The 144,179-nt window shown below is 40.1% G+C and overlaps 1 protein-coding gene across 8 annotated transcripts; it reads left to right on the forward strand.

The window, feature by feature from the left end:
• Window positions 1-22,320: 22,320 nt before the first annotated feature.
• On the forward strand, window positions 22,321-104,410 carry LOC148021032 (dehydrogenase/reductase SDR family member FEY-like). Of its 8 annotated transcripts, none has more exons than XM_087698878.1 (9): window positions 22,321-22,452; window positions 23,514-23,714; window positions 23,859-23,970; window positions 36,333-36,450; window positions 36,550-36,686; window positions 96,387-96,488; window positions 96,640-96,732; window positions 96,889-96,958; window positions 103,800-104,409. In XM_087698878.1, exons 2-9 carry the CDS (start codon window positions 23,533-23,535, stop codon window positions 104,033-104,035), a joined length of 1,050 nt encoding a protein of 349 aa, XP_087555004.1. In that variant the 5' UTR covers window positions 22,321-22,452; window positions 23,514-23,532; the 3' UTR covers window positions 104,036-104,409. The 8 variants fall into 8 exon arrangements, with proteins under 8 accessions (XP_087555004.1, XP_087555005.1, XP_087555003.1 ...); XM_087698877.1 differs by lacking the exon at window positions 22,321-22,452 and adding an exon at window positions 22,580-22,772 and having other exon boundaries at window positions 96,878-96,958; window positions 103,800-104,003; XM_087698872.1 differs by lacking the exon at window positions 22,321-22,452 and adding an exon at window positions 22,585-22,772 and having other exon boundaries at window positions 96,387-96,479; window positions 103,800-104,410.
• Window positions 104,411-144,179: the final 39,769 nt, after the last annotated feature.

Here is a 144,179-nt window from a genome sequence, read left to right on the forward strand (position 1 = left end):
GAGAGAGACTAAGAGTATGCAAAACAATTGCTAAGAGTGGAAGCACCAAATAAGAATGGACACACACTTTATTCATGAAAATGAGGTGGCTAAGCATTAGAACTGGTGGCTTTGGAAGGTGATTTTGGTAGGTCTAATCAGACCTAAGTGATTTTCCTTAGTTGAATGGATTTAGTAGGTGAAATGTGAGTTACTTTGTTGAAATGGGTGTAGGGAGACTCTCCCTTTATTGATGGATACAAAGCATAGGATAAAACATAATTGTTCATGATGAGTGTGCCTCTTGTACAGTCCCCTCAATACATATCATGTGTTTGTATTTTTAATACTCCCCCTTCAAACTCATGTTGTACACAACTTTATGCATAACCATCTTCTACAATAGCTTGGCCACTGCATGACTTACCAAGGGGATGCCCACCCTTGAGTACTTCAGAGGCTTATTGGCTTGACTACTTAAGATGATCAGAGGCACTTTTGCTTGATCACTTGTGGATTAGAGGTGTAGATGGTTTAGGAGACTTGGGCATTTAGCAAATATGGTTTTAGCCAAGGCTTAAACATATGGAGTTACAAGGGGTTTAAAATATGGTTGGAGGGAATTACAAAAGAGAGTACACACTTTCTAAAGAAGTCCATATGTTGAAACATTAGAATGAGCCTTCTTAGCTCCTTTTTTGAAAGTCATGGAAAGGGCTTCCTGATGCTTTCTTCTGGTTTTGTCTCCTTGTTTTCTTCTCCTTCTTCATCACTCTCTTGAACTATCTTCATGAGGAGTACCTTTTGAGCTCTCTTTCTATAAAAGCAGTCTTTCTCTTTGTGGTGAATTTTGTGACAAAATCACGCACAATCGGCTCATTGCAGTTAATCATGTTCTTTACCTTGAATTTGCATTAGGTATAGAAGGCTTCATGCTTAGGTGGTACATTGATTTCTTCCTTGAACTTTAGTATTTTCCCTTTCTTTGGAAAGAGAGGCTTCAACTTCAACTAGCCTAGGAGAGGGTATGTTGATAAGAGTAGTAACCATATGGTCATACTCTTCAGACATGGATTTGAGCAAGATACCAATAGGAATGTCTTCTTCCACTTTGCGTTTAATTCTTGCAAATTGAGCTAGCAAGCTCTTCATATGATTAGAATGAGATGCAAGAGATAGTTAGGTTTCATTTGTGATCTAAAGAATTCAATGAGCAACCCAAACTTTGAACTTTTAGATTGAGATCCAAAGAGTTTGTCGAGCTAGTTCCAAGTATCCTTTGTAGTGTCATATCCATCCACATGATGGATATAAATTTCATCCACTCTAGCTTGATAATGGCTTGAGCTCTATTGTTTCTAACTTCCCTCATAACTACTTGATTTTCCATGGCTTCTTCTTATTCCTATTTTGGCAATATTCCATAGTCCTTTTTTCATAAAGATCAACTTGATCCTTGTTTGCCAATTATGGAGTGCATACCCTTTCAACTTGGTAGTTCCTTCAGCATTATTTGAGGACATGTTTACAAGGTTTGAAGTGACTAAAAGGAATGGAACTGTGTTTAAAAACACAAGAGTAGAATGATAGAGCAATGGAGAATCATTTTTGAGTTACAATGTCATGAGTAGATAGGAAAGTGTAGGACTTTCAACAAGAAATACATAGATGGGCAGCAATGACACTTTGCATTTAGAAACATAGCAGTAGTATGAGCTAAAATATATAGTTGAAATCCTCTTTTTAATGCTAAGAATAATGGTGAAGTGTACTTCTTAGTATTCTTTCCTTTCAACAAAACAAGAACCCATAAATAGTAGAGAATTTTGAGATTTATGGCTATAAATTCAACCAATATTTACCAATAATAATATTGTAAATAACAATTTATTATGGAAGCTTAATGAGGTTAGTACCAGCTTCATATCTCAGCCTTTAATGGCAACAAAAAACTAGTAAGAAATAGCTGCCAACATCAGTGAATATGGCTTGAAAAAGTACTAGTGATCTAGACAATAGATTTAGCACAGTTTTGGAGTAGTAGTATAGTCCATGATTTTTAGCAATAATAGGCATTAGATTTTAGTATACTTTGGCAATAGGAACAATGTGTTTACAAGCATAGATCAACATGATTTATAGCAGATGAGGAGATGGTTATATCCCTACAATGATGTTGGTTACGATAGCTCAAGAAGCTCAGATTTGATCTATTTCACAAGAGAAATGAACTGGCAAGAAGTAGAGCAACTTAGTAGAAGTAATGACTAGTAATGATGGTGCATGTTTTCAGTGTGAAAAACATCAAGAATAGGTGCAAATTCAATGTGTTTTTAGCACCCCATGACAGTGTGAAATTCATCATTTTTGGGTAGGAGAATTGTAGTTGAGAAGAAGCTCATTCTAGCAATTGGGGCAGCATAGCTCTCTTTTAGTCTAACACATAGCAGTAGTAATTCCATCAACATGAATAATTATAGAGTAGTTCCTTTAAGACAACCATATATGTATGAGTATCTCCTAAACAAGGATAGCAAAAGGCCTCCATGGATCCATACCTTCATTTCTCTAAGATACCATGTTGAAATAGTAAAAGAGAGATGGAGAGGAGAGAGAGACTAGGAGTATGCACAACAATTGCAAAGAGTGGAAGTACAAAGGAACACACACTTTATTCATGAAGATGAGGTGCCTTTATAAAGGCATTATAAGTGGTGGTTTTGGTAGGTCTAATCACACCTACATGGTTTTTGGTAGGTCTAATCACACCTAAGTGGTTCCCCCCTAATTTAATGGATCTAGTTGGTGAAAGGTGAGTTCATATGGTGTAGTGGGTGTAGGGAAACTTTTCTTTTATTGATGGATACAAAGCCTATGATAAAACATAGTTATTCCTAGTGGGTGTGCCTCTTGTCCACTCCCCTCAATACATATCACATGTTTCTAATTTTATTAATTATGTAGCTATAAGCATAACTTCCTTATTGCTCTCTATCACACTTCTGTCATTTTTCTTCTTATACTAGTTCCTACTATGTAACCTTGTTTGCCATAGTAGAGACAATTGTTTTTATTATAATTTTACTTTTGATTCATGCCATGCATTTCCTCTTTCTCTTCCATTTCATTGAAAATTAGAATTTTGATTATCTTCTTGGTGTCCCCCAAATTGACCTTCTACATCATGACCTCCTCCACTACCATAAATGATATGAGGTCCTAAAAATTGGGGTGCATCTCCAATACCAAAATGGATGTAGAGAACTTGGATATCTGTGCCTTATTTTCATTGCCATTCCAAACGATTCAGACCTAGTCATCAATCATCCTACAATGCCATGTTAGATTAAGTATATATACCATATACCCTCCATATTCACTATATACTTGTTGATTACCAAAGTTATTTTCATATTTGACTCATGCTTTAGCTAAATATTTTATGTCTTTGTGTTTATACTATAATATTTTTTCCAAAATTTCACACATTTTTTTTCCAATCTTTCATCTCTTGAATATTGCTATAGGGGTAGTGTTGATTCCTTTTCTTCTCTTATTATATGCTTCTATAAATAAATTTCCATTAAAGAGTTCATTATCATGAGTTATAAGCTTGGAATTTGTTGTGATCAAGCTTCTCAATAACCACATATGATGAGTTCTTAGGCTCAATAACTATTCATGATGAGGTTTCAAAATTTTGTGGCAAGCACAACAAAAAAACAACAATGATGCAATCTCATGCAGAAATGGCCATAGGCATATTCATGAGAACAAAATTTCACTCGAATCACTATGATTCTAATCCTAAGCATAAATCCAACATAGGACTTGAAAATATTATTTCTACAATTATTAACATGTGTCGAAAAAACTAAGTTTTTGGATCACGAGCACATTACCAAAAAAAATAATTGAAGTGACCAAAATTACATTCATCTAGAAATTGATTCTTGAAACCTTACAAGATCGAAATGGGGCCAAAAGGACCTTACATGTAGACAAAATATTATTGGAAAGTAGCCTAAAGATGTAAAATTGAAGGCCTTATTGACCATTTCACTTAATGTGAATAGTGTCTCAATCCAAGACAATGTCTTCACCTACCCTACTTGCTTTCTTCAAATGTGCTTGTACAAGAATGGAGAAAACGGAGAGCAATTTGAAGTATTTCTTCCTCCTATGATTGCCTTCTTCCTTAAATGTTGCTTGCTATTCCTCTCAAGCTCCTCACATGCTCCTTACTTGTAACTCAAGCTCCAAAGTGAGAGTGTCAATTAAGGAAAGGAAAATAGATGAGCTCTAGAACCAAGAGATGAAGGCCGAACTCATTCTATTCTTTCTTTGATTATTCTTAAAATGAATCTAATGATGGTGATAAAAGATAGTAGATATTTGCTACTTCGTACTATGGATTTTTCTCTTGCTATGCATACATGCACACACAAGTTCTCTCTCTCTCTCTCTCTCTCTCTCTCTCTCTCTCTCTCTCACCCATGTAGAGATACATGTAAAGTAGTTTTCTTCTTATTTTCTCGTTCTTCTTATCTTTTGCTTCTTCTTGTAGATCAATCTCGGGGTGTACATATAATTGTAGGCATAATATATTGATGTAAATAATACAAATATGATTGTTTGACTACATAGCTATCTCTATTGTAGTAGTGTATCCACATGTTGCACCCATAATGAAGTTTGCCAACGCATCCCATCAATCACATTGACTTATGTTGGTGGAGTAGATAAATCATCTTGGTTGGTCATATGTTAGCTTGCCATTGCAACATTTCCCTTGAAGCTCAATCCAATGATGTGTATTCCTAAACATCTCTTACACCTATGTAACTTCTCTATGCTTGATGAATTTGTGGGGATGTCAATTACCTATTCATGGGTCCCAACATATACCAAATTCTTTCTCCCATATGTAATGATAGTGCACCTTAATATGCTATTCCTTGCATAAAACACATGATTATTTTTGCCAACTATAAGTTGCTCATGTTGTCATAACACAATATGACAGCCTTGGTTACATTGTGCCTCAAATCATGAAGTAGCTTATGAAGCCAAGGTACCTCACATGCAGTTATTGTTGCCCTCTTGTATTGTACTTCCATCCTAAACAAAGCAATTGTCGGTTGCTTCTTACTGCTCCAACTCACAACACCACTTCCAAGTTTGGAAACATAGCCACTAATAGATCTCATGTCATATTAACATCCTACACAATTTGGCCGTGTATATCCAAACACTTCAACTTTTGCTCCATATGCATAAGAGAGAACACACATGCATTTTGCATATTGTAGCACTATCCTTCTAGTGTCCTAGCTTTGATGGTACTTGTATACATTGGCTTAGTAGTCCAACATCACGACACATATATGGTATCATGAGAGTAGTACAAACCAAACTTTGAACAACTTTCATATACATTGTTGGGTCCTCTAACATCTATTCCACATCATGTCTTAGCTTTGCATTTTTTTTCAATCATTGTGGCTATTGGCTTACGTTCCCTCATCACATACTTTGCTAACATGAAGTTGTTGACTCTATCTCTCCATGCACAAGGTGCTTGCTTCAACCAATGTAACTCCTTTTTTAGTTTACACACATACTTTGGAAAATCTCCATATGGAAAACCCTTTGGTTATCCTATGTACACCTCCTCTTGTAGCTCACCATTCAATAATGTATTATTTACATCCATTTAATGTATTTCACAACCTTTTGATGCAACCATAGCAATCACTACTCTTACAGTTACTATTTTTGCAATAAGGTTGAAAGTCTTCTCATGGTTTATATTGTACATCTATGCATATCCCTTGATAACTAGTCTTGCCTTGTGCCTGGCAAGTGCTTATTAAACCATCTATACTATGCATTATCTTGTACACCCACTTATATCCAATAGGCTTCTTACCCTTTGGTAATAGCACTAAATCCCATATACCATTTACATCCAAATTATCCATTTCTTCATCATTAGTTGCATCCCATTTAGCTTTACTATTTCCTTAAACCATGTGGGCTCTTTGTCTTGTATCACCTAATAATGTATATGTAATAATGTGCAAAAAAGCTATAATATCTCAACCTATCTACTAGATACTTAACACAGCTTGCATTATTCTTAAGTATCACTTTTTTATGCATCCTTTGCAACCTCATGTTTCTACACACTTGGTGTTTTTAGGCCAGGTATTCGAAACTCTTTATCCAAACTTTCTTCACTAATCCAATATCCTACACTTACATGAAAATGTGGCATGAGATTATTGACCTTTTTCTTTCCTTTGATTGATTTTATGCAACTTTTAGCACTTCCAACTATGACATTTGGTGAACCATTTCTTGCCCTTAATCTATGGATCATGGGTTTACTTTTGTAGGACCAAGAGAACTTCCACCAATAGGCCAGGCCTACTTAGTGTACATGGCTCAGATTGCATTTTTTTTGCAACAATATCCTCTTTTTCTACATCAAAATCATACTTTTTTCACTATACCAACTATCAGCTCATAAAAAATAACATATTTGCTCACCTTGATCTCATATATAGAAGGGTTCAAAAAGTGATACCCTTTCTACTCAAGGCACTAGCTAATGAGAATATACTTTCTAGATCTAACTTGGTCCTTAGTCATCTACCATATCCACACACACACTTTTAATTGTGACAAATTAGATTTTCTAGATGTAAACTTTTCCTAAGGTGTCACGTGATGAATGGTTAGAGGTCCTATTCTTATATATACATTATTGCACGTATTACCTCAATGACCAATAATACTTGAGCATCTCCTTCTCACTCATCAATGCACAAATGATTTTAGAAAAAAGCATGTTTTTTGTTTTTGCAACTCCATTTTTGCTACAAAGTGTACCTACATCCTCCTTATACCATAATCATCTAGAAATTTGCAAAACTCATTAGAGAAATGCTCATCCCCACCATTGATCTCAAATTTTAATTGGTGTGCTTATTTCATTCTCCACAAGCCTCTCAAGATACGTAAAACTTTCAAATACTTCACTTTTTGATTTCATGAAATGCACCCATACTTTTCTACTATGGTCATCAATAGAAGTTGTCCTAGGGATTCCCCATATATTAAAATGCACCAAATCAAGTGGATTGTCAAACACATTTTGTCCCATGGAAATGAATGTAGTGATTGCCTCCCAAATTGGCATTCATTGAACACATTTTTTGAATTTAATGAACCTTGAAATTAAGTAAAAATGTAACAATATTTCGTGATTGTTTCTTTTTTAGCTTTTGTCATTTATATGACCAATATGTTTATGCCAAATACCATGTCTCCAATTACTTCATTTCTATTTGCATACATTTCAAAACTTTTTGTAGGCATATGCACACCCAATGTGAGCATTCTTCCAACTCTTTCACCTTCTACAATCAAACTATAATTATTTTGAAGGTCCTCAACAAAACAACCATGCTAGCTATATTTAACATGCAAACTTTGGTAAACCATTTGACCAAGAGAAATAAGTTTCTTTATAATTATTTTACAATGCAATGCATAGCCATATACTTTATCTTCCCTTCATCCATAGATAAAGGAATTATGCAAAATGACCAAACTTTCCATAATTCTAGAAACTTGCAACATTATTGGCATGTCTTTATTGTCATTCACCTCATCCTCCATATCTGTCTCTCCCTTCCTCTTGTATCTCCTCTACTTCTACCCGACCTATTAGTGCTAGCTACCTCTTGTTTTTGTGCCATGCCCTCTTTGAGATCTCTGCCTATCTCTACCTGAATTTGAGTAGAAGGCTCGTGCTTGTTCTCCTAGATATCTTCCTTTTCCTACAATATTTATTTACATTCTCATCTCCTTAGTAATCATCATAAAGATTACATCTTCAAAAATCTAGAAATGTCTCATGTACATTTATGGAAGTGGAAAAACTCTACCAATTCTCATAATTCAACCCATTCAACACCATAAACCAAATCACCATCCTCAACAGATGCACCAATAGATCCCAATGTATCTACAATCTCTGATTTTGAACATAGTCACTTATTGCCCTTTTGTGCCAACTTTATGTTACTCAACTTATCTTTGAGTTGTATCTTTTGTGCCTTCTTATTGGTATCATATGACTCCTCTAATGTGTCCACATTTTCTTTGCAGTATGGTTTAATCTTGTATGTGACTAATCGTACCATTAGACACATTTGCAAATACGAAGAATATGACCTGTTTGTCATTCTTATTCCATTCATTCCATGCCTTTTGATATTCTTTTGTTGGATGATTAGGGATCATCGCTCTTTCTCAACTTCACTCACATATCCTTGCAAGCCTTTACCTGTTTTTGTCCAATGTGTCTATCTTGATGTTATAGCTCTCTTCACCCATTTTATGCACAGAAGTTCCAAACACACAATCATCCTTTTTATGTAAATTCTACACATGCACAAAAATTCCAAACACACTTAAAATCTTGGATCTATGTGAATATACAATGCAGATCTCAATCTCACAATCTATAACACCTAATAATTGTGTGAATCCTACATAATTTGCAAAATTGATCGAAAAGCATAATTTTGCAAAAGATGCAGTTATGCCCTACAAAAAACTTGCAAGTGAAAAATGAAAGTTGAAACATCCTCAAATGATGGTAGCCTTTAATAGAAGCTCTTAAAGTAGTGGGTGCCAAGAAAGGTCATGATAGAGGAAGACAATGATGTGAAATGGTGTGGATATAGTAATGGGCCTCAAGATGTATTTGATCCTACTATCCACCAATACATCTATGTAAGAATAGGTAGAGAAGAAAAGGAGAGGGTTTTAATAATTACACCATGGTCCATCAAATGAAGGTAAGAACCCTGCTAAATCTAGCCTTAGCAAGCCCTAAAACCCATGACATTGTATAATTTGGAAATGCAAATTGATAGTATTTTTGTAGACACATAAATCTTACTTCCTATAGAGAATCATAATATATACTGCAAATGGTGATTTGCTATTGAGGCGTAGCTTAGCATGGATGTCCAAGACTATTTCCTTATTGTTGGTTTCTTCTTTGAGGTTGTGATAAGGTTTTGTGACATTTTGCAAATCACCACAAAATAAGAAAGAAAAAGAATACACACAAAATGAAAACGAATATCCAAAATCTCAAGATGAAACAAATATCACAAAAATTCAATGGCCATGGTTTATGTAAAACATAAATATAAGGTCATATTATGCCAAATCAAGAGATAACCAAAATTGGTAGATTGTACCTCGGCATCATGGGTACTTTTGTAGATTGTGCTTGGGCTTTGTTGGTACTTTCCTTGTCATTAAACTTTTATAGATTGTGCTTGGGCTTCGTTGGTGTTGGGGGTAAAGGCGCCCTGCCTAGCCGCCCGTGTATTACTACACTGACAGTCACCGCCACTGCACACTGCAGGTGGCGGGCACCCATCACCATCACTTTATTCTTTATTCTTTCAGTGACAGTTTGAATAAACGAAGACCGGTCACACATTGTGACTGTTGGAGTTCCCATTTCTTGTCTCTCTCTTTCTTGCTCTTGCTCTCTCGCCATAGCTCTCGAGTCCAAGCTTCGATCCTTCTCTCCCTTTTAGTTGGTACTTTCCTAGCACTTACCTTTACGATTTAACATCGTGTTGTGTACTTGTCACTAAAGTGCCTCCACAATATTTTGATGTTTAATTGCCCATATCTATTCACCAATGGGACAATATCATTTCACTTGTATGTGGAAAATGAACAAGACCAAGCTTAGACATAAAAAAGGAATATGATACTAGCATATTTTTGGCTTTACATCAGGGTCTCACTTGTTGGAGTCCCTAGCTATCAATCTCTACTAATGATAGCAATTCTTTCCCCTCTAGGAAAATGAGAGGAATCTAAATTATGTCTTCGTTGTCTCTTTAAATTGTCAACATAAACTAGAAAAATAACACAACATGATTAAGCATACTAAGAAACCATCATCGACACATGCAAAGGTTGAACTTGGTTACTTCTTCTTTGAGTTCAAACTAAGATTTCAACTTTTCTTCCCATTCCATACCAAATTTATTTTATCGTGGGAAGTGCCTCAAAATTAGCACTCTCATTTGCTTAAATAAATTGACCAAGCCTCACTCACATTTGCTTGAACTAATCATTGTTATACAAATGGGGCATCATGCTTAAAAACATCCTTTTCTATAAGCCCTAAGGGATCCTTTCAAGGTCTATTGAGATATCACAATGAAATCTCCTCTCCCAACCATCTATTATGATGTTCAAAGCTTTTGGAGCTCACACACCTTATTTTCCATTATTTGGATAGCCTCATTGACCATCCAAAGTTGCACACAAGGGATGAGAGGGTTCCATTTAAGTATAATGTTATTCTTGGCATACTAACCATTTCCTAGGAATCTACCCATTAGCTTATGTATTAGCACTCAGAATGGGCATGCCTAGGATGACTACATACAAGAGGTATTGTCAAATTCCATGTGTGAGAGCAAAGAGGATATGTACCACTTCATTGTTGGTACGCTTGTTTTGAAAGATTACAAGAACAAACAATAGTAACACTAGTCAAAACTAATAATAAGTATGTTTGAATGTTAACTTGATGTGGCTAAGAGATATCCTCACCACCTCCTAATTTAAGAGTTTGCATAAAGTGTAAGTTTGTCATGGTTGGGGTTTGGAGGGGCTTTTTGCCAACTAGTGACATAGCTCTTTGGTTTGGCTTTCTACCTTACTTAGCAAGCTTTACTATCCTACTTAGGGAACCTCGTTGCCTAGTGCATCGAATTACACATTTGCCTCACTATTTTCAATAGCTCTCTTTGGAAAATTGGTGTTGTGACTACTATTTTGGAAACTTTGCACTCTTGATCAATGATCATTTTCACCCCTTTTACATTGATGAGCAACCAAAACACTGCTAGAACAATATCCCAAAGTACTATCCAAAAGCCAAGCTCAACACTTATGGAGGATAGAGTCCACATTGGCATTATGGTTGATACATGCCAATGATTCTATATCATAGTCTCGTTATCTACTTTGGATTGAAGAAGATCCTATTTTTCTATTTTGCTTAAATTTATTTTTTGAATCATCCTAAAAACAATTGTAAGAGATTATTTGATATCTTTTAACTTATATATTAAACATTCAATCTGTGTACTTACCTTCTAGTGAATGAAAACATACAAGTCAAAGTAAAAAACCCAAGAGTTTTATCCATCTTGTAACTAGAGTTAGACACAACCTATAAAAATAAATTGGCAAGAGCTCTTAGTCATAAAATCAGTAGGTCAACCCTCAAGCTAAATGTAGTGGAAGAATTAAAAGGGGAGATTTATCAAACCAAATGACATTTCTTCTCATGCACAAATGCCCTTCAAATGAAGTTGATGAGCAATGACAAGCACTACCACATTTGATTGGGTGGAGGACCAATAATCTCTATCTTCCATAGGGTTTTATGTATAGGTTCTACACTTGAGTCTTTTGAGAGGATGCTTTGCTAATTCTTGTATCACTAACATTTCTCATAAGAAATTCCACAATGATAGATGTCAATTCTCTCTATTGTATATGCTTAGGTGTGTGTTTTTGTGAACTTGTCTATCTATCTATTTGCCTGCCCACTTTCTATTATTATTCCAAATTGGTTAGCATCCCCGTGACCACAAATCTTGTGTGTGTTTTTGTGTATTTGCATGTCTATTTGTTTACCTTTCCACTTTTGTATTCTTTTTCCTAATTCTCTCTCTCTCTCTCTCTCTCTCTCTCTCTCTCTCTCTCTCTCTCTCTCTCTCTCTCTCTCTCTCTCTCTCTCTCTCTCTCTCTCTCTCTCTCTCTCTCTATTTTGTGCATGCATGCATGTTTCAAGTATAATCACATATACACAACTAGAGGTGTTCCTGGTGGTGCTTCTAAAAGGGAATGCTCTCTCTCTCTCTCTCTCTCTCTCTCTCTCTCTCTCTCTCTCTCTCTCTCTCTCTCTCTCTCTCTCTCTCTCTCTCTCTCTCTCTCTCTCTCTCTCTCTCTCTCTCTCTCTCTCTCTCTCTCTCTCTCTATTTTGTGCATGCATGCATGTTTCAAGTATAATCACATATACACAACTAGAGGTGTTCCTAGTGGTGCTTCTAAAAGGGAATGCTCTCTCTCTCTCTCTCTCTCTCTCTCTCTCTCTCTCTCTCTCTCTCTCTCTCTCTCTCTCTCTCTCTCTCTCTCTCTCTCTCTCTCTCTCTCTCTCTCTCTCTCTTTCTCTCTCTCTCTCTCTCTATTTTGTGCATGCATGCATGTTTCAAGTATAATCACATATACACAACTAGAGGTGTTCCTAGTGGTGCTTCTTAAAGGGAATGCTTGATCGCACTCTTTCTAGATCTTTTTTGACATTATTGTACGATAAGGAAATCCCCTTCACAAGAATCTCAACATGGACTCCAACACATTGGAGTAATGACTCTATCCTCTAAAATAGGCAAACCTTAGTAGTGGTTATCCCATCTCAATTTCTTTGTTGAATAACTAATATTCTCATCCTTATGATTATGTCAATATGATTGACTTAAGTTTTTTTAATGCATATAATACACAATCATATACCTTACTTAACCTTAGTAGTGGTTAACCCATCTCAATTGTTTGTTAAACATACATTGACATATTCACATTGATGTTTCTCATACATTATCATTATGCCATCATACATTATCATTATGCCAACATGATTGGCCACAATTTTTTAATGCACATAGTATACGATCATATATCCAACTTAACGTTTGGACAAAGTTTTTATTGCACATAGTATACAATCATATATCCAAGTTATGTGAGTTGCTACCAAACTTAGTATATCAATCAAGTTTCTTCAACAAAAATCCAAATCCATGCTACTTTTAACATGGGAATTTTAGGAATAAAAAAGAAGTATTGCTCATAATGTGATATATACATACATATGTCAATGTTTATATGTAGGTACTTACGTAACTATGAAGTACATAACCTAAACTTATAGTGTATGCAATGACCCTTAAGAGGCTAGGGTCTTATGCACATTTAGCCTAAGGTTTGAAGGGTTGCATTTTTGGCATGCAACTTCCACTTTTGTGGGAAGTTATATAAAGTGCAAATCTTGTGAGAGGTGGGTGTGTGTGTGTGTGCGTGTGCATGTGCGTGCGTGCGTCATGAGAAATGCAAGATGGTTCTATCTCTTCTTTCTTTTCGTTGGTTATCTAGTTTCTGCTTGTTTTTGTGCTTGATTCTAGGTGGTCTTCAACTCATCATTATCAACATATATATAAATACATACATGTATATATATGTATATATGTATTAACATAGATCCAATATTATGTCCATGATCCTTTGTGACAAGAGCCAACTCTACAAGTGTGTTGTAAATTTCTACCTCCCCTATCCATGAGCCATGGTAATTACCTTCAAAGATGTAGACAAGAAGAATGTCCATGTGCTATGCATGATTGAAGTTTTAAGTGATTTCATAAATGAGGTCTATAAAATCCCATAAAGATGTTGAATAAATAATAGAATATCTTGATGAGATAATGTGTTATTAAAATTTTCTCTTAACATGTTCTTTATAGCCATACTTACTAAAGACATATCTTGTAAAGAAAAAACATTATATGCGTTTGTATGTATATATGTGTTTTGGGCCATGTGATAAACCTTGAGCCTTTGGTATTGGCATTGATCAAGAATTCTATATAAGAAGAAAATGAAATAGTTTTTCTCATACAAAGAAAGTAGATTGTTCTTCCCTAAAACATTGCTTGCCAATTGTAAGAAAGTACTTGCAGACTTCTTACTTAGTACTGCACTTAACATTTGCTAAAATAAGAATTCAGGCATAATATCGAATAAGGATCATATGTTGCCTTCATGATTCCTATCTATTTGGTATGATATATACTAACAAATGGGATATTTTGTTCTTTACTATAAGGTTGACATTTTGTTGAGAGGCCCTCCACTTATAAACTTAAGTTGATTCTTTTCCATTTGAGTATGTCAAGTATGAACGGAGCTACATTCCACATCAAGGAGAATGGGAAGTTAACTTTCTATTAGTTGACTTTAGATGTCTCAATTGTAAAAAGGGCATTAACAATGATACAATCAAGACAAAAAATGAGCATTTTTCCTTTTTTTGAAAAAGGTTTTCATTACATTAAAGCTAAGAAACTTTACCATCCAATTTGTGGCTTTCATTATATTAGATATAAGAAGTTTTATTGTTTTGTTGAAATGTCTTATCATTAAAATAAAAAATATATTCAAAGAGTGGACAAAAAATAATTTAAGACATGTTTCCAAAATAAAGGGTAACAATAAGAATGGTTTAATATTTTTAATCCAAAATGTCCAAAATGTGTGGTGGACATGTCACTCACTTGAGGCAATCACTAAACTATTTGTATCATGCATGTTCAAGCTCCAATTAAAAAATCCATTGTGTATGTATTTGAGGTTAATCTAGCACCCCCTAATTTAAAAAGTGTCATTTTAATTGGCATGTCTCTATATGTACATTATAAAAATTTAACCACTCTTTATATAAAATTTTCAATATTATATATAAATGCATCTCCCATGTATTTGTAGGACACAAAATTAAAAGTACATTGTTAGTTAACTTATGTGGTATGATACATTTGCAAAAAGTGAGCACTTAGGATCTTTAGATAATCATTTGGTCCTCAAAATTCATGTAGCTTATCATGAATTATCAATATCTTGAATAATGCATCACAAATTGATTCTAATTATCATGAATTTCATAGTTGATTCACACAATCCTGGAACACACTACAAAATTGTTTCTTATTATCACAATTTATATTGAGTAACACATGGTACAAGTTGACATGTACATTGTATGTAAGTAGGCGATGCTATGCATGAAATGTGTGTTGTAATATATTAGATATACATATATTTGTATATACATACATATCTGCATATGCATGCATGAATGTGCGTGTGTGTGTGTGTGTGTGTGTGTGTGTGTGTGTGTGTGTGTGTGTGTGTGTGTGTGTGTGTGTGTGTGTGTGTGTGTGTGTGTGTGTGTGTGTGTGTGTGTGTGTGTGTGTGTGTGTGTGTGTGTGTGTGTGTGTGTGTGTGTGTGTGTGTGTGTGTGTGTGTGTGTAATGCTTTTGGATGAATGTATACAAATAGGATTTGAATGTTCTTTTTACAAATACCTTCATTTTCAAAATCATTGTCAAAAGAGCAAAATAAAGACACATTAGTTGTTTGACACAAATTTTTTATGCAAATAAATCAAATATTTACACTATTAAAGTGGTGGGAGAGTGTTATCCGCACGCTACATGATTTGGGAAGTCGAAAACATTACTATTTCCTTTCTTTGGAAGGTGAAGCCATTAGTGAGAGAATGGAGCCATACCATTCCTTGTTTCAAGGTGAAGATTGCTGCCTAGAAAAATGATACAAAGCTCAAGGTTTGTGTAATGATGGGACCTAGGAAAAGGGTTGATCCAATATTGTTTAATCAATCACTTTTTGCATGCATGGGGAAATGAAAATTCTCAGCACAAGGATCACATACACTCTAGAGAGACAACAAAATGCTATGGTGAGGAGCATGATGCAAGACATGTTTATAATAAGATTGCAACATTTTTTATGAATGATAGAAAGAGGGTATAATATTTCTAACAAGGTAAGGAAAACTACTTTAGTTACCTTGAAATTTATGCAATTCAACTCCCATTTCGTTACCTAGAAGTTGATGCATTTAAATTACTTTAGTCACATCAATAAGGGCAATCATTTTCTTTATTGCATGGGCAAAAGGAAGGTTTGAACTTTGCATCACAAATGAGATATCATTGGAGTATGTATCTTTTTCTTGAAACTAGAATCCCTTAGATACATGTTGTTAATTTTTGAAAAGCATAGTGAGATTAGACATATTGATAGACTTTTTTTGAGTAATGTCAAATGCTAAAAGTAAATGAACTTAAGGATAGTTAACACGTATATTCAAAGTTGGTAAACATGTACAAAAATTTGTGATAAATATGCTCCTACAAAAGCTAGGGTAAATAGGCCAATGTTGTGGCAAGGTAACTTGGCCCTTTTGATTTCACAACTATGTTGATCACTTGACAAAATTTAAAGATGGGAAGTTTTGCTAAGAGGTAAAGAGAGTAGGAAAGATCTTCTAGCTTGATTGCTCCATTACATGCATGGATTGCAAGATTGAACACACTCACAATTAGTTGAAAATAAGCCAATGTGATATGACAACCAAGGAGGAATAACAACATTTGCATTTCTCAAATCCATGGCAACTTAGCCACTCACCTCCTAAATGTACTTTTAGTCTCACCATGCCACAAAGCTCACTTGTACATGGTTCAAAATAGGGGATAATGTAGCCATGCCATTGGCACATACCTCTTTACCAACCCTTTACCCTAAAAGCTATCCAACACTCCAACTTAAAGAGTTTACAATACATATTAAAAATAGTATTGGACCCTCTTCAACCATGTCAAAATGATTTTTGCATGTAGCTATTTACATGATGAAGATAACAAATAGTACGAGACAAGTGAAATGTGGTACTTCTTTAAGGAATGAGCATCCACATGCCTCTTTTCACTAGCTGGACATTGTTGTGGGATTGGTTCTTTAAGATGTTAACTAACCCTTCTCATGTATAACACAAAATGACCTAATTGAGAACCATAAACTTAAATAGGCTTTTATAACTATATTAGTGAGAAAATCTATTTGAACCTGAGATGACTATGATGGCTAATAATTGAAAACTTGCATGCTTAAGTTCAATACACAAATAGCTAAACATTGACAAATTGACTAATTACTGTAGTTGATGTTGTCTATGACATGAGCCACAGTTAAAGTTTGACATTTGAGTGGTTTTTTCATTTAAGGATCAAAGGTGCATTTTCCAAGTGATGATGGAATGTTATGTGCAATAAGAGAAATGGCATGAAACATGATTTTGATCGCAAAAATAAAAAATCAATGGTCAGACAAAAAAAATGGGGTGAATAAGGAATTCATTAATTGAAACCATGGGACTTATCACAAAGATTGACAATCAATGGTCACAAAAGAAAGTCATCTTCATCTTCTTGTGATCTCATGTTAGGCTAGTTGCATATAAAATGGTGGACACCCACTTTGCAAGTGTTAACCAATCAAAGTACTTCTTTAGGTGTTGGCTATCTACGATTCCTTACACACCGCACATGACATGACCTATAGTTTACTAGCTAAACATGTGCAATCCCTGCCCACTTTTGGATGAGGGAGTCTCCCCTACCTAGTTTGTAAAGTGACAGACAAGGGTGCATTTTTGCATTTGTAGCCAATTTTAAAAAATAAGAACCATATTATTTAAATTTTTGTAAAATGTTTCATTTTGGTGTGTAAAGAATTTGTGCCCATGTCCACCCCCAGTTTCCAAAATTGCATGCCCGCACTTTAAGTAGGGATTGGGCATCCATCATTTGGTGTGTAACAAACCTTATTCTCTTTTCCTACTTCATCTTCTTTTCCTTTTCCAGCTTCTTCTCTTCTTGTTCTTCTTCTCTAACCTCTTCTGCTTCTTCTTCTCTAGCCTCTTCTTCTTCCTCTCCATCTTCTTGTCTTCATCTTCTTCTTCTCCTCTTCTTCTTCCTCGCCATTTTCTTGTCTTCATCTTCTTCTCCTATTCTTCTCTTCTCTTCTTCTTCCTCGCCCATCTTCTTCTCTTCTTCTTTATGTCTTGTTCTTATCTTCTTCTTATTCTTTTTCTTCTCCTCATGTTTGCTTTCTTCTTCTTCATAAGGAAGTGTGGCAATCTATTTACACAAATTTGTTTATAATAAATTTACAAAATGGAAGGACAAAAAGGTAAGAACAATAAGAGAAAGAGAGACAAGTAGATATGTAATGGTGCTTATGCAAGAAAAAATCAAAGTGTACAACCTCTTAGTCGATTCAGTGTCTCATGACTAAAACATAATAGATTAATTAGGGATAATCACTCATTTAGAACCAAAGTATATTGAATTACCTTCATATCTTTTCCGTATCTCCAATTGACACATTCAAATGATAGGAGCTAAGATATGGCCTCCGTAGAAGCCAATTACCTCTCTAACAATGGCTCAGGTACTACTCTACAAGCCCATTTTTCATTTGCACACAAGATGCTTATTACATGTGCACTACCTCCAGAAAAAGGAGCATCCAATCCAATAGGTAATGGGAAAGCACACGTCTCTTAAAAGCATGGCCTACCTTGAATGCACATGCGCACACCTGCACGTGTGTGTGTGTGTGCGCGCGCGCACGCACGCACACACACACACACACACACACACACATGCATGCGTGCACATAGAGAGAGAGAGAGAGAGAGAGAGAGAGAGAGAGAGAGAGAGAGAGAGAGAGAGAGAGAGAGAGAGAGAGAGAGAGAGAGAGAGAGAGAGAGAGAGAGAGAGAGAGAGAGAGAGAGAGAGAGAGAGAGAGAGAGAGAGAGAGAGAGAGAGAGAGAGAGAGAGAGAGAGAGAGAGAGAGAGAGAGAGATCTGCCCCATTTAATGTAGATGGGGGCATGGGTTATTTTTGGGTAGAAGATGAATGTGCAATGCAAGTGGATAGAGAGATACCTAGAAGGCCCAAGGGGATTTTTGGTGATTTTTGTAATGTAGTTGGACATAAAAAATAAAAACTATAATTGATTTTAAAACATGTTTTACTATTAGCTTCCTAAGCACTAAAAGTTACACATCCTTTGACCGTTTTATTTTCAAATTCAACTTATTCAACAACTAAAATCTCTAATTGATGATAAGATGCAACCTTATTGGACAACCCAAATAAGTGTAGACTTTTCTTGGGCCAATTTCCTTTAGACCAAAAGCTTAAGAAAATTATTATCCTCATTTAAATGTAATTCCAAAGCTTTATCTTTTCAAAACTTATTTTGGAACCTAATACATGGTAGAAATCATCATACACTTGTAGCTAACAATGAAATCTCCCTCAATCTTTAGCAACAATATTTGCATTGTATCAACAAACAATTGACAAACAAGTTTAGAACCACCTAGATTGAACAAACATTTGATAATCTTTGAGACACTAGGAATTCAATATTCCTAATCAAAGGACTAGTGATAAGAGAAAGTAAGAGAGCTGCAAGAGGACAACCTTGCCTCACACACTTTTTAAACAAAAAGGGGGTATGGAAATAGCCATTAGTGCAAACACTAGCCGAATCATTACAAAACAAATCTCTTACCATGATGTACAAAAAACAACACTTAAAACCTAGTGTAGCCAATAAAATTAAAGTGAAGTCCAAAATCCATGATGGTTAGAATGATTTTTTGATCCAATTACATATCATAGTTACATTAAAAACCAAGTTGATGATTGCCTTGATCCAATTACATATCATAGTTACATAAAAAACCAAGTTGATGATTGCCTCATGGATTTTGCATCCATGCACAAAAAAGTATTGCATGCTATAGACAATTTTCCCAAAGAGATACACATGGCCAAAGTCTTAGACAACCAGTTCTTTAAGGGATTGCTCATTGATCAAAATATGCTCTTTCTCTTCCTTTTCCGTTTCCACCATTTTGAATCGCTAAGGGCCACATTTTCTTTGTTCTCATGCCTGTCATTAAGCAAAATTTTGCAATCCTTGGTTTGTAGAGGAGGCGTTTGGTTTACTAGATTTTGGATCGCTTTTCTCTAGAAGGCTCCCTACTTGACTTATGTTCTTCGACAACAACAACAAGTTTGTCCATATGACTCAATGGAGAAGCTATAGTTAATGAATGCCTCAATATCCAAGCCATACTGTATCTTGTACAAACACATGGCATTAGGCTTATGTTGCCTAAGGATTTGATTCTATAAATCCTTTTCATTGTTGGAATAAATCCCTATGACCAAGTTACATTAAAAACCAGGTTGATGATTGGTAAAATTCTAATCCTTCGTTGTCAAATTTTTAAGGGATTACTCATTGATCAAAAAGATGCTCTTTCTCTTGTTTTCCCATTTCCACCATTTTGAATTGCTAGATGGCACATTTTCTTTGTCCTCATGCTTGTCATTAGGTAAATTTTTGCAATCCTTGGGTTGTAGAGGAGGGTGCATTGGTTAACTTGATTTTGGATTGCTTTTCTCTAGAAGGCTTCCCACTTGATCTATTTCCTTTAGCAACAACCACAAGTTTGTCCATATGACTACATTTATGGTCTTTCAATACCTCATGTACAGACATTTGAAATATTCCCATGTTTCTCTTTCAACATGTGCTTCAGGCATTATTTGGCAAAATGGCAAAATTGCTTGCATACATAGCATGCATTTGGAAATAGGGAAAACCATACCTAATAAGGAAGCTTAAAGCCTCAAATGTCCTCAATGCAGAAGACATTAGGAAGCTCCACATGCCTTTCCCATAAAATCTAAGCTTTCTAGTTGCCTTTGGGATTTGTAGGCAATGGAGGCACATAAAGCACCTTACCTACTACACAAAAAATTGATAGGGACTTCATACTCAAAAATCAAATGCAAGCTATCTAGTGCAAGGAATGAACCAAATTCCCTTTGAATCCAAGAAAGCAAGTCAATATGAGTTGCATTCACCTTGGGATCCCACAACCACTTGGAAGAATCCTCTTTCAACAAAGTCTTTCAACAAAGAGTGCAACAATGAGCATTTGCTTTGAAAGGCAGTAGCAAACCACTCAGTGAATTTCTCCTTAGATGGGATTCTTCTCCTTGGATGGAAGCCTTGTGAAACCTCTTGTTTGTTGCAACCTACAAGAAGGATGCTGTGCTTAGCATCATTAAGGTCTTGCATATCTACATGCAATGTTGGAAAGAGAGAGCCCATCACATCAATAGGCCCTTTTGCACCCCTCTTGCCTCACATGTGTGGTTAACCAACACACATAGTGTACTTCAATAGCACTTCCAACAAGTTTTCCACCCTTCTACATTGAGTTTCCCAGCTTTGTCTCAGTTTGGACACACTCTCCCCTTGGTTCACACAACACAAACTTTTCATGTACTCAATGCCTTTTCATCCTCTTCTACTATATATATATATATATATATATATATATATATATATATATATATATATATATATATATATATATATATATATATATATATATATATATATATAGAGAGAGAGAGAGAGAGAGAGAGAGAGAGAGAGAGAGAGAGGTCCCTACATGTGACCTAAGTTTTTTGCTCGACATCTTTGCATTTTGATCCATTGCTCACCCATTGTAGCTTGCAAAAAGACTTTCTTCTCTACTTTGCCATATATATATAGAGAGAGAGAGAGAGAGAGAGAGAGAGAGAGAGAGAGAGAGAGAGAGAGAGAGAGAGAGAGAGAGAGGTCCCTACATGTGACCTAAGTTTTTTGCTCGACATCTTTGCATTTTGATCCATTGCTCACCCATTGTAGCTTGCAAAAAGACTTTCTTCTCTACTTTGCCATCTAGATTACTCACAGAATTCATCCATTCATGCCATAGCAAGGGAGATCAACAACATCATATTTTTTGACTCTATTTTGGCCTCATATTATAATAACCCCATTTTGAGTCACTACTCCTATCATTTATGCAAGTTCAACCAACTTGGAGGTGAACAATTGGGTGTGTATTAAAGAATCACTTTATATGTTATCTTTTTGCCATCAATAGGCTATTGGGGCCCACTGTAAGTCCAACTTGTGCATGACATAACAAGGTTCTAATCATGGTGCCATCAAAAGAGTGGGGTCCAGTGTAAGTCCGATTGACACAACAAGGTTCTAGTCATGGTTATATCCATCATCCAAGTCAATTGACTTACATGTGGCTGCTCTCTAACATTTCATTTTGGTCATCTTATGAGTATGAAGAGATTGGGGAGCTTTGCATTGACATCCATGGGGTATTCTTAGGTGAGACTTGTGATTATAATACAAGTCACATGCAATGAAAGAGTGCAAAAGAATTATTTTATTTTTAATGTAAGAGGGGGAATAGTGGGGAACATGATGAAACGAAGCAAAGTGGTTTAAATATATTACTCTAACAGCAAAATAACATTAAAAGAAACCCGATATTTAAAAAATTCAACAAAGCGGGTCAGTTACAGATCACGAGTAATGAGCAGCCCAATTCTTTGGGATGGAAAATGCACATTTTTAAATTAAAATGTTTTTTAAAATGGTTGCGTTTGCTGGAAATCATGGCAACGGGGTGGTATAGCGAGATATGCAGCTTGCAGGCTGTAGGTAGCGTCCGGTTGCGGGCAACGAATCCGAAGGACTGCGCCTCGACCTCTACTTCTCTTCGACATTTCTTTCTTCGCGACCATAGCCTTGCGGGTATGGTTTCCTTTCTCATAGTCGTGGTTCTCCTGCTCTCTCCAGCTTGGAGCAGTTCTTTTAAATGTTCTAACGAAAAGCTTCTTTCTGTTGGACGCCATAGCACGCCAGCTCACCTTCCCTTAATGCATTTTCCTTTGACTTGATAAGCTTTTTATGCATGTCACACACACACACACACACACACTCTCTCTCTCTCTCTCTCTCTCTCTCTCTCTCACGCACACACAGAAGGTTCTTCTAAACGTAGGCTTGCTGGGTGAAGCTGGCGGCCATCGCCTTTTCTGTTCTTTTATAGCACGGCAACTCACCTCCTTTATGTGTTTTCCTTTGACTCGACAAGCTTTCTGTGCATCTCTCTCTCTCTGTGCACGCATACTGTTTTCATGTCAATTTCTGTTCACCAACATATTCCCTGACGTTGTCGATGCATTGCACGCTCAAGTTAAACATGCCTGGTTATTCTGACAAGTTTAAATATGTTGTGTAAGAAGGCTTTTCCTGAGGCGCTTTTCATCTCAACTTACTTTATACCAAAACGATTGTATGTCAGGCGCGCTGTCTCACATCCTACTGCTGTTTGTAGCTGTCATAGCTGCGGTTCTACTACGCTTTTCTATTCATTTATTTGTCATAGAGTATGTCTTCTTAGACGGTATATCTGTGGATATCTGAAATGCCAAGGAAAACGATGTGGTGTTTACTTCTCTATGTTCTCTGCCCTCTAATTCTCGTCAATCAAACCTCTATGATTTTTTATACCAAAGACCGAGACAATATATAACCTTGTTCTAATCATCATCCTACGGCATATCACCTCTACCACTTGAAAGTTCTTTCGGCTCTTATTTTGAAAGTTCTTGAGTAGTTCGAATCCTCAATATGTAACTATCCTTCCACAGTCAGACAACTCCTTTGTCCTTTAGCATCATCACACAACAGACACAATCTCAAGAATATTTTTTAATGCCTTCCTCATTCAAGCACTTCCTCCTCTGACTCTTTGTAGGCCCTCGAATCTGGAACATTATGTCTGATATTAACATGGTTTTCTGTCACAGGAGAGGAACTGAAAGTGAAATGCAGGGAAATGGTTTGAGTTGGCCAGATTGGCTGTACGCTGTGTTTCACATGATTTGTGAAATTCTCTTTCAAAAACTTCATGCTCGTCATTTGGCCAAGCATCTATCCTTGCCAAAGTTAACTGGGCTTACATACATAGTCACAGGTGCAACAAGTGGCATTGGACTGGAAACTGCAAAGTATGCCATATGTTTTTCTGTTTTTCATTAAGGCTTTAAGCACATCAGTTTTCTGTTAGCTCTCTTTTATTGCAAGAAATCATAAGTGAGACGTTTACATGTAATTATCCAATGCCAGAGAGAGATTGTTTCATATATGTGCAGGCAACTAGCAAAAGCAGGTGCACAAGTCATTCTTGCTTGCAGGAATGTTTCAGCAGCTGAAGCTTTGATAAAAGATTGGCATAAGCAAGCTGATATGTTGCTAGACGTTGAGGTAGACATTTTGTACTATCACCACATATTGCAAGCTGAAGTTTAAGTAATCAATGGGGTCCTAGTTTTTCAGGTTGACAGATATCCTACGCTCCATGACTGAAATTGTAAGGGCGCACCTCTCTCTCTAGCAGAAAACTGGGCAGCAAACAAAGAGATATATGTACTTAACAGTGTCTAATCTGGGGATATGCTATCCAAATGTCACTAATGTATGGATTCACGGCATCTTAGTTTGCATCCTGTAACAGCAAAGGGGTCCTTACTGGGGGAGGATTGAAGCCTGAGTCCTAGTTGTTAACTGACCCAAGTATAAGAGACACCTTGGAATATGTAGGAGCCTCAGTGAAGGTTATGAGAGACAGCAGCCTGAAAGATTGCTTTGGACAGCTTGATGGCAATAGTTTAATAGGTTGACCATGGACTTTTTGTCCATCCTGTGAATAGAGATTTACTTTGTCCAAGAGTAGACTCAGACTTCTTAGTGATCCTGTTTCTCACAGAACTAAGTATCAAGAGTATTCTACCACTGGTTTAGTCACTCTGTTTGATGCTTTATTTTAGGTAACTCTTGAAGGCTAGCCAAAGAGAAGCAGCAGAGAAAACCCTTAATGATCCTGTAGATTGTGACATTATGGTGTGATAACCCTGCTGAGCACATATATTAAAATAGTACTTTAATTTTGGCTGTACAGAGATGGGGTTTCAGCAATGCATACTACCTTGGATATGATACACAATTCTCCCTGCCTATAAATGCCTGCAGAATTCATTTTAAGCTAGTGTGGCCCATCAAAAAGACACCAAGTCAAGAGTCATAATTCTGCGAAGGCTAAGGAGCAGTACAGCAATAAGATAAATCTTTTTGTTTAACACCTCCTTTTGACATAACCCTTTCGAGTACCCTTTCTAATTGTTAATTAGTTTGTTACCAAAATACCAAGTCCATCTTAGAGTTCTATTGGTACAGGCTGACAAAATTTTATATTAAGGTTATCATCTATCAGGTGTTTGATTTCATGAACACTTTGTTTAAGATTTGTTAATAACTCTTTTATTGCAAATGTACTGGGATTTTGAATCCTGAAAGTTTCCTCCTTTTTCCATATGCAACGCTTTAAACATATCAAGCGGCACAAAATCTGTTCAACATCACATGAATTTTTGGTCTCCATATACAGTCTTAGAACGTGTAGACATTTTAAGTGGCACAAACCATGTTCAATGGAAGGTAACTGATATCCAACACTTTTATGTAAAAAGTGATCAGCATGTGATGTTTTTGGTAAAGCAGTTTTAACAATCACCATCTTGCTTCTCTCGTCCCATACAATTCATTACAAGCGATGTGGACTGGTGGTGATGTTGTTAGGTTTAGAGTGCGAATGTACACCATGAGACGAGATGGTGGTGTCCACAGTAACCACTTTTGGTCTCTTCCTGTGATATGGCTCCTTCACAGAATATCCAGCATAGCTAGCATCTTTAGTAGGATCAGTCTTGGCTTATCCTATTACTGACCATCTGAGAGGCATACATTGAAAGCCTTGAGGGACCCAAGACAAAGCGCTTGGAAGCCAGAAGGATATCGGCATTTGTAAGTTGTCTCTAGCAGGACTGAACCGTGGACAGCTTGCCAGTTTGAGTTCCTTGAGAAATTTCAGGTGCCATCTCAGCTAGAATGTCCATGATATTGCTATTGTATGTCCGCTATAATTTAACGGTGTGGTGGCAATCACTAATCCTGCCTGCTATTAGCAAGGGCTCTAAATCACCCCTTCAGATTACACAACAAATTTTTTGTCTGTTACATTCAAGATTCAAGTTGTTTTAAATAAAGAAAGAAGGCTAAATCAAAAAGCTAACCCTGTCTACCCTACTACCAAGCACAGCTTCTGAAGGCAATCATCACAAGGTTAAATCTCACCAAAGGGACAGCATTTCCATACTTTGTAGGGGACCTTAAAGTGAAAGATATTGCATCTCTAAAGAGTTCAACTTTTCCATTTTCTCATGGGAACATGAAGTAGATACAATGACAATAAGTGATTCATATCCCTTTGTGGTGCTTCATAATTGACTGGAAAGTACATCAAAGTTCTGCTTTGATAGGAATTCCTTTGTTTTGCAATGCTTTACATTTGCACACTTCCCTATTCAACTATTGTAATCTGTAAAGCATTTCGGAAAACTTCTCGAGAAGAAGATTCAATCTAGTCTCTTAGCTTGCCTGCATTTTATTTCCACTGCCATGATGATCTGTTTTGCACAAAGATGAGCAATCCATCTTCATATGGGAACATGAAGTAGATACAATTGCAAGAAGTGACCCATATCTCTTGATGGTGCTTTGTAATCAATTGGAAAGTACATCAAATACTGCTTTGAGAGATATTCCTTTGATTGTAATCTGTAAAGTGTTTCAGCACATTTCTTGAGAAGAGTATTCAATCTAGTCTCATAGCTTGCCTGGATTTTACTTCCACTGCTGTGATGATCTGGTTTGCACAAAGATGAGTTGTGTGGAGGATAAACAACTCAAAACGATGGGCAAAGATGAGTTATCTGTGGAGGATAAAAAACTCAAATGATGGGCAATGACCTATGGAGGACAAATGACTCAAAAAGAATGGGCAAAAATCTACGGACAGATGACACCAAAGTTGAGTTGTCTGTGAAGGACAAATAACACAAATGATGAGAAACGATCTATGGAGGAAAAATAACTCTTAAGGATGGGCAAAGATCTATGGACAAAAGACACCAAAGATACAATGAATAGGCAAGGAAATGAAGACTTGATAACTGAAGAATTGAAGATGAAAGTTTATTAGGACAGTTTTGAAGACCTGTAAATCCCAAGGACCTAAAAGAGGTAGTCTTTTGAGTGAAAGATTACATGACTGGATATGCAGTATCTTGGTTTCCAAGTTGGTCTTAACACAATGGGTCCTTTTGTCCTGGTTTCCATGAGAAAAACGTAAAAAGGCTGTCAAATGCTTTCAGTTGTGGAGGCTGCTGAGCACTTTTTATTACGACACTCTCTCTTTTTGCTCCTGTTAGTGATTTCAACACCTTTGAGATAGCTATGCAGCTTTGCAAACATCTAACCTACGAATGCACATGCACAACAACACTGGACTACAACTGATGAACCATTTTCCACAACCCAATGACATTCTTGAAATTGCAGATGAGTCTTATGGATGCAATAAAAGCTGAAAGAAGACTCAAACAAATACCATGCCCTCTATGCAGACGGCTACCACAAGAGAGTGAAGAAGGATGTAATGGGTTGTACATTATGTATGCACTAGATTGCAATTAGCCAAAGTCATGAAGACACACAAGTATAGCAGCAACAAGTAGAGTAACTTGCAAGCACTGCATTGTTTCCTGTCCTCACTTAATGTGCCAGCACACCTGGAGAACTGTGGATTGCTGTGTGCTGGCCTTGGCATGCATTAACAGTGGGTCATTCTGAACTGTCTGCCAAATTTAGGCAACTGAGTCAAAATTGTGGCAGCTATAGGGTATGTTGACCGGCTGGAGTTTGCTCTCAAAAAGGATTTTACCTTCTCCTTCATTTGAATTAAGATGGCAAAACGTTCCTGGGATGAATTTTTCAAGCACGCTTGGAACACCCAAATGCTAAACTGCTTTACAAAGTCGGCTTGTTTTTACAGAATTGCAAAGCTTGAGAATGATTTTCATGGTTGAAATATCAAACCTGTAAATCAACTGCAACAGTTTCAAACTGAGCATAGAGTGCATATTTAGTATGGCATCAGTGCTATTAATTCTCTTCTTCCAATAATCTTAACTCTTCTTTATATAGTGCCACTATGATTGGGCAACTGGAAAAATGTTTAGGGTCTCCTATAATCTGTAGTGTGGTCTACTCAGCTCTTTGAGCTGCAAAACATTCACATTATGGCATCATTGCCACTAATTTCCTTTTTCTAAGTGCATATTTAGTATGGCATCAGTGCTATTAATTCTCTTCTTCCAATAATCTTAACTCTTTTTTATATAGTGCCACTATGATTGGGCAACTGGAAAAATGTGTAGGGTCTCCTATAATCTGTAGTGTGGTCTACTCAGCTCTTTGAGCTGTAAAATATTCACATTATGGCATCATTGTCACTAATTTCCTTTTTCTAATAAAGCTAAATCTTGGTCATATATTGCCATGATGATTGGCCGACTGGAAAAATGTATAGGTGCTGCTATAATCTGCAGCATAGTGCACTTTAGCTCTTTGAGTCAAAAAACATTGCTTTTTCAAGCAAAAAAAGAAGCTGAATCTGGTTTTGCAAGTAAATAAGTGCTCCAATTTTGCAATTCTTGGTCAAAGAAGACTCCAAGGTCTTTGTGGCCCATCTAATGGAAGTCTACACGGCACATATTTGCATCACTTTTGCAATATAGTATAAGAGCTATACAAATCAAGGAAGAGTGTAAGCATGTTTCTATACTTTGCGTTCTAAGCTTATTGACATGCTTCTGCATGGAAGCAAACTTGTTTGGGTTCAACATTCCCATTTGTACCTCTAGAGACACTTGCTTCATCACAATCATCCGATTGTACAATTGATCCAAAATTCAGCCATATCTCCTGAGGAACGATCAAATGCTCTATGTGGGCTATCATGGTTGGTGTGCATGAGAGAAAGAGGAATGATTGGATGCGGGCATTTAGCTTGTCCCAACGTGCTTGAACCTTCGCCAACTCAGCTTTCTCATCTACAAAAAGCTTGAATAAATCATGGGCTGAAGGACGATCTATGGCCTTGATCACGAGTTTTGCCAAGTCATAGGACTTCAAGATGGCAAGTATCATCACCCACCAAATGCGGTAGTTCTCCTCATTTAGTTTTTGATCTTGTGAAAGAGACAATAACATAGAGACCTTATGGTCTATTGGATTTGCTCAATTCTCCACCCGCATACGGTGCCACCTATGATCTATGGTGTTGTAAGTTGTAAGGCCCCCATTATGAGAAGCCATGTATGAGTTTGGTCTTGACTAACATGCAGATGAGGCCTATGTGACCGGATGGCAAAAAGGTGACCTTTGTGGGTTTGGCCTTTGGGTTAGATAGAGTAATTAAGTTGGTAGTAACCCGAGGCACACTTCATCGAGTTGTGGGATATGGGAGTTATCAAAGATCCCTATTTTGAGGTCCGAGGGCCACAGAAGCAACCCTTTGGCTGGGGAGTCTCAGGAGCACTAACCCTCTTAATAGGGGTTTGGCGAAGGCAAAGGGAATATTCCTTGGCTAAGTAGGGAAGGTTCATAATATGGTCAAACAGGATTATCGGACTACCTTCTTAAGCTATAAAGGAAAATCCCTCTAAAGCCATCATCAATCTATCTTTTATCCGATTAGAGTTCTTCCAGCTAGCCTTGAGCTCTTCACCTATCATCTTTCTCGATCACCATCTAAGCTTCATAGTGTAAGCGTATGGGTGGAGAGAGCCATCTTTGTATCAGTTTGTTTGGAATTAAAGAAGTTTCTCATCTTCTCATATTTGTTGTATATTCTCTACTCCTTGCTTAAATTTTGTTCGCTACACTGTGTAATTTTTATAGCTAGTACTGGGGAGAATATCACAACAGTTATATGAGATAGCTTAAATATAACTTATCATTGTTATTGTACCTAATGTAGCATGGCTCTTGCCTATTCTCTTGGCTAATATGTGGAGGGAAGGCGCCCCTCTCCCCCCTTGTGAAAGTATGAATAATACCTTATCTTTGGGGAAAAAAAAGAGCAAGAGGCTTTTTCTTGTAGTCAAATTGACTTGGGTGCAACTTGGTTACGGTGTGGCATGTTTAGAATCCACAATCGAAAAAGTCCTTTGTATCATATGTGTTGAAAAAGTATCTATAAAAACCCCACACTTGTGTGTATTTTTATGAATTAAATGCACATTTTCCCCTCACAACCATGGAGAACCAAGAGAGCTCCAAGGTTCTCTCTTTCTCCTTTGCATATTCACATCTAGTAGAGCCAATTGGGATTCTACCACATCCAAGCTATGAACCAATTGCTAGTCTTATGTGCCACAAGCCACAAGAAGAGTGAGACATCTTCCTACGTCAACAATATCATTGAACTCCTCCAAAAGAGGGATACAAAAGGTGTGGAGATGCCTTGTTAATGCCAATTTTTGGAAGATTGATGTTGCTTTTATCCTCCTCCCGATCCTAGTAGTATAGACATACAAACAATATTGGGAACATCACACGATCTCTCAAGAAAGGGGTCACTCCAAATCCACTCTCTCGGAATCCATAATAGTGTCTAAAGGGGTCACCTTTGATAAGTCTAGAGCCCTCCATCATACAAATAGTAGGGTTAGAATGTTTGAAACATTTGTAACATTGAGCCACCAATCTGGTCTTGTGATGGATCTCTCAGTGGTCTCTCATGCACCTACCATTGTTCTCCATTGTGAAGGTAAAGACTCTCTTTGCTAGTACCAATCACTTGAAGAGAATCTCTCCACAAAAGAGACAAATGCATGTCTAAGAAATGTCCACATCTGCTCACGACCCTTTTAGGGGGTTAGGGGGGTCATTTACAATAAGTAAGTGTATTCATAGGCCTTGAACACATGTGATAGTAATTGTTTACATATACTAAACCCCTCCAGGTGGCCCTCCACTTTGAAGGTAGTCCATTACGACTGTTTCTATAGTAGTCATGAGTCCTTTAAGACATTGAAGTTGACATCTAAGTGTTCTCTAGTAGTCCAAGAAAGCAAACCACTTGGCAACTATGTCAGTAACTTTTGTAGCTCTCCCAATATAGATGGATTCTCTGTCCCATAGTGTGTTTGGACTCTTATTCTAAGGGGTTGTTGGAGAGAAGGAGCTGCCTTTGCTTCTCATCAACATTCATCTTGATATTATGAGCACTGAAAGAAACTGATCTCCAAGATCCAAGAATACTCTCTACCCTAAGGTCTTTGGTGAGGTGGTCCTAGTAACACCCTCCTTGCCAAAGAAAGTATAGTAGAGAATTTTTTGAATGATGCTCAAAAGTTGTTAGCACAACAATTTTCATCATCTCCTAGTTGGACTAAAAAAGGTTATCCAATTGCTGCCACTTCTCTACAGCCTGGTGTGGTCACCTACGGCTGATGCCTGCTCATTAGAAGGTTGTTGCCTGCTATGTTTACTGCCTAGCTGCTTTCATCATCATACAGCCTGCTGTCGTGGACATCTCCAGCTACAGTCTGCATTTAGGACCCAGCTTGCTGAATTTATCGTACCCATCATCATGACCAGTTCTGCCCGGATTTCCTGCAGTCTTCAGCCATGCGACAGGTTGCTGGTCTCATTCTGCATCATCCGGACAGTCTCCTCAACACCTACAGCCCTGTTCTACCCTTTCCAGCTGTCACCCTGATCAGTTGGACAGCTGTGTTTTTGGTTCTACTCAGGTCTAACTGCTATTTTGCTGCTCCTGCAGGTTACCTACTGCTCTGACTGGTGGTCACTATACTCAGGATCCATCCTATTGGATGTCATAGTCTGACTCCTCCCTCAACCCGCTCCCACAAGAGCCACTTGCTGTTGACAACTCTGCAATTGAGCATTCTGTGCACTTTCAGTCATTATTCATTCCTTTGCATTCATTCAGTCATCTTTTTTCTTGTGTTTTGTGGTTTTCCATCAATGTTTGAGTTCTCTCTGTTTCAATTGTGGTCATACACTATGTTTTCTTTTGCAAACCCTAGTGTATCTCCACATGCTATCAAAGCCGGTGCTCTTTTGAAGAGTTACTTGAGGCTATCATGGAGTGCTTGGTTTGTTCTTGACTACATTGTATGTCACATGCTGAGTCACGATGGCTCAGACCACTCCATCTTGGGATCCTTTGATGCTTTCTTAGGTCACTTCTTCATTGGAGACCATGTTAAAGTATTATGGTCTTGATTTAGAGGACAATGCTTCATCGTTATCATCTCCTTTAGTCAAACTGGTAGGGTCATTGGTACAAGCCTTTGCATGATTGGAGGCACAATGATCCATGTGTAAAGAAAAGCTCTGAACGCAAAACACTCAAAAACCAATCGTGCAACAAAGCACAAATTGATAAACACAGAACACAAGGTTAGGGTTAGGGTAACTCAGAGACAGTGAACACAATGAATAATAAAGTGAATGAATAATGAATAAAGGGCATTAGGCTATGCCTTGCCGTGAGCAATCACTAAACCGGTTTGAGAGTCTAGGACCTCGACTATGGTCGCGATGAAGAAAATAGCTCGCCCCAACTGGCAAAGCTGTTGAACAGACAAAAAGTTTACCCCAAGCTGGGGGACATGATAGACATCGTCTAGTGAAGTGAGATTTGGACACCCGGGTCAATGGGAAAATTGATGCGACCTTGGGCGTGAATCTTGACTGAGGAGTTGTTTCCTATGCGAACACTCTCGGCTGCAGGGGCTCAGGAAATGAAAATGTCTACTCTAGGAGTCATGTGATGGGTAACTCCACTGTCCACAAGTCAAACAGGTGCTAACGTGCTCGACTTTGACGAGTGGGTCTCTGCAGGCACCTCATCAGGAGGCAACTTATAGATGTGAATGAGACTTGTATTTGATGTCTCTAAGGAGATGATGTGGACCTTTGCAGACCAGTTAGACAAACCCTTTGGAGTTGAGTAGTTCGCCAACTATGATGATTGACCGGTGGCAGTGTAGGTCTAGCCTCGCCATTGCCCCTGCAGAGGGTTGCCACCGCCTTGCTTTTCCTGTTGGGGGTTACCTGATTGGGATGTAGGGGTCACATTCTTGGATTTGGGTTGTGTGTCTCTTGCCTTATATCGACACTCATCGTCATAATGGTTAGCCTTTTGACAATGTTGACAGTACCTATTCTTCTTAGGTACATTCCGCCATCCAAGTTTAAGAGTAGATTGAGTGTTTCCTTGGGATTCACTAGCTCTGTTTTGATTTTGATTTGAGTTTTGTTTTCCCTTGCCCTGTTGCCCCCTTTGAGAAGATGCAACTAGAGACCCCTCTATCGAGGACGTGTTATGAAATTGATTGAACAACCGTGTATAATGAAACAGTTGACACTCAAACTCATAAAATGTGGGCATCTGAGGGTATGAAATCACTTGCTGCGCAAAATGGAAATATTTTCATAGCATCTTGTTAAGAAACAGGGTAACTTGATCGTCAGAGAACTTAGGAGTCCCAGTTGTTAGAACTCATCGAGGAGAAGTCAATACTCAGCCAACTTGACTTTCAAGTCATCCTTGTCGGTGATTTTAAAGTTTTGAAGCTCACGATCCAAATTGATGCAACGGTCACACGTTTTGAGAGTCTAAGACATGCCTCATCAAATTTGACCAAGTGGTGAAGTTTGACCCGTTGAAACGAGACTTGTCATTAAAAGCATGCTTGGTGGATGAGGAACTAGAACCATGAGGTGTCTATGAAGATAGATAGATGGGATAAGATGGTGGTGGTGGGGGTGGATAAGAAGGAGGGAGTTAAAGGTGGCTAGGCTAAAATAGGCTATTGATGTCTAATAAGTGCCGATTGCTACGGAGGTACCGAAACGGACATAGGTCCTCGGATGGTCCACTAGATAATACCATAGAGGCAAACTGCGATACCAAATGATTCACACTTTTGAGTATGTCTAGGATGCACTTCGAGAGAGATAACCCAAAAGTGTATGTGTGGGAGGTCAAGCCTGGGCCACAAGTACAACACTCATAAATGGGCATGTAGAGGTCCTAAAGATTGTGCCTAAATGTGCAAAATCCCTTGGTGTGGTGTGTAGTGGATAATGTGGTGCACTTAATGGAAGCGGAAAGGAAGGTGTATCGAAAGATAAGGGAGGGATGGGTGAGAGCTCAAATGGATTTGTGATGGATGTTGTTGTGTGAAACATGGTGGGTTCCTTTTGTCCATTAAATGCATTAGATGAAGATGCACCTACTCCATATTGACCATGAGAAATTAAATCATTTGAAGAAAAAGAAAGAGACAGAATACTTACAAGTTCTTCTTTTAGCTTTTTACCTAGTTTTGAGTTCATAAAGACATATTTGCCTACCTCATTACTCACAAACCAAAGTTTGTTTTGAAGAGTCTTTTCTTGATGACCAACATCCCTCAATCCAACAGAAAATACAGAATCGATTGTCATAGAATCTGAAATAATAGGGTTCATACACCTGGCATTGGAGAACCAGTCCGTAGTGAGGTTTTGAAGGTCCTACAAGATCATTAGTTTTGTGCACCAAATCTAAAGGAGAAAACTCAGGCTTACCTTCAACCTCTGCTTGACCTCTATGCATAAGGATTAGATCATACTTAGCGGCAGAAATGTGATATGGTCTGTGGATTCCATGGTAGCCCGATGGTTCTTCGGTCATGTTAGATCGGGCAGTAGCAAGTTGGGAGGCCCACTCCTGATCGTTTCTGTCCATATTTGGCTGTGGAGATTGGAGCGGTGTTGTGAATGTGTTTGAAGTCATTTGACCCTTCTGTTGTTCCTGCTTTCACAAATCAGGTTTCCGATCAAAGGCCAAGGTTTCTTAGAGAGAGTACCTAGCTTTGATACCATGTGAAGAAACTCTTTAAACGTAAAAAACACAAAACCAATTGTACGACAAAGCATAGATTGATAAACACAGAACACATTTAGGGTTAGGATTAGAGTAACTCAGAATCAATGATTAAGTGAATGAATAATGAATATATAGTGCTCATGCAACAAACACACTATGCAGTGAATATTGAACCTCGAACTTTCATATCTATGGGATCAAGGCAGAGGCTATGAGTTGTAAAGTGTGTCATACTTTGAACGGATCCCAAATCATAGCAAAGGCAACCTCCAAGTATTGAACACCAGCAAACGCAGCCAAGGAATGTTGGATCTGATGTAGATGGCAATGCAATAGAGAGAAAGGCTCAACATGCAAGTACTTGAGAGAGAAAAACTGGGTGAGGTGCAAATACAGCCTGTGGGGGAGAGAGAAGATCAGGGCAACAACCAAAAACTTTAAACGCAGCTTGTGAAGGAGAGAGATGATCAGGGTGACAGCTCTAGACTGTTGGCGATAGCACCAAATGTCGAACGTTAGCATCAAACACAATAGGCAAATTACAAGCGACAACTTCAAGGTACAAAAGGCGACAGTTGTAGACATGTGGTGAAGGTTGGAGTCCGGTGCTAGATGGTAGCAGATGGGTAAGGGAAGATTTGACTGCAATGTCCTCTGCGAAGGGGGTGTGGGCAAGAGAGATACAGCTCTTGAAACTTGCAAAAACTAGATTGAGGAAGAGTGGTGGGCTGCATGCCTATTATAGAAAGTTTGGGGTGCCTAAATTAGGGTTTTGCATGTGGGACACAGTAACTCTCTAGGATCGTGTTTCTTTTTAAAATAAGAGGTTTTCTTAATTAATTAGACATGTTTTGTAGCTATTTAAGTCAGGCTAATGCAATTTTAGCTCAACCCCATGCAGCCAAACCAATAGGGTCATTGGTAGCAGCCATTGCATGATTGCTCACTATCACACTTTCGCCTACAAGCACAACTTGTGTGGCAATAACAATTCAACAGATCAAGTATCAGAAATTGGGCTTCACTTTGACCATCTATCTATGGATGGATAAGAACAAGGAAGCCTCTGTTTTGACTCTATGTGTAAATGACCTAAATTAGACCAACCAGAATCCTACACACTGCCTAATGAGACATTGCCACATGGCATGTCCTGTATTGCTGCCATTTCTGAATATTTAGTCTCCAGATGCCTGCTGTTGTACTCCCATGTTTTTATGTCCATTAAAAACATGTGTGTGTGCAGAGAATTAACCCAAATCTAGGTTCATTTGGTCAAGGTAGGGGGGTTGCAAACTTTACCGTTTTTTAATCACAATTTGGAAATGCCCTCGACAAACTATCAGCTGGTTAAATGTGAGATCTGGCTGTCCTTTTTGCATATTCCAGAATTTATGTATGTCAAAAACTGCATCAATTGCAATGACCACACTTTGCAAACACATGGAGGATATGATGAGTGTGGCTAAAGATGCAGACAGTCAGATGCAAAGCTTCTCATTCAACAAGGTGGTGAATTCTAGTACAGTGTTGATCAAATAGCTATCTTTCAATCAGAAGTTGAGGGTCTTAAAATGGCACATGCCGGTTTGTCCCTTGCATTTTCATAATCTTAAGTTCTATATTATGGCTACTTCTCGTGCTCTTTCTTTGGTTTGGCATTTGAGAAATTGAAGTTAACATCTAGTTATGTATAGGTGCTTTTTGCAATCTAAATTTCCATTTTGACTTGGCTGTTTCATGATGTTTGGATCAGGTTATGGAATTAAATTTACTTTCCCTTTCTTCCGTACGGTCATTTGCTATGGCTTGGGAGGCCCGCAAAGCTTGTCTACATGCTCTTATAAATAATGCAGGAATATGTTCAATGTTAGGTACCAAAAGTGAACTCTTTGCTCTTGGTTAATTTAAGATCTATATCTTGCTTCATCCTACTTTTGAAGCTAGTTTTGAACTTGAATGTGATTTGTCAGCACCACAAAAGTTTTCAGAAGATGGCTTTGAAGAGCATATGCAAGTCAATCATCTTGCTCCTGCATTATTGAGTTTGCTACTACTTCCCTCATTACTACGGTCTACATCCTCTCGAATTGTAAATGTGAATTCAAGTGTATGTCCCTTTTTGCAGTTCTAAAATTTTATGTTTCATATATCTTATAACAGCAAAATTTATTTGTGTTGGTAACTTGTACTGTTTTGCTACATATTTTTTGAAAAGAAATGGGATAAAAGATGAAATAAGATGTATTGATTACGCACAAGGATTCAAGTTCTGAAGAAGGCTGCAATAAATCGGTCCTTGAAGCCTGCCTTAAGGCCTAGAGCTTTAATCTTTACCTTAGTCTATGCTGAGGGCTGCAGCAAATCTGCCCTTTAACTGTGTCTTAATGCCTTCAGCTTTCATCTTTGCCACTTAATGTTGATCTTTTGCTAGTGGGAAAGATGAAAGCTAAACACCTAGGGATGTGCTTCAAAGCACTTGCTCAGCCATGTTCCAGGCTCCCCCTGCCTGAGGAAAGATCTTGAAGCAGCCAGGAGGATCAAGGTAGCGAGAATAGATACAACTCTGTTGTGGGAGAGCGTTGCACTAGAGAAATTTTAAGGATTTTCTCCACAGGTTCTTGTTTGAACCTACAAATTGTTTTAGGCCCTACAGGTGTCCTTGGTTGTCTAACTTGCACAGCCATCATGGTATAGGCACTTGCCGAGCAAGGTTCATCTTCCTCCTGATTGTTAAACACACGGGAAATGCAAACGCAAAGGAATGCTGCATCTAGGACTGCTTTCTTAGCAGAGGACATTCATAGAGAGCTCTCATCATGCTTTTACCACATGTGGATGGAGAGATGTTCATGGGCACCATGGTCCTCTTCTTCAGACCAAGCCTTGAGCCATAAGGACTAGGTAGGCAGCATGGCTAATAGAGTCCAAGAGACAGCTGATGATTCTCATCAACACTATAGATTCCTTCCAAATAGAGTGGCAAACTAGACAATGTAAAAAGTAGCAATTTTGGAAGGCAAGATGCAGGACTCCTCTATAAAGATTGTTTCAGTGATCTAGCTTGGTCTATTTGGAAACTAGACAGAATTAAAGATACGAGCATTTTGGAAGGCAAGATGCACGATTCCTCTATAAAGATTATTTCAACCATCTAATTTGGCACTTGAGTATCATTGATCCACTACACAGTTTGCAAAGATCTACATGGATGCTTGCTGCAGAGTGGACTACTGCATGTAAGGATATTAAATTAGAGTTAAACCAAATAAATTCCAAATGGAAGCATAGAATACTTAAATTGGAATGTGGAACCAATCAGACTTTGTTATTATTCTAAAAAGGAAATGGATTACAACTCAAAACAAGAAATTTGAGAGAATGTGTGCAGAAGGCCTCAATTACATCCATAACAAGGATATGTGGATTAATAAAAAATGCTCTAAAAAGTTTCAGTGTCAGAATGCAGATATTTATACAGGAGATATTAAAGAGAAAAGGGTTGTCATTTCCATAACCTGCACTGAATCCATGAGCCAAACACTTCAAGGAGCGGCTGTAGGTTTAAAAATAAAGAAAATAGGACCCAAATCAAACTGATTTGGATGTAATCCAGCTCTGAATAGCAGCAGCACATATCATCTCCAATTTCTCTTAGATGAAAGAGAGTGATTGATAAGGGGGACTCAATGGCATATAAAGTGGAGCATCCAGTGAATTGACACCTGTCTGCCCTCTTATGAAGCAGTGATGTCACATCTCTCTGATTGAATCCCAAAATTTTCGAGAAGACTTATCAGTATCTTCTCCATTTTTTTTTTCCCATAATATTTTCTTCTCTTCTTCTGAATGTGAAAAAGCACGACAATGCATGAGCTCAACAGTGGAGGTGGAGGATAGAGTGAGAAAACTCACATCAACATTGGAGCTACATTAGAGAAAAACAAAGCCTCTAAGGTGACTTGTGTGGAATAGTAGAAACAAGTCGAGGAGGGGAAGTGCAAATTGTAAAGAAATGCTCGACCACACAATACAAATAGAGTTGTATGACAAACGCATAGACTGATAAAGAAACACGGTTAGGGTTAGGGTTAGGGTTAGGGTTAACACAGAGACAATGAACATAGGAGATGAAAGAAATTTGAATAATCAATGAATACAATGCTCAATGCAGTAAACACACTATACTAGGTGAAATACTAACCCGAACTCCTATATCTCTTAGGACTGGGGCAGAGAGTATGAGCAAAAGAGTGTATCAACGGATCTTGGAATGCAGCAGGCAACAACTCGTTCTGAGATATCCTCTGCGAAGAGCATGTTGATAGCAGAGAGAAGACACTTGCAAGCTGCAAAAACAAGATTAAGGCTGAGAGCGGCTTGTCTATTTATAGATGGCTAGGTTCTCCCAAACTAGGGTTTGGCTTATGGGACATAGGCACTCTCTAGGAATGCATTTCTTTTAATGAAAGTTTAGTAATTTAGTTTAATGTGGCTAATCAAGATAAAGTACATTCTTAGCTCAACAATGCGAAGAAAATTGTGGAGTAGCTGCAAGGGTTTGCACTAAGGAAACACTAAGTGTACAACCACGTTAGAAACACAACGATACAAACACACGTGTAAAACTCAAACCCTAAAAGCAAAACTCAGAATTCAAATACAAAAGTAGAGAGAAAGAACACAACTTTGAAGTGAATGAAAACTATAAATAAATGAAGAGTGTACAGAGTGCCCAAGGGCAAAGGAGTAGTGTCAGAGAGTGATGTCCACTAGAGACGGATCCAAAGTACTGTAACCACCAGTCAGAGATGAGAGATTGTTGAATAATGAAGGGAAGTAGACTGGTCACCAAAACATAGTAGTCGGAGGCTGAAATTTGGTAAATGCAGTAGTGTATCACTAGAGAAGGCTGAAAACTGATCACTCAGGGCAAAGAATTGTTAGGTGACAATAGGAGAGGTGTTCGTTGATGTAGGTGGGCTGTTGGACAACAAAAATGCACGTATTGTAGTAGTTGCTTGGTAAGAAGAGATGGCAGTAGCCTGTTGCCTAGCACTAGATGTTGAAAACATAGGCTGATCAGGTGCTAGGATGACAGAGTGAATGGAGACCTCCAAACAATAGGGTGATAGCTGAAAAACAAGCTACCTAGGTCTGGATAGTGATGGACTGTAGTCGATGATGGTTGGACAGCATATGGTAGGTGGTTGATGGCCGAAATCTATACGATAGAGTGAAAAAATTACACAAAAGGATGAAGATTGAATGGGAGCAGCTTGTCTATTTATAGATGTGGATGGATCCTTCCAAATTAGGGTTTCATAAAAACTCTCTCGAACTGCATATCTTTTTTGCGTTTTTCATTAAATAAGTATGTTTTGGAACTGTTTAAGAGGCTAATCAGCATGTAATGCATTTTTTAGCTCAACACCCCTACTTAAGCCCAAAACATGGTGAGAAAGGAAAACCAACCTAGGTTTTGCCCAAGGTGTTCCATCCCAAAGGAGCTAGGGCATTAGAAAAAGGGTACACGGTGGCTACCTAGTGGCCTACTAAGACTACAAAGGTGATGGTTATCTTACCAAGGGAGTTCAAATAATCACCCCAAAGAGGACAAGGCATCCGAAAAAGGGTGCATGTCCGTTGCCAAGTGGCCATCGAGTCCTACAAAGGTGGATGAAACCACAAATAACTTTTTTTTTCACTTGTAAAAAAAAAAAGGTGTGTTGAGGGATGGTTTGCGGTCGATTAAGCAACTGTACCATATGGGAGAATGAGAAGGGATGATTAGGTCTAACCCATCACAATAGAAAAGCTACCTATCCACTCGAGGGTGTCGATGACGAGGAAAGAGTGATGATGTAATGGTAGTATGGTGTATAAACTGTTGGTGGAAATAACTTAGGATCTATCTAGTGGTGCTTTGCACAAGGAGTATGCTACATGCTATGAAATGCTCATGTAGGAGGTGCTACTTGGATAGTGTCCCTTGTGGGAAAATTGTTCACTTTCCTAAGTGCCCTTTACAAAGATGATAAAATCATGCAATGCAATGCTGTCGAAGGCTTAAGAAAGAAAATCTAAGGATAAAATCCTATGGGCTTGGTAAAGACCTAAGAGTGTGAAGATGGAGATAATCTAAGAATGTGGCTACCAACACGTACGCCCACTAGTAGGGCTTTGCCAACGAAACGCGTGATGAGATGGTGAGGTAGTCCTAGATGGAGGCGCATGTGAAGTGGATATGTAAAGTGCAATGGGATCGAAACTCGCAGAACAATCAGCCAATCCCTCAAGGGTAGTGAAAGAGATTGTCTGCTAAGGTTGTTTGTATGCCACTTGTCCAATAGAGCTATTGGGGTGAAGGAGTAGATGGGGCAACAACAGGAAGTGTAGCCCCACTCGACTAGCCAACGAAGTGGAGGTAGTCACATCGGTCTGTGTGGTTTTCTAGGTGGAAGACCTTGGCCTTGGTATGACCTCGGTACAACACTCCTCGTCCACATGGTGATTTGTGGTACTGTGTATTTGTCCTAGGAAGTTGTTGCCAGATGGGTTTTGTTTCTTTGGTTCCGTCAGAGGAAGGGGAGTCACCCTTGGTTTCTGCACCTTGTGAGTTCTTGCCACTATTGGTTTTCCCTCTTGAAGAAGAGGCAACCAACCCCCTTTGTTCTGAGTAAGGCTAGGCGGAGGCTTTCTTGTGGACTTGATCATGTAGCCTTGCGTAACACAAAAACTGGCACTCAAACTCCTAGAAGGTCGGCAATCTAGGTAGTGAGATAATGTGATTGATAAAATGGAAGTTATTTTCAGGAAACTTGTTCGAGAAGAACGTGACCTGATCGCCATTTGACTTCGGGGAGCCAATAGTGACAAACTCTGTGAGTAACCGCTGATATTCAGCCAACCTGACTTTCAAATCATCCCCTTCTTTAATGAAAACTCTTGAAGCTCAAAATTGAGATTCATATGTCAAATGTGATCCCTTGCCGCATAGCGGTTAATGAGATGACTCCAATGCTTAGATGTGAGCGAAAAATGTTGTAATTGAGAGTGGAACTTAGGAAGCAACCCTTGCATTAAGTCAACATTGGCTGTGGCATTGAGAGCTCTCCATTGACAGGTGTGTTTAGATTGAGCTAAGTGAGGGTTTGGCATAAGCTCCAGACCAACAACAAGGTTCCAAAGTCCTTGAGATTCAAGCATTTGTCGCATGAAGTTCAACCAAGTAGTGAAAATTGACCCGTTAAAAAGTGTCTCATCCACAAAAGCATTCTTGTGGCTGTTGGAACAAGAGTGGTAATGCTCTGATAAGATGAATAGGATGGGTAGGATGGGGGAACAGAGTATACTTGGGACTGGCTCCTAGAGTGCCCACCATGCATACGAGAAGTGTGCATAGTGGATCCAAATGTCGGCATGGATTGACTAGGCATGGGTTTGGTAACCACATGAGGAGTCCATGGTGGAGGGATAGGGACATGTGGAGTAGAGAATAGGAGTCTCTGTGTGGGAGTGACCCATGAAAAGTGCGATAATGTACCATAAGCAAAAGATGCAAATCCCTGCATCTGAGAGGTCAAAAGAGGTGGGTGAGTGAAAGTAGTGAGGTGGATTCCCATCATAGCTGTCCTAGTGGGAAATGATGTGGTTATTTGCGAAAAGGTGGAGGAAACTATGTTAAAGGATGGCATGCCCTTTAATGAATCCGCGTGGTGCAAAGGGGCTTAAGGGTAAGGGGAAGGTATAGTGTTAAAGGGTGGCATTCCTTGTAACAATGCACTGTGATGTGAAGTGGTAGAAAAGTATGAGTATGGAATAGAGAGTGAGAATGTGCTAGCAATGGAAACAGAGGTTTCAACTCCTAGAGTGGAAGATGCGGATGCGGAGTGTAATCTTAGGTTTTGGAATAAAGAAGAGAGAAAATCAAGGTGTGGGCTAGAAGAGGGTGGGATGGGAGGGATTTGAGAAGAGTAGCTTACATGCTCAAATGAAACATAAGATGTAGATAAACATGATGAAAGATGTTTGCTTCGAGAGTCTCCTCTATTAAAGTTTACATAAAGAAAAACAAAAGAGGGTTTTGATTCATAAGACTCAAAAGTATTGTACAAACTTGACATTGGGCTTGGTTGAGATGATGAAGTGGGTCAACAGTCGTCCCAAATGTCGTATGTCCTCCATGATCGGGAAGGTAGCCAACCTCACTAACTGGTTCGGATGTAGTAGCAAAGTTGGTAGGAGGCATGTAAGTTCGATTATACTTGATATGGAAGTACTCTTGAAACTCCTACTTTGATATGAGATTGAAATTTGGAACAAGAGAAACCCATACTAAAGACTCTACACGTGGGCCAAAGGTTGGTAGTAGTAGACTTGGCTAAGATGGCAGTATCTCTGATATGGCAAGTCAAGGAATTGGCTCAAAGGTTGGTGTTGTTAACTGCACGATATCCCTCTCATTAAAAACGACCCCTCATCAGATGATCACCTTGTTCTAGGATTGAACATATGATAGAGGCTTTCGTCTTGAAGGAATAGTCAACGAAAATCAAGAGATTAGCTCGTGGAGTGAGCTTTCGTATCTTTCCATTAGGAGTGTGTATGGAAGCATGACACCCAAAAATTTTGAAGTGGAAAATCACAAGTCAAGTGCCAAAAATTGCCTCGAAGGGGGTCATTTGAGGGACTGTCGCAGTTGGACATTGGTTGAGGATGTATATTGGAGTGTTAACAAGCAAGATAAATAGAACAGACTAGCAAATTTGATTTTTATTAATATTAGTAATTATTCAAATCTAGTAAAAATTTCCATGACACCTATTACAAGACAGAAGGCCTCTCTAAAGCTCACAAACCAATTCCTTCCCAACTTTTAGCCAAGCAAATCCAACTTTTAGCAGCCTCGACCCAAATGCACTAGAAAATCTCTGTTGTGCGAACAATATAGTGTGCCATGTTTATGATAGTTTGGTTCCTACGCTCTAAAGAATAGCTAAAACTTATTGAGAATGAAACAAGGCAAAGTGTAAAGAAGTTTAGAATAGATGGTGGTGGTGAGTTCAACTCAGAGTTTGAAGACTTTTGTAAGAGAAAATGTATTAAGTATCAATTACCTCATACACCTTAGGAGAATGGCATTATTGGACATTGAAATCGCACCATTGTGGAAAAGACAAGGTGCATGCTTAAGAGCAAGGGATTGCATAACCAATTTTAGGATGAAGTTGTTAATACTATAATCGACATTCTCAATTGGAGTTACACAAAGGCCCTCGAGGGAAAAAATCCACACGAGGCCTATACTGGTAGGAAACCATCTATCTCGCACATTAGAACTTTTAGGTATGAATGTTATGCACACATGCCAAAGGATAAGAGGAAGAAGTTAAAACCAAAAAGCATCAAATGTATCTTCTTGGGTTATAGTAATGAGCAAAAGGTTTACAAATTGTATGACCTGGAGACAAAGAATAGCATAGCAAGCCGTGATGGGTTGGTCAAGGAGCAACCACATATAGTGGAGGAGGAGAATGCAAGTTCTTTCACTTTATCATTAAGTGAAGTAGTCCACTATGAACTTTCCAAGAGCTATCCTTGTTCTCAAGGAGGAGGAAGAATCATCTTCGGATGATGATGAGAAAGTTCACAAATTTGTAATCATGCTTTTGGAAAAGCCATTGCCACAATGGGTGAAGCAACGGTATGATTGCAATTTTCCTATGTCTACAACTATTGAGGAAAAGGGACATGGACCAAGGTGGTCTCGTTGATGAGCAAAGAAGAGGCAAATGGACCAAAGGAGATCTCATAGAGGAGCAAAGAAAGGCTTCTAGAAATTTCTCACATGGTCAATATGACCTTAATGGCTGAGATTATGAGAAAAGTAAAGGAGCTAGTACACTTGGAAGAAGCACTTGCCGCATAGTAATAGGGAACGATTGTCTTGAGGCCTTGGAACAAGGGAATGCTGTCCTGAATGGATGTGCCGAAATGGGACAGGGGAGGTTCCCTATCCCATCCCCTTGTTGCGTCCCTTGTTAGGAGACGGTTTTTTTTTTCTTTGTTGAGTGGGTGTCTTTTGGGGGGTGTGTCTTTTGTGGGACTTCTTCCAAGGACTTCCCCTTTTGTAATACATAAACATATAAAATCAGCATATTTTGTATGAAGTTGAATCAAATCAGCCCAAATTACACATGCAATTTTTCTACAATGGAAAATACATGCATGCATGCATGCATACACATGCATATGTTCTTTGGTAGTATACATTCACCCACACACATAGTAACATGGGACTAGTTTTGGGGACAAGAATGGAAATGGGGATGGGGGCAAGAATTGCCATCCCCTGTTACCATGAGAGGGGGCTCTAACATGGGAATGGGAGTGGGATGGTAAGGGGATGGGATGGGACTGGGACTAGGATGAGAAGATAAAAAATAGCCATCCCCTATTACTATGCCCACACATCCACCCACCACATCATATGCATATATTTTTAGATGCTATTTATGTATGCTGTCCCCTCCCTTGTTCCACCCCCTATCCCCGTTCCTTGCTTTTAGATGTCCCTCGTCCTTGACCCCATCTCCATCTCCATTCCCATCTCCTATTTCATGTTACTATGGCTCACCAATCCAATGTGGAAAGTGGCTATGCAAGTTGCGTATGATAGAGTAATGTAAAATGATACTTAGAAAGGAGCTAGTGGATCAGCCAGAAAAGAGAAATATTATAGGCACCAACTGGTTTGAAAAGTAAAGTATAAGGCTGATGGTAGCTTAGAAAAGTAAAAAGACGAATTAGTTACACGAGAGTTTTTATAGTTTGAAGGATTTGATTTTCAAAAATCGTTTGCTTCGACTGCCAGATTGATCACTATTTGCACGGTTTTGCGGTGGCCACTCACAAGAAGTGGCCAATTTACCAAATGGATATTAAATCGTCGTTCTTGAATGGTGACCTTAAGGAGGAGGTGTACGTGAGGAGGCTTTCGGCGGAGAGAGACTTTCAGCACAGGTGACCTTAGTAGAGCTCTGGACCTCCATCATCCACTTCCTTCGCGGCCGATGGAATCAAGTGCAGGGCGAGTCCAGGGCTCGTCAGGAGCTCCATTGTCATTTCATGCACACTTGGGGCGGCCAAGACTTGTTTTTCGTGATGCACGTAGGCAGCCCCATTTGGTGATACACACCCCCCCACCCCCCATGGGTTCTTGCCCCCAAACCACCTTGAGAGGCTTGTATACATGATGTATTTGTGACTTTGCATCAGCTCCAACTAGTCTGTTGAGCATGAGCACTCCGTTGTAATCAGTTTTTTGAGTAATATAATTGGCCACATTTTACAAGAAAAAAAAAGGTGTACGTGGCTCAGCCATCGAGGTTTGCGGTCTCCTATGCTGAGAACAAAGTTTGTAAGCTAAGAAAGACATTGTGTGGACTGAAACAAGTCCCTAAAGCATGGTACCAGCGGATAGATAGATTCTTTCTAAGCTTAAACTTCAATAGATGTGTCTCAAATACTAACTTGTATGTTTACAGGGATGGTGAAAAGTCTATAGTGATTGTCCTATATGTGGACAACCTTCTTATTATAGATGACTATGAAGATACGATCCATCAGACTTGAAAGGCTTTGAGGTTCGAGTTTGAAATAACATATTTGGGCTTGTTGTACTATTGTTTAGGGATTGAAGTCTTGCAAGGGCCTTGCAAAATCTTCATCTCTTAGAAGAAGTATGTATGGGAGATCTTGCAAGCATTTGGCATGACTGAATGTAAGAAATGGAAGCATCAAAGAGTGCTGAAATAAATTGCTAAACATAAGATAGAAGAGAAAGAAAAGAGAAAACACAAGAACATTGCAAAGGAGAACTGAGAGATGTGCTTAGGGAATGGAATCCATACAGTCGTGTACAATAGTGAGTCATTAGCTATGTGGGCACTGGCATTGGCTTCCTCTCTTCATAGGGCATGCACTGGATCTACAAGTGATGAATGAGAGAATGTGGAGGAGAAGCTTGAATAAATAGGCCAAATGATAGCTGAAATTTAAAGCCACATTTTAAGTGCAAAAGTGGCATGAGAGCCATAAAAGAGGTAGTTTTTGTGAAAAATGGAACAATTATGGATCAAGGAGATGGAGTTTTTTGAGATGCATTTCGACGCTAAGAATACAACACAAGTGTCTATTTGTTGATCAGAGTCCATTTGACCCCCATTTAATGGCCGCAAGGTTTGGCGTTATGAAGTAGCTACTTGATCCAAAAGCCAAAAAGCAAGTGACACAGGCCAAGGTAATAGATTTTGATGCCAGAAAGCCGCCCATCTAGTTAGATTGCAAATTCAAGGTTCTTTACCCCTCCATCCGAATCCAAATCACTTGCAGGATAGTGTGAACGTATAGGAGTGAACTAAATGGCATTAGGTTGGCCAACATTTAATGCTGATAGGCTAGCATAAAATGCCAAAATCACCATCAATATGACCATTAGAAAATACCTATGTATCACCATAATGCCTAGCACATCCCAAACTCACACATGAACTGATCAGATTGCTAACACCCTCTCTCAAAGCATGGGTAACCTAATACAATACAATGATAATGATTCATCATAGTTCATGTAACAAAGACCACCAGAATAGAATCATGGATACCCAAGTAATGGTTGATCAAGCCACCACCAAGGTGCCTCAAAGAGAACCTGATGTTGATGTCAATTGTACTAGCTCTTGAAAAATGGAGAAGAATCATAGCACCTCTCTATGTCTGTCATCAATGCCTCGCAGTAGCAAACATGATCATCCTCTCAAAAATAACCACTAACCATACATGAACATGGATTCCCTGCCTTTGGCCAAGATGGCCAAATTGTCCCCTCACGTGAGGTTGGACTAGGAGCCAATCTCACTCTTTGAAGTAGTAGCCCATTATGAGCTTGGAAGTCAATCCGAGCTCTAAGATTTCAAAACTTCCAGACTACGATCCATGCATCAAGAAGTCCCTCTTTGGAACCTGTGTACTTGTATGTGTATAGATGAGACTCATCTTCCCTCCCTCACCCTCTCACACTCCCTCTTTGACATTGGAGAGTTGTGGGGGATGTCCTCCTCCTCCTTCCTCCAAGAATGGGTTGCCTGATCAATAGAGGGCAAAGGAGGACCGATAATCAGTTAAACATGGTAGCAAGAGCGTAGATCCTAAAATTTGATACCATGTCAGATAGAAGAGCATGAAAGAATGCTGAAATAAATTGTTGAATAGAAGATAGAAGAGAAAGGAAAGAGAAAACACAAGAACATTGCAAAGGAGAACCATAGTTGCACTTGTATGTCGTATGGTACTAACCGTACCTTATGATACTGTACGTATCCACACGATACCATACGAAAAAACTGCTCTTCTTTGGCTGCCGCATCTTCTTGCGTCTCGCCGCATTCCGCCTGCGCATTCTGCCTGCACATGTGTCCTACGTGGCACTTTCGGGGGAGTGGGAAGGCTTGGATATCTCAGCTCACCCCCTTTTCCAGCTATGTACTCCTCCCCAACCCCCCTTGGATTCCATCCAACTAGCAGTCATGTTTGACTCTTGACCCCTCTTTGACTGTTTGACTCTTCTCTCATCTACAAAAGACGCTCCTCTCCTCCATGCTTCCAAACCAATTTAGCAAGAATTTGCCATTCTCATCTACCTCTCTTGGATCTTGAATTGATTTGTGATTCATGAAGCTCTAGCCTCTCACTCTCTCCTCTTTCCCGCACCCTATCAAGGCTCAAGGCTCAAGCCTCTCCTATCCCCTCTCTCTCACTCTTGCTCTTTCAACTTTAAAGTTTACCCCAACCCTCTCCCTCTCTTCAATTTTCACTTTCAAGTTTCAAGAGTCAAGACTCGAGCATCTCTCTCTCTCTCTCTTTTTTTCGTAAAGCATCTCTCTCTCTTTTTTTTTTCGTAAACATCTCTCTCTCTCTCTCTCTCTCTCTCTCGGGCCTCTTAATCTGTCATTGGCACCATGACTCGTGAGAAGCACAAGTCCTTCAATTTGCACGTGATCCATGTGAAGAGGGACACAAAGAAGTCCAACTACTACTATTGGATGTGCAAGTATTGTAGGAAGCACTATACAAGTGGTGCAACCCGGCTTGTCCAACACCTTTCCAAGACAGGGGGCGAGTTGCTATATGCAAGAAAATCCCTCAAAACATCGCGGATGAGATTCTTGCCAATATAAGAGGGGGATCCACAAGAGGAGGAGAAAGTGGCATATTGGCACCAACTCCTATGCCTACTAACGAGGAAGCATCGAATGTGGGCATATCTTCAACCAATGTAGGAGAGTCCTCCACCATTGGTGGTGGGGGACTCCACATCCACATCCGGCTCCGGTAAAAGACAGAGGGGAGGCTCATGTGGCACTGGAGAGACAATCCTCTCTCTCTTATTCTCCCAATCATGTACATGGATCGGTTGTCTTTCTTAGAGAAAGGAAACAACTTGCGGACATTGAAATTGCATGCACAGTGATTGAGTGCAATATTGCATTCAATGTCCTAAAATAAGAGCAATGGAAGAAGATGGTAAAAGCCATTGCCAATGTGGGTCCATGTGAAGGATGGACCGGTGTCACATACAACGATACGAGGACAAAAAAGATTAATGAAGAGAAGGAGAGGATTGATAGAGCCCTTGATCCTATTCGGGCCGCATGGATAAAATATGGTTGCTCCATTCTCACCGACGGATGGAGTGATTGTAAGAAACAAGGCATCATCAACATACTCGTCTCATGTCCACTCGGCACTTATTTTTTGCGGGCCATAGATACTAGCAAGAGGGGGAGGAAAACGACGAACGTGTTCATCTACCATCACATTTGGCAAGCTATCATTGAGCTATACATTGCCTTTTAAATTTGTTTCACTTTCTTTCTTTATGATTTATGCATAACTATCTATCTCCCTATTCTCTCTAATATCTATCTCGATTCTCTCTTTTTCCTCGGGCCCCAACCCCCATCCCTCTTCATTCTTGAATCTCGAAAGTTGAAACTTGAAAGGCTCAACTCTCTCTTTCTCTCTTTAACATCCAAGTATTGTTACTTGTAATTTGTGATTGTAGTGGGCCCCTCGAATGTGATGCAAGTTATTACCAACAGTACATCAAATTGTCAGCACACGTGCCGTTTGGTTGAGGCCAAGTTTCCCTCAATTGTGTGGACTCCACGTGCAAGTAATTGTTTGGACTTGCTCATGGGGGACATTGGGAAGCTCAAGTGGATGAAGAGGGTGGTCCGCAAAGCTACATCAGTTGTCACCTTCTTCACGGTAAAGTTAAAGGTGCTTGTGATGTATCGTGAGTATGGCATACTTGAGTTAAAGAGGCCTTCTTCAACTCGGTTTGCTTAAATATAAGATGCGGTCCGCACCTTGCGCTAGACAGTGGAGTTCCTAACCTTCTCTAGCCACCATTGAAGGCGATGATAAATCAAAATTTGCAACAAAAGGCTGAAAATGCAGCCTTTTCTCATTTAGGAATAAGAAAAACCTGCAAAAAATCAGCAACTTTGCTTCTTTCTTGCGCTTCTCCACTAGTCTCAGCCTTGTGTCGATACATATTGTATGTTTAAGTTTTTGTGTGCATGAGTATTGTGCTACCACTATGGGATATATGGACTAGTATGTGTTTTTTATTCAACATATACATGTCATGATACCTCTATTTCATAACAAGTGTGTGTAGGGCCAAAAGATGCTTGTTAAACAAGCACTCAGTTGTGAATTTGACAAGTGAGTGTCTTTTGACAAGTATGCCATAATCGACTTGGCACTGTGTTGTGAACTTGTCATAGAGGTGTCATTTTGAATGTGACGCCCTACCTTTCCCTTGGGTATAAAAGGACACTTGGTCATGGATTTGGCTAGATAGTGTCTTGACGGGCTACACATGTAGTTTGCTGCATGATCATTGTATTATACGAAATAATTCATTTATGATCTTCAATGTGTTCGTTGTCTCTATGTTACCCTAACCCTAATTGTGTTCTGTTCAATTTATACTTTTGTCATATGCTTGTATTGTGTTTTTGCATTACACATGGTATCAAAGCTAGGATCTCTCTAAAGGAACGTAGGCCTTTGATCTGAAAGCCCTTCACAAGAAGTAGGAACAATAGGAGGGTAAGATGACTTCGAGTACGACATCACTGCTTCATTCTCTTGAGCGGAATCCATCGAGAAATGAGAGGGAGTGGGCCACACAGCTTGCCCCTCCAACATTCCACATGGCCGAAGAGACATTGGACTACTATGTAGTCCATAGATCGTATGAGATTTCAAGAGCCAACCAAATACGACCTCATCCTCATGTATCAGGCTCAACAACAGATTGAAGGAAAAGCTAAGTTTTTCCCTTTAGATTCGAGGCATCGATCTAATGATTTTGCAGGAAGGACGGAAGCTCCACAAAGGACTGGCCATCTTGAGGTGGAAATTGGCATGGAGTACAAACCCTTCATCTCCATCTTGACCTCTTTCATCTATTCCATTTACATCTCTACCTTCATTCACTCCTATGTGAGGCATGCAAAAATAACACAAGCCCATCTTTTGAGTTTTCTTCCTCTTTTCAGTAAGATATAGGTAATTCTCATGAAGAAGGGACTATGCAAACACAATATTGATTCATAAGTCCTGAAGAAAGATTTTTATTTTGGAATACAAAGAAAGGTGACGAGTCTAAAAGATTAACTCAAAACACCTATAAGTTCTCTCTCTTCTTCTCCTTTAGTTTTTGCTCCTCAAGGTTTTTTAAAAGTAGGTGAACCATCTTCATCTTTATTCAATGCATTTAATGAAAAAAAGGAACCAAAGTTTTTCCAACCATTGCATCAACCAGTCTATTTAATCTCCCACCCATTCCTCCTTCTACTTCCGTTGCAACTTTCTTTCCCTCTCCATTAAGTGCACCTTCCATGACATCACACATCACAATGGGGGGTCCTTCACCCTTAGACACAACCTTTAGGACTCGTCTTTTTCTTAGTTGTGGTGGGAACACCACCCAACCATTCCCAAGTGTGGATGAGTTGGTGCCACGCTTAGTCTCCATGGCATTACCTAGTGGGCCTTTTGGGCAATTTGTTGTGTCTAAGCCCACACTTAGATACGATTTTCATGTCTCGGTGCCTCCACCTCCACTGACACCTTATGGAAACATTCATATTCGAGTGCATCCGCATCAATCATGAGAGTTTTGTTCATAATGTAGATAGTAGTATGGACAGCCTCAGACCAAAAATATTTGGATATATTCTTTTCAGCCATTAATGCCCGTGCGACTTCTGCAATATGCCTATTTTTTCTTTCTGCAATCCCATTTTGATGTGGGTTATACCTGCAAGTAAATTGCCTCTTTATTCCATGAGTCCTCAAGAAGCCACTAAACTCATTAGAGAGGTACTCTCCCCCTCCATTTGATCTCAAGCACTTCACTTTTAAGCATAGTTCTGTTTTAACAATTGCCTTAAAAGATTTGAAGTGCTCAAACACACCACTTTTTTCCTTCATGAAGTATACCCATAACTTCCTTGAACAGTCATCAATAAATGTGACAAAGTATTTGCTTCCACCCTATTTCTACCTACCCATGTCCTCCTCTTCCTCTTACTTATCTGCCTCCGGCAACTCCTTATCCATCTTATTCCACTTATCTAACATGTCATGGTTCTTCCTCCTCATCAGCCAAAAATGCCTTTACATGTTTTAACGGGTCAAACGTCACTACCTAGTCCAATTTGATGAGACATGTCCTTGACTCCCATAACCTATGGGATAGTGTAGGGGCTGTAACCTCAACCTAATCCTACACTTGTTCCCTATGACGTCATTTGCTCGTGGAAGGCTAGAAATGCCTTTGTTATTGTGGAGTTGATGTAGGGCTTATTGCCCGAGTTTTGTTCTTAGCTTCAACATTTTTATTTAGTGTCCGAGCATAGGGTACACTTGGCTGACCGCTATGCCGCTTGGGATAGAACCCGTTGCATAATTCTGGACCATGAGCTTCAGAACATTAACAAAACTGACCAAGATGACTTGAAAGTCAAGTTGGTTGAGCATTGGCACCTTCTTGTTGAGTTCTCTACCACGGGGGCTCTTAAGTCGTCACACACTCAAGTCACGTTGTTCCCTAATAAGTTGCTGCTGAAATACTTCCATTTTGTGTAGTACGTCATCTCATAACCCACCATGCCCACCTTCTATCAATTTAAGTGTTAGTTACTGCGTCACGCTCGACTGTTCGATCAATTTCATAGTATGACCTCTTTAGAGGGGGCTCTTATTGCTTCTTCTCAGAAGAGGCAGCAAGGGAAGGGTAAACTCAAATCAAACTCAAAAGGAAAATCAAAATCAAAACCAAGCTAGTGAGACCTAAGGAAACATCTAGTCTTTTCTTAAACATCGGTGGCAGAATGTACCTAAAAAGAATATGTATTCTCAACATTGTCAAAAGGCTGGCCAGTTTGACAATGAGTGTCCATCAAAAGAAAGAGGCAAAGCACCAAAATCCAAGAATTAAATCCCCACTCCCCACTTGGGAAACCCCCAACCACGGGAGGTAGGGTGACCCTTAGCAAGGGTAGTGGCAAGGCCAAAACCGTGCTACTACTTGTCAGCCAATCACATTCTATATCGTTCTTAATGCCAAAGGGCATGCCAAATTGGTCTACAGAGGCCGATATTGTCTCCGTAGAGACATATGAGGATTTGAGTCTTGTCCACATCTACAAGTTGTCTCTTGATAAGGTGACTGTAGAGGCCCACTTGTCGCAGATGAGTACTTTAGCTACTCCTTGGATTGTGGACAGTGGAGCTATTTATCATATGATTCCCATCTCGGACAGTTTCATCACTTGAGCCCCTGCAGCCAAGATAGTCTATGGTGGGAATAGCTCCTCGGTTAAGATTCAAGTTCATGATCATGCCAATTTCGCCATTGACTAGGGTTGGATCACACTACGCTAGATGATGTATATTATATCCCCTAGCTTGGGGTGAACTTGCTATCCATTTAGCAAGTTTTCCTATTGGGATGAGCAGTTTTATTCACAACAACAACAATCGAGGTCCTTGACCCTCAAACTGGTTTAGTGATTGCTCACGCTAAGGCACAACCTAGTGGCGTGTACCACATGATTTAGTTTCTTTCCAACTTGATAGCTGCAGCCTCTAAGTTCCACCACTTCCAGGCTTTAGCCACTGCACGGGAGCCTATGGACACAGAGCGTCTATGGCATTTTTGCTTACGACATCTTGGATATGACTCTCTTGATGAGTTGTCACATTGACTAATAGTTGAGGGCCTTCCATGCCCGAAGCTATTTCGAAATATCTATAAAGCTTGTCAACTCGGGAAATAGCACTGTACCACGTTCCCTCAACAATCCACACATAGAGATGAGGCGCCTCTTAGATTGATTCATGTTGATCTTTGTGTTAGAGTGCATTGAATGCGGAAGCATATGGACAAGGCTGAAAGATAATGAACACGAGAGAAGAGGGAGAGAGAAAAGAGATAGAAGAACACAGAAATCTGCAGTCAATGAATGCTGACAAGAAGAGGACAGATATACAAGGGGTTGTTGAAGTATCTCCTCGAGCCAGTCTCTCTCTCGAACACCTAAAAAGACAAGTGAGGAAGGCAAGCTGCCACTGGAGCCTAAATACGAGAAAAAAAAGAAATAAAATAATGCAGTCAGCCAGCAAATTAGTGCCAATCTGATTAGAAAACTGCTGACTGCTGCAATATACAATAAAATAATCAGCCATAATCATCCTGGCTGCCACGTGGCATAATGCCTGAACCTTCCCGGAAAATGGTGACTCCATCTGATGACTGCTGAAAATGCAGAATCGCCTACTTGGGGACAAATGTCCAACCTGCCCAGAAAATGGTAACTCCATCTAATGACTTGTGAAAGTGCCTAAACTTGACAGGAAAAATGCATAACTCCACCCGGGAGGATTGACTACACCAATTATAGCCTAAGAATGCTAGTCTGGGGGATGACTAATCTTTGACACCCACTCTTAAATCTTGGACGTGGCATAAGGCTCATGGATCTAGAGTGCTATCACAGAACAACCTGAGAAAGCACCTTCGTTAAACAAATTTGCCAAATTATCCTTAGTCTTGCAATAAACCACATTAATAATCTCATCCAAGATCTTCTCTTGAGTGAAATTGTATTGTATCTCAATGTGCTTTGACCTAGCACGGAACACAAGGTTTCGTGCCAAAGTAATGCAACTCTCATTGTTGCAATGAAGTGTTGTAGGACCTATATGTGGGCAGCCAAGCTCTCCTACTAACCTTTGAAGCCACACTAACTCATATATGGTAGAAGATGTCGCTCTATACTCTCCCTCAGTGGAAGAAAGGGCAAGTGTGGGCTACTTCTTGCTACTCCACAAGGTAACACCTACACCCAAAGTAAAGCAATATCCTGTCGTTGACCTCCATTGGTCAACATCTTTGGCCCAATCTGAATCCGTCAAGCTTGTAAGAACCAAAACCCGAATCTCTTGTACCCATTGGATAATGAATAGCAAGATTAGAGATCCCCCTTAGGAATCACAAAATCCTCATAGCAACCTTCCAATAAACCACCTTGGGTTCACTTATGAACCCAACCAACCAACCTACAGGAAAGCACAAATCAACCAGAGTGTTAAGAAGACAAATCAAGGATCCAATTAATTGCCTATAGCGGAAAGCATTTGTTGCTAGTGAATTTGCATGGGCTATATCCTTCCAGTTCGGATCCAGAGGAGTAGGAATATCCTTAATTCCTCCATCTCAAATGCCACCAAAAGCTCCTATACATACTACTACTGGGAGAAAAAGTCCCCCTTCGAGTGTTCCAAATCTCATGACCTAACAAGAAATGGAGAGAAGGTCCATATCCATCATCTCAAACACCTCATGTAGTGCCTCCTTTTTCTACTTGACCTTTTGGGCATGGTCACCTATCAAGGTAAGATCATCCACATAAAGCCGGAACAACGCATGCGATTCAAATCAGGTGTGGACATACAATTGGGGGATCGAAAGAGGAATGCCGATATCCTAACTTCCCTTGGAGGAACAAGTTTATCTTCTTGTTCCAAGCACGTGGAGCCTGTTTGAAGTTGTAAAGGGCCTTCTTCAACCTATATACTAGTCCATTTGATGAGGAAAAGCCAGGAGACTGCTCAACATAGATCTCCTTCTTCAAATCACCATTAAGGAAGGTAGACTTCACATCAAGCTGATAAACTGGCTATCTTCTATGGTTGACTAAGGCAAGAATGGCCCTAATGGTAGCCATTCGAGCTGTAGGCGCAAAGGTATCACGGAAATCCACCCTTGGCCATCGTGCGAGGCCCTTTGCAATGGGTTGTGCCTTGTGCTTATCCAAAGTGCCATGATTGTGGTATTTGGTCTTAAAGATCCATTTAATACCAATCAGCTTTCTATGAATAGGCTAAGGTATAAGATCCCAAGTGCCATTCTGCTCAATAGCATCCAACTTCTGCTCCATAGCCTTCTTCCAAAGTTGTGACTGCAAAGCCTCCTTCGCGAAGGTGGGCTCCCTATCTCGCATGGCACAAGTCATCAAACAATACTTAGTACAAATAAGCTTGGTGAAATGTGCTTGATTTCTCCGAGAATGCTACGGGCCATTTTGTGCCATCACTGTGGTATTGAGTCTTAAAAATCCATACACCAATCAACTTTCTATGAACGGGCTAAGGCGTAAGATCCCAAGTGCCATTCCACTCAATAGCATGCAACTCCTGGTTCATAGCCTTCTTGTTTCTCGGAAGCTTGCTCAAACATGTCCCTGTTCTTCTTTGGGATGTGAACATAGGCATCACATCCAAATACCTTGAAATGAGAGACATCTGGCTTTTGTCCAAAGTAAGCCTCAAAAGGGGTCGTACCAACCATGGTTGAGATAGGGGATCGATTAAGGATGTGGACAAGAGTGGCCACTGTTTTGGCCCATAAACACTGAGGTGTCTATCGATGCTCCATCATAGTTAGCACCATCTCGATCACAATGCGATTCTCTTGCTCCAATATGCCATTCCCTTGAGGGGTATTCGTGTTGGCAAACTCCTAGTGAATGCCACGATCTACACAAAAATGAGTTAGCTCTTGGGAGATAAACTCCCCTCCCTCTCTTGTTGGAATGTAGGGTCTTGAGTTTTCTTTTAGACCTATTTTCTTTAAAGATCAACCAATCTTTAAAATGTGAGAATGCTTGAGACTTCAATGCCAAGAAATACGCCCACGTCATCTTGCTAAAATCATAATCAATTATCATAAATACAAACTCCCCTCAAGGGACTTCATCCTCATGGATCCACAGAAGCCTGTCGAAACAAGCTTTGTAGCACGTCATGAAGCCTTGCTGAGAATAGCATCTCTATGTTGCTTGCTATGAATACAAGTTACACATGGCAAGTGGCCCACCCCAATCTCGCACAACTCACGCACGAGCTGCCTTCTGAAGATACTCGTAGTTGAGGTGGCCAAACTAACTCGGTTTGAGTTTGTGAAGAAATAAGAAGAGAAGAAAAGGCAGAAGAAGACCGCATCTTGCGTTTATTTGCAAGTACAAGTGGAGGGAAGAAGAAGATGGAAAAGGCCAAGGAAAAAAAGCCCAAGTGGCCACATTATGGAAAGGGCACTCATCCCAAGGAGAAGTACTAGCAAAAGCATCTCCATTTGAAGTTGAAGGAGAAGGATTCGAAGGCCACCCTAGCTATGACATAGTTTGTCCTTGTGCATGTATTTTTCAAGGAGGATACAACTCTTGCGTCTTCTGCACAGAAGAACCCTTAGCTCGTGGATAGTGGGGCCTCTTCCCACATGAGCTGTAGAGATAGGATTGGCTTCAAGACATGAGTTCTAGAGGTGGTAGAGTCACCATTGGTGACAACTCTACCATCCCCGTTTGAGAAGTGGGGACTATTCCCTTATTTCCAAATAGGCAATCTTCTTCGGCTAGAGTAATTTATGTATTGGATTTGGGTTTTAACGTATTGTTTGTTCATGGTCTTACATGGCTAGGTACCCGCGTTGTCTTTACACAGGATGCAGTGACCATAGAGGATGATTCTACGGTCTACCGATGCAGCTCTTTGGATTGGTGCACAAGAGGGTGGGCTTTACATGCTCACAGCCTTAGCTGCAAGGTCTTTCCATGACTTTGGGCTGCTTTGACATACTTGTTATGGTCATTTGAACATTGATGCTATTCGACGGGCTACTATGTTCACATCCGCAATCGATCCCTGACCTCTACATTACAGGATACGACTCCATATGAGGCTCTCTTTGATCAAAAGCTTTTTGTGTGTTACTTTCGCATCTTTGGGTGTGATGCATTTGTCCATGTGGACAAGAAGAAGAGAAAGACAAAGGTTAACTCGAAGTCAAGGAAGCTCATCTTCGTGGAGTACTGCACTACCACGAAGACATATCGGATCTATGACCCGGCGACATGGAAGATTGAGATGACCAAGGATGTCATGATGAGGCTGCGGCCTCTGAGGATCCTATTGATGGTTCTATTGCAGGTGATTCTTTGCACTCGACTAACCCTCCCCCACCTTCACTTGCTCTTCTTCCTTCCCAATTACCTCTTAGCACCCCTTCTTTGTCTTCAACTCCTTTCCCTCCTCCTTCTCCACCTTCTACAATGGCTTCCCTACCGCCTTTGACGGATGTGACCATTTCTTCTTCGCTGAGTATTTCCACCCCTTTAGTCTCCCCTTAACAATCTTCTAGGGATGCTTAGCCGTTAGAAGGGGAGCTTTCTCTAGATGAGAAGGATTTACCTTCACTTAGTGAAGGCTTCACTTAGTGAAGGGAAGTCCCTTACACAAATAGGTGCATTGAAGATACCGGAGGCTACTCAGTCTCCCTCGCAACAGGATGAGCCTATTCGGATTCCTCTTTGGTACAGGTGGTTTATGCAAGATTCAGGTGTTTCTCTCCCTACAATAGTAGTCGGCCAATTTTGGCATTTTATGGCTTTATATAGCCAGCCCCCCACACTTGGCAAATCACTTCTTCATAGTGGGCTTTACAGATTGCACTCTCTGTCTTTGACACTTTCCGACTTTGGTGCTGCCATCATCATCATCATCATCAGCCTAATCTGGCGCCCTCACTGATGCAATGGGCTGCATGCAAGGATTGATCGGTCCATTCAATTTTGTATCAGCATTCTTCTTCAGACAATGTAGTATTCTTCCTTCTTCCTTCATCTTCTGCTCTTTTGTATCAGAATTCTTCTTCAGTCAATGCTATGTGACGCTCGTGTGACGGGAGTGATAGGGCGTGTGATGAATGCTATGTGACACTGACATGACGGGACGGATTTTGACGACGGGCGTGATGGAGGCTGACGAGATAGATGTGACAGGACGAATGTTGACGCCATAGGCACGTCAGACGGGACGTGCCTAGCGTGACGGACATGTCTGGCGCGAGTGACGGGACTATTAGGTCCGTCCTCCAAGAGGCGGCAGCCTGATAGCAGGGACGACAGGTTGGCGTGAATGCTGATATGAAGGAGCTGCTCTGAAGGGTCACATCTTTGCGCAGGGGGACAACCACTGTCCTGCAGGGTCATGTCTCTCCACAAGGAGACAGATACTGTCCTGGAAGCTATAGAGGTATTGGCAGTTGTTTAGGGGTCTCTATGGGGTCAACGTGGGGCTGTGCAAGGTACAAATGCAAGCACACTGAGTGGCTGTCTTGGACTGTGAGATGGCAAAGACTACTAATAAAGAAACCAGTGGACATGAGACCGAATTTGACACAACCAATTGTGCTAACCACAGGTGGCACTGCATCAAAAGGGCAATACAAGACCCCCACTAAGGACAAAAAGTTCTACTACAGACAAAACAGGAGAGCCCGTGAAAAATGCCACTCCCACAAGTGCCAAGCGATGGACAAAGATGCGAAGGCTGATTGCAACAAGTGGTTTGGATGACATGAAATCCCTCATAAGAGCTGAGATTGCAGCAATATGTATGCCAATGATTGACAAGGTATCAAGGGACATGAATGCAATGCATGAAACATGGGGAAAGGAATTGAATGCTAAAATGGATGCAAACCTGAAAGTGTGCAAGCATGAGGGTTTGTGGCAACATGCAACAAAAAGTCATGAATGACATGGATACAAAGCAAAAAGATATGTATGAAAAATTGCAGGAGACATTCAAGAAAGAACTAAGCGTTGCTGTAGAAACAAATGGGAAATCATGCTCTAATAGTTGGGATGATGCAAAATATAAAGAAATCAAGGCTGACTTGCAAATGATATGATAGATAACTTGGACCTCTTGGAAAGCAGATATGGATGCATTGAAATCTGATACAAATGCATGCATTGCAGCCAAGGACATGGAGATTGCTGAACTCAAAAGGCAGTTAGAGTCATGTAAGAATGAATTAGGGACATACAAGTCAATGATGGATGCACAAATAGCAATCCTAGATGCACCAAAATTAAAGAAAGAGGTGGAAAGTTTAAAAAAAGACATGCACACATGGGTGAATGTGGTAGAGGGAGCTCAAAAGAAAGTAGAAAATGTTCAGCAAACAGCGAATGGAAATGCACAATGGATTGAGGTAGTCAAAAGAAACAAAGGGGTGCCTCAAAACAAAGTAGAAATGATGAATGCAACACTGGAGGAGGAAGCAAAGAGGAAACTCCGTGCATTGTGTGTACGTGTGGTTGGATGGGCTAAAAAAGGAAACCCCCAAGAGGATGCAAAAACACTTTGTGCTAAGATGGGTGCAGACGAGACATGCATTATGGATGCTTGGAGGATAGGTGATCCAAATGACAAATGAGGTCAGATCCTCATGCTGAAATTTGAGGACATGGACAGAAAAAGGGCCTTCTTATCAAAGAGAAAGGCTTTGAAGGGCGAAAAGATTTACCTCAATGAGGATCTCACACCCACACAGTTGGAGCACAGAAGGGCTAGCATACCAAAAGTGTTGGAGGCACGTAAACAAGGCACGTATGCTGTGTATAGAGATGGTGGAGTAGTCATAGCAGAACGGAGGTCACAATGACGGTACAAGGCCTATGAGACGCTAAAGATGTCCCTTTGAAATTTGAGGACATGGATAGAAAAAGGGCCTTCTTATCAAAGAGAAAGGATTTAAAGGGCGAAAAGATTTACCTTAATGAGGATCTCACACCTGCACAGTTGGAGCACAGAAGGGCTAGCATACCAAAATTTGAGCACATGGACAGAAAAAGGGCCTTCTTATCAAAGAGAAAGGCTCTGAAAGGCGAAAAGATTTACCTCAATAAGGATCTCACACCTGCACAGTTGGAGCACAGAAGGGCTAGCATATCAAAAGTGTTGGAGGCATGTAAACAAGGCAAGTATGCTGTGTATAGAGATGGTAGAGTAGTCATAGCAGAACGGAGGTCACAATGACGGTACAAGGCCTATGAGATGCTAAAGATGTCCCTTTGGAATTGTAATGGTTCAATGAGACTTGATGCAGGTTATTTTGAGGACACTTTTCGTGGGATAGACATGGCTGTGTATACAGAGACACATCAATGTATAAATTCTAGATTACCGGATGTTGTGGGATACAAATGGAAGAGCGTCTATAGACCTCAACCCCGTAGACCAGGAGGAAACAAGGGGTCAGGTGGGGTGGCTATTCTTTATCGTGAGAGCCTCCAAGACATGATTCACGTGGTGTCACAAGATGTGCATGCTAGATATATGTGGGTAAGGTTGAGGATGCACGAGATGGCTTAAGCCAGCTAGACCAACATGAACCAGTAGAAGATGTCACTAGATCTCTAGCGACGGTTTTACATGCTGCAGCTTTAGAGGCATGCCCATGTAAGATGGGCTCTACAGCAATACGTAGATGTGCTGCCCCTCAAAATGCTTGGTATGATGATGAGTGCAGATAGACTAGGACCTGCCAACAGAGGGATATTACACTAGAGTCATGCACACACAAGCAGATAAGGAATGTCTTTCGTCGTCTTGTGCAGAAAAAGAAGAGAGATTATTTAGCCAAACTAGAGTTAGAGATGTATAAACTCTTTTTTAGTAGAGACAGCAAGAAGGCATGGAGGAAATTTCATGGGAGACAACCCCCAATTTAGTTGACATCACCTATGGTATGGCATGAACATGCTAGGGCACTGTATGATGTTCCATCACAAGAGCAGACGCCCTGTCCATCAAATTTTGATTACATACATAGATGGGGTGGTACGGGAGCCACCTTGGCTGGGGTACTGATACCAATTTTGTTATATATAGACGATATGGGGCTTATCTCAAATTCACCTGAGGGACTACGGCGACATTTGGATGCATTGCATCTGTTCTGTGAAGATAACGGTCTCATGATTAATCTTAAAAAGACTAGAGGGACTACGGCGACATTTGGATGCATTGCATGTGTTCTGTGAAGATAACGGTCTCATGATTAATCTTAAAAAGACTAAAATTATGGTCTTTAACACCTTGCTAGCTTGGGTGACATGTTCAGAGCATCACTTTATGTATGACGGTCAGCCTGTGGAAATGGTTAGACAATATGTATACCTTGGGGTCACTTTCAAAGGGCCATAGTTTTCATGGAAGGAAACTTTAGAGGCTAGGCTTGCATGGACATATGCAGCTTTGGGTACCCTAGAGCGGTAGTGTGCACACATAAAGTTTCAAGAGCCTCGTACCAAATTGTCTCTTTTTGACACTTTAGTTATGCCCACACTACTCTTTGGGGCAGCCATTTGGGGTATGACACTTATGGATTGGAAGCACAACATTACGATGGGTGGGAACATATGGAAAGACCGCTGGTCATGATGATAGCACGTATGATAAGGGCAAAAGCTTGGATACCACAAGAGATCATCCGAGCAGAATTGGTGCTGCACCCATGGTAGATGAGGCATTATTCCAAGCAATTACTTTCCTCGAGAGGATATGGCAGCTCCCTAAAGACCGATACCCTAGACTGGCCCTAGAGTCTTCAAGACTGCTTGCAGTAGAGGGAGATAGACAGTGTTGGTATGCACATATGAGCACGTGGCTGAACTTACATAGCATGAGTACAGATAGACTGCCACCGTTCGATTACAGCCTTGATTGCCCTATTTTGAGTCTCAGTTGTGCAAAGTTGAATAGTGTGATCAGAGCAGATATCACTAAAGTGGAGGCAGGAAGGACTTGGTCCAATCCCCGTTTCCCATTAGGCATGAAAATGGCACAATATCGATGCCACTTCTTGCAACTCTATCATGATGGTTTCATAGTGAGGCCGAGATACATGGATGCTCAAATTTCTCATGGACTCCGAGTTGCTATTGGTCAGATTCACACCTTATCACATCAGTTGTTGATTGAGACAGGTCGATGGAGCCATATTGCAGCCAATGAGAGGATGTGCCAGCTTTGTGGATGGGAGCCAAAAATGGAGGAGCACTACATTTGCAAATGTACCGTATACTATGATATCCAAGGCCGCTATCATTGCCTCTTAAGGAGGGCTTTGGACCACTAAGACGGGTGATGGACTATGAGGACCAAAGATGTTTGGGTCTTTTCTTATTGGAGCTCCAACAGCACAGAGTAGTATTGTTACGGGATAGGAGGCGACCCCAACCTCATCCACAACTCCAAAGAGCAGTTACAGACTTTTTCAATGTAGCTGAACCCCCAGTTGTTGCCACCCCAAACACTACATCTCCTATTGATAGGCATCATCAAGGGACATCATTAGGTGGCATCACAATTGAAAAAGCTATAGCATTATGCAGAGCACGACGCCCTAGAGTACCTACGCTGCAACATAGGCATGCCCATATGTGTCACATTTGCATCACGATTGCTCGTTACAAATGTAGATTGGAGCGCTGACTCAGTTGGAGGTAGCTTGCAGAGTCTTGGTGGATTCCATAGGTTGAGGGGGAGATACTCTATACTCTTTTAATCTTTTTAAACCTAGTTTTTTCAGCTTTTTCAGATTTTTCAGTTTTCCATACTTCTCATCCCAATCTACCATGTAGACCTACACGTAAATTTATCTCTATCTCTTCTTCTCTGATAAGAGATGATAATACCAGTTGTATTGGTTATGGTCTCATAGGCCATTCTGGCCTTTTAGAGACGTTAATAGATCTTATCTTATCTTTTCTCTGTGTGTGTGTGTGTGTGTGTGTGTGTGTTTCTCTTCCGTTGCACACTCTAATAGCTTTAATCTCATTGTATATTTTGCTCTTCCATTCTTGCATCTTTTTAACCATCTCCCCCCTGATTTGTTGGATAGCCTCATCGCACATTGCCGTCATGATTTCTTTACCATTTTCCACATCATGGTCTTGCAATTTGCAAACATCTTGAAGCGCCTCCATGCCCTTCTGGATATGGAAATCCTTCACTTTGTCAATGCTACTCGAAATGACCGAATATTTCTCACTCTTCTCCCCTCTTGTGCGGTTTCCAGATGGTGGAGATACCTTGCCTTTCTTGGGAGACCCCGTCATATCTCTAAAATCTCGTTATTGCTTTGCTAATTAGCTTACATGATGTTGCATTGAATAAGATATATGTATTTGATTTATTCCAAGGAATATCTTATTTGCTTAACTTTAACATTGTCATTATGTAGATTATGTATTAACCAAGATTAGTGCCAGACTCAATGGACTCATTGTTGGGTTGCAAACTCAATGAAGTTCAACTCAGCTAAATTCTCACCAAATTTGAGGAAGTTTAAGTAAGGTGCAAAGTCTCACGTTCTTTAGTTTGTGTTAGATAGGGGCCTTTTAGTGAGCAAGCAAGGAGCAAAGCATTGTCTTTATTTACTTGGTTATCATATAATGGATTTATGAATCCTTAACCTATTGCAGTATCCTACATATGTTACAATAACCTAGAGCAATGATAAGTAAATAGATAAATCTACTTAATATAATTAAACTAATGAAACTTTCAATAATAAAACACTAACCAAATAAAAAGCTATAAGACTAACATAAATCTAAGAGATCTTCATCATGTACAACTTGTGTAAATAGTTACCACACTATCATGTATAGCTTGTAATGCAGTAGTAGGTCAAGTCATCACGCCAGACTAGACCTACCCAACGTCACGGAGTTACACTAGACAGGGCCATCGCACTTTGCCGACCACAATGACCTTGACCACCCGGCTAGTCAAATAAAATCCATCATTGCAAGACATAGAAGACTTACCCGCTGACACATTGGCGAAGTAGCCTTGGACCATATCATAGCTAGGATCATGTGTTGATTTGAAGATATAGAGAGAAGCTATTATAGCTATTCTATACATAATTTTTAGACATTGAGATCTTTAGATTTTAGATGTTAGCCTATACTAGGATGCATTTTTCTTTCACTTTCATGATGAGATGACACTAGATATATATGCAATTTTTGTTTCATAGGCCACATTGGCCTTTTGCACATAGTAATATATATATATATATATATATATATATATAGATAGATAGATAGATAGATAGATAGATAGAGAGAGAGAGAGAGAGAGAGAGAGAGAGAGAGAGAGAGAGAGAGAGAGAGAGAGAGAGAGAGAGAGAGAGAGAGAGAGAGAGAGAGAGAGAGAGAGAGAGAGAGAGAGAGAGAGAGATTAACGTCTACATAAGGCCAATGTGGCCTATGAGACAAAATCCAGATTACATCCATGTCTAATGTCATCTCATCAGTAATGTAAAGATAACATTACAAGTAAGTGGGTGGCCTATGAAACAATGCTGAAAATAACTATATGATGGGGCTATACTAGGGTTGAACCGTGTGTAGTGTTGTTCCATTGATAGAAAAGAAAAGGAAAGGAAAGGAGAACCAGATCTGATTTAGCCATGTACAAAAGTGTGGTGGAGACTATGGGCTGTAGTTGGTCTCGAGATTTGCACATGATCTCAGCTATGATGTGGTCCCTAGCTGCTTCACTAATATGCCTGGTGGTGAGTCTGCAGTGTCTCGTGATAATGGCTCTAATCCAATTGTGGTGTGGCCTCCTCCGACGTGGTCTTGGTAGACGGGGTCGTCGTGCTCGACGATGGGAAATGGCTCTATCCAATGTGACTCCACGGTGTGGCCTGTAAGGTGTCTGGTGGGGTGGCCTTGTCTTTGCAAGGCTGGTAGTGTCAGTAGGGTCGGCTCTATAGAAGAAGTATGTCACTGCTCTCTGTGTGTGTCCCTCTGGGTGACCTGGCCTCTTGTTTCGAGCTCTAGGAGGAAGAGACCTAGGCATCTCTGATCCTTGTACTCCATGACGCGACGAAGGGGTCCAAATCCATCCCAGAAGAGGCAGTGGTACCGTCCTCGTATGCCATAGTATACAGTGCAGCTGCATATGTAGTGCTCCTCCGTCTCAGGCTCTCAACCACAAAGCTGGCAAGTCCTATCCTGTGCTAGGGTATTTGTCCATTTGCCTGTCTCCATCTGGAGCCTATGTGAAGAGGTGCGAATCTATCTGATAGCAACCCGTACGCTATGGGAGAGATGGGTGTCCATATATGCTGGCCGAATAGTGAAACCATCATCAGAGAGGCACAAGAAATGACTCCTGTAGAACTCCATCCTCGATCCTAGAGGGAGTGGTGGGTGGATCCATGTCCTTGCCGTCTCAATCCTCAAGATATCAGCTCTGATCACCTGGTTCAACTCTGATCGGCTGAGAAAAATTGTAGGGCAATCAAGGCTATAATCCAAAGGTGGAAGACGGCGGTCAATATCCAAACCATGTAGGCTCATCCAAATAGCCATCTGTGAAAACCAACAGTTCTTCTTGCCTCCTGTTGCTAGTTGTCTAGATGAGGTTAGTACCAATCTAGAGTATCTATGGCGTGGAAGTTCCCATAGTTTGTGCCAAAAGGTCACTTCCTTGAAGAGTGCCTCCATGACTATGGGTGTTGCCCCTAGCTCTGCTATGACAATGGGGTGTGGGGTGGAGGGCTTACTCCTAATCATGCGTGCTATCATCAAAATCAATGGCCTTTCCATGCTATCCCAACCATCATAATAATCCCTCTCTACTCCAATCTGATCAGTGAGTGGGCTAAGGCGCCTATGGTACAAGCTGCAACCCCATACCTCTGCCCCATGTAGTAATGTAGGTGTGACTAGGGTGTCAAACAACCAAAGTTTGGTGTGGGGCTCCTGGAACTGTATGTGAGCACATTGACTCTCAAGTGCCCCTAGTGTTGGGTATCCACATGCCTCTGACGCCCCTCTCAATGAAAAACGTGGGCCTGAGAAAGTGACTCCCAAATAGACATATTCCCTCACATGCTTCAGTATGTCTCCCCCAAATGTGAAGTGGTACATAGATCTAGTCACCCATGCTGCTGAAGTATTGAAAACCATGGTTTTGGTCTTCCCAAGGTTCACTATGAGGTCTTTATCTCTACAAAAGATGTGCAAAGCATCTAGATGGCACTGCAAACCCTCCGGTGAATCTGAAATGAGAACAATATCATCTGCATACAGTAATATCGGTATCAGCACCCCTGCCAGGTTGGCTCCAGCTCCTCCTCCTCGATCTATGTAATCAAACACTTCATCTATGTATAGACCAAACAATGTGGGTGAAAGCGGACATCCTTGTTTCACTCCTATAGTACTGTCAATCCTCTCTGATAGCCCCCCACGTGTTCGTACATGACCTGTCACTGCCTCATATAATGCATAGACACCCCATCGTACACCCTCTGGTACTCCAATGTCCTGCAATCTCTGCATGATGCGTGTATGAGGCATTGTATCAAAAGCTTTGCGAAAGTCTACAAAGCAACAATAGATCCTCTTGTCTCGGGCTTGACCCTCCTCAATAATGGCTCTAAGTGTGAGAATATGGTGCAGCGTGGTATATCCTTGTCTAAAACCTGCCTGTCCTTGTGCTCTCTTGCCTTGCATTTCAGCCCACTCACTAAGTTCATGCCCACTCACTGAGAAAGATATATTAACGTCTACATAAGGCCAATGTGGCCTATGAGACAAAATCCAGAGTACATCCATGTCTAATGTCATCTCATCAGTAAGGTAAAGATAACATTACAAATAAGTGGGTGGCCTATGAAACAATACTGAAAATAACTATACGGTGGGACTATACTAGGGTTGAACCATGTGTAGTGTTGTTCCATCTATAGAAAATAAAAGGAAAGGAAAGGAGAACCAGATCTGATAGAGCCATGTACAAAAAGTGTGGTGGAGACTATGGGCTATAGTTGATCTCAAGATCTGCACATGATCTCAGCTATGATGCGGTCCCTAGCTGCTTCATTGATATGCCTGGTGGTGAGTCTTTGGTGTCATGTGGCCCGTATTCGAGGTTTAGTGCTATGGCAGATTTCTTCTATGATATCAGCTGACCTGGTTCTTCCTGACATTGCTTCCCACTGCTGGCCATTGTTCGCTCTACACCAGCAGTGTGATTTTCACTTTGTGATATAGTCCCAATAGTCTTTCGTCACTTTCTTTGAGGACCTTGATGGTCTGATGCCATAGAATGTACAGACACACACACACACACACACACACACACACACACACACAGAGTTTCTCTGATGACCTGATGGTTTGATGTAACAGAAAGTAAGAGATATAGAGAGAATGCTTAATTGATGGTTTGATGCAAATATTTACTACTTAATTCAATTATATTCACGAAAAAAAAAGAGAGATGTATTGCCCTCACATACCTAGGCAGCAACAGACCTGCTATCTGGGCAGTCTTCAGCGTACTCTCTGAGCGCTCTTATACAGGCAGGTAATGGCAGCACCATATTCAAACAGAAATGACGGATCTGCGCCTGGACTGAGGATTTCTGACGAGTAGAGTGTGCAGACCGGTTATTTTTCTATTGCACACGTAATCTGCCCCTGTGCACTGACAAAGAGAGCAGATCTGCCACACCCCCTCCTCCACCCCCCCCCCCCCCCCCCCCCCACCCCCACACACACACACACAGGGAGAGAGAGAAGGAATTTTGTGATTGGAATCTGGTTCTACTATGGCTAATCTACAGGAATCTAATGGTATCGATATGGCCTTTCTTGATCAGCAGATTGGACAAGGGAATGACAAAGACTTGGCCGACTCGGATGGTGATTCATTGGCTGATGAACTCGGGCCGATGCTGGATGGTGAAGAGATGGGCAAACGTCGTAGGATGTCGGTTGAAGAACCGGTCCTAGGCCCGAATTTGCCTCAGCAAGAGGTTCATGTTTCGTGTTCACAACCCAATGGGTCTTTACAATTTATGTTCGCCATTGCCAATCATCTTATGTCAGATTATGTACATTATAATGAGGATAAAGCTAACGCATTACCGGATGGGGATCAAGTAGTTGCAGTCGTCGGAACCGACTTGGTCTTACAATAGATAGCTACTTTCCATGAGAGGGCAGCCATATTTTATTTTACTGGAAGGACTCCTTTGATCACCAGAATTCGTGCTTGGCTATAGTCTATGCTTGCTAGTTTTGAACAATGCTCCGAAGATGTTGCAGGCCGTATGTAGGTTCCCCTGGTAGAAGAGATTTATGATGGCCCGAAGGGATTCTTTGAGGTTCTCTTTCGTTCTGTAGAAGTTCGGGCTCTTATTATGCAACACATTCCTTTGTTTATGGATGGGCAACCAGTTCATGTGGTCCCTTGGAGGCCCATGGCTGAGTTTTAGGAGGTGCCCAATTTGGGTAGAGGTGGTGGATTTCCCTGCGCATCTCTGGAGACTCCTCCCTCTGGTTTTGAGAACCGTTGGGGAGGTTTTGGTGGAACCTCGCCTGGCTTCTCGCAATCGGAACAGGGCATGTATGCTTTGGAATACAGGGAAACCTCGCCCAACGAAGATTCGTTTTGAGATTCCAGGGACCTAGATTTGGAAATGCAAGACCATCTCCCTTAGCACATGATTCAGAAACCTGTGGCTATTCTTGAGCAGCTTTTCCAACATGGTCATAATGAAGCCAACAAGGACGTTTCCCATGGTAATGGGGAGCGTGCTTTGCTTGCGGGTGTGGGCGGAATTTGCCTCTTCAGGAGGATTCTTGGGTTACAATGGTTCGTCGTAATGCAAGAAAAGATTCTCGCTCCACTCGTGCCCATCCTTCGCTGCCCGCTATCACTCAAACGTTTCAACGTAGAGGAAGGGGTTTTTATATGAAGCCCCAATCTTCGCGTGCTCCGGCAGTAAAAGATAAAAGGCCTTCTGATTCTGCTTTGCGCTTCGATGCGCGTGGGAGGCTTGTGTCTCCTCGGGATACTTTCTGCTCCTAGCAACAACACTTCCCTTCCCGTGCTTCCTTTGTTGGCTTGCAGAGGGCTGATCTTGTTGATGTTATTTGAGGTGAAATGGAGAGATTCTAGGCTGCCAAGGCTATTGATGTAAAAGGGAAAAGGAAAGCGGTGGTTGAGTAGTTCTTCGCATTTGTGATTCATTATGAAAATTGCTCTGTGGAATGTGAAAGGTATTTCTTCGGGTAGAAAGTAGTAGTGGTTGTGGAAAGCGGTGCTAGTTGGAAAATGGGATGTTTCTATGCTGTGGAGCATAAACAGCACGCTTTGGCTGGATCTTCATATGTATATAAGGAGTATGCAGTCTTCTTTAGTGGCCGTCCTCCGCACAGACCGGGAATTATGTTGGTTGTCAAATCCTCCCTACAACCATCGTTGGTCTCTGAAGACCCTCGTGGCTAATTTTTGATTCTTAAAATAATTTATGAGGGTGAGGTTTTGTGGATTGTAGGTGCGTATGCTCCTTCTAATGCAAGGGAACGTCGTCACCTTTGGGAAGACCTGCATTGCCTTGCCATGGCTCGTCAAGGCTTTGTTATGGGTGATTTTAATGCCTGTGTTTCTACAGATTAGGCGACCTCTTCGCATTCGGTTATGGATGGTCCTGAGAGACAGGCCTGGTATGCTCTTGCAGCGGCATCTTTGAAACAAAACATGTGGTCTTGGATGTATCCATCACAAGCTGGATACACTTATTGTTCTCTTCAACATCCAAACACTTGGGCCAGACTGGATAGGATATGCATTTGCCAAACCTTCCTGCAGTCATTGACATGCGCATGGAAAAACAACATGTTTTGTCAGATCATTACCTTTTGGTCCTAGAAATGAGCCATAGACCTGTTCATGCATTTAAGGCTCTCCTTGCCCGTTTGCCTCTTTGGTTTAATCAATCTTTTTTGCAGCAAAATCAGTTTTTGGAAGGGGTTCAGCAACTGATAGCCTCCTTTAGCTCGAGGGTCCTATCTACAAGGATGGAAACATGGGCGGTTTTTAGGGATAATGCACGAGTGTTATCCCGACAATATGGTATTCAGCATGCTTCCTCGTTTCGAGCTGAATTGTAGTATGCTCAATCCTTATTAGCTCATTCCTTGTCTTTTTGTCAAACTGGGGATTCCAGTGATGACTTGCTCACATGCATTGAACGGCTGAAAGGCAGGGTCCAATCTCTTCAGGAAGAGGAATATGCAAAATATAAATTGTTAGCCAGAGTTGAAGCTTTACATGATAACAACTATCATAGTCATTAATTTTTTGCTCGTCTACATCAGAAATATGCCCGGGAAAATATTGTGTGCTTAAAGAACGGGCAAGGTGATATTGTGACCGATATTGCCTCTATTATTTGCATGACTGTTGACTTTTATAGGGCCTTGTTGGGTCCGCAAGAGATTCTTTTTGATGCTGTTCTCTTTGTTCGAATATATATTTGTGACTTGGTTAGTAATCAGGTCAAACTAGAATGGATGAATCTAATTGAGACCGATATTTCTGAAGATGAAGTGAAAGAAGTGCTATCTCACTTGCCTTGAAGGAAAAGTCCAGGCTGGGATGGGCTTCCTAATGAGCTGTTTTTAGCCAATGTGCAACTGCTCAAGGACCCATTAACTTGCTTGTGTCAGCAGGTGTGGAACTCTGGTATGATGCCTTCGGATTGGAAGATTTCTGTAATCAAGTTGTTGCCCAAGGTTCCCTCTTTGACCTCTTTGAAACAATGGAGACCCATTTCTGTTATGGGATCATTATATAAAATCTTCTCCAAAATTATTACCAACATATTGCAAAAAGTTTTTCCCCACCTCGTTCATCCACGTCAGTACAGTTTTATTAAAGGTCGGAATATAATGCACAACATTTTGAATGTTCAGCTCGGAATTGACTATGCCAAAGCTTCTAGCCAACAAGTTGTTTTGCTTCAGTTGGATATCGAGAAGGCTTTTGATCATGTCAGCTGGTCTTTCTTGCGGCAATTAATGTCTACAATGGGTTTTGGGCCCCATATGATTTCTCTAGTTGATACTATCAGTCAGGGTGCTGTGGCCCGTATTGTCTTAATGGAGGGGTTATTGAGGAAATTGCCTTATCTCGGTCCCTTCGGCAAGGCTGTCCTCTCAGTCCTTTGTTGTTTGCTTTGGTAACTCACCCCATGCTCTCATTTTTGGACAAGCTGGCAACTCAAGGTGAGATAGATGGCTTGACTCTTCCCGGCGGTGACCAGCTTGTGGTTCAATCTTTGGCAGATGATTTTTTTATGTTTCTTAAGGCGGATCGTATTAATGTTAATCGGGAAATGGTGGCCTGTAATCTTTTTGCTTTGGCATCGGGTCTTTACATTAATACTCAGAAATCCACCCTTCTCTCCTTATACGGAGAATGATCTGCAGGCTCTGGGTTGGAATGGGATTGTGATCACAAGGCGTAATATAACCGGACACTTGGGATATCCTATTGGTGTGGAGGTTGCTCCCCGAGCATTGCTGGATTGGATGGCCTCTCGAATTCATGACAGGTTCATGTACTGGAAATCCCAGAGTTGGCCACTACATGTTAGACTAAAAGTGGCTCAATGTATTATGATCAGTATGATCTCATTCTTTTTGCCATTGCTTCCTTGGACTAAGAAGTCCATTTTGTATTTGGTTCGGCTTGTCAAATTTGTGCTCTGGAAAGAGAAAGGCAATCGTTTGGGATAGGTATGGATCCCTTGGGAACATGTGACCACTCCGAAAAGGATGGAGGGTGCAGCTTTGCTAGATGTCAATTTGCATATGGCCACTTTGAGGCTATCCTTGTTGCAGAGTCTATGTATTTAGTGTCATCCTTGGTTAGACATTGTCAAATTCTTCATAGAAAAGACTGGCATCTCTCATGGTAGCACGGTTATTCACACTTCCTGGTGGCATGCACTTAATTCTACGAGCCTTTAAAGGTCTCCCAGTCTTTTCTTCTTTCTCATTTGATAGCTTCCTGGCAGGAGTTGCTTCGTTTTGCAGTTTGGCATTCCTCGGATATTCGTAAAGAGGAAAATTTGCTGTAAGATGAAATACTGGCCTCCTCAAAGTTGTTGGATTGGCCACAAAAAGATTTGCAGCGAGACAAGTTCAATCGGATGGCTAGGTTGGGGTTGAAGACAGTCCGTGATGGGGTTATTCCTGGGTAGCCCCGTCTTTATTCCTTCAGGCGTATTCGTCAGTACTTTAGGGTGCCTCGTGGATATAGGGACATTTGGTCATCCATACAGGACAGTCTTTAGAGGTTCTTTCCTTTGCTTGTGTTACAGCCTTTGGATCCTTGGCGTGGCTGGATGTTTGTGTTTCCTGATGATTTTGAGAAAAGGTCAGCTAATCAGATATATCATCAGATGGTGGAAGCCAAGAGATGGGTCACAGGGAAAGTGAATAGGCTATGGCATCGTAGGGACAATAAAAAGAAGTGGTGGGAAAGATTTATCCAGCTTTGGAAGTCTAAGGTCCCGTATCAGGGAAAAGTCTTCATGTGGCGGCTGCTCATTGGGGGTCTACAAATGGGAGAAGTGCTTCGTGCCCGAAAGATCTCTGTTGGGCGTTGTGTTTTCTGTACTACGTGTGATGAGACATTGCTTCACCTCTTTGTCTCCTGCCCTGTTGCACGATAGATCTGGAATTTCATTTCCCGTGTGTGGGCCTCGGTGACTCAGCATCGCCTATCAGCTCGTTCCTGGATTATGGGAAATATGTCCTCTATGCCCTCTTTGAGTTTAGATTGTTCCTGCCTATTTCGTTTCCTTAGATGGACAGTCCTGTGGCATAATGGCGTACTCGCAATGCCTTTATTTTTTATTCAGCATCGGGCATCCATGGGCATGTGGCCCGTGTTTGTGGAATAGTGGTATGGCAAATCTCCTCTATGATATCAGCGGACCTGGTTCTTCCGGATATCACTGCTCCCTGGTTGGTGATTGTTCACTCTACTCCAGCTGTTCCTTTGGTTTGATCTATTAGTACTGTTTATGTAATAGGTTCTTCTGGTTGTTGTGAGAGCCTGCAGGCCTCATGTAAATATTAGTTACACAGAGAGTGAGAGAGACAGAGTATGTTGTCCTGATGGTCTCATGTAATAGAAAGTAAGAGATACAAAGAGAATGTTGACCTGATGGTCTCATGTAATAGAAAGTAAGAGATACAGAGAGAATGTTGACCTGATGGTGTGATGTAACTATTCACTATCTAATTCAATTATCTTCACGAAGAAAAAGAGAGAGAGATGTATTATATCGCTTGATGCTTGGCTGCATTATGGAAGACAGATGTATGATGTACAAGGACAGACACCCATACTGCCTCCGTAGGCTTGTAGGCCAAAATAATGGGCATTGTTCACCAGTAAGATGGTCACCGAAGCAATTTATAGACTGCAGAATGGAAAGGTATAGGATGAGGATGGTTTAGTAGTAGAGCACTTCTCACATGCATGTGACATACTAGCACCCATACTAGTTAAAATGTTCAATAGAGCTATTTGTGAGGGATTATCTGAAAGTTGGTCAGACCATACTATAGTTCCATTATTTACAAGCAGTGTTCCTTTGATCCCTAGTAACTAGAGGACCATCATGGTTGGCCACACATTGGCCAATATATATGGCTCCATATTGGAACATGAGCTTAGTGCATGGGCAGATAGGGAGGATAGAAGAGCACAAGGACACGCTGGTTTCAAATGTGGATACACCACTTTGGATCACATCCTTACACTTAAAGCAATTATTTGAGAAAGTGACAAGCCGTATACGCACATCTAGAGGGATGTTTGATAGAATTGACAACACCATAGGAGTAAAACAAGGATGTCCACTCTCACCCACATTATTTGGATTACATATGGATGAGGTGTCTGAATATATTGATAGGGGAGGAGGAACTGGAGCTAAGTTAGCTGGAGTATTGATACCGTTACAAATGTTTTCCAATATTTTAAGATTTTCAATACCCTTAAATGTAGAAATAAAGCTTAAAAAGGATTGTAAAGAGTTTCCATGATAATTTGTATAACACTTCTTGGAGATAAAAAGCATTCACCTTCATTCCAATCCTTATATAAAACTTCCTCTAGGTAATAACTACTAGGCACTCTGCATCAAGATTCTCTTGGCATGTTCTCCAAAAGAGAGAGAGAGAGAGAGAGAGAGAGAGAGAGAGAGAGAGTATATTAACGTCTCTAAAAGGCCAATGTGGCCTATGAGACCAACGCAATACATACAATGATGGTGTGTTTCTCATCTGGAACGAGAAAAAGAGAAAAAAAGATGAAAAAACATGCCTATAAGACTGAAAAAATGAAATAGTGTCCTATAAAAGGGAAACATGTCAATGATCTAAAAGTGAGAGTAGAAAAAGGAAAACTCTCCATCAATGATATGTCTATTCTCTAAGGAGGTGTATCTCTGCATGGCTGAGGCGTCTCGGCATCTGTCTCCTGTGGCGCTCAATGATGGCTTTAATTTGTCTGTGGTGTGGATGTCTAGGCCTTCGTCCGGGTGGACGTGGGCACCTAGATCGGCTAAGTGCCACTGCTCTATCCAAAGGGACACCTACAGAAGAATAGGTCCAATGATGATGTACTCCTATAGGCTGTGTGGCAGTAGTAGTGGTATCTGCCATACTCTGTCGTGTATCAATGAAAAAGTCAGTGATTGCTCTCTGTCTATGTGAGCCGAGCTGTGGGGGCCTCCTACTCCGTAGAATTGTTGCTCTATACCTCTAGAGCTCCAAGAGGAAGAATCCCAAGCATCTCTGATCCTCAAACTGCATGATTCGTCTCAGGGGTCCAAAACCCTCTCGAAATAGACAGTGGTATCTACCTCGGATGTCATAATATATAGTGCATCGGCAGATGTAGTGTTCCTCTGTCTCTGGTTCTCTGTCACATAGTGGGCATATGCGTTCTTCTGTCTGTATACCCTCCCATCTGCCTGTCTCAATCCTCAGGTGGTGGGATGAGGTGCGGATCTGACCAATAATTGTGCGTAGTCCATGAGGCAGTTGTGTGTCCATGTAATTGGGTCGGGTGATGAAACCATCCTTAGATACCTGAAGGAAGTGGGTCTGGTAGTGTGCCATCCTCGTGCCATGGGGGGAGGGGGTTGGATCCAGGTCTTCTCCGTATCTAACTTCAGTATGTCTGCTCTGATCACCTGGTTTAGCTCTGATCGGCTTAGGTCAAGTGTAGGGCAATCCAGGCTATAGTCAAAGGGGGGTAGTCTGTCAATCTGCAGCCCATGTAGACTCATCCATGTACTCATCTGAGCAAACCAACAATGTCTGTCACCATCTGCTGCTAGTTGTCTAGAAGAGGCCATGGCTAGCCGTGGGTATCTATCTTGGGGGAGCTCCCATAGTCTATGTATGAAAGTCATTGCCTGGACCAAGGCCTCAGCCACCATGGGTGATGCTCCCAACTGAGCTCTGATAATCTCATGTGGGGTCGAGCTCTTCGCTCGTATCATATGTGAGATCATCATGACCAGTGGTCTTTCCATATGCTCCCGCCCATCATAGTATTCCTTCTTTGGTCTATCCTGGTCTCCCAAAGGCTGTCTCCTCGTGTGAAAGAGACTCGGGCCCCAAATAGCTGCCCCATATAGGAGTGTGGGTGTAACCAAGGTGTCAAAAAGCCACAATTTGGTTCGCGGCTCATGAAATTGTATGTGATCACATTGCCTCTCCAATGCACCTAAGGCTGCATATGCCTTTGCCAAACGAGCCTTTGATGTCTCTCTCCAAGAGAACTGTGGTCCCTTCAATGTGACCCCCAAATAGACATACTGCCTAACCATCTCCACTGGCTCTCCATCAAAAGTAAACTGGTGCTCAGCTCTTGTCACCCAAGTAGCTGAAGTGCTAAATACCATAACTTTAGTTTTCCCAAGGTTCACCTTAAGATCTCTATCTCTGCAAAAAGCTGATAATGCATCCAAGTGTCTATTTAGTCCCTCAGGTGAGTCAGATATAAGTACAATATCATCGGCATGAAGCAGTAATGGTATCAGCACTCCAGCTAGGCTGGCTCCAGCCCCACTAGTCCTGTCCACATATTCTGAAATTTCATCTATATACAGCCCAAATAGTGTCGGTGAAAGTGGACAGCCTTGTTTCACCCCAATGGTGCTATTGACTGTATCTGAGATGCCCTCAAGTGTTCGTACTTTGCCCGTCACTATCTCATACAAGGAATAGATACTCCACTGTATCTCTACAGGCACATCAATGTTTTACATTCTTCTCATGAGTCTAGCACGTGGCACTGTGTCAAAGGCCTTGCGAAAGTCCACAAAACAGCAGTAGATCTTTTTCTTGAATGCCTTGCCTTCTTTGATGATTGCCCTCAATGTAAAGATATGGTCTAGAGTTGTATATCCCCTCCTGAAGCCAGCCTGGCCTTTTGATCTCAGGCCATGCATCTCGGCCCATTCACTCAATGCTTGTTCCACGATAGAGCCATATATCTTGGCCAGCATGTGTCCAATCATGATAGTTCGGTAGTTACTAGGTAGCGCGGGGTCTCCACTCTTAAAGAGCGGCACAATAATATGGTGTGACCAACAGGTTGGAATTCCCTCACAAACTGCCCTATTAAAGATGTGAGCCAGCGTTGGTGCCAAAATATCACTGGCATGGGCGAAGTGTTCAGCCACTAAACCATCATGATCTTGGGCTTTTCCATTTTTCAGTTTCCATATGGCATTCCTCACTTTTTTTTCTGTGAAAAATCTGCAATTTGCTGGTCTTGAGGTTGAGGGGAGTGGTATAGGCTCTTGGCCAGGAACATCATAGAGTGTGCAAGCATATCCATGCCAATCATCCGGTCTACTAATCTGTAGGGGTGGCTGGTTCTCATGCATCTTTTTCCATGCTCTCTTGCTGTCCTGCCCCAAGAACATGGAATACATTTCTGTTTCTAGTCTGCTCAGGTATTCCCACTTCTTTTTGCGTACCAATCGTCTGAAGAGTGTTCGAGCATGCTTATGTGTACATATGCCAAGTGCCATCTCTCGCTGAAAATATGCTCGTGTCTCTCTGCACTCATCATCATACCATCCATTCTGTGGGGCATTACCTCGTGGGGGTTTATCTGACGGTGTAGTGTGTGGGAAAGCGTATGCTGCTGAAGTGTGTATTATCTCGGCCAACTGTCCTATAAACTCATCTAGAGAGGCCTATGTGTCTAGCTCCCTCAATGCATCTCACACAGTAGTGCTGTATATATGTGAGGTCGCTTCGCGTGGTAATTTTGATATGTGTGGCTGTGCTTCGTGTATATGCCCATATTGCATTGTGAAAGCTAGAATAGCATGGTCTTCTGCTAATCCAATTGGTCTGTCTGAGATTTCAAAGCTTTTTATGTCAGGTAGCAAGTTGGGTGATCCAATCAAATAGTCCATTGTGTTTGACCTTCTTGTTATTTCAACATGTGAAACCATTAGATCTTGGCCACTGTGGCAGCCCGTTAAGGATGGCCAAACCATGTGCACTTCCCAATGCCAGTAGGTGTGTTCCATATTCTGTTATCTCTCTATCTTGGGCTGATCTAACTAATCCCACTTCATCTAATGCAATATCTCTGAACATCTCAATACTAGTGTCAAAGAAAGCAGATTGGTTGCTTCCTGTGCGTGCATTAAAGTCTCCTGCTAGTAGAACATTCCCAATTCTCATGTATCTCATTATGTCCTCATATAGTGGTGTATACGGGGATGCCTCTTTAGGGGCAAACTTAGAGTATGCAGGGGGAAAATAGCATATGGCAATATACACGTCTCGAGTTCTGCTTGTACGTAACCTGATCCACATGTATCTTGCCTCTACATCTCTATGTACCACTTGGATTGTATCTCGGAGCTCTTCTCTAAATAGAATTGCCACACCTCCTGATCCCCTCGTCCCTCCAGGCCGCCTAGGCTGAGGGCGATATACACTTTCCCATCTATATCCATATACATCAGGTAGACAACTGTCTTTACATTGATGTGTCTCAGTATATATAGCAATGTCTATCCCTTTGAAAGTATCCTCAAAATAACCTACATTTGTCTTAAGGAAGCCATTGCAATTCCACAGTGTGAACTTCAGGGTCTCATAGGCCGCGCACCGTCATGTTGTCCTTTTCTCTGTGATGATGACTCTTCCATCTCTGTATATAGCCCATTTACCTGCTTTCCGTGCCTCTAGAACACGTGGCATATTTTCCCTCCTGTGGGCTAACTGGGCTGGGGTGAGGTCTTCATCTAGGTAGATCTTTTCTCCTTTGAGAGCAATCCTCTTGGAGAGGAAGGCTCTCTTCTTTTCCAAGTCTCCAAACTTCAAGATGAGGACTTTTGTTTTTGTGTCAGCTCTCCCGACTCGCCAAGCCCCAATGATGGGTACATCTGTAGCCCCAATTTTGGTGGCAAGAGCTGTAGCATCTTCAATTGGGCAGCTTTTCTCATCTAGTCCAACCACTCTTACGTGGAGTGCACGTGCCCGTCTTTTTGCCTCTTCTTCCAAGGTGGCATTCATAACTTCCACTTTGTTGCCATGCATTTCTTTGTTCTTTTTTGCCACATCTATCCATTCTGCATTTTCTTTGACGGTATTCTCAACATTCTCCATTTTCTTTTGGGTGTCTTTCACCACACTTGCATAGGTGTGCATATCCTTTTTTAAAACATCCATTTCTTTTTGTAGTTCCGGTGTGATTTGTGGTTCCTTTTGTGCGTCCAGTTTATTTTTGCATTCCTCTAGTTCTTCTTGTAGATTAGAGATCGTTGAGTCTTTCTCTACCATGTGTGCATCCAATGTTTGTTGCATCTTCCTTTTTAGTTCTTCCATCATTTCAGCTCGAATCCGCTCTTGTATATCCTTTTCCATTTCCTTCCTCATGGTACGCATTTTAGCATGGAGTATGGTCAAAATCTCCTCATATAGTGTTTCATTAATTTTGCGGGATGTCTTCCTATATCTACTCGACCCTGGAGAGACATTTCAATCTCGGGTTTTACGCCCATAGGTTTTGTATCTCGTGTTCTTTGGCGGTGTATGAAACATTGTCTCCATGGTTGGTTTTGTGATTCCTTCATTGTTAGTTTCTTCCATCATGATTATAGTATGTGCTATAGTATAAAATTGTTTACAGTCTGACTAGAGTAGTAAATCAGTAACATAAACTATCACTATAGCATGAACTGTCAGTATATCATAAGCTGTCAATGTGACTGCATCATAAGATATGACTATAGCATGAACTGTCAATGTAGCATAGAACTGTCAATCTCACATAAACTGTCACTGTAGCATAAAATGTTAATGTGCGTCAGTCTGAAATCACGCAGGTCTCCAGTCTACACAGCAGGCAAGGTTCACATCAGTTTGAGTACATCTGCAATCTCAGTACATTCACACAGGTCTGCATTCACGTCTGTCTGAGAGAGTCTATAGATTTCTTATACAGTTACAATCACGACCCAAAACTGTGCCATCAGCCATTGCGCATCTCTGCAGATACTGTTCACAAGGCCCACCACTGTTTATTGCATGTACATCCCGTCACTGTTCACTTAGTACTCATTCGTCACTGCTGCCACAGTACATTTGTCACTGCTGCCACAATACTCATTTGTCACTGCTGCCACAGTACATTCGTCATAGTACATTCGTCAAACTACATTGTTCTGCTAGACACGTATGCTAGTGTCACGTCTGTCTCGTCCGCATCCGGCTCGTCACGCCTATTGCATCAGCATCCGTCCGTCGTGCCTGTCACACGAGAGAGAGAGAGAGAGAGAGAGAGAGAGAGAGAGAGAGAGAAAGAGAGAGAGAGAGAGAGGCTAACACCCCCTCTCAGATCCTGGGAGGGTCTGAAGACCTAACAACCACATGTGATGAAGCAAAGAAGCCTGAGGCAAAGCCTTCGTGAAGAGATCAGCCGCATTGTCCACCGTGGGACAATAGGCCACTGCTAGCTCTGAATCCACAATCCACTCCCGTAATGATAAGATCATCAACATACAAGATCAATAAAACACAATGGTCACCCGCAACCTTGAAGTAAAGGTTGGGGTAATGATCGGAGTGATAGAAACCACTCTGGACAAAGAAACGGTTAATCCGCATACCAAGCACAAGGAGCTTGCTTCAGGCCATAGAGGGCCTTCTGTAGCCTGTAGACATGATCCTCCTTCCCCTCCACAAGAAAACCTAGAGGCTGGGACACATAGATCTCCTCCTCAAGGACGCCATTTAGAAAGGTTGACTTGACATCCATTTGGTAGACAGGCTAGTGGTGGTGAGCAGCAAGAGCCAAAATAACTTGAATAATAGACAACCGAGTTGTAGGAGCAAAAATGTCAAAATAATCCAAGTCTGCACGCTGAGCAAAACCCTTGGCAACAAGCCTAGCTTTGTGTTTGTCCAAGGAACCATTTGCAAGATACTTGGTCTTAAAGATCCATTTCACACCTCCCAAGTTTGATTGCGCTCAATGGAAGCGAGCTCTGTTGCCTGCATAGCCCGACTCCAAACATCTTGTGCAAGAGCCTCCTCAAAAGTAGAAGACTCAGAATCCTAAAGAATCTGGGACATAAGAGCATACTTCACATAGAGTGAACTATCCTACTGGGCTTGTAATTGGGCTGATCTGCGTGGACCTAAAGGAGGAGCAGGAAAGTGAGAAACACTTGACTCCTACATAAGCTGCCTGTACCACCGAGGAATCGGAAGAGACTCCTACTGCGAGGGAGATCAAGAGGCCTTCAGAATCTGCAAAGCACCTGTTTGTGGAAGGGACTCCCCCTCACCATGGGAAGGTAGATCCTCCTCATCTGAAGAAGGCTCCCCATTGGACGACTGCGGATCCCTAGAAGACTCTTGAGGGGAGGAGGCATGCGGACATTTGAAGTAGTCTTTGCCAATGGACCCTTCACAGTAGAGGGAACCCTCTAAGATTCATGGACTGAAGAAGGACGGGTACAAGGAGACTCCTCCTGTCATAGATCACGAAACTCCTGATAATCCCGTCTCTGCTCAGAGTGATGAGAGAGAAGCTTGTGGGAGCTTTCGCTCAACCGCCAAGACCCAGGACCGCTTATTGTTTCAAGCGTTCCAAGCCGAGCACTAATGGCTACCTCTCACATAGCCGACGCGCCATCCATATCTACGGGTGTAGTGAGCTTACCTCCATGCCGTTCGAGTTACCTCCTCTCCCGCACACTCCGGTAGCTCCACGATCCAAGTGCAAGCTTCAAGCAAGCTCGATTCTCCCACTCCAAGCTCCAAGCTCCATCACTGCGAGCAAGGTAAGAGGAGAAGAGAAGAGAAGAAGAGAGGAGAAGATGGAGAGCTTCTCCACCCCACGGTCCCTCACCCTGACACACTCACTCCCTCACACTCTCACACTCCCTCTCTCAAGCACAAGCTCAAGCAAGCAAGAAGAAGAAGAAGAAGAAGAAGAAGAAGAAGAAGAGGAGAGCTACTTTTGGCCACACGCAAGAATGAGCTTCTCATTCACTTTTCAACTTTATATACAAAACCCTAAATCCCTTTTAGGCGGTCATCCCCTTTTCTCCTTTTTTACATGGCCGGCCGTAGCCTAGGCCCTTTTTCCCACTATCCTTCTATCTTCCTAGCTTCCTTTTCACCGCTCGTCTACATTTACAAATTGCACGGGTGAGAGCCCGGCGCTCCTTGAATTAAACCATGATGAGCTTGCGCTCTTTTACAAAAAGTTTTGACTTGCGCTTTTCCTTGTGCGCCTTTCTCCCTTATTTAGGACTCTTCTCCTTGTGTGTCTTTGTCTTCCGTTTCTCTTTGCCTTGGCCTTTGTATTTGTCTTCTGCTTTAGCTTTTCCGGATTTTCCACCTTCGTTCGTTTGAGGGTTATGGCCTTTGTATTTGTCTTCTGCTTTAGCTTTTCTGGATTTTCCACCTTCGTTCGTTTGAGGGTTAACATTACCCCCCTCCTAGACGAGTGCCAGTCCCATGGCACTCACCGTCGTAGGTAGCAAGCTGTAGCATGCACCGAAGACGTGGGTGACAAGGACGCCTATGGTTTCCGTGGAGGAGTGTTGGTGGTGGTGTGGAAGAAGGTCTTGGGGGACCTGTTGGTGGCCAAGGTGGCTGGTGGAAGGTTGTTGGAGTTGGCGGTAGGGCTATTTTGTGTTGGGGATTGCATTAATGGCCAGCACAAGTGTTGGTTTGTTGGGGATTCTGCACATGACGATTCTTTGCGGGCTTGTCGGATGGTAAGGGATAAGCATTCAGAGTTGGGTGTTGATGAAGATCGAACGACACTTTCGTTGGAGTTTTCAACACCTGCAATTTGAAAACCTCTCGTGTGGTCTCTCCCCAAGGGGTAGTGCTAATCTTCTTATCGTGCACAAGACATATTTGATTAGTTTGGGAGACAGGTTGAACTCTAAGCAAGCTGAGAGTATTGTCCTGCACTTGAGGACCCAAACTGTGTATATACTTCGGTGCAGATATTATGTAAGTGCCCGTGCATACTTAGATATTACATAGTTAGAAGATTGTCGGCCTGGTTCCTTGTAGAGCACTGGGTCAGTGAAACAAGGGCTTAGTTGATGGAAAAGTTTGTCGATGAAGACGGGGAGTATACTTGAAGATAGCTTGAGACATCATTATGGTCTTGTCAAGGCCACGTAGCAATGAGCTCCTTGATGTCTAGCTCTTGGTAGCTAGTGACTACTTGTAGTGCTTGAAAAGTATGGTGTACTTGTCCATTGTCGTTCATGCCTTGCTTACCACTGTTGATTGTAATGGCATTGAGGTAAGTGGAAAAGAATTGTGCAAGTGGTTTAGGGTGACAGGTCTACCCATAGGCGAGGCGAGCTCCCGAGTTGTGTCCTGCCCTTGATGTGCCCTGAACAATTGTGGGGGATGTACAAAGGGCTAGGGGATTAGGGATGGAGTCAGCCGACCAAGGCCATTGGACGTACCTAATTTGAGGACCCCTAGGTGCAGTGCTGTGATCGTGTGTTTTTTTTTGTAGAAAAATGAATACAATCAATGCCATACTTTGAGGCTGTTAACCTTTCATTTGGATTTGAGAAATGTTGGGATCGAAAGGCTATGAAGAATGGATATTACAGAGATGATTGTGTCACCAGCCTTGATGCTAGAGGGACTGTTGTTGAGATGAAGAGATACACGTGAGATTTTGCAAACCTCTCTGTAACATGTGAGACATCAAACAATTGAGGTAGCACTTGGAGTGAGCTGTGTATGGACAAGGGCAGAGCATCTTGCGGATTGAATCTTGGATGATGAAGAGACGGTTACCCTTGTTGAGAGTGTGGCTCCTGCCCGAACACAGAGTTTGGCCAAGAAGGAGGAGGTAATCGATGATTATGCTTTGGCCATGCTCAGTTGCAATATGTGCTTTTTCTGCAAAGGTGTCCTTGGGTTCTCATCCAGTGGCGTTTCCGTCATGGCTTTTGTTTCTTGGTATCCTGTCACTTCCTCCATAATGGTTCTTTGTGGGGAGTGGTGGTCTTGTGGTGACTTGGATATTAAATGCTTCTAGACCTTGACCTGTATCATTCTGCATCCACTTGTCACTTTATGAGAGTACATGCATGGTACATGCCACAACTATAATAAACCAGTGCAACGCAAGGAGACATCACTTATGTGAATTCCATGGTGTTGACTTAGATACTTAGCACCTGCGCTCAATTAGCTTTTTCTTTTGCTAAAGATGTGAAATATATTAAACGCAGATATGAAAAGTTTGTACAATTGGGAAACATGTCAACATTTAACCATTTAAAGACAAAAAGTCATGGCCAAGTAGCATTTGATAAGCCTTTTATACAACATGGAGCTACTCTATTTGTACGAGGCGGGGCGAGTCTGGGTGGTCGGGCGACTGAGGCTCTGTTGGTGTACGGCTCCCATGGGTTTGGGCAGGGAACATGTCGGCCGAGACATGAATGGTGTAGTCCCGAGCCGCTATCATTTCCAGAATTTCTTTAAACAATTCATTAAATTCTTCCCTGTCCCGGGCCGCCTTTTCTGCCCTTGAGCATTTGGTGCCCGAACGTACGTAGGGGGTTTGTGCCACTGGCGTTGCCACCTGCTGCGCATTTCTTCGAGTCTCGTCTTTCTTGACTCACGGATTCTTCGGCCTTCGTCCGGGACGGTGTCGCTTAGGGCCTCGCTTCTTGGCATACCTCTTGAGGGTGGGCACATAGCGCTCCGGTAGAGGGGCGCGTGTCACATGCTCCCGTCGTCTGTGAAGAGCGTCTTTGCATGCCAGATGGCCATGGTTCTCCATGTGCTCCGTCTGGAAGCCTGCAAGATGCAATCCAAGGGTTAGACCTTGATACAGGATACAACTGTTCGCATGGAAGGGATTTTAGTGTGGTTCATCAAGCGCTTATGACAAGAAGGGGAGGGGTGAGGCATGCAGTGTTTGTCGTAAAGGGATAGCCCCCATGATGATGTCCGTTTTGCCTCCAGCCATTAGCCAATATTGGCCTATGCTAAGTTGAGTGGATTGGTTGTCATGGAGTGGGATAGGGCACATCCTCGGAAGGATAGACCAAAAAGGGAAGAAGGTGTATAGAAAGGGGCTGCAACCTGTCTACACCATGAGTGGTGTTGGTCAAGGCTTCCTATGGCAGTAATGTGGGTTGCATGCCTTTCACTTGGAGGTGGGGATGGTCACACGGCTTTTAAATGTGTGATGAGAGGAGGACTTGAGGAGCTTAGCCTGTCAGACTCAACTCTTCTCCCTGTGCTTGACTATCATTACTTGTGTGTGTTGATTAGTGTTTATTTATATACATAATGTCACTTCACGAGGATAAGAACCAATTGTAGAACTCGGGGTTGTACTGGAGCGTGGCACACGCATCTAGTATTCGTGGCAGCTTACTTAATACCGATAGATATTTTGCCACATCGAGTAGCATGGAACCTTGACCGAGTCTACTGGCAATATGTAACTCCTCCTCAGTGAGAACCTTATCAATCAAAGGGCTCTCTAGGCTAGTTCCAGCTAAGTCCGTACCCCGAATGTCAGTTAGCACTCGAAGGGAAGTTGGTGCCACATAGATTGGGTCCCTTTGAGACCGCCATTTGGCCAATCGCTCCTCTGAGACTGTCATGATCTGAGCCCCTAGTTCGGCCATTGCAACGCAGTTCTCACCAACGCTGTTCAAATTGACTTCGGCCCTTTGTTAGTCGCTTTAATTGCTCTATATCCACAAGATTCGGTCGGCAGAGCACATCATTGAACGTGACAGTTAAGCGCAGTTCGTCGGCTTCCTCGTCAGAGATGAGTCGCATGCGTTCATGTAAGATCTTGTCATAATGTCCGTCAAGATATTCTTGCTCTTCCCACGATAGCGGATAAGGCAAATATTCCTCAAGCTGCTCCCTAGGGAATGTGCCCATGTCTGCAAGAATATAGACACGTGCGAATAATTTCAGTTTAGTGTCCCACTCGGTCAAGCACTCAGCGACATCTCTATGTTCTATGAGGGCTTGCTCGGTTGCTATCTCATGCAAAGTTCTAAGGGTTTCCTTAGGCTTTAGCATAGCTGGGGGCTCAAGCCTAGATGAGCAAGATCAGTCAATGCTAGGATTGCTCATGCTCTCGGGGATTGTGCGTTTTTCCTGAGGTTTTGTTGCTATTTTGTCATGGTTTTCCTCGGATGTGACTGGTATAGGTTTGTCACCTTGTTGTGACAGCGTTGTATCCACTCTTGATTGGTCAGCGCAAGTTCTATTGTCGGTGGATTGAGTTTTGAACGCAACTGTTGATGGCAATGACTGCTTTGATTTTTCAGAGCACACGGATGTGTCTGAGGTTTCACCGCTATTAGGAGAGGCATCAGTGGACTCATTGGTGGATGGACTCGATGCTTTATTCATCAGCTCTCTAGCACTCTTCGTCCCAATGTTCTTGGGGTCCACAGCCACCTGCAACTGTTGTTGTTTTCGTTGTTTTCTCCTCTTTTTCTTGGTCAGCGCAAGTGCATCTAACGGCTCAGGACCTTGGGCTAGGTCGACCCCCGCTGATGTGCTTGGTTGGGTCTCAGCATTTCCCTTCTCTAGTGTGTCCTTATGGAACATGACCATGGCCTGCTGAATAGCCTCGCTAGGTTGTGAGAGCACAACTGCCTTCCTTTTTGGAGAGCCTAGCTCTTCAGCCAACTCCCTTGTGTGTAACTTCTCCAGCCTAGGCTTTGGGCACTTTGGAAGCGCTGGAGTTGTCGAGGAAGTTGGTTGTGACATCTTCTCCACAGGTAAACTTCTAAGGACATGTTCCACAAGGAGCATTGTCACAGCCAAGGGCTGTGACTGCTGTGATCCCTAATTGGAAGTAGTAGCAGCTAGTTTAGTGGGTTGGCCTCCCTTGGTGGATTGCGGTGTCAAGTCCCTAGGGAGATCGGAAGTGGCCGTGTTTTTTGTTGCCCTTTGAGCACTCATCTGTGTAGATCGAGCATGAGTTGATCTAGTCACATTAGGTTGCTCATGCATATTCTTGGGTTGAGAGCTACAGATGGCGTCATGTCCCACCTTTTGGACATTTGGAAGCTTAGATGGAGATAGAGATTGGAATTGAACAGTTTCCCTTGTCAACCGCTGTTGTGCTTCTTGTGTCCGTTTGGAAAAAGAGGATGTAGGAGATCTAGGACTCTTAGAAGGACTTGGCACTGGCTGAATGATTTGCTCGAGGCTATTAGACGATTGTGCCATTTGCTTTGTTGAGCAATCAGCCTTACCTTGAGCAACGTTGTGCCTATGATGCTTGTTCTCCCCTTGGGAAATCAAAGACTCCTTGAGCACTAGTGGTCCTTGTGCACGCTCGACAGTTACCCCTGATATCTGCTTGCTAAGCATGCTAGGTTGAGGCTCTTTCCTTCGAACACTCATGGTTGCTTTCTTGCCTCGAAACCTAGAGTCTCTCTTAGATTTTCTCCAGTGCTTCGTTGCTTTTGATGCACTCTGGCCTTCAACTGATAGAGGTGGTGTAGCAGGGGATTTTGGTACCCAAATCCATTGGTTGCCTGCGTAGTACCCTTGAGCACGTAGCAAGGCTTTGGATATCCATCGCAACGTTGTGCTGACCCTCCATCGATGCCTGCGTCTATAAGGCTTGGGCTTCTTTTGGGGTCTTCTACGATATTTGTAAGTCCAAAGCCCGTCCTTGGCATTGTCTCTTGACCTTCTTTTTTCAGGCCTGGCCTCACTCACTGGTTCTCGTTGTTTGACCTGTGCTTGTGTCAGTTTTTCTAACAAGTCCTTGCTCTCATTAGTAGGCTTGATTGCTATGTCAGCACCTTCTTTGTCTTTTCCTCGAGGCTTGATGAGGTCACCTTTGCTAAAGGTTGTGACTATCCTCACACTCGGTAGTGTCAGGTGTATCCTTTGTGCTACATAGTCAGCCTCACATTTGGTCGCCCTTTTGAAGGGTCTCCCTAGGAGAGTTTCTTTCCCGCAGCTAGCACTATTTGGAGGAACATGAAATAGGATAGGCAAGCTTTCCGTTTTAATTGTTGCAAGGATTTTGCACTTCCCTATGAGTGCTTGTGGGTGTCCCCCATAAGGGCTGAGAGTTGCACTAGTCGGTGTGAGCTCTGGTTGGCCTAGTAGGGTCCATGATTCATAGGTCAAGATGTTAGAATCTGCTCCTTCATCAATCAGAGCATCAATAGTATGCTCTCCTTTCGCGGTGAGTTTGACCCTGAGATAAGCAGGTGGTACTGTGTCTTCATCTTCCGGATCTTGGCTTCTAAATTTAAGCCTTCTGATAGATGCCCTTGAGTCCCCACATGCATGACCAGACGTGGATTCTCCACCAATGTCTTGGGTTGTCTGTGCAGTGTTGCTCAAGGTACATCTCTCGTCAAGGGTGTCATGTCTAGTCATCTTGGCATTTGTAGCTTGCTGATGTTGCATTTCGCTCTGACTAGACATGGTATGAACACAATGTCTTTGTGTTCTCGTGGTGTGGTCTTTTTGTCCTTGATAGCTAGATTGGCCCATTGATGCTCTAGGGTCTCTGTTTCTCTCTGTTCGGGCCGGGGCTTTTGGTTGCTCTTTTGCAAGTGAGAATCCATGCTCGTGTAGGGCCATTACCACCCTAGGGTCCAATTTGGAGGACCTGTCACGGCGCGTGTTCTCTCTTCAACCTACTTGGGGGAGGTGCAGAGGGGGGCAGAGCCCCCTCCGCAGGGGTCCGGGGGGGGGCAGTCCCCCCCGGCCCGCAGGGCCATTACGGTAAAAGCCATGCATAATTTGGAGGACCGTTTATAGCCAAAATTTGAACCACTTGCTCTAAGTTTTAGCCCGGTAATGGATCTATGATATGGTTTCGGCTCTATATGGTTTCTCGGTTAATTTCACTATCTTCAGGTTAAAATTTGAGAAAATCTAAATTCGGCCTAACAGGTCCGAATTGCAAGGTCCGAGTGGGTCACTCGGACGGGCTGAGGCGCATGGGCCGAGGGCTGAGTTCGGACGATTCGGATGAATTCGGATGAGGTTACTTGGGCGGGCCGAGGCACTTGGGCCGAGGGCCGAATGTGGGACGTGGCCGAGGGCCGAATTTGAGTCTCGGACGGGTCGTTCGGGCGGGCCGAGGCCAAATGTGCCACGTGGCAAAAAGTTTTGACTTGGATGGCCGAATGGGTTGACTCGGACGGTTTTTCCTCGGACGGTCCGAAGCCGACTAGGGTTTGGCCGAGTGGATCGGGTGGTCTGAGGGCCGAGTTTGGGCCTCGGACCAGAGTCGACGTGACTCGGACGCGTCGAATGCCACACGTGTTTTTTTGCCGAAGCTCGCAAAATTCATCATGCAAGGCGCTGGGGGTCTTCCCCCTTGTCGAGCAACTCCAGATTGGTCCTACTACTGTAGGGGGAGGTGTAGAATTACCTGGGCTAGCCAAAGATCTCCGTGATGCCAAGATTGAAGTGGATTTCCTCGCCAAGCTTTCCTCTTCTCTCCTGCTCTCTTGAAACCCTGCAATGCACACTGTGGCCTTTCTTGCCACTTCTGGCCCTTATACCCTCTTCCGGGTATGGTATTGGCATCCCCAATAACTCACTTACCGACCTTAGGTATCACAAGTAAGTTTTTTTACCACTTTTGCAGGATTCTTGCCCTGTTTCTGCCTTGTTTTGCAACAGTAACCCTAATTCTTATTTTGTTTGTTTTTCTTTGTTTTCTCCTACTCTAATGCATCCAAATCACAAAGTAAATACCTACACTACTCCATCTCACAACATAAATCTCAAGAAAAACAACAAACCTACTTGCCAAGGAGATCGAATACCATCTTCAACCCCCTCGCTTCCTTCCTATCTCAAGCACTGGTTCGGGGAAAACCCTACTCCAATGCTCGATTCGAAGCGCGCAAGCGCTCAAGGCTTGAATCCGTTGGTCCCGGCAACGGAACCAAAATGTGGGAGCTTTCGCTCAACTGCCAAGACCCACGGATTGCTTATTGTTTCAAGCGTTCCAAGCCGAGCACTAATGGCTACCTCTCACATAGCCGACGCGCTATCCATATCTACGGGTGTAGTGAGCTTACCTCCATGCCGTTCGAGTTACCTCCTCTCCCGCACACTCCGATAGCTCCACGATCCAAGTGCAAGCTTCAAGCAAGCTCGATCCTCCCACTCCAAGCTCCAAGCTCCATCACCGCGAGCAAGGTAAGAGAAGAGAAGAGAAGAGAATAAGAGAGGAGAAGATGGAGAGCTTCTCCACCCCACGGTCCCTCACCCTCACACACTCACTCCCTCACACTCTCACACTCCCTCTCTCAAGCACAAGCTCAAGCAAGCAAGAAGAAGAAGAAGAAGAAGAAGAGGAGAGCTACTTTTGGTCACACACAAGAATGAGCTTCTCATTCACTTTTCAACTTTATATACAAAACCCTAAATCCCTTTTGGGCGGTCATCCCCTTTTCCCCTTTTTTACATGGCCGGCCGTAGCCTAGGCCCTTTTTCCCACTATCCTTCTATCTTCCTAGCTTCCTTTCCACCGCTCGTCTACATTTACAAATTGCACGGGTGAGAGCCTGGCGCTCCTTGAATTAAACCATGATGAGTTTGCGCTCTTTTACAAAAAGTTTTGACTTGCGCTTTTCCTTGTGCGCCTTTCTCCCTTATTTAGGACTCTTCTCCTTGTGTGTCTTTGTCTTCCGTTTCTCTTTGCCTTGGCCTTTGTATTTGTCTTCTGCTTTAGCTTTTCCGGATTTTCCACCTTCGTTCGTTTGAGGGTTAACAAAGCTCATCCTCTGAGTCATCGAAGCTTGAAAACTGTAAGACATCTTCCAAATTTGCAATCACCAAACAATATGCAACCAACAGACAGTGAAGATTGAGCCGCCTATGTCAGAAAAGACCCAGAAGATGATTTCGCCTGCAAGAGGAGAGGGAAAATGTTGCTGCCTGGAGAAAGAAATTGCCGCCTATCCTCTAGATGATGATGCCTCCGCCTCTGCTCATGTGGATGACCTTCTATTGGTTGCGTGTGATGCAAACGTAGGCAGCAAACACCAAAAAAAACTGTCACCTACTCCCCCTGATGCTGCAGAACAATAAAACGCAGGTATGGAAGGCTGCATTTCAGCTTGGACAGCACGCCAGGGGTTGGAAAGGAGGGAAGAAAGGCTACATTGGATGGTGTCCTCCTTTGCAATGGAAGCTCTCCTCCATGCTCTCAGTTAGGCGATGATACCATGTGAGAGTGTGCAACGGAAGAAGAAACACACACACAAAGCACAGAAAATGAAGGAAGAGATACTGCACTGACTGAAATGAATGCTGAATACAAAACTGTGGACTGATCTGTCCCTGCATGCAGCCCGGAGCGTCAGTGAGGGCACCAGATCAGGCTAGAAACAATGGCAGCACCAATGTCGGAGTGGGAACGCAGGAGTGTGTGCTGAAATCTGTAGGAGTAGTGAATGTGAATGACTGGGGGGGCAGCTATAAATAGCCCCCCATCAACAAAACTGGCCGACCTGCCCAAATATGGGCCGAGTGCACACGAAGGACCCATTTTGGGCTGAGTGCCAACCCGCACACAAAATTAGGAACACAAGAAATGCCAGAGCTCCTTTGTCACCTGCCAGACTTTAACATGAGCTCACAACCAGGAGATGACAGACTGGCAATGAAAGAAGACAGGCTAACAAAACCAACCGTCCTTCCATGGAGGGGTGGTAATGACCTAATTATAACTTAATTACAGCAAGTAATAATTAATGAAATGCTACAACACAAACATTTACCAATCAATCTTGGTTATTGGACACCTTGTTGGTCCTAGAACTAGCACCCCTTTTGGTATTTCTTTATCTTTAATTGCAATTGAATTCGAATAATGATCTTGTTGTCTTCAAATTGATTTGCTCATGCAATTGGCCTTCAACTCCTTGGGAAACCAAATTTTCCTCAAATTCAAATGTTGGCTGGTCCTTCACTTAATCTTGCCGAGAATTAATTCTCATCCCTGAAAATTCAGTCTTGAGGCTTCAATCTCCTAGCAGGCTTCCTAAAGTTGTTGTCAAACCCTAATTTCTATTGTAAATTAAGATTCACGGCAAATAAAAATACAATTCCTCAACCTCTAGGAAATTATAATGCTGAGATCTTTAGAGCAAGGCTAGGAAATGGCTGGAGAATGAGAGAGAATGCTGAATAGAGAGAAAATTCAGACTTCGATCACGAGAAAATGGAAGAAATCAGCTACTGCCCTCTCTAGACAGCGATGAAAGTTGTCTTCATTGATGGAACACACCGAATATGATGTTTGTTTGGCTGAAACAACCCTCAAACTGTTGTTAGCTACTATTGCTGTAGTCTTTTCAGAGCATGTCACCAACTCTTGAAGGGTCACTTGCTGGCTGAAAATGGCTTGTCAACTGTTGTAGCAGCTATGGCAGCCTTTTCTTTGTCTCTCTCAACTTGCACAAGCCTAGAATGACCGTTTCTCTCTCTTCCCAAGGCTCAAAAATGTCTTTCCCACTTGCATGAGCAAGTTTTGCCAAGTGGCAGCCTTCTAATCCCATTTTCCAGCATTATTTGCATTATCAAATTAATTTTTAGATTTAAAATTTTGAAAATTAATTTAATAATTATGTTAGAGCCCAGAAATTAGTTTGACCAGCCAACAATTAAATGGGCTAGGCCAATTCATCTCCCAAGTATTCCCAGTCTTCTTTAGTCCCCGGATTGGCGTCAAATACCATTAAATGCCAAATCTCTAGTGTCACCAATTGACACTTATGGCTAATAAAATGTCTTAGACCAATTTATGGCACCAAATACCACCTAATATCTGTGCAACATTACTTAAGACAAATTTTGCCTTTGACATCCACTGATTTCCTCCACTCCTTGGCTCGTAAATATGAAATAATGTCAGTTGCACTTCACATGTGCAACACATAAACGTTTGATTAAAAATTAATTCAAATGTTAAGTAAAGCAAACAAAAATTCATGTCCTTGTGAGATAGAAGGCCATATTATGAGGACTCCCAAGAGACCCCATCTACATAGATGATGACCTCACTAGAATGTAGGTGGATCATAGGTGCACCTGTATGCCTAAGATAATCAAAGATAGGAAAGAGAGCAAGGAGGCAGTGTATAAAGATGGCCGAGTCATCATCAATTACAAGGTAGTAGAACATAGGACTGTACAGTCTATGAGACAAATTTCTAAGAGATACGATTGATAGTATGGAACTGTAGTGGATCACTCTAGACACACCTAGGAAGAATGGAAGAGGTGATACGTAACCAAGATTTGATCAGGATTACAAAGACACACTAGACCCTTGAGAGGGGGCTGCCTAGAGTACATGGATATATCTAGGAGTCTACATATAGAGGCTACATGAGACATTCGCGTGCAACCAGAGGATTAGGAGACATGGCAGCATTGATTGGACATGAGCTATAGGATTGTGTGTGCATCATGGCATGCAACCTTGACACTCGATACATATGGATTATGGTAGAGGTCTCCCAAGATCGGATGATAAACATCAAGAATGGCACTTTCCTCCACAAGGAACAAGATATGACACTAGGGAGACACAACAAGGGTGATGGAGAAGTAGATGGGAGTGTACAATCATCACATCTGTAATGGGCTCACCTAGTTTGAGTACACTGCTCCCTAGGGAAACTCAACTCCTAGCTTATCTCCATCCTACACTCAGCTACCCCCAGAGCTTCCACAATCTACACATACTATGGGATACACCCATCTTGGGACCATGTGCCAAAACTGATGGTATGATGATGAGTGCAAGCAGCTATATAGACATCTTCGGACTTATAGAGGGACCTATGGAGGGCTAGGGTATATTGTAGAGGGGGAGGCCTGCAGGTGTTGAGGGCCCTGATTGGTCGTAAACAGTGAGCATACACGGAGGCACAATATTGGGAACTATACCACCTACTCATCAACAAAGATGCGGCCATAGCACGACAGATTATAGAAGCCATGCTACCCCACACCCATTGGAGACCTAGAGACATGGCACTCCTATGCAGAGAGGCTATATGATGTGCCACACTACCCACCGATTCCACACCCTCCAAAGCCTTGCTCTACACATCCACTTTCTTTACACATGATATGGTGAGGAGAGCAATAGAGTACCTATACCAATGGACACCTCTCCTTGCTTTTATGTTTAACAGGGCACTAGCGGAAGGCTTTCTAGACAAGTGGAGCATGCATACCATTGTCCACATCCACAAGCCTTTTGGAGGTCTTTTTCACATCGCCATCAGCTCCAGACACTCCAAATTGTTGCTTAGCCTGCCGACTTGTTTTTCATCATTTCCATTGTTGTGTTTGTTGGTTGGATTCCACCTTGGACTGGTGCAACACATCATATTCCAGCCATCAGCCACTTTATGGAGGCTGTGTTTGCAGTAGATTTAGGTTGTGTACAGCAGCTTATCATAGCTCTACATCAAATATGTGTGTTTTTTAGGTTTTTTACCCCTTGAAGGGCTGCCCAGCAGTCGCCTATCTGCAGCCACTTACAGCGAGAGATCTTCATCAGACATTCTTGCATTTTCCTCTCCATTTGGCTGCCCAACAGTTGCCTCAATAGCCACCATCATCTCAGAGGGATTTCAACATGTTCTTCATCTCCGACAGCTCCTGTGGACTGCATTTTGCTCCCTCTGCTGGTGCCTTTTGTCTTCCAATGTCTATTCTAACATTCCACTGCCCAGAGGACAATGTTTCACTCCCTCCATAATGCAACTGTTTTCCTTGTCCTTGATAGCTCTACCCGAAGGATTGGGTTTCACTCCCTTCACAGTGTACATCTCTTCCAAGCATTGCCACCTAGATAGTGCAGTCATTTCCGAGCTATGCTCCATTGTATCAGCATGCTTCATTCAGAATGATTCAATGTTCATCTTCCTTTATTCTTCTTCTGTGTTCTGCCATGGCTTATTTCTCCCATCCTTTCCAGACCACCTAATAGGCCTTGTATACGTGACTTGATTTTCATACAAATCCAACTAGAATTTTGAGCATTTGTACTTTGTTGTTTTTCCTTCCAAGTAAGATAACTCAACACACCTTTTCTCCCAAAAAAAGAGAAAGTAGCCATGGCTTTTTTCACATTGTTTACTGATTCCTAAGAAATATGAACAAGTCATCATCCAATGCATAAATGGCTAGTCTTTATGAGAGGAACAATTGGCAAGGTCAAGATGATAAAGCTGGATTAGTTTGGATGAGCTTTTGTTTAGGATTTAAGGGCAACATTTATTGTTGTGTTAGGATTTACAAATTGATTTGTCAAATGGACTAAGTTTGATTGCCAAAGATGGTAATTGAGCACATATGCACTTGCTATGTACTTTCCTTTGGCACTTGCTTCTTGTATTATATACCTATCCATCAACATAAAAACAAAGCGCCCCCCCCCCCCCCCAAAAAAAAAAAGCCATGGACACTTGCTACTTACACTAAAGCTATCTATTCTTTGTGTCACTCGTAGAAAAGTAGGACTATCTCCACATAGATCTATCAGGGTTGATAATTCGTCTTATGATTCTAAACCCATGGTTGCAAAACTTTATGAGTGCTTGGAATTTATCTGCTTTTGTCCTTTATGTCTAGTTTAACTTCCTCTTATCATGTGCTAACGAGAATGTGTATGGGATAATGTGTTGTAATGTGATAGTTTGTTTAGAGGGGGATTAAGAAATCATTTTTGGATAAAATACGTTTTATTTATACTTTCATACTTAGTATTTCACCTCCGTGGATTATCTTAAGGTGTTATCAATTGAATTTCTTTTCTTTGAAAAAGATAGGATTTCTTGATAAATACATTTGCCTTTCAGGCACAACAATTTGGAGTTGTGGATCCAAATGATCTAAATCTAAGTTCCGGAAAGGAAAAGTTTAATAACTTTCTTGCATATGCAAAAAGCAAAGTATGTCAGGTATTGGTCTTGCATTTTGGAATTTGTATTCTAAAAAGTGCATTCATTGTAGTAATAGCAATTGTTCAACTTTTCCTAATGCCACAAATTGACTGCAACAAAATAAAGAAACAAGGCATTCATTTATAGTCTCATTCAAATTTATTGCCAGGTGTATTTCAACAGCATCCTTGTAAATAAGCTTCCAAAAGGTTGTAATGTCCACACAATATGTGTGCACCCTGGTATTGTTGCAACCAATGTGGTATATTCCATCACAATACACCTTTTCTTTTATAAACATCTCATGTATTGTCATTGATATTTCAATGTCTCCTAGACATTATTCATCTCACAATTGTAAACCTTACTTATTCATCATAGTTGAGTTCACACTATCATGTATGAAGCTTTTTTACAGGCACGGACCTTACCAAAGTTCTTACAATCTACTCATCCAAACGTCCGGCTTTTTTTCTCCCCTGCTGAAGGTCTCTCTCTCTCTCGTGTGTGTGTGTGTGTGTGTGTGTGTGTGTGTGTGTGTGTGTGTGTGTGTGTGTGTGCGTGCGCACATGCGCGCGTGTGTGTGTGTGTGCACATGCGCGTGTGTGTGTGTGTGTTTGTGTGTGAAGAGTATTGAATTAAAGAATAGTAATATGTACAAAGGGCCTTCTAGCCTACTCTCTCTATGGAGAGTATTGAAATAAGGAATAGTAATATGTAAAAAGGGCCTTCTAGCCTACTAGCTAAAGCCTTACAAACGTATAAAAACATCCTCGCTCCTGCCCCCCCCCCCCCCCCCCCCCCCAAAAAAAAAAAAAAAAAACCCTTTCTCTCTCTCTCTCTAGCCTAGTAGCTAAAATATTATAGATAGACGGATTCAAAAAAGACAGGCATACATGGGCAAATGTGGTAGAATGAGCAAAGAAAAAGATGGAAAATGTAATGAAGGGAAATCCCCAATGGATAAAAGTGATCATGAAGCACAAAAGAGTGTCAAATGATAAAGTGGAAATGATAAATCATATACTCCCAGCACGGGTTGTATGGTGGGGTGAAAAAGGCACTCTCGTGAAGGATGCAAAGTCACTGAGCAATAAAGTGGGGGCAACAAAGATGCCCATAATGTATGCATGGTGGGTTGGAAAAGATCGGGATAGTTGAGGGAAGATTCTAGCCTTGAAATCTTGCAGATATTCTCTATAAATAAGAAGAAAGCTTTCTGACATATACATAAGAAGAAAGCTTTCTAACACACAAGAAAGCACTCAAACAAGAAAAAAAAAAATCTTGGATGAGGATCTTACTTCTGCCAAGTGGCACATGAGAGCACACATTGCGCATCCTTGAGATAGGGAAAGAGGGAAAATAGGTGGTATATTGTGATGGATGAGTGATCATATTGGAGAAGGAAAGGTTGAAGAGGGATTGTGCTGCCCAAAAATTGCTGCAGAAAACCTGTCAAAAATGTATGGGCCCTGCTATATATAGCAGGGGGCTGAAAAAACTGGCTGACTTGATCATGTAGGAGACAAAAATGCTGGCCAACCTGATTTCCAGCATTCAAATAATGCTAGTGGCCAGTAAGATGCTGATCGCTACCTGATAAGTGTGAATAGGTCCTAGTGTCACTGGAAAAGAAATGCTAAGGCCATAAACTATCCTATGCTAGTGCGAACACAACTGAAACTCACTGAAAAAGAAATGCACATGAAAAGAATGGGCTAAAACAGGTAGAGCTTTTATGTCTCCATCAGATGTTGATAAAGCTCACACTAGGAGATGATAGATTGATAAAATATAGGCTAACACCCTTCTCAAATATTGGGTGTGTGAAGGACCAAAGACCTCATGTGATGAAGCATAAAAGCCTGAGACAAAGGCTTCAAGAAGATGTCCGTTGCATGGTCCTCCATGGGACAATAGACCGCTACCAACTTGGAATCCACGATCTGCTCCCAAACAGAATGGTATTGAACTTCAATGTGCTTCACGCAAGCATGAAACATAGGGTTCTTTGCCAACGCTAGAGCACTATAGTGATCCACATGCAATTGAGTGGGTTCTATTTGTGGAAAGACAATCTCCGCCAACAACTAGCAAAGCCAAACTACATCTTGGAAAGTAGAACAAAGAGTTTGCTACTGTGCCTCCGTAGAAGATAATGCCATGGTGGGTTGCTTCTTACTGCTCCATGACCTCTCGATCCAAGGGAGAAAGAAAAATCTATAGTGGAGTGTCTAGACTCCACATCACCTACCCAATCTAAGTCACTCCATCCAACAAGAGTGGCCCCCTCTCCATACATAATCCCATAGGATCGTGCCCCCTATGAATAGCACATCACATGCAAAGCAACTCTCTAGTGAGCTTGAGTAGGAGTCTTCATAAAAGAAGACAATAATGTCACCACAAAGGAAATGTCTAGTCGACTATGAACCAACAAGATCAAGGAGCCAAAAAGGCACTAATACGGTATGGCATCTAGAAGGGTATCTCCATAGAAACCAACTTGGACTCTGTGTGCACACGTGTGCTATTGAATCCTAATCTAACAAGAAGTAAGAAGAAGAGAGGCAAGGGTTGAATAACTTCACATCTTGTAGACGCCATTGTCATCATGTTGCTAGCAAAGCATCTGTCTCATCTTTCCATCAAGAACCCGAAAGGAATGCCTATCAAACTAAACCATAAGGCCAAGTCCACAAATCTTGCTCATCGAAAGGAGATGATAGCCCAAGCTTGGAACATAAAGAATCTATGAAGTATAAGCACTGCCATGCCCATTCAAAATCAATTGCATATCACCATTACCCTATATAGAAACCAAAGAACTATTACCAATCACAATATGCCCATGCATCGGACACATATGGGCAATGCTATCAAGAGAAGGAGTCATGGCAGGAAGTGCCACTATCCACAATCAACTCTCCAGTTTGTGGGACTATCAATGCTACATTAGATGAATCCTTTGAAGAATGCTCGATAATCTCCAAATGTAGAAAAGCCATTGATGAAGAAGTGGCCACCATTGTCGTGTCGCTATGCGGACACGGTGTGAAAAACTCTAGAGTGCATCATCATTCAGCTTTCTTATTGATTTAAAGAGTTAATGCCATATTAGTCATTAGTGTCAATGTTCATAGTGTGGATGGTTAAAAAATACTAAAATTTTTGCTAAGTTTAACCTATTTTTGATATTTTGGATATTATTTTTTGTAAATATCTAAAAGCTGTGGACAACTTCTAGAATAGGATTACATGTAAAAATAACAAGTGACTTTTAGCCATTTTAGGGGATTTTATGAAAAAAGAAGGATTGACAAAATTGCGCAATGCGCGATCGTAGTTTATAGGCAGCAAATAACACTTTAAATTGGGAGGAGGAGTGATCTGGGAAAACTCTGACCAGGCGTCTTGAAGCCAACAGAAGTATCAGATTGGCTGTCTGGGTAGCAAAGAAGAAGCTACCATTTGATGTATGTTTTTGGTTTTCAAGGGATTTATCTTCTCGGGATGCAAAAATAAATTGGTAGGCTTCACCTCTATGAGTGTTATTCTATTTCTTCGAACCCCTTCTCTTTCATCAATTGCTCTTCCTAAATCTCCCTTCATCCCATTGTCTCTTACCCCCGTGGTAGACTTTCGACCCCAAACGCTCCGACACCGTTGACCTATCTTAGCACAAATATGACAAGTAGACTCCTTGACCTTCTTGTTCTTGTCTTTCTTTTTTTTCTTTTGCTTTTCCCTTCATTTGAGAAGCTTGAGTTGTAAGAGCCTCAAATTGCTGAGAATCTGTATCCCTCAATTGTTCCTCTTGGTCCAAGACCATATTAACTAGCTCCTCCTACTTAAGAGTCTTCGTCTGCCTTGAAGCAATCAAGGCCGAGAAGAGGGCATTGAATCTAGGGGCCAACTACGGCAATAAAGTAATCATTATGTCCTTGCATGGAAGCGGACTTGCTTGGATTCAAAGTCCACATCTACACCTCCAAAGAAACCCTCTTTATGATAGCTATCTTGTTATAGAGCTAATCCAGTTCAAGCCATATCTTCTAAGCATTTGGTAAGATGCTCAATATGGGCTATCATGGCTAGAGTACATGGAAGAAACAAGAAAGAACGAATGCCGGTATGAAAGAAACAAGAACAGATGTGGGTATTTAGCTTGTCCCAGTGTGATGTACCTTCACCAATTCCACTTTCTTCAAAGAAGAAAGTTTGGAAAAATCCTAGGCCAATGGATGATCAATGGCCTCCATTATGAGCAAAATCAAATCATAAGACTCCAAGATGGCAAGCATCATTATTTACCAAATGCAGTAGCTCTTCCCATCTAACCTTTGATATTGTGGAAGAACCGGTAACACCAAGACCTTTCAGTCCATAATCACTTGGAGCTCCACATCGATTTTTGATGATATGACTCCTTAACGACTTGCAGAAAACAAAGGATAGCCCACTATGATTTGGAAAAGGCAGCTTGCTAGGGCTTCCTCTGCTCCTCCTTAACATGTTTTAACCGTTGGCGGCGATTAAAGATCAAAGCCTACTGTACAAGATTGAAAGTTGCAGCTTTTTCTCCTTCTGTGATAGCAAAACGTGCATAAAAACAGCAAACTCCCTTCCTTTCACTCATGTCTCCACTCACTTCAGCCTTGCTTCAATGTGCAGCCCTCCCGCCTGCCCTCAAATGCTGAAAACGCAGCCTTGGTGTTGCATGGAAATGTGTTCTTCAAATCTCCCCACCTTCAATCAGCCCTTCTATGCTACTTTGATATCATGTCAAAGTGCAGCGAATGCAGAAGCGTATGACCAAACTGAAAGAAAGAAGTGAACAAGGAGAGAAGAGAGAAAGAGACAGTAGAACACTAAAGACTATAGAGTGTGCATGCTAAATATTGAAGGTAGATATTTACAATAGGATGTTGAGTGTCACCAACCGGAGCTCTCTCTTACTTGTAAGGAACTGAAATGAATATGACCCGCAAGCATGCCAACCATAAATAGGCTGTGAAAATGTTTAAAAATACATCAGGTCGGCCGGTCAAAAGTGGCCGACTGCAATTTAAAATAATAATAATAATAATGCAGCAATTTGCTGCCTGCCACATGGCACAACTTGTACACCCAGTACAGCCTACATGTCTTGCCTATAATCATGCCCAAAACTGCTGGCAATTGCATGAACTTCTGCCCAACCTACTCCAGAACATAATGCAACTGCGTAACTGCCTTGTACGGGCTTTTGTCCATCCGTCTTGGGGATGACCATATCTCTAACATAGTGAAGCGCCAACTGCTTCCAACCATCGTTCACTATCAAAGTCTCCTTCCTAGGGGGTGTTTGCTGCTGCTAGTTCTACTGCTTGCGTTTGCAGCATATCTACTGTCATCATCATCAACATACTACTACGTTTTCACTTCCCAACTACTGCGTGAATCATTCTAGCACTCCACTACCTACTGCCCACTGTTTGTGCTACTCCAAACGTGTTCAACTTGATCTGGACTCTCTAAACCTATATTTGCTGTTGCTAATCACATCCAGAGGCTGTTGCTACATTCCAAGATCTGTATAGACTCATACCTTGCCTCAATCCTTCAAGGATACAAGAGTTGGAGGTTTTGTTATCACACTGCATAGTGTGTTTACTGCATTGAGTATTGTATCTATTCATTTATTATTCTTTCATCTTCTATGTTTATTGTCTTATCTTGATGGTACCATAGCAGTGGCTTCTCCGACATAGGTCTTTCCATTGAGTGCATCATAACTATAATCATCATCTAAACCTCATATACACCATCCAGAAGTGGTTTTCTTGCTGCAAGCCATCACCACTTGCTCTAGAGGCTGCCTCCGGCTGATGCTAGCCTGCATGTGGCTCTTACAGGTGCATTTTTTCTGCCAGCTCATCATCAACTGCTGCTGCTACTTGTTAAGATGTCTTCCAGCCCTTGTAACTCATCAGCTGCTCCATTTTCATCTCTCCTTAGTAGATGACCTGTTTTTCAGCCTCCATGTGGATCATCAGTGCCACTTGCTGTTGAACTGCCTCAACTGCCAATTACTCCACAATCAGACTTCAGTCCCTGCATTTTCAGTGATTCTCTTTACTATGGGCCCTCAATTTTTGTGCGATATCACCCTCAACTTAGTCTACTGCATCCACTCTTACAGTTGATATTATTGTGCTCAGGATCAGTAATGAAGGATGTCACTCTCTGGCACTCTCCATCAGCTTGCTTCTTGAGCCTTCACATTTGTAATGAAGGAGAGTCAGTGGTTGTTGGACATCTCTACTTATTGAGCCTTCACATTTGTACATCTTCTTTATTCATTCATTTTCAGCATTCGTTCATTCATCAGATTCCACTTCTCTCCCTTTTTCATTTTGCATTGTTGTCTAAGTACTTTCAATTGTGTTTGTACATTCTATGTTTTCTCTATGCAAACCATAGCAAATCTTCACATCTTGCATGTCATCCAACATGTGTCGCCCAGGGGGTCAGCTCAAGCGAAGGCTTATAATAGCAAAATGCAGAGATTCACGGCCCCTACAGCAATATAACCAGGCTGCAGCGGATCTGAAATCACAGTCACAGCAGCAAGAGAAACACACTAGGACCAAGAACTAGGTCATCTAGCACCATGTTAGAACGAGATATGCAAACAGAAGGAATAAGGAACAACTGCTTGGGACTGAATAAGATGAACAAGAAAAGAAAGCACACATGAAGTTGATGAATGGAGAAACGGGCCATGGAATCTATATACCAAAGCATGAGAAGAGAAATACATAGTTCAAACCACTTGAGGTTTCTCCATAGGACGTAGGCATGCGAGATAACTAGAGAGCAGAGTTGACTCCTGTCTTTGTGGAGCTCTTCAAAGAGCCCAGAGCAGCAATGGATTTCATCATCTCCTTTGAGCTTTGAGCCCACATTTAGAGATCCTTGACTTTCAGCTATCACATGGAATATGGGACTTTGAGAAATGGTTCAATGCTTTGATAGAGAATGACAAGCTTTCTTAAGAGGATTAGATTCCCCGAAGACTTTGATCCAGGTGGAGTTTGAATGGATAATACAGTAATGGCCAATACAATGGTGCTCAATACACCTGAATGAGTGATGATAAAGAGTTGGATATCCTTAGTAGTGGACGGAGATAGCAACACACCTTAAATTGAACTCGATAACCTGAATTTACGTGGTTAAAATGTATGGTATCGAAACTCCGGTGCAAGATGGTTTTGATAAACGTTTCATGTCTGTCATGCACGTTTGCTTTGACGCATTTTGGACGTTGATGCCGTGCAGGAGCTAGGAGTGTGCTGTTCTGTGCGACAGATGATGAAGCGCTGCAGCATGCAGAGGCTTTAAAATCCCAAGGATGGCCGCTTTGCCCCTACTACGGATCGGATTGCAAGCCGACGCTCCTTGCAAACAGAGCCCGTGACGTGGCGACAGCAGCAAGGGTGTGGGAAAGAACTCTGGAATTTGTTGGACTGCCAAGCAACCACGTTGAGGCGACCACAGTCATAAATGAACCTTAGCCTAAGCCAAAAGAATGTAAGTAGGTGTGCCAAGTGACGAGGCTAGAAAACCAGTCTTGCTTGGTTGCCTATAGCTTTTTGTACATAATAGCCTTGTACTCTAGCTTCAAACTAACCCTGCCACTCCCCTCAATTTCCATGAAGCTAAGAATCCAAAGAAAGCTCGTTTGTAGTACATCTACCAAGCTTAATGTTTCTTAGTAGTCTATGTGTGGAAAGAAACCTTGATGGTCTTACAATTCAAGGTGTTTCGTCTCATACTTTTATGAGCGTGTTTTTTTAACGTATATACTTGCAAGCGTGTTTTCTAAAATAATGTAATCAACCAAATAGTGGGTAAGGATTGAATAGCACAAGAGGCAACTTCTTATACTAGTGCACAATGGATTGCAATATACCTTTTCCAGCAAGAAATAGAGTTGTTTTGAGGATATTCCTAGCGGAGTGTAGTGCTTGGCGTTATTGATTTTTTGTTTTTTTGGGGTATTGAACTTGCAAACAATTGTATGTATCAACTTACATAAGTTTCAGTTTTCTATAGTCTAAATATGCAAGTAGAGTAATGGTCATGTGGTGATTTCTATTTATGAAGTTGTCATCAAAATGATATCTTGATGCAATTGTACAATGTAATGGAAAAGCCATCTCAACATGTTAGTATTGAAATGGACTAACCTTTGATACAATTCAATGATGGCAATTGTTGTACTACACTGCCACATCCCTTAAGCCCACGAAAAACATGATGAATCATAAGAGTTTGCAAAATTGTAAAATTAAATTAAACAATATATTGTGTGTTTGATTCTCCATGCAAAATTCCCATATTGCATAATTATTATTGTCTAGCTTCTCACCCACTATTTGTGTAATATTATCAAATCTATCTGTGTTTGCCATGTTTATAGCTCTATGTATTTGTTGCAATATTCAAATAGCTAGTACTTAACTCCGTGCAAACCAAGTTAACCTTTCACTGATCAAGATGCTTATATAACATCCAAGTAACACATGTACATCTATTGCAACCAATTTGGTCTAGCTCAACTAAACATAAGTTCACAAATGAGAATCCCAAAAACTTAGTCAAGTATTATAAGTGCGGCATTAGTCAATCAATACAATTTCAATCCAATAGTTTACATTAATAAAATCTTTGCGTTAACTAGGGTATTTCATCTCACAAACATGTCAAACATCTCCAAACATATATCATAACATCTTGGGTAGTAACATTGCACGTAGATAGCATTGAATCAAAGTATTCTCAACTCAAAACACCTTCAAATCATAGTAGATATATGCCAATGCATCTGAGAGTCAATACATAGCCAAAGAAGCATCTATGCTTGTCTAGCCTTCAAAACAATGTCAAATATGCTTCTCACAGGTTGTTAACATCCACCACTTTGTTATAACTAGCAATAAGTTGATCGAGATTTGAGTATTCAATGCTCAGCACATCCCACAAACCATCGAGAACTCATGTGACAAGGTCCAAGCATTTTCAAGTACCAATCAAGCTTCAATATGCTCCAAGATTTCAACTACAATCTATCAAAATTCATGACAAATTTTAGCTTGTGACTCCTTCCACATCTAAAATTTAGTTCTACCTAATCATGCCCAAATGCATGATATTGATGCTATGTTCACTATCAAAAATTGTCAAACATCTCATGAAGTTTGAGTGTACCCAATCAAGCATTTAATGACTGAAGTATATATGTCATTTCATTCTAGAAAACAGGCGTAATTCCTAGACAGTTCACATTGATTTTTGCTATTGTTCAAGAGCTCATTACCAAGCATTCATTGGTGACATACCAACTAGACAATAAGCTTCACATGATGCTCCATAATGCGAAGCATCTCAATCATAGTAACCATGATAACTAGTAGTTGGTGCTATTTCCCAAAATAACCTTGAAGGACAGAGCACAAGTCTGAGAACTCCACAATGTCTTAGTGATGTGTATGCTAATCTCTATGAGGTCATTTCGAGGCTCCAATGCAAGCAATAAACCACTCTTCAAGGCCTTAATAGGCTCTATCAAAGAGGTATATCAAATGCATACCTTTCCAAGCTATGGCTTCCAATGAACCATTGCAAGGTTCCTTCTTCATTGGCTATAGATCACCTTCACCCTCCATTTTCTGCTCACTACCACATAAGGCCTTCGAGCTCTAATACCATGTTCAAGATGTAGAGAGAGAGAGAGAGAGAGAGAGAGAGAGAGAGAGAGAGAGAGAGAGAGAAATCTTAGAGAGCAGAGTGCTCTCATTAGTCTTTACCATTATTCATTGAGTGACATAGATAACTACACACAACTACAATAGAGTCAAAACATAATGCTAATCTAACCATACTCCTACTAACCAGAGTTAGATCCTAACTCATTTATTGAGGCACACATGACATTCAGCTAACCTACAACTGGACAAGGAGTCAGACAAATGAGCTTGATTCTTCATAATGATGAGACCTCTTCACAAGACATGATCTTTGATGGACATAATCACCTACTAGATACTAGAAACTATACCAGCTAGCTAGCTTCAAAATCATGTACACATCTTTTTGTATATATTAAGCAATACCAACTTCTCTTGGTCATGTTCAAGTACTATGAGCTACTCTTGGTTATTTTTGTTGTCTATATTTAATTATGTCAATCTTTGTTAATATGTGTAATATCTTCATAATATGCATGTACAATTTGTAAAGTTGATGCTCATCCCAATGAGTAGACAAGAAGGATTGAAAAAAAGAGAGAGATTCGATAATTGCATAACTGTGGCTACAAGACACAACTTTGTAGCCAATAGCTCTTTGTTGTTTTTTAAACTTACATAAAGTACATTTATAGTAGAATAAAAATATGGGTGAAAATTACTGGTCAAAGCACATTTAAAAATTTGTTTAAAATAACATAAAAATTGCAAGTTTTGGTGCATTTAAAAAAGCATTAAGAGTCACATTTATAAGTCAAAAAATAAATACAATTTTGGACATAATTCTCCTAATGTGCTTGTTTTCATGACCATAGATGTGCTCATAAGTGTTCTTTCTTAGTTAAGAAAATATGTCAATGAGGCCATGGGGTTAATCCCTTATAGTGTTATCTAAGCAATGGAGGTTAGCATAGATAAAAGCCAATACCACAACACAAGTAGCCTTGTAGAGAATGCATGGTTATTTGACTTCTTGGGGAGGGTTTCAAGGACTCATTATACAATGCATGTTTATTGGACATGGCCAATGTTGTGCTTGAGAGTGCAAGATAACATGGATATATACTCGTCAAATAGCTTGGTTGTGGCTCAAGTGTGGAAGCACTTTTATAGTGGCTTGCAATAAGAAACATATTGAGTCTACCACACGTTGCATATATAGTGCATGAAGTAGTGGTGGGGACTCCCATGTTTAAGGAACCATCAAACTTGCAAGGGAATAGGGAGACTATTGAACTTGCTCTTACAAGTCAGGTTCTTCCATGGAAACTAGGGATGAAACAATAAAAAGGGTACCCTTGCAAGAATTCATTTGCTGGTATGGGAGCAATTGGCACATGATTGGTTTGTGATGGTAGATGTGTCAGCAACAACTATGGAGGAAGTTTGCACCAAATAGCAATATTAGAATAATAAGCATCAATATTATTGAAGGAGAAAGTCATAATTATGGAGCATATCATTGATTGAGCATTATGGCTAATACCTTAGAATTCCACTCAGATGCAAAACAAAGTGTATTGAATTGATCGAGGCCAAACCAAATATGGAAAGATAGTACAATTTTTTTGGCAAGGTGTCGTGGCTTCAATCTTCTTCTTTAAACAAGACACTTAGAGAACAGTGACCTGAAGGCATAAATGATGTGGTTCTATCCATATGATACTATACACTTGCTACATAGAAAAAATAATAGTGTGCACTTTTTAGGTACCCCTTTGGCATGGAAAATAGAAGTAGAATATCACCCATGATGAGATACACAACTTGATGAATGCACAATCTAGAATAGAAATGATAATTAGGATAATGGTCCATATGGTTATCATTACTAGTGCCAATTATTCCAACCCTTGCATTGCCGAGGTCTATAAAGTAACAACATAAGGTCTCATGAGAGGTAGCCAAAAGCATTACAAGTATACAAAAAATGGTTGCAACACTTTTGAATGAAGTTACCATAGAAAACATGAAACACATGGTATCCCATGTAGCCATAGATAGTGGTGGATTGTATAAAAAGTGCATATTAAATTAGAGCCTTCCTATGCATACCTAATTTTTAGAAAAGGGAGTGATATGGGAAGCCTTACGTAGCATGGAAACATTCTACTTTATACTTATGAGATTTTAGGCCAAACAAGCATCCAAAGCCGTTCAAGAGTGCTATGAAAGCAAGAGGGATTTTGTTACAAGAGTGTAATGTACTAAAGTTGAGATATTTGACTCACATAGTGACATTGTCAATCAATCACATTCCTCTCAATCTTAGACACCCCATGCTTCTAACTCTCAAGAGTCTCAAGTACGACCTAATGGGAGAAACTGCCTATCTAAGAACAAAGGGAGTGTTTGTCAAACCTCTCTCCATGAGCATTTTCATGTGACACAATTAAAAGAAGCATAGATGGCCTTGGCTAGGGCTATTGTTTTTTCTAGCCATGCATTGGAAATTGTGGAAATGATCAATGAAACATGCATGGAAATTAATTAGGGAGTTTGGGGTTGACTTTTCTTTGGTACCTTATCACTCAATACGACACAATGCTCTTGATAATTGCCACTTAAAGGTGAAGGAGTGGGTTGAAAGAATTGTTCTATGCAACTACATCCTGACAGGCTATACCATTGTATTGGATGGTTGGTCCACTGTTCAATGGTGACCATTGATAAACATCATATTGGTTTCTTTAAGGGAGGACATGCTCTTAAAGGCCATAGATGGCACAAGAAAAATTAAGTCAATGGAGTACATTGTATAGATTTTATGCAAGACTATTGAAGAGATAGGGCATCCTCATGTGGTATAAGTGGCTATGAATAATGCAAATAAAAAATGCAGCTAGACTTGTGCAAGAGCAATATTCAAAGATTATATGTAATAGTTGCAACACTAGTATGAAAGACTAGTATGAAAAGGAGGATATAACATGGTTTGCTAGCATTATTGATGATTGTAGGAGAATGATTAAGTTCATTCTCAAGAGAAGTTGAGTGCTTAGCATTTACTAGGATTGGATGTCATACACGTTAAAGCTTCCTATGGAGACATGGTTTTGTATCCATTTTTATACTCTAGGGTCCTTATTTTGAAACAAAGGTGCTATGATAAAGACATTCAAGTTTAATTCTCCATAATGGAATCCATTTCAGATGGCATAAATAGCTCTCACTTAAGCTTATCATCACAAGTTATGGCCTCTTTATAACAAGATGGTTCCTCACAATCTATCAATATCACATAGTCAACCTGAAGCTAAAATCTTGAAAGGGAACTAGAGTAGATCTACGTAGCATAATGGGTTGACTTAGAGTAGGAATTTCAATCTCTATTCTTTCTTCATGAGGTACCATTATGGCTCTCAACCTACTTCTCAATAAATCTCGCTGCTTCCTACACATTAGCTAAAGCGTCACTTGTGCCCTTTGTCTACACACTTGATGCACTAGCACTTGCCCTATGTGGCAAAATAATAGGTGCCACTATATCCTCGAAAGTAACCTTTCTTTTTTTCACTTCCTTAAGGAGCCACTTATGCATCTTCTTATCATTGAAGATCACATCATTACTATGAACAATCTTTCGACCTTCTAGATCCTAAAGATGATAACCCATCTTGCCACTGTATCCATAGCCCAAAACGATACACTTAGGGGATTTTGGTTCTAACTTACTACACTTTTCCTTTGATACATGCACATAAGCTTCACAACCAAACACTCTTAAGTGCTCATAAGAGAGCCTCTTGCTCGATCATGCCTCTTCAGAAATGCCATCATCCAAAGTAGTAATAGGCAATCTATGTATCAAATATACAGTAGTCTCCATAGCATCACCCCAAAATCCTTGAATCCGACCAACATTAGACAACATAACATCATTTTATTTATCATCATACTCATATGCTTTGTAATGCCAATTTGGGCAAGATTACTAGGTGTTGTGAGTTTTCTTTTTATCTCACATGGTTCAAAAATTTTTCTAAACCCATAAGAGACATATTATCCACCATTATCAATTAAAAGATAAGTCTCTTAACAAACTGATTTTTTGCAAAGTGTTAGAAATTTTTGAAAGCAAGGCAAAGCCTCATCTTTGCTACCTTGGTAAAAGCCCACACTTTTCTAGTTGCATCATCAATGAATGTGATAAAATAGTATGCCTCCCCTATAGACTCTATAGACATAGGCCCACATATATCACTATGCATTGAGTCAAGCAACTCACTCTTCTTTGTTTAAGTGTTTCTTATGGGCTAAATGTACATGCTTTCCATATAAACAATGCTCATAAACAAAAATATCAAAAAAATCAAGAGAAGGCAAGTAACCCAAATGAGATAGCACTTTCATTCCTTTTCTAGACATATATCCCAATTAGTGATGCCACAAAGATATATTTAGCTACTCGGTTGATATTTGTTAGAATATACATGAAGGGGATACAAAGTGCCACATTTGGATTATTTAGTAACAAAAAATGATCCATTGTGCTCTTTGCATGACTCCCAAAAGTAGTAGAGTATCCCAAGTCATTTAACTACCTAGTAGATATCAAGCTCTTAGTAAGCTTAGGTATATGGTGTACATTCTGAAGAGTAATGGGAGATCCATTTTGAAAATCAAATTGCACATCACATGCACCAATTATATTACATACACAGTCATTACCAAGATGGAAAAATCCATGCTTATTGTTTTCATATGAACAAAACCAGCCCTTATAAGGATTCACATGAAAAGATATGCCAAAATCAAGAATCCAATCTTGAGCTAGTGGTCTATCCACTGCAATTAGCATATGAGTAGGAAGACTATAAGTAAATAGCACCTTACCATCATCACTATACACACTCACTGCATTGATTTCTTCAATCTTCACCTTTTCTTTTCCTTCTTTTGTATCAACATTCTTATCCTTATTCTTCTTATTCTTTTGCTCTTACTTCCATTTGTAACAATCCTTAATATGACCTAAATTTGCTGTGTGACCATCCATGGTCCTAGTTCTTACCTTTCTATTTTTTCGTGCCTCTTTCTTCCTAAGTTGCCAATGCTTGATCATTTTTGCATTGGTCTAAGCATTTCTTATATATTTCCTTAGGTGATAAACTACACACAACATCAAAGGTATATCTTTGAACTTTAACTTTTGAGCCTATATTTACTAAATGTGATGTTGAATTCATTAAATTTGAAGGGGATAGTAGAGTCATCCTTTATTTGCAACTCAAGTAACTTTTTCATAAGACACAACTTGTTAAAGGTAATTTCTTTCTTATAAGTCTTATATAGGTTCTTCCATAAGTCATGCATAGTGGTCTCATTCAAAATTGTATAATATACACATTTTACAGCCTAATAGTGGATTTAGCCTATGTTTCAAGCTTTAACCAATCATCTTTAAACATGTCTATTGGTTTTCTATCTATGCCTCTTATGGACCTTTACTACTTCTTCTAAGTAAGGAAATCTTGTATATGCTCCTTCCACAAATTGAAGCTGATACCATCAAGGCTTTCAGATATTGTGTAGTTCCCTATCCATTGTAGAGATGATGAAGCCATTTGTGCAAAACAACAACCAACGGTCAAGTGATAGCAATAAAAAAAGTAGCAAGCTACACCATAAAATTGGTAGGCTTTTTGCAACACTTGCAAGCTACACCACATAAATCAACAAGCTAGAAAATGGACCATTGCTTAGTAGTAATGCATATATCACTATCCAAACACAATGAAAATCACTACAGTAGTCAAAATATGATATTATAGCATCCAACATGATGAAATCGTCTAAAGTGGGTCCCTTGTGTATATTCGAAATCTACATGTCATCCATGTAACTATTTTTCATATTATCCATAAATCACACTATCTATTGTCATAGAACATCTTAAGTATCAATCAAAAGTATCCATTTGGCTACATCCTTATAACTACTATTGTGTATTACACATGTATCAGTGAAGTGTATTGATTCAAATCAGACTCTATTCAATATAATGAACTTTATTTCTATGAAATTAAAATTTTTGGGTATTTATGTGCTGTTCATTCTATTCTATTTCACGTGACCATAATGATTAATGTGATAGTTTCAAATTCAATCTACATTTGTGTCAGTGTATATATGTGTTTGTGTTTTGATTCTAATATTTATTTTTTATGAAAAAAGGGCTAGTGCCTTTTGATGCCATAGGTGATTCATATTACATATTTGTAATTACAAATCCATATCAAAATGCATATCATTTAGGTTTTAGCATATAATTACTTACACGTATTGCCTAAGGACATAATGTCAAAGAGAAGAATGGGCATTCTCTCAATAGAAGTGTGGACATAGGAAAGACGAGAATGTAATCCAAATCCATATTTATAACCTATGATCAGTTGTAATATGTATACATATGGCACTCTGTGATGTGACTTGATCTACGTATATAGCAGTCAAGTGTGTATTATCAAAGAGATTAATGATGTATCCCTTTACTACTAATTGTAAGGCCTCCATAGCTCTAGTTGTCCATCTCTATGGCATGGGAGTACACATGACTATTTAACCAAAATCTATCAAGGCTAGTGAGTAGGACTTGCAAAACCTTGCAACAATAACTTTCTAAGAGGAAGCTTTAGGATGAATAACTTATACCCTTACTATATATGCCTCATCTCACTTAATGACACAATTCCCGATTGCCATATTCTCTTCTTATGTGGTTGTCTCTCTTGGCTAAGGGAGGATATTGTAGCCATGCAGAGGCCCACCTTGTACTTCAAGCAGTATCAAGGGATTTTTCTTCAATGGAAAAGTGAAAATGAACATGATAATGAACTATTATCACTTTTACACCTTGAAATAATTAAATGTAATTTCACATGTATAATTGATCATTTGATTATAATGCCTCACTCTATATTGGAATGCATGAAACTTTTCAGGTGCACTTATGGGAGGTCAGTATCTCATCTATTTTATTTAAAACGTATCAAGAGGAACCTAGAACATCTACAGCTATTTTCATATGATTGTAGAGTCTTCATTTTTAAATCAAATTGTGACAAAACTTTACATGTCCATTGATGAGCTGGCCAATAGCTTACATGTTTTTTTCATTAAAAAAAGATGCAAGTAAGGAAAATGGCTCTAAACACTAAAATTAGGCCCAAGCCCTTCTCGATATCTTTTTTTCACAATAAAACATGGGAGCTACAAGTAAGCTTACCAATGCACGTGCAAAGTTTTATACATTCTGATAAAAATTAAGGGCTTCAAAATCACATGAAACTGGTTTTGGATGCTTGACTTTGGTTCAAGGTTTTCCGGACACTTTTGTCATGAAACAAAGTAGGTGAGCAATAGACCCTATCAGAGAGGTGCAAATGCAAAGTTTTGTCATATTCCAATAAAAAGTGAGGGCCTTACAATCAATTGATCAATCATACATGTGAAACTACCCTTCCTTTTATTACAATATGATAGAAATTTGTATGTAAGGAGGTGACCAATAGCACTTTTTTTTTCATAGAACAAAAATATCACGAAGTGCTTAGGCCAATGTCTGGCATCATCCATTTTTTAGCCAATGCCACTCAAAATTTTAAATCATGCATATATTAATTGCACAAAGACAATAATATTTGATTAAGACATAATATACTATTTAGAATAGATATGTAGCACACTTCAGGGTGATACACATACACATATACCAGTTAGTAATGCAAGGGAAGCAACGATGGGATATCAAGTCAAATATAAGAGAGAGAGAGAGAGAGAGAGAGAGAGAGAGAGAGAGAGAGAGAGAGAGAGAGAGAGAGAGAGAGAGAGAGAGAGAGAGAGAGAGAGAGAGAGAGAGAGAGAGAGAGAGAGAGAGAGAGAGAGAGAGAGAGAGAGAGAGAGAGAGAGAGGGGGGGAGGGGGAGAGGGAGAGGGAGAGGGGGAGGGGGAGGGGGAGCGGGAGAGAGAGAGAGAGAGAGAGAGAGAGAGAGAGAGAGAGAGAGAGAGAGAGAGAGAGAGAGAGAGAGAGAGAGAGAGAGAGAGAGAGAGGATGCACACAATATCATTTTTAGTGGGTACTCTATTACCCTTAGAGAGAGAGAGAGAGAGAGAGAGAGAGAGAGAGAGAGAGAGAGAGAGGATGCACACAATATAGTTTTTAGTGGGTACTCTATTACCCTTAGAGAGAGAGAGAGAGAGAGGATGCACACAATATAGTTTTTAGTGGGTACTCTATTACCCTTAGAGAGAGAGAGAGAGAGAGAGGATGCACACAATATAGTTTTTAGTGGGTACTCTATTACCCTTAGAGAGAGAGAGAGAGAGAGAGAGAGAGAGAGAGAGAGAGAGAGAGAGAGAGAGAGAGAGGGAGGGAGGGAGGGAGGGAGGGAGGGAGAGAGAGAGAGAGGATGTACACAATATAGTTTTTAGTGGGTACTCTATTACCCTTATTCTTCATTTTCTCTTCAAGATAGTTTTAATGGGTAGTTTGTTTCCCTTATTCTTTATTATTTTTACTTATAAATGATGGCTTAACAATGTGTACTAGTATAAAGGTGCTCATTCGTTCTTTTGCCATTGGCCTTTTCCTATTGTCAATGTGCATTTAAGGGAGAACAAAACACTAATATAGTATGCACTAGCGGGAGCCGGTGTGGACAAAATGAAATGCCCATGAGTACTTTGTAGTGTATAAAGAGCCTAAAAGATAAACTCTTGCTGAGAAGATCTGTGGAGTTATCATCCATATAGATAGTGAAAGTGGGATGAATGCTCCACCCCTCGCATATATTGGTCATCTAATTTGGTATACTTGTATGATAGGGCTTTGTTATGTTATCATAACATGTTGTGTTGTGCATTGACGAGGGTTTGTGACACTTCCCATATAACTCCTTATGATAGGCTGAGGATACCACTTCCTTGAGAATATTGCCACCATCAGAGTCCTCACATTAACAATTAGGAATACATTAGTTCATATAGGCACGACCTGACATATTATAGGTGAAACTCAATATAGAGGGATGTGTTTTATATGTCTTTCTCATTCTTGTATGTGTATCCATGCTCCTTTACCAAGGTCAAGGTTTTATAGTGAGTGAACCAATCTTCTTTGCATGCTTTATGTCTATGGGAAAATCATCTACAAGGTTGCACATGATGGAACTAGCCCTCATCCACAACATGTAGGTTATCAATTGTTATTACAACCAATAAAAGAGAAGTAGCAAACTAGTTTCATAGTGAGCAATTTGTGGACTAGTCCATCATCTTCACACCAAGACAAGTGGAGAAGCCAACACACTCCAAGATAAGTGATTGAAATGTTTCCCATGTATCTACTTAGTTTCCCTAGGTTGTGCCCATTAAACACACTCTCTTTATAATCACTCATCTTTGCAAGTGTGTGTGTGTTAGCCTACTTATGTATTGAGCTAGCCCTTTGCTTGTCTTTTCTTATTTACTTGGCAATGAGTGCCATGTGTAGACTTGATGTATTGTTGGTGGCCTCAAGATGCTTAGCTCTTTGAGGTATCTTAACAAGGGTGTGAAGCCTTAATATCTCTAAGCTCTATGGGATCAAATGGGTTTAAGCACTTAACATATTTCTATAATAAAATATTGAGATTATAGGTCTAGTGGATATAGATTGTTGTTGAAAGAGATGCAATGGCAATGGAGAAGGAGAAGAGGAAGATGCGAGAGAGGAGCACACACAATGTAGGTGCTGTTCAAAGTGTAATTGACAGCCTTATTGCACTTTCATATTATAAATGAATAAAGAATGGGCGGTCTATGTACATGGGTAGGCCCAGTGGCCTTTTATCCCAACAAGCTCCCACTAAAAGGCCAATGTGACGAGGAGTGAAAAAATAAAGAAAAAAGAAAAAAAATAGAACATGTGAGGGATCATGACATCTCATCCAACGCCCAATCGGAAAGTGAGCTATGCAATAAGCGGTAACCTTTGTAGAAGAGTGAAGCATCCCCTGGTCCATGACATCCAAGAGGCAAGTGATCCCATGGCTCCATACAACATAGTCCAAGAATGCTTCTCATGAAGGAAGCACAACTCATGAGTGCAAGGTTGTAATGCATAAGAATTAGAGTAGTGCATGGCATCAGTGTCGCGCATAGGAGATAGCTGAGAGCACATAGACTCTGCAAAGTCAATCATAAAAGAAGGGCCAGCATCCCGGACAAGATCTCAAGATAGTATGCGGCCTCAGTGAAGTAGAAGACTGACATACAGTTGTAGCATCAACCATAAAGAGCAGTGAATGTGCATCAAGAGGCTTGAGAGATGTCTATGTCTCATAAAAGACAGCATGACGGCTGTGTATAACCTGATGGGCATCCAAATTCCATAACCTGTAAGCCTGAAAGTCACCATCTCCATAACCAAGGAGGATACATTTTGCATGGCATAGGCATATTAGGGATACATACAAATTCATGATAGTCAAAAATCCTCAAGAAATTATACATTTTGCATGGCATGGGCATATTAGGCACACATACAAATTCATGATAGTCAAAAATCCTCAAGAAATTATAGGAGGGTCTCATGCCACTCCATGTCTCGTGTGGTGTAATACCATCCAAAGTCAGACATGACGTCCTATTTGTTGAGATATCGAGCTCCACTCATGATACGCCAGGGTGACCGTTGTGTATTTATGTCACCGACTTGTCAGTTGCAGACGCGGTTGGTACACCGCCCATGAATAATAGCTACATGATAGCTATCCTTATCTACTCTAGTTCGTGGCTCAGTTAGTATGCCACCTTAGTTAGTTGAGTTTGGTTTGAGACCCATATATAGGGTTCTTCTATTTCTTTGTACTAGAGTTCTTTTTGGCTTACACAACTAAGAAGAGGAAAATTGTTTTCAGCCTCCACCTCTGTGTGTATTCCCCCATTGTGCAAGCAAGAAAGCTTCAAGTGAGACTCCTTCCTTCTCTCCCACAATCTTGACATGGTATCAGAGCCTTGTTCGTGGTAAGGAGCTCAAGAAAGCAAGCCAAGCTCGCGGTGTTCTGGTAAGAGGAGCAGTGTTGCTTTCATTTTCTGTTTTGGGAGCAGATCTCTACAGGTAGCACAACCGGAAAGTGCAGGAGTGCATTGTCTCAGGTTAAGACGCCCTTCGCGGTGAAGCAAGAGGGCAGTATATGCTGCGGGCAAGGGCTTTAGCCCTTGGCGACCTTGTTTTTTTGATTTGAGGCCATTTCGGGGCCTGTTTTGAAGGCGGAAGTTTTCTGCACGCACTCAGGAAAAGGCCTAGTTTTATGCTGTGCAGCCACTGTTCTACAGGTCGGTGAAAAGTTACTGTAGAAATTGCATCGTATGCTTGTGCGCAGAGACATTGGGAGTTACAGAATCATCCCTGTTGCCTGTTGATGCAAAATCGTCACTAGGAAGTGACTGTGTGGTCAAATACCACTTTCGTTAGTTTTGCAGATTTGCCTTTGTGAGGCTGAAGCTGTGTTCTTTGCAGTGACATAATTTTTTGCAGTGTTCTGTAATGGCGTCTGATTCTCTCTCACAGATTGTCACTGAAAAGCTTGACAAGAACAACTTCCAAGCATGGAAGTTTAGAATGACGAATTTCCTTATGGGAAAAGGATATTGGGAATTTGTTGCAGGAAATGAAGAAGAACCAGTTTTTCCTGATGTTCCCAATCAACAGCAAATGCAGGCATTTAAAGCATGGCATGAGAGAGCCAGGAAAGTTATGTACTGGCTATCTATCAGCATTTCAGACTCTATGATTGTGCATATTCAAGATGCAAGTACGCCAAAGGAGGCATGGGATACTTTGTCAAAAATGTATAGCACAAATATGCAAGCCAGGAAAATGCAGCTCAAGTAAGAGTTGCACAATCTGCAAAGAGAAAGTATGAGCATCAATGACTACCACATGAAGGTGAAGAAGATTGCAGATGCACTTGCTTCCATTGGGTCGCCAGTGGAAGATGATGATTTAGTCTCAGTGACCTTGAATGGTCTAGGAAAGGATTATGCACAGTTCCGAACATCCATTTCCGTCCGTGAAAGATTTCCTGATTTTGAGGAGTTGATTGCTCTTCTAATTTCTGAGGAGCAGAGAAATGGTGGTGCATCTTCTTCAGGAGGAACTTCAAAAGAAGCTGTCTTCTACTCAGGTGCTGTCTTCTACTCAGGAGGCCGATATGGAGGCCATGGTAGAAATCAGAATATGTAGCAAACTCAAGAAAACCAGTCCTATGGAGGAGGACGTGGTAACTCTAGAGGCAGGGGGAGCCAAAGAGGTCGTGGTGGATGGCAAAGAGGCCAAAATGCAAACAGTAATGTTGAATGCTACTACTGTGGTAAAATGGGTCATATGGCTAAAGACTGCTATAAAAAGCAGAATGACATCATGAATGGAAAACTGCAACAAGGGAATTATGCATCTTCTAGTAGACAGGGTGATGACAGAAATGAGCATTTGTTTATGGTGCAACACATGAACAATTCTGTGACAAGTGCAGAAGAAAGCAATGATGTATGGTATGTTGACTCAGGTGCATCAAACCACATGACAGGTCATGCATAATGGATGGAGGATGCAAGGAAAATGGAAAAACCAGGATTTGTGGAGACTGGTGATGATACTGCACATCCTATTGTGCAGATTGGAAAAATTCCTTTGTCTATGCAGGATGGGAAAAAGAAATACATGTCCGATGTATTTCATGTCCCGAATATCACCAAGAATCTGGTTTCTGTTGGTCAAATGGTTGAGCAGGGCTTGCAGGTCAGATTTAATCCTCATGGATGCTTTGTTGAGGATATGAAAAATAAAGGTCGCTTGATAGCAAAAGGAAAGAAGAAGGGCAGAATATTTACATTGGATGCAGACATGTCTGAATTGAGTGCAGCAATGTTTGCACATGGGACCGGTGTAGTTGCAGATATTGATATCTGGCATAAACGCATTGGTCATGTTAATGTACAGTGACTTAAATCAATGTAGGCCCAAAATATTGTTGCAGGATTGCCCAAATTCAAGGTTGCAGAAATGCATAAGGTATGTGAAGCCTGTCAGTTTGGAAAATAGGCAAGGAAACCATTTCCTAGACATGTTCAAGAGAGTGAGAAGCCATTGGAATTAATCCACTCTGATGTGTGGACTACTAAAGCTGCATCTCTTGGAGGCTGTCATTATTTTGTCACTTTTATTGATGATTATAGTAGAAAAGTTTGGGTGTATTTTATGAAAAAGAAAAGTGAAGTTTTTGGGAATTTTAAAACTCTTAAAGCTATGGTTGAAAAAGAAACAGGCCTGCAGATAAAATGCCTAAGGTCAGATGGAGGGGGAGAGTACCTCTCAAATGAGTTTGCAAAGTTTTTGCAGGAGCATGGCATAAAGCAGCAATATTCATGCAGTCATACCCCACAACAAAATGGAATTGCAGAAAGGAAAAACAGGCATATTGGAGAGGTATCTCGTGCCATGCTCAATGAAAAAGACTTGCCAGATTTTTATTGGGCTGAAGCAGTTGCTACAGCAGTCTACATAATGAACAGGTCTCCCACTGTAGCAATACATGGAATGACTCCAGAGGAGAGGTATACTGGTAGGAAACCAGATATTTCTCATTTGAAAATTTTTGGTTGCATTGCCTATGTACATGTGCCAGATGAGCTGAGATCCAAGTTGGATCCAAAAGCTGAGAAGTGCATCTTTATTTGTTACTCTCTGCAGCAAAAAGGGTATAGATGCTATAACCCTTCTACTCGTAAGTTTACAGTGAGCAGAGATGTTGTTTTTGATGAGATGAGTAGCTGGTATAAACCAGTAAATGTGATTGATGATGTAGATGCACAAAATGGTAATGCTGCACAGAATTCACAGCAGCAATCACAAAATATTAGTGGACCTGGAGCATCCTCTAGCAGTGGTTCACATTCTTCGCCATGGACAGGCAGATTGAGATCAGGAGAATCTTCTCAAAGCAATGCAGATAGTGGTATGCAGGTATCACGAAAAGGAAAAGAGAAGGTTGATCAGCCCATGTTTGATGTGAATGCAGGTCACTCTTATGTGGATGGTGAATCCAGTGGCTCAGAACAGAGCATTGATGATGAGTTGGGTATTCCTTCTATTGTTACACCTGGAGTAAGGAAGACCAGGGATGTTTTGAGAGCACCTGGGAGTGAACCTACTTTGCGCAGGTCTACCAGAGCTAGGTATCCTGTGGATAGGCTGAAATATGATGGATTTACAGCCATTCATTATGCATATATGGTTAAAGTGATACAGGAACCAGAACCCACTTCTTTTGAGGAAGCCATGGGAAAAGAAAAATGGGAGAAAGCCATGGATGAAGAAATGGATGCCTTGGAAGCAAATGCTACATGGGAATTGGTACCTTTGCCTAAAGGTAAAAATGCAATTGGTTGTAAGTGGGTTTATAAGGTGAAGCACAATGCAGATGGTTCTGTGAACAGATACAAGGCAAGATTAGTAGTCAAGGGGTATGCACAAACATATGGTATTGAATATGAAGAAACATTCAGTCCGGTTGCAAGGATGGCAACCGTAAGAGCAGTCATTGCTATGGCTGCATCAAAGGGATGGTCTTTACATCAGATGGATGTAAAGAATGCCTTCTTGCATGGTGATTTGCAAAAAGAGGTCTATATGGAGCAGCCACCAGGTTATGTGCATGCTGTTCATCTTGAGTTTGTTTGCAGGTTGAAGAAAGCCTTGTATCGCTTGAAGCAAGCACCTAAAGCATGGTCTGACAAGATAGGACAGTATCTTGTCACTATTGGCTTTCAGATTTCCAAGGCAGATTTTTCACTTTATGTGAGAAAAATAGAGAAAGGTATTATGCTACTTGTCATTTATGTTGATGATTTGATTATGACAGGTGACAGTGATGAAGATATCCTTCATGTGAAAATGCTATTGAAGCAGAAGTTTGAGATGAAGGATTTGGGAGAGCTGCATTATTTCTTGGGCATTGAGGTGATTAGATCACCAAGTGGGATACAGCTCTTGCAGAGGCAGTATGGATTGGACATGCTATCCAAATATGGGATGACAGGCTGTAAGCCTATTTCAGTTCCTTTGGAGCAGAATGTGAAGCTGAGCACAGATGCAAGTGAGCTTCTAGAAGACCCTACTATGTACAGACGCATAGTAGGAAGTTTGATTTATATGACTATTACCAGGCCAGATTTGAGCTATGTTGTTGGATTGGTAAGTCAGTTTATGCAAGCTCCAAGGAAACCACATTTGGATGCGGCTAGACACATACTCAGGTATGTGAAGTCCACATTGCAGTATGGACTATTTTATGAGACTGGGGTTCAGATACAGTTGCATGGATACGCTGATGCTGATTGGGCTGGTAGTATTTCTGATAGACGATCTACCAGTGGATATGTGTTCTCTTTTGGGAGTGTTGCAGTCACTTGGAGCAGCAAGAAACATCCTACAGTTGCCTTGTCGAGCACAGAGGCTGAGTACAGGGGTGCAGCAATGGCTGCATGTGAGGTAGTTTGGTTGCATAAGCTACTTTATGATATGCATCAGTCTACAGGTGGGCCAGTTGTCATTTATTGTGACAACATGAGTAGTATACACTTGGCAAATAACCCAGTCTATCATGCTAGAACAAAGCACATTGAGATGCATTATCACTATGTGCGAGAGAAGGTTTTACTAAGTCTTATTGATCTAGTTTATGTCAGCACAGAGGATCAGGTAGCTGACATATTCACGAAGGCATTGGGCGCAGAGAAGCTGCGCAAGTTCAGAGACCTGCTTGGTGTGTAGGAATTGGTATTTATGTCACCGACTTGTCAGTTGCAGACGCGGTTGGTACACCGCCCATGAATAATAGCTACATGATAGCTATCCTTATCTACTCTAGTTCGTGGCTCAATTAGTATACCACCTTAGTTAGTTGAGTTTGGTTTGAGACCCATATATAGGGTTCTTCTATTTCTTTATACTAGAGTTCTTTTTGGCTTACACAACTAAGAAGAGGAAAACTGTTTTCAGCCTCCACCTCTGTGTGTATTCCCCCATTGTGCAAGCAAGAAAGCTTCAAGTGAGACTCCTTCCTTCTCTCCCACAATCTTGACACTATTAAGCAAGTAGACTATCACTGTGATAAGGGCCTCAGCAGCCCAAAAGCCATAAGATAACCTAGTTGTGGTAAGCATAGAAGCAACGTTTGCCTGTAGAGTGAGGCACATGCCATGAGAAATCCCATAATATCATGGGCATAGGAAATCAATGTCAGACTACTGACAATAGGACTGAAAGCTGGGAGAGATAGCATGACTCTCATAATCCATCTGCAAAAGCACCTAGGCCTGCAACCAGTATAATCCATAAACCTGTCAAGCATAACTGCGACATCCTCAATCCATACCAAGGGAAAAGCCCAAACATGGTGGGTAGCATGATCCACGAAGGTCATAAAGTATGATGCTCCACCAAGTGACTGGGAAGGCATAGGTCCATATATTGCACAATGGACAAGATCTAGAGGATCATGCCTCTCATGATCACCATGAGCCAAAGGGGCTTTGCAAGGACCATAAGTACAATCAAGGCAAGCATCAAGATTTGCATGTGACAAAGGAGGCAACAATGAGTCTAAATGAGACAAGATCTTCATCTCTCTATGGTGCATATGGCCTAGGAGATAATGCCATAACAATGCATGTGGTATCTGGATAACTGCAACCATAGAATCTCCCACATGAGAGAGGGTAATGAGAACCAACTCTAGAATCTCTAGCCAAATCCAAGCAATTACGATAGATCTTCCATGACCTATCCTGAAGAGAAACAGAGTAACTTGCATCATGCAACTGACTGACAGAAATCAAGCTCTTACTGTTCTAATTAGAAAAGGATATTGGGACATTATAGGTGTTGAAGCTAAACCCAAGCCTCAGAGAATAATCCAATTGCTAAACAGCTAAGAGCACATCATGCTTGGCTAGAAAGAGCTTGCAGAGTCATGCATTGGCTCTCATTGTGTATTTTAGTGGTAATGCGGATTCTGAACTGCAAGATATCGAAAGATGCATGTAATAACTTGATGAGATATTATGGTGCTACTACTATTGCAAGGAAAATACGGTTGAAACAGAAGTTCAATACCATGGATAGGAAAGGATGCTCCATTCAGGAGTATGTAATAGAGATAAAAACCATTGTTGATGATCAGTTGGCAACTATTAGAACTAAAGTAGAAGATGAGGATTTGGTTACATTGACCTTGAATGGCCTTAGACTTGAATACAAGTCGTTTGACATGTCTTTATTAGTGAGATCTAAGATGCCCGCCTTTAATGAGCTAGTCTCATTACTTATACATGAAGAGGTTAAGCTAGGTTTAGCTACTATCTCAGGTAGCTAGAAAGGAAAAGATGTAGTACTTTATTCAAATTAGAGAGGTCACGGTAGCCGTGGCAGGGGGTCCTTTCATGGTCGAGGGACTCAATAAAATGCATATTAGAATATGCAAAATCAGCAACAAGGAGATAATGCTAGAGGTGATGGATACTCCCGAGTGAGGGGGAGATTCAACTCTAAAGGCATAGAATCCTAGCAATTGCAGACAATGCAAACAAGGATAAGGACTGTCATTATTGTGGGAAGTACAAATACATTGCTAAAGAATGTTGAAAAAAGCAAGAAAATCAAAGAGGCAAGTAGCATGGTCCGTATGTCTCATCCAATCATGTAGAGCATGAGAGTGGTGATAGTTATTTGCTATGACTTATAATGGTTGTTTTATAGAGGAATATGGCAGAGGTTACAAGCTAATTGCAAAGGGAAAAATACATGGAAGAATGTTTACTTTGGATGAAAATATTCCTGAATTGAAAGTTGCAATGTGTGCTCATGATGATGCAGATGTTAGAGATAGATATCTAGCATTAAAGCATTGGACACATAAATGTACAACAACTGAAAAATATGCAGCAAAAGGATATTGTTTTGGGATTGCCAAAGTTCAAATATGTTGATTTGGGACATGTATGTTCAACTTTTCAATTTGGGAAACAAGCTTGGTTTTCATTTGTCAAACATACACAGAACATCAGTAGATCTTTATAGCATGTTCACTCGGATGTATGGGGACCCACTCAGTATGTATCTCTTGGAGGGTCTAGGTATTATGCACCTTTTGTGGATGATTACAGTAGGTATACTTGGGTATACATTGTGAAACATAAAGATGAGGTTCTTGACAACTTTATGGATTTTAAACATCATGCATAGAAAGAGTTCAATCCCAAAAACTCCAAGCTCCTAGTCCTCAAAAAAGAGTTTAGGTTGTTGAGTGTGTCCTCTCTTGTCTCTTCTCATGTAAGAAAGAGTAGACCATCATTTTCTAGACTAATAGGTATCCCAGATTGATCATTGAGTAGCTTTTCTACTATAGACATGAGTAGACATGAGAAGGACAAGCTCGTGAGAAGTGAATGCTCAAGAAGTCATCAGACCCTTGTGATAACTACTCCGTTTTCTACTCGGGATTGAGGCCTCCTCCTCCTTTCCATAATAGGGGAGCCTTTGGGTAGGCCAACAACTTTCTCTCTCTGCCTTATTGAAGTTTTAAAAATGGATAGCTCTTGCAGAAGGGGGTGGCGCAATATTTGGTGCATGTAATCTCAAACTCCACCCCATACAAATGTCCACATGCTTCCTTGACTTTAGCTTGCAAGGTTCCCTCCCCTATTAGGCTAGCTCCATTTAAACTTCGATAAAGCAACGTCTTTAGTAAAGGCGAAGGAATATCCTTTCCCCACAGGGAAAATATGTACTTCCAAAAGGAAGGAGAGTGGTAAGCCTCCCATGTATTAGGTGCCCGTGCCTTGCCCATAAGTCCAGCATAGATACTTGTGTGGCATGCAACCATAGCTAATTCCTCAAGAACTAGCTCTGGTGGTAGTGTAGTCTTCCCTAAAACCTCTTCCATGGTCCCCTTGAGGTCCCTCCCAAGGTTTGCTATGGTTGTTTATCCCCCCTCAGTTTGGGATATCAACCTAGGATAACCAGCCAAATCCTTATAGGAAGGTGCAAACAACTGTTGTACAAGGCACCTTCTTTGGAAGTTTATAAGCCATCTCATGGCTAGTGGCCATTTGATCAACAAAACTATTGCAAAATGAAAAATTAGCACGAGTATTAGATATGATTGGTACTAAATAGTCACTATAAAAATTGGAAAAATATATATCGAAGTCTGCTTCCTATGTATCAATGCCTGTGAGTAATCAAATTGCTTCATTTGGATTTATCATGCCTCCCTCTGTTGTGGGCTAGAGATTCCCTACTCCACCTACTTTGGGCTTTTATCCACTCTTGGCCATGTGTGATCATCAACAATGGCTTAAGATCTATGCCTTGCTCTAACATCCTCTTATCTTCCACTGCCCTATGTTAGATAATCATATCTTTCATAGCCTGATGATGAGCTGCACACCATACATACATCAGAAATCAACAAAAGAAATTTGAAAAAGAGAATCAATAATCTCAATTAAAAATAATTAAATAACATATGGAGCAAATAAAAATACATGTTACAATTGGTTATTGATAATCCCATCAAACTAAATGTTTAGTAAGTCTATAATGTATTTTTAAAAATGCAAATAGCTCATAACAAAAATGTCAAGCAACTTGTGTGCATTGTCATAGTGTAATGTTAGAAATCTCAAGGTAAAAAGCATTTAAAGCCACATCAAAAAACATTCAAATGCCCATTGAGTAAATAAAAAACCCTTGCATTGAAGTTAATGGGAAACAATTAGAAGACCCACATCCAAAATCCATTTGTGACTTATAAAGTTAAATTTTAATGCATTTTTATACAACTTGTAATTTTGACATCAATTCAAATATATTTTTATGCATTTAAACAAACGTCAAATAGACCATGAGTGGAAACATCAAGTAGTCCATGTGCATTGTGATATTACCTCTCCACCACCACTTTCTTATCAAGGCTATTTGTATCATGACATTGACTTTTATCCATGCCAACCTTCATTGGTTACATATGGAAATGTGTTTTTGTGGCTTTTCTTATTGATTAACTTCCTATATGTTAGTGTAGGCTTTTCTCCTAGTGAAACAAACAAAACCTCTCTCTCCCTTCCATGACATTATCACGGCCGCCTAGCCCACCATTGTGATTGCCATGTTCAAGCCATGATCTGCCCTCATCACGTCCAAGATAACTAGCCAAGTACATGTCATTTATGGCTAAGCAAGGCTCAATGTCTATAATACATGCTTGGCTGAGCTTTTCTAGATATGAAAAGAATAATAATTGTTGATATAATTACAAGGTGGTGGGGATTGCAAAGAGGCCATAGGCAAAGTCTCACTTACATATTTGTGAAGATACTAATCATATAGAGACAATACTTGTGGCATTATGGTATTGAAAATAAGAAGACAATGAAGAAGAAAAAGAAGAAGTTGGAGAGGGGCTGCTTTGAGTTGAGTGTTGAACTTATTGAGAAAATCAATTGGAATTGGCCCTATGAATGTAGCAAAAGAGCTAAAAATGTATGAAGATGATCTAGAGAAAAGTACATGAGTGCTTGTAGAAATGTTTGAATATGTGAATGGGAGAGAGAGAGAGAGAGAGAGAGAGAGAGAGAGAGAGAGAGAGAGAGAGAGAGAGAGAGAGAGAGAGAGAGAGAGAGAGAGAGAGAGAGAGAGAGAGAGAGAGAGAGAGAGAGAGAGAGAGAGAGAGAGAGAGAGAGAGAGAGAGAGAGAGAGAGAGAGAGAGAGAGAGAGAGATCCAATCATCCTCTTTTGGTTCTCATCCCAAAGACATGGTAGTTAGCCACTTTGAACTCTTGGATACTTGATGGCTATAATACAGGCTTCAACAATAAGCAAAATGATACAATGGCACTAGAATAGCCCCAAAGATATGTGTTGGGCCTTTTATTTGCAAGAGGAAAGGAAAAAAATTATGTTAAAATAACATCTTTTGTACATTCAACAACCCACAAAGAACCAAACGTTTTCATCAATAAATTCTTGGATGAGCATCGCATGGTTTTGGAACCTTTCATGTAATTATATTTGGATGATCTGCAAGATTTGTATCCTTAGGTTGCATTCAAGTCAAAAGTAGAAATTCTTTTCTCTTCAACTAAAATTGTGATAGATGAAGCCACTTCCTTGGGTCTCAACTAGCTTGTTAGGCTCTATCTCGGAGTATGGAGGCATAGTGCAACTCCAAAGAGCCAATCTTCATTGATTGAATAAACTCATAATGCACCTATTTCAAAATGAAATTGGAGTTTTCATGCACCATACCTAGGAAAAAATAGGAGGATACTTACTCTAAGATGTGATCCCCTTTTGGTGGGAAGGATGAAAAGAGCAAATGAAGTCGTCTTGCTCTAGAATTGATTAAGAGAAAGGGTTGCACAAATTTCTATAGCTCAAGCAACATCAAGAATCTTGGAGTTATACCTAAAGCTTAATGAGATAAATAAGATTCCTAAGTATGGTAATGAATCAAATAGTTGTAGGAAAAGCTTTTACTGCTACTGCAGAGTAGTTATATGCATTATACAACTCATTGTCAACAACAAGTTAGATCAATACTTGTCAATGCCATGTGTAAAGTAGTTATATATCATGGCTTGGACAATAATTCTCATCATATATTAGATCTTGTGAAAATTCCAAACCCTTGCTCATGGAAAAAAGAGAGAGAGACTCAATTATGAGAAGAGTGTACTATATTATTGGAAATGCTGATAAATAGTTCAAATTACATGAAAGGCCTAGGTTTGATAGCTTTTTCTTTCACATGGAATATGAGAGAGAGAGAGAGAGAGAGAGAGAGAGAGAGAGAGAGAGAGAGAGAGAGAGAGAGAGAGAGAGAGAGAGAGAGAGAGAGAGAGAGAGAGAGAGAGAGAGAGAGAGAGATCTTTAACTAATTGTATGGCAAGTTTCATGAATGTCACATGTAGATATCTCATAATCATGCACTCAAAAACTTGGGAGCCTATATTTGGCATGTGTAACCAATGGGATCATTGTATATTTGGCAAGTAAATGTATTAGCATCTTATCTGCATGCACCTAACCATGCACATTTGTGCACTTCTATGTGGCATAGATGATCTACTATTTTTAAATCAAATAATGCAAATCAAGCTATGTGTGTGCATGCACCTACAGTGTGTCACATTGCAAGCAGTTGTGATGAAGCTTCCATGGTCTTTGTTGCTTACCAAGGTGTAGGCCATGAGCAACTTTGTAAGTATTAGGATAGATTTTGAGCAGCTGAATTTGTCTATAGTGTGGAGAGAGTGTTCAAGTGGGTCCATTCTCCTTTACTTATGGCTATAAACGTCATCCATTGAGTCATTCGACAGACATGCCCTTTTTTTAATGATTTGAATGCCTAAAAGGAATGGATATATTAATAATTTGTTGTGGATAGTAACAAGCTTATCTTCTATCTTAGTTGTGAGGCCTACTTGGTATTATATAGGAGGTACATGGTTCGATTTCTATTGAGGAAAATGTTGCTTATATCGTGAATAGATGGCAATTTTTATATAAATATATTGGGAAAATGTAAGAACATTTTAACAAATGGATATATACAATAAAAAATTTATCATCACCATTCTTAATCAAAATTTTCATTCATCACCATTCTTTTAAAAGAGGATGAGAAAAAGTTGCATAACTTTGTTTGAAAGATAAATTAAGAACCACATATTCTCAAAGACCTAAGAACTTTTCATTCATAAGAGTTGAACTTTATGTCCCACATTATTATTTTCAAGGGATTAGCAAGTTTGAAGATCACAACCTCAAGTGGAGTGGAGGAAGAGTCTCGTGGCCTCTATTCCACAACTATATTTATTAAGTCTACATATGTATCTCTTCAAACAAACCAAAAGCTCGGCCACATCACCAAGGAACTGTTTAGTGTGAGAAGGAATCGATCCACTACTATTGTGAGGAGTGCTCAATTTATCATTGCATCAAAGATCATGCCACGTAGCTCTCTCTCTCTCTCTCTCTCTCTCTCTCTCTCTCTCTCTCTCTCTCTCTCTCTCTCTCTCTCTCTCTCTCTCTCTCTCGTTGATGTATTGGCTCACCAAAGTGTTGTATGAGCTAAAAAAGTGGATGACGAAGCTGCAACATTGTGTGTAGAGAGTCAATATAAGAAAGTACCACTTTGTTGGATGATTTTGGTTAGTGTTGAATAGAAGCACAATGGATCATCATGCGGCGCATGTGGAATTGGAAGGTGATAATGGACTTGAGGTCAACTAACCAATTGTTGACGTGTAGAGGATGACAAAGGTAGTAGCTTACTTTCACAAGGAGCTTTTGACAAATATCTAGATAGGAAAAGAAGAGATTTCCTACCTAATTTATTACACAAAATTACACACATCGAGGGATTTTTTGAACTAGGGAAAATTACGCTCTTTCTATATAGATTAGGTAGGAAAATTTTCACTATATAGGTTTTTATTTTCATATGTTAAGAAAAAGTTCTTAGATATATAATATATTCTTATATAGGTTTTTTTTCTAGGTCGAGAAAAATTTTCTAGATAGATAATATTGTACTATATAGGGATTTCACTATGTGGATATATTTCACTATATAGATGTATTTTTTTCTATCTAGGCAAATTTTTGCTATATAGAGATTTCACTATATAGACATATTTCACCATACATATATATTTTTTCAATACTAACAAAATCTTACTAGAAAGATAATTGAAGGTACATTATAGTAAATCATGACTATAAAATAATTCACTTTCAAATAAACATATATCTGTAATACTTCCATGCAATTAAAAATTAGTTGGTTAGTTCAAAAGTTAGTTAGTGAATTAATAAGTTAGTAAGGTTAATAACTAAAGACTAACTAAAGTAAAAACTAACTAAATTTTTTTATTTAATTAAGAATATTTAAAAAATTGAGAGTTGTAATCCGACATTTTTTCTAGATTGAGAAGGACTGTAGCCACCCTTCACGGAAGTTACAATATGAACAAGAGTTATGAGCCATATTAATCACTAGTGTTAATGTGTATATTATGGATGGTCCAAAAATATTAGATTTTTGGACAAAACTAGCATATTTTGAATATTTTAGATATTACTTAGTATAAATATCCTAAAAAGCTATGGAGATTTTTAGAACAAGATATCATGTTTAAAAAAAAGCAAGTGGTTTTTTTTCAACTTGTTTTGGAGATTTAATACAAAAAAAAGAAGGATTGGCAAATGTGTGCATCGCGATTGTAGTTTACAGGCAGTAAACAACACTTTGAAGAACAAGGAGAAGAAGGAGTGATCTAGGAGATTTCTAATCAAGTGTCTTGGGGTTTTACCCTCCTTTCGGAGTCAAGGAACTATCAGAATTGTGATTTGAGCATCAGATTGCTGATTTTTCCAAGATCCCCTCCATAAAGAGCTCTTCTTCTCAGCCATAACCCTTCTTCTCTTGTTTAGCTATAAATATGAGGCACGAGGAGTACTTAGAGAAGCACAAGGAGACCCCAAGAGGCTCCAAGAGAGAGGGCGATAGAAGAATACCTCTCCAAGAGATTGCGAGAAGGAGCTAGAGAGAGAGAGAGAGAGAGAGAGAGAGAGAGAGAGAGAGAGAGAGAGAGAGAGAGAGAGAGAGAGAGAGAGAGAGAGAGAGAGAGAGAGAGAGAGAGAGAGAAAGAGAGGAGTTACCCCAAGAGACTGCGAGGGAGAGAGTTAGCTCAATTCCCCCTATCTTGGCCTTCAACTAATCCATCTTCTCTTATGCTCTCCCATCTCAAATTATTCATTCCTCCTTCTTTATCTCTCAAATCCACTCGCAGACGATGGCACCCAAGTGAAAGACCTCTCCAAACGCTGAAACTCCTGCCACAACCAACGGGACTGCAACTACGAGAAACACATCTCTTATGAATCAAATGCACCACGTTGTATTGGGGAAAAGAAATTGGGAGAAACGAACGTTTACATTGATTATCGCAACTTAATTGTGCATGTTTCAAGATAATGAGCATACTAGAAAAATTTTGTCCATTGCATTCATCTTAGGTGATCGATTAAAATTACACTTACAAGTCATTAAATTGCACATAAATTGCATGGAAATTTCATATATATATATATATGAAAATTTTCAAGAATATGCATTAATTTGCAATTAAGCCAGATAGATTTTATGCATTTGCCGCCGTTTTATTGGTTGAAATAATAGGAAATCCTATTACATCTCACAAAACATAGATTGAACTTGTGATAGAATACATACGGTTCTTATGAAGTCGAAAGAATTTCAAACCCTAAAGTGTTAGAAGTTTGAAGGATTCTTCTTAAGGCCCATCTTGCTTGAAGCTGAAAGGAATTCAAAGTCCTTAAGTAACTATATGAATTATGCGACAAACCCTAGTTCAAATGAATATGTAGGGCTTCGTTGTAGGGAAGCCAATGCCCCAAATTGCAATCAACATTGCAAGGATACTCCTTCATTCAAAAGAATGAGGAAATTAAATTAGGTTATCTTTGAAAATCTCGGACGATAAAGCCGAGACTAGATGCTATCACATCAAATCGAATTTCCTTCGGCAGAGAGAACAAAGAATTGTCTAGTATATATTGTGCACTTTTGCTTGTGTTTGTATTGAGGAAAGCAGTCATCTATCAAAGGAATTGATAAGAAGAAAATCTTTCAAATCGGATTCAGGTTGAAACACCCGGGAAAGGTGTGTTGAGCACCCCTAGCTAGCTGCCAACTCGTAGGAGGATGCTCGGGTGCTAGGGGGGGCTCCGGCTATAAATCCCCTACCTCCGGGTCCTACTCAGATAGTCTATGTGACTCGGGAAGGAATCTCAAGGCCCTATTACTAGTGCAGGGGCGAAAACTTGGAGGAAAATAAGGCGCATCCTTATGGATTAGGGGAATCGTCCTATGGACAAGATTTGTATCTTAGTTGAAATTTTAATATAAAGTTTACTTTCAATGAATTTTTTTGATCTATTTTCGTGTAAGTGCGTAAAATTACGTAAAGGAACATGTGACTAAAACACCATATTAGGGAATATGGGAATTTTCCATAAGTTTGGGATACATGGTCAAATCTTTGGATTTATCATAACTTGAATGCTATAACTCTAAATCGAGCGCTCTATAGCTCAGTAGATTCCATTTTTCAAGCACTTTCCAATGATAAGTCCTATCATATGGTTTTGAGAAACTTATGGACATGTTATCCGGGTGCCACCTTTTTAGCATTCAAAAAATAGAAGTTGGGAGATTCCCAAACTCACTAATATTGTGTTCTAACGGGTTAATTAAGGAAGCTACTTGTATGTGTTACCACTAATGTGCCCTTAGGTAAGTAAGAAACTAAAGCTATCAAGGGAAGTGGGTGGGCGAAACCCCTGACGGGTCCGTCCTATGGCAAGGTGGTCCTAGAGAACTGGGAGGCTTCTCAACATTCAAATCGCGATGTCGTATTGACCTTAGATAATGTAGGGTAGAACCCTGGCTCATATTATTTTAGGGGACCGGAATGGGACTTTACCCTATGGGTAGAGAGGTCGAGCAATGCATCCCTTTCATTTCCCATTCTCTTTGAAGCAAGTATGATATGAGTCCGTCTCGGTTTAGATGCTCTGCGCAAAGTAGATGTCTGAAGATCGACACTTGAAGGCTGTAGAATGGCTTGACCATTAGAAGCCCAGGAAGATAGGTTGATCCTAACAGGGTTGGCCAATACGTTTCATTGCGGACTAGACTCAGGATTCGCTAACCGACAAACCCTGTGACATTCCGTGGGAGTGCCAAGCAGCGTCTTTTAAATCAGGCTCCCAATGGACTTCTAAAATGTGCCGCGACCTAGACATGTTACAATATCACATAGATTATAATTAATTCCTCATAAGCTCAATGACATGTTAACTTCAATAAAAAGTATAAATCACATGTTTATTTAGAAGTCAAAAAGATTAAAAATTCAAGATTAAATCCAAGTAAAATTGAGATAAGAAATCTCAAGTGGCATAAATTGACATCAATTATAATTGTAACAAATCACTTAAGTATATCAACATTGTGAAGTGTGAGATCAAAGTTTTCAATTTTTCTCACAAATGCTTTATTTTTCATTAGCAAGAAATCAATCAACTCCTCCTTATATATATTCATTTTGCATTTAGTGCTTTTTTTACAAAAAGCACCCATCTCCCTCCTCGAACCAACGTAGTGCAGCTTTAACTATTAGTACATCTTTGCCACTATATGAACTTTGAAAAATTTCATACAAATGATCTTTTGATCATGTTCATTGAATACCTTAACATATAATAAATCATGCTACCAACTATTTTGATAATTAGAGTAATAAAAGAGTTGACTCATAAGAAGAAAATATTACTCTTTGCATATGAGTGAGAGCTTTTTCATTGCATTCATGGCATATATCATCAAGAACCTTTTTAAAAAAAGTAAAAGTTAATATCTTCATAAAGTCAATTATTTTCATTTAAAAACATAACCATAGTCATTATTTCAAGAAAAACAACTTTAAAGCATACCTTAAATTTCTTTAATTCTTGATTTGTAAAGGTCAATTATAGCAAACAATGTTATATCTTTACAATCATTTGAAACTTATATTTTATTATTGTGCATATCAAATAGATTTTACTATAAATATTGTAAATGAGATACTTTATGCATTAGATTTTATTTACATTAATTAGTGATTTTTTAAAAAATTTAATAGAATAATACTTATGTTATTTTGTATCCTTTTTTTAAAAAGATTCATAATCTATATTAACTCCAATATTTAACTTTTAGTTTGTATGAACTTAAGATATAGAATAATATTGTGCATGAATACTCATTTTTTAAGTTTAATAAAATTAATGGATTACTACAAGAAACGGGTAGAAAATAAAATATATACTTACATTCAAATAATGTATATTTGTCTTATCACGACAATCAAGAATAACCTTGGTGTTTTTTTCAACCTTCAAAATAGACCAAATCATCCTCTTATGTATATTAGCTATTAATGTCACCTTAAAATGCATGTATTAATATTAACTTGAAAAATGATACTTACATTCAATATTGATATGTTGTTTTTTCTCTCTGATAGGATTTCCCTCACAAAATTTGCATACATTATGTATGCATCATTCTCCTAAAGTTAAGGAATGGCAACACAACTAAATCAAGTGTATTAAATATTAGATGTCAAATAAACACCATTGCTTTTAAAAAAGCTAGTTGAAAAAAAAGAGAGATTAAGCTAACTCTCTATATCTAGAATTTTATTACCTCATTATTATCACTTGAAAGTGGTTTCGGTATACAAATCCCTAATTCTACATCACAATAATTTATTATTAATAGTTTTTTCAAGATACAAGTAATGTAGTATTTATCTTAGAATGACATATACATGCATATCATTACAAGCTTTCATTGGTGATTGAAGAGGAAAAGTATTAACACCACCTTCTATACCAAAACAAAAAAGTAAGTCATTACTATCAATGTATTAATAAAAAATAAAACATTTTTAGTCTCAAATATTACTTCATTTAGCTCTTATATATTCTCCTCTCGATGTTGACCCTAATTTTTGAAAAGAAAATACGATGATGGTCATCCAAACTTTTTGATTGAAATTGTAATATGATGTATTACTTGAAAGAAAGAAATTATTCACCTATTCTTGATAGCCTTTTGAGTCCATTTGTTCCTTAGATTATAAAGAAAAATTGGTTATAATGTCAATTACTAAAAGTCTTAAGAAAATGATTTAAACTTTTCTACTAGCATTTGATATTAAGTAAATATATTAAAATATAAAGATTTAATCCTTATCATAATTCGGAAACTTGAGGTTGATGTAATATCTTTCTCTTTCTTTGTAAGGTGCTTTTCTTTTTCCTTGAGCATACCCCAATGATGTACCAATCATAAATATCATCTTGTGTTTAGATTAAGGTAGTGACTCCAAAAACAAGGGGCTTTGTCTCCTTATACTTCTCATTGATAACTAATCTACTAACCCTTTCTTGTACTTCCTTATTGTGTGGTAAGAGTTCTTTCACATCTCTATCCCTAAACCAACTATTAATTATACAATAATTGGCATTCGAGACAAGCTTTTGATCTAAAAAGAAAATTTTCAAGAAGGTTCTAATACACTTTTTATTTTTGTCATGTCCACTCAGTGGAGATGGAAAAAAAATTAGATAATATAAAGGAGCCTCTCCAAGTGATGACTTTTCTCCTTTCCTCTATTGGGCGATGAGTGCTCGTATCTCTTTGTTTTGTAAAATTGTAAGATTTGGACTCTCCCCTTTAGAGCTCAACATGGATCCTGATGAGAAACCATTTTCACAAGATATTGTATTCACATCCTCATTAAGAATAACCTTTAGTTTTTCCATTACCTCTCAACATTTCTTCATCATGGACTCACATAAATGATACATGAAGAATTTGGGGATCCATAGTATGCCTAATAAAAAATTTGAGATCCTGTTAATAGTACAAGATCAACTCATTAACAAATACTTTGAGATTTAAAGGACAATAAAGCTATGTAATGTAGAGTTTTAAAAAAATCAAAATATAATTTTTTTGCATACTTGCTTTAAAACCTTAGATGACTCAAAACTTATGGAGATATAAAATATCCAGTCATCACTTTATCGTGCCATTGTTTGGTAATAACTTTGAGACACCATTAATGATCACATTTTGTCTCTTTATTACCATCTAGTTTGCTAAAACTTTTGAGAATCCAATCCCATGCATAAAGACAATTATCCTCTTTATCTATCTTTCTTTTTTTCTCAATCTCACCATAAGAACATAACCATGCTCATGATCTACCTTGCATATTATGGCATGCACAAAGTTACTATTTCTTAAGTCACTTGAAGTTTGTGTAGCTCTTATTAGTATTATATCTCCTTCTTCTACCCATGGAGGAATATATCTTATAGAACGAGGATGTAATAATCTTACTCAATGCTACAAATATTTGGTTTCATATGCAATAATCCAATTTCCAATAAAAATATCAATAAACTTGTAAAACATAGAACTCATTAGTCTTACAGAATTCTAATTGTATATATTTTTCTCAAGTATACTCATCTTGTAGTTTCGTCTACAAGAAGAACTTGAATATCACTATTTAACTCTTATGCATTGTTTGCAATACTTGGCATCCACAAAGAGCATAATTTTTTCTCTCAAGAACACACCAACTATAGTTTTTATTTGTGCTTTCAAATGTCATATTGATGGTGCTTGAGACTCATATTCATGATCTTTGACAACCACATGATCTCGACTATGATACATCTCTTCCTTGTAAAAGACTCATTTATGTGTTATCACTTCTAAAGTTTTCAACCATTCATCTAACAACCTTGTGAAGGTTTGGAAGATATTGAAGCTCCTCCCAAGTTAGAGCTCTACATACTCTTTTATTGGTTGTTATTGCTATATGATTTTCTATTAAAGTAATATAGTAGGGTGCATTATTTTGAAGATGTATCATACATTAACTTCATATCTCAGTATTGATGACGGAAGACTCTAAAAGGCCTTGAGCATACCAATGATCACATTCACATGATGAATGGGTATCAAAACAAAATCCATATTCAAACCTAAGAATTTTGTAAAAAACTTTGAGTGCTCTTTGGTGAGTCAAGTCCCTATCACTATCAATGTGCATTGTACAGAATACATCATTGAATTTTTTTAATTTGCACAAGTGAACATATGTAACTTGTTATTTTGATTGTTTGAAGACATGTTCACATATTCTTATATATATATTTCAAATTCATAACACCAAAATATGTCATGCAAACCATGTTTGATTATATCATTCAAAATTTATCCAAATCCTATAATTTTTAAAAAAAGATAACTTAAGTCACAATAGTTAAAAATATTAATGTAATTACCTAGAAACATATTGTAATTGTAGTACTAACTTGCTACATGCTCTAAAGCATAGGAGTTTGGTTTGAGTGCCTCCTCTTTGCAAATTCTGAGGAATAAACTTCTAATGACTTGGGTATTTTCATTAGACAGACCATTATCGTATGTAAAGTCATTTAAAAAATGGACAATGTCAATAAATAGAAGACCCAAGTCACACTGTACTTTGGTATATTTTGAGTGACACAAAGTATATATACGAGACACCATTGTATAAATATTTGATTCTCTTCAACTTTGAAGCTATCATGGTACTTGGTGAATGTGGCCAGTACCCATAGTGGATTGAGGGAGGAGCACATTTGAATATCCATAGACTACAAGAGTCTATTTTCTTTTTCATCATCAAGTATTCTAAATCACACAATTAAAATTGCACCTTGTTATGCACATGGAATCAAACTACACAACCATTTAGGATCTAGACTAGTTTAAGAGCTACATAAATATTGAGTGTGGTTTAACATCTCCTCCTATGATGATAGTCTAATATCTATCACACGATGGCCTACATTATGTTGCACACATTATGCTTCATATTTCTTAGATTGTAGAGCATGATGGCGAGCTTAAATTTTTCTCAATGTCTCCTTATAACATGAAACTAGACATAAGGTTAGGGCTCACTACCAAAACTAAATATAACCAAATTGAAAACTATTTGAAAAGGCATAAAGATATGCTACTAGCTTTAAGTCTCTAAAAGTGCCTTTGTTCTCACTTATTAAATTGAAGATATCTAAAATAATCATCATAATGCTTACTCTTGAGGAGTTTTTTAGAAAGTTGATACTTGCGAGCACCAAGTTTTACAATCATCATCTGCCTACCATCAACCTAGGAAGTCCACCTATAAGAAATCATCTATATAACATGTGTTCAAAGGATATTTAAAAATACCTTTTCATTGCATGCTATAAGCCCTTAAAATGATCCCTTTTACTTTACTAAACTTACACTTTTTTTTCAAATTCTACTTTAAAAATCTTTTTTAAAATATAATCTTGTAAATTTTACTAAATATAATACCCTTCCTTTTGAACTCATGTGGTACCTTACACGTTCTATAAGGTGAACTCCCCAAGACCAACAATTTTGAAATTTCCTTGATCTTAGTTATTATAGTAGTTATCTAATTATATCCTTGAGAATTTGAATGATTAACTTCCTTGATGCTAATTATATGTAGTAAAACTTTATAAGCCAAATACACTTTTACCAATTTTGTAAATGCAAAACATAAGCTTATACATGATAAAATTTATTACAATGTACAACTCGTCCCATTATAAACATAAACTATTCTATAAAGGATATATAAACATATCCATCAACTACTTCTAGATATATTGATGTCAAAATAAAACACAATTCTTTCTCTATAGTTGATTGTTTTCTAGCTTTCTCCTCCATTGTATTCTCATCCTTCTTATGGTTTATGTGCTCCTTGAACAAACATATTGATGTGAAATAATAAAACACATTGATGCATTTGATCTAGGTTATGATGATGCTAGGATTGATGATCTCTTTCACACACACACACAATGTGTGTATGTGTTATATAGGCATGGGGCTTCAATTGAGTGAATAAGACTAAGTTAATAAGCAAAAGTGAAAGTAAATAAGTTGGTGTATTGTCCAATGACTTCACAACTACTATACTTTCAAATCTATTTTTTTCAATAATTATAATTTATAACCATATTGAACAATTTATAAGTGTCCTTAGAAGTGTTTCCATGTCATCTTTCAAGCAAGACATGCTATCACTCTTGAATAACATGGATTAAATGAAAATAATCACACACACAAGTATAGTAATGTGTGTATCAAAGTGAAACACCACATACAAAGAACCTTCCCTTGTATTACATCATGCACACACTTCTTGGACATGCACCTTTTGTGCACTCTCATACACTCTCGTACATTGGAACTATTGTGCATAGGAACTAACTTGTGCACATGCACTAGGAACCCTCATGCACACATGCAAGAACCCTTGTGCACATAAATTGTTGTGCACATGCCTTGTGTGCAAACAAAGTCTTGTGCACACAAGAACTTTCATGCACACAGGAACTCTTTCGTTTACACACACTAGCATAAGAACCCTTGTGAGCACAAACTATCAAGCACACACAATGACCCTTGTGCACACACACTTCTTGAACACACACCTTGTACACTCACACCTTCATACATGGATAGTCTTGTGCACACACCCTCATGCATATACCTTTGTGCCTGTACACTTCTTGAATACATACCTCATGCACACACACATACATACACACTCGTTAACTCAACTCTTATGGCATGCACTCATGCACATATGTTGGCACACTCTTGTGCAGATGTGCCATGTTACACACATACACTTTGAACATACACATAAAATCTCATATACTAGACACCTCATGCACACACAAATGAACCTTGTGCACACACCATCGTGCATAGAGACTCTCGTGCACACCTCACACACAAACCCTCCTGCAAATGTTTCATACACACAAAGTATCATGCACATAGGAATCCTTGTGTACACATTCTTTTTCACACAAACTGGCATCATAGAGAATAATACTACACTAGTTGATCTAAGAGCATATATTCTTGGAGTCGCATTGGTTATATGATGCATCTATTGTGTGACACATATAATGCATCTATATAAGTTAAATTTCCAAAATCATGCACATTTAAATGAGAAGCACTTGCATAATTGGTCTATATAAAGTATATTTCCAAGAATCATGCATGTTTGTATGAGAGGACAATGTGAAGTGTGAGGTTCCTTTGTCACATGAGCACGCTTCCTTTGTACATGTATGTGAGAGAGGCACTTCGTGTGTGTGTGTGTGTGTGTGTGTGTGTGTGTGTGTGTGTGTGTGTGTGTGTGTGTGTGTGTGTGTGTGTGTGTGTGTGTGTGTGTGTGTGTGTGTGTGTGTGTGTGTGTGTGTGTGTGTGTGTGTGTGTGTGTGTGTGTGTGTGTGTGTGTGTGTGTGTGTGTGTGTGTGTGTGTGTGTGTGTGTGTGTGTGTGTGTGTGTGTGTGTGTGTGTGTGTGTGTGTGTGTGTGTGTGTGTGCGCGTGCGCGTGCGTGGGCGCTAGTGCATGCGTGCATGCGTGCGTGCGTGTGTGTGTGTGTGTGCGTGTTTTTCCAAAATGAATTGAAGTGAGCATTTGCATGCACGATGCACCACTGCTAAGTATGTGAGTATAGTTATGTGAATATGAGAGGTGCAAATAAATAATATAGAAGGGATAAAATTGGATGGAGAAGTGATCTTAACCACTATATATCTTGCAAATCAGATCCTCACTTGACATATGCACCAACATGTCCATACGTGAGCTCCAATGACCTACTATGATCTTTAGAAGAAATCTATGGCAACCTCATCTTTTAGGTTTTACTTGAGTTATTCCCACTATTTTGGTCTACACTATTTGTGGATGTTTATATAGCCTTATTTTAGTTCACATTATTAGTGGGTGTTCAACTAGCCTCACCCTAATCAATTCCACCTAACATTTTATGGCCTCTTTATAATGGTAAAGTTGTAGCAACACTAATAAGTTTATAATGGTAAAGTTGTAGCAACACTAACAAAGTTAGCTAGTAATCTTTAAAGGCGTAAGGAGAAGAATTTTGTAAAAGTTCATAAAAAAGGATGAGAAGCAATGTCCTACCAACTGGGCATGAAATAAGGTTGATGTGTCTTCAAAGCATGCTCTCAACTTCTCAAAACATTGATATGCTATCGGTGGTTCATTATCTAGGCTTCTATATTAGTATTTGTACATGTTATAGTATTAAGATATATGAGACTACATCCTTAAAGAAGAGGTGGGCCATCAAGGTTAATATTGAATGACTCTCCTAGGGATACTAATATATCAAGTAGGTTTTAGGCCTAAGGTCATCTTAGGAATTTAGGTCATGGGGCTAGGTCCACCTTATGGGGTCTTTCTCTGTAAAGGGATCCATGGTGCTTTGGATCATTATCTTTGAGTATTTATAGATTTGGATTCTTAATTTCTTTTGAAAGCTAGCTAGCTTTAGCTAGATGCAGCCTTAAGGCTTTGGGTTTATGTGAGATATGGCTTATATCCTCTGCAAATGGATGAAATGTGTATATTACCTAGAGTTTCTAGTTTGAGTTTAGTTTCTTGCAATTGGTATGATGGTTGAAAATTTTATCATAAATAGTTCTAACTTAAAAGCCACCTAATTATTAAATTTTTCCATTAACTATTAGACATTGTGCAAATCTAGCCATATATATGCAATATGATGTAATATCATAAAATCACTCGACCATAATTATGCATAAAGTCAACAAACATAATATAGATAATGGGAATAGCTTATATTGTAATAGTCATTGTATAATAAAGCTACTTGAAAACATGTGCACTCTATCACATTCACATTGATTATGTAAGATACTACAAAATCTAAGAGGACATATATGGAAAAAACAGTAAATGTGGAGAAAATAAATTTCATTTCAATTCAGTACAACATGGAAAGTTGATTTGTAAAATACATTTCTATTAGTTGTGTGATTGCTTCATGACTTTAGGTTGTTGACAATATAAGCAATCATCAATCTACATGCACATCAACATGGATTGTTCTTTAGAATATGTAACTACCATGGGATATGACCCTTATTTGTTTGCTAATCATTTTCCACAAAGTAGATCTTGGTATAGGTATTTGTAATTTCCTAGGATGGGATATGGGAAGTGAGAAACCCTAATTGTGTGGCCTATAAGTCTTGAATGTAGAGAATTGGATTCTCTAGTTATATACTTATAAATCTCTAGTTCTAGATGTGGGGAATGCAAATCCCTAGTTATATTTTAGAAAATTTCCAACATTCCATGAGTTTTCATATGTAGGTACTATTCAAAATCTCCTTTTGTTTGGCAAGGACAACTTGCATGCACATGAAGGAAGTGATGATTATAAAACTTGTTGGGATTATATAAACAGCACTGGAGCGAAAGCTCAGATAGAAGAGCATTGTTGCTCATGCAAAAATTGGTCAGGTTAAGCTTAAGCAATTGATTGAAGAAGGTGCACATATGCTTGAGTTTGGGGGAGAGCTTGCAAGAGTCTATTCTCACCCTCATTATTAGCATGAATGTAAAACCTAGTACCCGACACACCAATGATAGCCACATCCTAATGAATAAAAGCCAACCACTAGAGAGAGAGAGAGAGAGAGAGAGAGAGAGAGAGAGAGAGAGAGAGAGAGAGAGAGAGAGAGAGAGAGAGAGAGAGAGAGAGAGAGAGAGAGAGAGAGAGAGAGAGAGAGAGAGAGAGTCTTCACCTTTGCTAATCACCGAGTCCATTGTCATGCCATGGGAGGGAAACTCCAAAGACCAAGGAGGGGACACAAGCTAACAAGATGAGCTGAGTGGGTAATAAGATAATTGAGATCCCAAAATTACCAAGTCCATTGTTGGGAGTGGAGGAGGAAGGGTACAAGCATATGCATCTGTTGCATGGAGCGAGATCAAAAGAAGAAGCCAAAGAAGAAAAATCTATGCAAGGAGGTGCCGAAGTGAGACCTGCCATTAACTGACTAGGCAGAGATTCTATGCACTTGATCTTTTACTGTCTCTGTGTTTCTTGTGTTGAATTGTCGATATGATGAAGTATCTCTATGTTGATCGTAGGAGATGTCTGCAAATTAGGGAACTTCAAAAAACACACTTGATCCTCCTATGCTGCTTCTTCTTCTCCTCCTCCTCCTTCCCTGATTAGAGGGAGAGGCACCCCCTTTTCTTAGTTGTAGCTTGAGAAAATGGGCCTAAGGTATGGATATGGCAAAGGGCTTTAAGGTAGGTTCAACTCCTACTATCCATTCATAATAAAACAGGGCTAAAGAAGGACTCTACTCTAATGAAGCTAGTCATAGCTCACCATGGCTCTGATACCATGTTGAGAAACACAAATCTAGAGCTATGCTAGCTATAGTGGACGGAGGTTATAAACATAAAACATGATTGAGATAAAGAATTGTAACTCAAGCGAATTAGGTTCCAAGATAGATTAACTTGGACTCATAAACACAATATTGAGTGACACAGAATGATAGTACTATATCATTGAAATGAGTATCAAGTACATGCATATATAGCTTTTGGATAGTATCACTCTTCCTCACTGTGCTTATGGGATTTTGGACATCTCTTCTTAGAGCTTCTAGAGCATACATATTTGTCATATCTCTCATACAAAGCCACTTATGGGCAAGCCTCTTTTGGCCACACATCTAGCCTCAATGGGCATACATATCAAGCATCATTTGCTATTCTCGACACAAAGTCTCCTAAGGATATTATAGAATCCATTACAAAGCCATGTAAAAAACCATTTTAAGGCAACTTAGAGAAAGTTGTTGTGTGTTAAAATATATATAGAGGAGATGGGTTGCAGTCCATACACTGTTGTATTGGGGCCTAGACTTGTGGAGCAACAATGAGGTAGTTGCAAGCTTCTATACTCAACACATTCTATAATGGGGACGACAAAACATAATGAAAAGAATGTGTCAAGGAGATCACTAGATCTAGGATAAGAAAAGGTTCATTCTATAAACCCTTTGTGAATGAGATGGTCAAGAAGTAGCCAACATGAAAATGGTGGAGAATGAATGCAGGGGATTCTTGTCCACATTTGAGATCCCTTGCTATACATGTGCTAGTAGCTCAAGCTAGAGCAAAATTAGAGCACATATAAATATGTGCATAGCACTATTCAAAATAGATTATTGGCAAATGGGGTTGAGAAG

This window comes from Lygodium microphyllum, chromosome 18, assembly GCF_053477565.2.
Source record: "Lygodium microphyllum isolate KBCC chromosome 18, Lygodium_microphyllum_v1.1.10, whole genome shotgun sequence".
NCBI lineage: Eukaryota > Viridiplantae > Streptophyta > Polypodiopsida > Schizaeales > Lygodiaceae > Lygodium > Lygodium microphyllum.

What these genes read in the sequence shown, in the direction of transcription:
- LOC148021032 (XM_087698871.1), top strand. Translation starts at nt 22,609, where the DNA reads ATGCATGTCACACACACACACACACACACACTCTCTCTCTCTCTCTCT. An exon ending in ATATGTTGCTAGACGTTGAG is followed by an intron (nt 23,971 to 36,332) that starts GTAGACATTTTG and finishes TGTTTGGATCAG; the next exon opens with GTTATGGAATTAAATTTACT. An exon ending in TTGTAAATGTGAATTCAAGT is followed by an intron (nt 36,687 to 96,386) that starts GTATGTCCCTTT and finishes TTTGCCTTTCAG; the next exon opens with GCACAACAATTTGGAGTTGT.